General features: G+C 39.6%; 3 protein-coding genes across 3 annotated transcripts; 2 read left to right on the forward strand and 1 right to left on the reverse strand.

Moving 5' to 3' along the window:
- The first annotated feature begins 894 nt into the window (after positions 1-894).
- On the forward strand, positions 895-67,960 carry LOC130841389 (fibrous sheath-interacting protein 2-like). The gene is made up of 19 exons (XM_057717571.1): positions 895-993; positions 1,365-1,490; positions 4,086-4,247; positions 4,984-5,073; positions 5,421-5,560; positions 6,657-6,798; positions 7,500-7,610; positions 8,033-8,153; positions 15,496-15,777; positions 31,460-31,478; positions 35,987-36,023; positions 38,916-45,312; positions 45,373-47,808; positions 48,956-58,338; positions 61,259-61,747; positions 62,777-62,877; positions 63,980-64,026; positions 66,223-66,302; positions 67,763-67,960. Exons 1-19 carry the CDS (start codon positions 895-897, stop codon positions 67,958-67,960), a joined length of 20,460 nt encoding a protein of 6,819 aa, XP_057573554.1.
- Positions 67,961-76,918: 8,958 nt separating this feature from the next.
- Positions 76,919-88,260, reverse strand: RBMX2 (RNA binding motif protein X-linked 2). Its single transcript, XM_057717743.1, has 6 exons — positions 88,196-88,260; positions 87,888-88,003; positions 86,705-86,756; positions 79,841-79,970; positions 77,960-78,137; positions 76,919-77,509 (listed from the first exon to the last, which is right to left on the reverse strand). Exons 1-6 carry the CDS (start codon positions 88,258-88,260, stop codon positions 76,992-76,994), a joined length of 1,059 nt encoding a protein of 352 aa, XP_057573726.1. The 3' UTR covers positions 76,919-76,991.
- A 14,294-nt stretch (positions 88,261-102,554) lies between these two features.
- GPR119 (G protein-coupled receptor 119) lies at positions 102,555-103,623 on the forward strand. The gene has a single exon (XM_057719306.1). The coding sequence runs from the start codon at positions 102,558-102,560 to the stop codon at positions 103,563-103,565; it is 1,008 nt and encodes a 335-aa protein (XP_057575289.1). The 5' UTR covers positions 102,555-102,557; the 3' UTR covers positions 103,566-103,623.
- Positions 103,624-108,370: the final 4,747 nt, after the last annotated feature.

Genomic DNA, 108,370 nt, shown 5'->3' on the forward strand with positions numbered 1-108,370 from the left:
GCTTTACTATGGCTTGCTCTTGAATTCTTTCCTGTGCGAAGCCAAGAATCCACACTTGGTGGCTGGCCCAGGGACTTGGACGTGACCTGGGATGTGACCATCCTCTTGTGCCCCACTCTCTTTCCTACATCAATATGGTAGAAAGAAAGAAATAGAAAACAGAGAAAGGAGGACGAAGGAGGTAGACAGATGAAGAGCCCAAGACAGGAAAGAGCAAGACAAGGGAAGAAAGCATTAAGTCTGGAAAAATCAGTGTGTCCTAAATGGGACTGGGGAGACGGGTATGCCTAGGGGAAGGAGGGTCACAGTATCTATAAACGGGGTGGATGTGTAAAGCCAGGCCTCTTCTCCTAGTGCAAACTACACAATTACTCCTAGGCATGTATTGAACAGAATCATAGCTCCTTGAGGGTCAGGAAGAATTAGAAGAATTACAGGCAGCTATCCACTGACAAAGTTTGACATTCTGATTTAATTTAAATGAGGGCTGTTGATTTCAGATAGAAAGGTAGTCTCAACTGTGGCCCTCCTACACCAATCCTTTTGGACCACTTCCCCATCTCTGAGGTGCTTGCTGCCCCCCGCCCCTGGGCAAGCTTGGGTCCTGCGCATGCGCGGAAGGTCCAGGGTGGCAGTGTGAGTGGTCACAGCGCCCCCTCCCCTCCCCTGAGAGCGACGCCCTTTGGGGAGACGACCTTTGAGGACGTCATCGCTGCAGCCTGGAACTTGGCATTGTGAGGGACGTGGTCTGAAGCACGCGTTACCCGGGCGACCACTGCCTTGGCTGCCTAGACTGCATGTGGGCGTAGAGCTGGAAAGGCGTGCTTGAAGAGAAGATACGAAGACTGCTTGTTGCACTCCGGTCCCCGGCCCCCTGGGGGCTGACAGGTGGCCATGGATCTATACCTCAGCAACTGCTATAAGATTGTCCAAGCTGCCGCCGCTAAGGCGGCCGCCAGCGGCCTAACTGCCGACAGGGAGCAGTGCGACTCCGTGAGTGGCGGCCAGTCGATCCCCCTGGAGCTCTGGGGCTGGGGCTGGGAAGGGAGGAGGGCGGGCAGGAGGACGGAAGAGGGGGCGATCTCTGCGGGGGCGGGGGTCCTAGACGCTCCGCTTCCGGCTCCCAGGCTGTTAGTGACTAGAGCTGCCTCTGGCCGGGATTAACTTTGGTGCTCTGAGATAGAGTTGGTGACCCTGGTAAACGGGGAGGCCTTCCAGGTTGTCAGCAGGGCAGGTTCTTTCAACCCTGAGTGTGCGATTCTTTGGTTCATTTGGAGGTATTAGCCCAATGAAGTTTAAGTAGATTGGTCTAAACTAAAAGAATAGTTCTAGAAAAAAAGAAACTTTCTAATTATATCTGACAGAGCTTGCAAAAAAACCCCATTCCAGAGGTGAGAGCCGCTCATCTATTGGATCTTCCTCTTGGGGTCAAGCTGCCTGTTATCCCAGGAAGTAATAATGTATTCTACACTACAAATTTAAGTGAAAAGGTAAACTAATTTTTAATAGTGCTTAAGTGATTTTCTTGACTGTTTTCAGCTTGCTATTAAACTTGAAATGCTGCTATGATTTTGCTTTGGGTCAACTTCAATTTCACACAGCATGTGAGGTTGAAATGAGTTGAAGTGTTCAGTGTCTGAACCTCACTTTGATGGTAGAAGGCCCCATGATATGCCTCAGACACCCAGTTCAGCCTTATCTCCAACCTAGAGCCTGAGCTCCGAAAGGTGGGGGTCTTTTCTGCCTATCCACACATACCATGCTAATTGCTACTTCTGTACCTCTGCCTATCTGGCTCCTGAAATCTGACATGCACTCCTCTCCTTCCTGATCTTCAATTTGAGCCATCTTTCATGAGCTACTATATGAAGCCTTTCCCCAGTGTCCCTACCCTCAATTGTCTCATCTTTCCTGGTCTGCACTATCTCACTCAGCACTAAAAGTACTGCTACTGGTTCAGAGTGCTGTACTCACATTGTTACACATATTAGGTCCTCTGCCTAACCCCACCCTGTCCTTAGCTTTAGGCCAAGTGAAGGAGGTTCTGAACTCTCTGGTTGAGTGTGTGCTTTGATCATAATAACAAAAGGTTCTACAGGAATAATTATGACATCCTCACCCTTCCACTCTCTAGGGTGTCATCAAGGATGAGTAGGGGGCTCCTTGGTATTTCTGATATTTGTCTAATATCTACAATTTTTTTAAGTTTTATTTCTGGAAAACAATATAATTTCTATTTTCAAAACCATTATGTTCTACCCACTCCCATAAATTAGCGTTCCTAAAACATACTCAAAGCGTATTTCACTACTAGTGATAACACTCCTTTTTACTTTGTAAATGTAGCCCTTTCTGTTGGTTTCTTCCTCAAATATCTTCTATTTGCCATATTTATATTGTGTTACTCTGTTATTCACTTGTTAGCTACTTCTTCCTGAATTTTTTCCATAATTATACTGATTTGCTCTATATTATATTGATTCCCCCAGAATATATACATTTAATCATGATCAGGTACTATATTCAACTCCCCTAAAGACTAACTTAGTGGGATGTTTCTTTGTCTTTTAGCAAGATCTCCTCAAAGAAGTAAGACTTTATATTTACACATTTAGTTGTTTGTTTTTTAATTTACTTTACTTTCATGACCTCCTTGTAAGGTAAAGCTGTGACAGGTAGATGGTAGCAGAGTCTAGGCCAGAATCACAGTCTCCAGATTTCTTAGGTCACACTCCTTTACCTGACCTTGCTGCTTCCTGAACTGCAAACCATTTTAGCAGAGCACTATGGAAACAGGGAATTTAAAGGTCTTTCATATTGTTTTGAATGAAAGTGGAAGGGAAATTTTCATATTCTACTGTCTTCTTTTCAAGATTAAAATGTAACAATGTAGTGTACCTGTGTACACTATTCATTAATCCAAACCTGACAACTGATCCTATACGTCGAAATTTTTTAATTGAAGTGTAGTTGATGTACAATATTATATGTTACAGGTGTACAACATAGTGATTCACAATTTTTTAAAGATTATACTCCATTTATAGTTATTATAAAATACTGACTATAGTCCCTCAACATTTGATACTAAACTTATTCTCAAGTAATTTATCTGTAAATCTGCTTATTAGTATACTATACTTGGGTAGCACCTGTTCACAAACTCCTTAAATTGGTTTTTTTGTAAACTTAATAGTAAACACTTTGCCAATACTTTGCCAATTAACCTTGACATTTTACTTTCAGGAAAAGATAGCACATTAAGTGAAAAGAACAATTTGCATACTTTTAAAAGTCTCCCCTATGATCTCCCACTGGCAGGTAGTGACAACATAATAAATTCTTCAGTTTAGAGAAACCAGTTATTTTGATTGACAATAGAAAGCTTGCACTGGCCTTAATGAATGGATTTTTTCTTTCTTGATAGGTCAGTAGCCAAGGTTTGGTCAACACATGCCAACACCAACAAAAGGCAACATCTAAAGGAAGAAGCAATAATCAACTCACTAATTGCAGTATTGTTTCAATTGCCATCACTGTTGATTGTTTCTCTTCTAGGAAAGATATGCGCTTCCTGTCTAGTTTTATTGTAAATTAAATCATTGCCCAGAATTGTCTTTCTTTGCCTTTTTAAGGAGACATTGGTAGTCAGGGAATCCAGCTTCCTTATATTGGTCCCTTGGGAGAGACAAGAGGCTGGCATCAATCAAGTAGTCACAATCTTACAAAAGAAGCTTTTAAATGAAAAAACAAAGTTAGAACCCACCATGTCCCTTCCTGTCTGCTCCTCTGCTCATATTTAGTATCCTACTACCTTGCAGGAACTCTTAGGGCCACATCTCAGTGTCCAGGAATGGGACTGAGGTTGAGGCTGCCACCTCCAGCCTAAAGGCAGCTCTGTGAAAGAGGAAGAGAAAGGCGTTAGATTTACCCAAATCAGCCCAGTGTCTGTATTTCTTCACTTCAGATTCTTCTTGCATGTTTTATTTTCAGTGAACAGCCTAATCACTTCAACAAACTGAGGTTTAAAAGTGTGATTTCATTCATTTTACATATGTAATGCTTTTGAATCTGTGTGTTTGCAGCTTTACCAACCTTCTTATGACTTTAACCTGACCGATCCTTATTGTCGACTTTTGGAAACCGGCTATAAAAGCCTGCATGATCCACATTTAAAAACATACTATAGGCGAAAAGATATCCTGAGGAGATTAAAGAAAGGTGGCTATGTCACCAGCAGTAATAAGGTGGGTTGAACCCTCCTTTTTGTTAAAAAAAAACCTATGGACTTGATAGACACTTGCTTCCATACTTCACTGGGAGCCTGTGTCAACTTTTAATTGAGCAATAAGAAATACCTAACAGAAAACTCAATGAATTACTCAGTATTTAAGTAAAGAGAAATTAGGCAGCTGTTTCTAAATAAAACTAATTGTTCCCGCTTGATCTTTTTTTCTTTGATAAAAGCAAAAGATAAGCACCAAATGATTTGAATATGTAAAGACATATACATACACATTTATTTCTGTATTTTCTCTCAGCTATATTATTAGTGCCTTTCCTCTGGTTCTAAAAGTAATAGTGGCACTGTATACCTGTCAAGGAATATTTCCTATACCCTTTGAGAAGACCAGAGACAAAATGGAAACCTAGCAGAATACAGCTTGATAGAATAAATTCTTCTGAAAGTTAAACATCATTATTATACTGGTATTTTAATAACAAATTTATTGAGAATAGTAAATTCTTGATTATGATGTGAACCATATTATTGAAATAATATTATTTAGATAGAAATTTCCTGGTGATACAGCCATATAGAGAGATATTGCCTTCCAAATTATTACCAAAATATGCTATCACTACCTGTGATCCCAAAATTGTTACTAAAATGAATGTTCTTATGACTCTCTTCTCTGGAAAGTTTCATGATTTTTACAACTCTCTGTTTATATATTTGGTTTTTGGTTTTTGTTTTTATAGGTTATATGTACCTTGAAGGAACTGAATAAGTACAGGCAGTATCTCACCACTTTAAAATTAGACTTTGAAAGAAACTATATAAGAGAACAAGTAAGTTAAATACTTAAATTTGTTTTATTTGAGGCCTGTAAGAAAGTTTTTATGTAGGTTATAGAAGAAAGATTTGGTCTTCTACAGAATATTTTCTTATGATATTCTGACCTAGAAGTATTAAGGTAACAAATCAAAAAATATCTATGAGATAAAAATGAGACTTCTGTCTTTCATTTACAGAGAAATTTTCACTTGTCTGGAGTGGAGCCACACTAGACTTAAATGCAGGTTAATTAAACATTTGTAAACTACAGGAAGTTTACCAAGCCCTAAACATAAGAAGGCATATCAAAGGACAGGGTTATTTCTGGCCAATATAAAAACTTTCTTTTTTTTCCTCTCAGAAACTGATTGAAAAACAAGTAAATAAATTGCATGAAACCAAGAGAGGCTGTGACAATTATGACAACACACAATTCCAAGATTGGTTGTTACAGGAAAGTACACAAACAACTCCAGACCAAGAGCTGTTAATAAAGCAGAGGTATGACCAAAGTTAATGCATATTTCTGCGGGCATATCGTGGACCCCAGAAAGTTGTAAAAGTACCAGAAATAATTGAAAGCAGAATGAAAAATGTATTCGACACTATTTAACCTCCTATAGTCTTCAGTGTGGAGAGAGAGGAGATTAAAAGGTGACAGGGATTGGGAGCCTTGGTACCATGGCTAGGGAAGAGAGTTTCTACTTGAGAAATTGGAGTCACTAGGAGCCCAAGAGGTAAGACAAACAGATATTTGAAGAACAATTCTAAAGTACAGATCTCTGAAGTTGGGAAACCTAAGTCCATAGTAGCAGAGGAAAGAAGGTGTCATTAGCACATTTCAAACGTAAGTTTAAGGAAATTACTGCAAGATCAAAAAGAGAGAGTTGCTATAACTTCACCTGATGCTAATATAAATAGGTGTTATTCCCCAACCAACTGTGTATGTTCATTCAGCTATTACCCACACACATTCAATGTTACCATTCAGTGGCCAAGCCTATGCCCCAGGAGGCAAATGGATAAATTATAGTTCCTTATCTTTCTCCTTTATCAGGGATGAGGGTCAGTTCCCCATCACCTGGCTCTTATATTTCATGGATTCATGTCATGATATGCCAGAATATATACTGATTCACCAGAGTGGAAGACTGATAGTTTGCAGACCTGTTTATACATGACAGGTTGTTCAAGGACTTGGGAATTACAGAGAGGCCAGTACCCACTTATTTTTTAAAGGAAATTCAAATCTACTTGTCTTTTGAAGTCAGTCCTTAAGTTGATTATAGCTGTCTTTGGAAACTCATGTTCCCAAAACTCCTGAGTTATGACTAATCCCCAGGTAAAATGCTTTTAATCACTCTGTTCTACATTTTGCCATTGTCCCAGCCACAATAACAGAGAGTCTGATAAAATGAGCACATCATGGTGAGCTGATGGATCAGGCTAGCTTAAAAGCCCCTGAAAAACTCTACATTTCCTGTAGTTCAAGAAATAAAAAGCAACCCAGAAGGTGGTTTGGGAATATCAGAAGAGATAATACCATCATAAGAGAAGCACCCAATTTATCTTCACTTGTATTTACACTTTTACTTAGTTATTTAGATATGGTTTGTGGGGAATTAAACAAGCTTGAGAACATGGCAGAAAAGCAGAGCATACTCCAGATAAAGGAAGAAGAAAGACGACATCGGGACCACATTAGAAGAAAACTTAGTCTCCGTAGACAAATTGAAGAGGTGAGAAACACCAAATTTTAAATATTGATGGGGAAATTATGTATGATTGTTCTATTTATAAACATTTTTAGCAGTCCCACCATATTACCTGAAGTTATTTCAGGTCTAAAAAGTAAACCGCTGTTTATAATTTTTTTAAATAATAAACTGCTATTAATCTTGTATCACTGTTATAACAGATAAGCTTTTACTTAATATAGTGAGACTGATACCACACATATATCCATCACAGAACAGTCACACTTCATCTGCTCTTAAAGTTTTATAATTTAACTCTAGTGAAAAATAATCATGCCTGTATTCTCACTCCTCAACATTCAGACACGGCTGTATGTTTAGGTTCTCTGTCAAAATACACTTAAAGGCAACAGATTACATATGATAACCCCCCAAATCCATGAGAGAAAATCCCCTTGCCAGCATCTTTTTAGATCCATCTTTGGAGCCGGGCTTATGCTTGAATTGTTTACAACGACAAAATAGTTTCCTTCCTTTTGCCATTCTATTGCATCCACCAATACATTCTGAATGAAAAAGCAGTAAGATAAGCCCATTCTAAAGCCAATGTAAGATTTTCATTACAGTTGTCCAAATTTCTGTAAGGCCCTATATTTGACCTAATTTGCTTATTGACAAAAACAAAACAAAACAAGATCATGAAAGAGAACCCCTGCTGACTACCGTGACATTGTGCTCCTTAGGAATGGAAAACAAAAGAAATGTTAATTCTGACAAAGATTGGAGAAGAAGTAAAAAGAGAAGCAAGAGTTGAGGAACAACGTAGAAAAGTCAAAGAAGCAGCTCACTGGAAGGTAGAGTGAGCTTTGACCAATAACTTGGGCTATTTTGAGGAAAGGCTTTTGCCAATTTTGATATTTTAAAGTGTGAATTTTCAGAACTGGCCTAAACTCACAAGGATAGCTATTGTTGGAGAGAGCCAGTCTGGTCTGAACCTGAACTTCAAGGGCTGGTCTGAAATGGGACCAGTCTCCAGAAAGTAGGCAATGAGTTAAGTTGGATCTAGTTATTAAAATACATTCTTCATGCTGGAAAACAAAAGGAAACTTACTCTTATTACCTTCCTAGCTTTGTACTCTTTGTGACTTTAGAAATCTCAAGACCGGAATGAGGGCTTCCTTCAAATGTACCATCATATTTGAAATACCTGTTTTGCATTTCCAGTGGCAAGTTGATATTAAATTTAAACATATTAAATATATTTTTGATATTTTAGAAACAAGTACTTCTAGAGAAAAAAATCACTTATCATTTACAAAAAATGCAAAAGAATGACCTTCAGCGAGAAGGATCAGAGGAAAGTATATATGAAAACAAAAGTCAAGATGAGACAGAAGGTAAGAGACAGACAATAAAAGACAAAGTATGTAAGTAGAATATGCATAACTATATATTAAAGATTGGTGGCTTTGTAAAACCCCTCTATGTGCTTATATAGTGAGGTCACAAGGCCCCTGCAAAGGGAAATCCTAGAAGCTCACACTACCTATGCCAGGCACTGTGCAAGGCACTTCCCAGTTACAGGTCAAGTTGTAGAGAATGTACAGATAGCTATACACATACACACAATATTATTACATTACAGACATTATAACAAATTAAACACTTCTGTAAAGTGGCTCAGTAGTCAAGACTGCCTTTACTAGGAGTTTAAAAACGAGGCAGTAAGATGAGACAGAACAACAAAAAGACACAGAAAGAGACAGTTATATATAGATAGAGAAAAAGAGCCAGTAAAATAAAACATTACCAAAAAAAAAAAGTCCCTGAAACAGGGACTTCCCTGGTAGTCCAGTGGTAAAGAATTTGCCTTCCAATGAAGGGGACATGGGTTTGATCCCTGGTCAGGGAATTAAGATCCCACATACTGCGGGGCAACTAAGCCTGCATGCTCCAGAGCCCGGGCGCCTCAACTAGAGAACCTGTGTGCCGCAAACTACAGGGCCCTTGCACTCTGTAGCCCACATGCCACAACTAGAGAGAGAAAACCCACACACCACAACTAGAGAGAAGCCTGCCTGCCACAGCAAAGAGCCAGCACACTGCAACGAAAGATCCAGCATGCTGCAACTAAGACCTGACACAGCCAAAAGTAATAAAAATTAATAAACAAATAAATAAATAAGACCGAAACAAAGAGGGAGTCAATGAAAGAAAAATATAGAAAAAAAATAGAATAAAAATTTTAACTGAGGTCCACTAAGAAAAGATTGTGTAAAACAGAGTAAGCTAGTAAGAGGAATAGAAAAAGAAATTTTAAGTAGAAAAAAGAAGAGACATTTAAAATATTCTAAGCAAGAAACAGAAATAGAAAGAAAGAACAAAAAGGTTAAAAAGGAAGAGGCAGTAAGAAGATGATATAAAAAGAAAGAATGAAATGGAGAGAGGAAGAAAATGAATGAATAAGAGTGAAAAAGAAAGAATATTTGTTGTACAGCAGAAACTGGCACAACAGTGTAAAGCAATTATACTCCAATAAAGATTTGAAAAAAAAGAATATTGAGCAGAAAAAACTAGTAAGAAAATACACACACACACAGGATGAGGGAGTGGAAGTAAGACAAAAGCAAAGAAACAAATAAGAGAAAGAAAAAAACAAGGAGTATGAGGAAGAAAGGAAAACAGACAGAGAGAGTGAAAGAAAGGGGTCAAGAAAAAGACATACAGACAAAAATAGGGGAACAGAGAGGTAGCAGGGACAGAGATAGAGAAGAAAGAAGTTTAAAAAAGATAAGTGAGTAGGAAAAAGTAAAATAAAGAAAAAGAATGTGAGAGTGAGAGAAATTTTTGAAAAAGAGGAGCCAGTAAGAAAATAAAATACAATTTGGAGGAGGGGGGGAGTGACCGAGAGAGAGGAAAAAAATGAGAAGTTAGTAAAAGAAGAGAGAGAGAGCAAGAGACTTTAAAAAGGAGAAGCCAGTAAGAAAAAACAGTACAATGAAGATAGACTGAATGGAAGAAAAGGATACAGCAAGAGAGGGAGAATAGGAGAAAAAGAAAATATTAAAAAGGAGGCAATAAGCTTAAGAACAAGCATAGTATTTAACTCAGTTTTCACATCTATAAAATGCAAATGATACCTTCCTCATAAAGAAAGAAAGAAGGGAGAGAGAGAGAGAAGAAACATAGAAAGTAGGTAAATAAGATGAGTTTACAAAACAGGAGCCAGTAAAAAGGCAGGACAAAAAAGATAGAAGGAAAGAAGAGAGAGTTAGAGGGAGAAAGGAGAGAAAACAGTTTGAAAAGAGAAGCCTGTAAAAAGAGAATAAAATAGGAAGAAAGAAAGGGAGGAAGGCAGGCATACAGGCAGGCAAAGAAAAGAGAGAGCAAAAGAAAAGGTGAGACAAGGAGCTATTGAGAAAGAGAATGAAGGAAAGGAAGAAAGGAAAGAAAAAGTTGTGTTTTTTTTTAAGAATGAATCTGTAGGAAAAAAAGTAAAATAAAAAAGAAGTGAATGTGCTTGTGAGAGAGAGAGACTTGGAAAGGAGTCAGAGAAAAAAAAACCTGTAAAATAAACATGATAGATAGATAATAGATAGGTAGAACCAACTTTTAAAAGAAATAACCTAGGAATAAAGAGAGTACAAAACAAGATAGCAGATGAGAGAAGGAAAGAAAAAAAGTTTAAGAAGAGGAGCCCTTAAAAGTGAGTTAAAAAAGGAGAGGGAGGGACGGGGAAAGAGGGGAGGAGGGAAGACAAAAGGGAAAGAAACAGGATGAAAGGGAGCAAGTAAAACACAAAGAGAATAGAACCAGAAAAAGAAAGAAAAAAAGGGAAATTTTTAAAGGATGGGGCAGTAGAAAAAAGTTAAATAAAAAAGAGGGAATATGATTTTGTAAGAGAGAGGCTTGAAAAGGAGGAGTCAGTAAGAAATTGAAGTACAATTTGGGGAAGGGGGGCTGTTTAAAAAGGAGACTTCAGAGGGGACAAAAGACTGTAAAATAAACATGATGGGTGATAGATAAAAGACAAAAGTTTAAAAGGAAGAGCCCATAAAAGTGAGTTTAAAAAAAAAGGGGCGAGAGGGAGGAAGGAGGGATAAAGGAAGTGAGGAAGAGAGGCTAGAGAGAGAGGTGGGAGGGACAGAAGGAAAGCAAAGAAAACAAACAAAGTGAAAGAGCAAGTAAAAAAATGGACAAAAGGAATAAAAGCAAGAAAACAAGGGAGAAGAAAAAACAGAAGTTTAAAAGGATGGGACAGTATGAAAGAGTAAAATAAGAGAGAGAGAAAGAGAGAATTGAAGAGGAGCAAGTAAGAAAATCAAGCACAATGTGGGTGGGGAAGTTTTGAAAAGTCACTAAAAAAGAGTTAGAATAGAGATGGGAATGACTGATACCTAGATAAGTAGGTATATAGATAAGACTCTAAAGAGGAAAAGCCAGTAAAACATTTTTTTAAAAAAGGTTAGGACAAAAAAGATAGAAAGTTAGAAGACATGGAAGATGAGAGAAAAAAGCTTAAAGAGTAAGTAAGAAAAGTACAGTGGGGGAAAGGATAAAAAGTGTAAGTCAGGGGACTTCCTAGGTGGCACTGTGGTTAAGAATCCGCCTGCCAATGCAGGGGACACGGGTTCGATCCCTGCCCCAGGAAGATGCCACATGCCACTGAACAACTAAGCCCATGGGCCACAACTATTGAGCCTGCATTCTAGAGCCCGTGAGCCACAACTATTGAGCCCGTGTGCCACAACTACTGAAGCCCACGCACCTAGACCCCATGCTCTGCAACAAGGGAGGCCACCGCAATGAGAAGCCTGCCCACCACCGCAATTAAAGAAGGCCCATGAGCAGCAAGGAAGACCCGGTGCAGCCAATAAGTAAATAAATTAATTTTTTTTTAAAAGAAGAAACCTACTATGATGGTATTTTTTTTATAAAAAGTGTCAGTTTAAGTGTAAGTCAATTAAAAATATAGTAAAATGAAAATAGATGATTGATAGATAGAGATAGACTAAAAATGACAGTGCAAGAAAATAGAAAGTTAGAAGAAAAAACAAAAGAAAAGAAAGAACAAAGTATTTTAAATGGAGCCAGTAAGAAAACCAAATAAAATTTTGTGTGTTGTGTTGTTTGAGTTACAACTAAAATGTAAAACCAATAAAAAATACAGTAAAATGAAAACAGATGATTTGATAGCTAGATAAACGGATAGATATAGATAGAACGGTAAAAAGAAGCCAGTAAAAAAGAGAGTAAAAAAGGAAAGAGTCACAAAGAGAGAAGAAAAGAAGAGAGTTTAAAAACTGGAGGCAATAAGATGAGAGTAGAAGAAGGAAGGGAGGGAGTAGGGGGCTGGGAGGGAGGGAACAGGGCAGTTAGAGGGAGAAAGATAAGAAGGAAAAAGGTAATGAAGGACAAAGGAAAGGAGGGAAAGAGGATGGAGGGAAAATGTGAGGAATGTTGGAAGGAAGACGGAGAGAGGGGAAGCGAGAGGAAGAGAGAAGGAGGAAGGAGCGAGAAGGAGGGAGGAAAAAATGCTTGCAGGCCAGCAGGCAAAGAAGACAGAAAAGCCAGAGAGTGAGAGAAAGTCATCAAGAGTCATAGAGAAAGGTGGGGGGGGGGGAGGGAAGGAAGGAAGGCAGGCAGTCAGGAAAGAAAGGTAAAAAGTGTAAAAGGGATGAGTAAATAGGAAAAAGAAGAAAATAAGAAGAAGAAAGAGAACGTGAGAGTGAGAGACAGAGAAAAGTGTTTGAAAAGGAGGAGCCCATCACAAGATCAAGTCTGACTGTGAATATATCACAGGAATAGAGAGATTTTAGAAAGCAAAATTCAGTAAAATAAGGATGATAGATGGATGCAGATATGCAGAGACAGATAGCATGGACTTTTAAAAGAAGCCAGCAATAAAGACTGTATCAAAAAAGATAGAGTCAAAAAGAGAGAAGCAATGAAAAGTTTAAGAGGAGCCAGTAAAAAGAGAGAAAAAGCAAAATGGAGGCAGGCAAGAAGGAAGGAATGAAAGAAGAGAGGAAGGAGGGAAAGGAGGGTGGAAGGAGAGGATGGGTGAATGAGAGAGGAAGACAAGAAACAAGGAAGGAATGAGGGAGAAGAGAAAGGATGGAAGGTAGTCAGGAAAAGGAAAACAAGACATAGTGAAAGATGGGGAGCAGTAGACATACAGAAAGGAAGGAAGGGAAAACAAAGAAAAAAGAGTGAATGAGAGAAAAAGAAGAAAAGGACAAGGCAGTACAAAAAGGGAAAGATAAGAGATTAAAGATGAGAATGCAACAAGTGTTTGAAAAGGAGGAGCCAGTAAGAAAATCGAGTACAACTGTCTATGGAAGTGAAAGAGATTTAAAGATTAAAAGTAATAATATTTTTTTAAAACCCTAAAATATAGATAGAACAATAGATGGTTTATAGACAGACAGACAGATGGACAGAACAAACTATAAAAGGAAGTACCAGTAAAAAAGTTAAAAAAAAAAAAAAGTACAAGAAAAACAGAGCCAAAAATTAAAAGTGGGAGCCAGGGGAAAAAAAGGGAGTAAAAGAAGGTGGGAAGAAGTGAGGAAGGGAAGGAAAGAAAACAGGCAGGGAACTTTAAATAGAATGAATCAGTAGGAAAAAGTAAAATAAAGGAGAAAGAATTTGAGAGTGAGAGAGAGGAGTTTGAAAAGATGGAGCCAGTAAGAAACTCAGGTATAAATGTGGGGGTGAGAGGTTTAAAGAGTAGAAGTCATTGAAGAAAACAGTAAAAGATATAGATAGATTAGATAGATGGATAGATAGATAGATAGAAAATAGATCATAATTTAAAAATAAGCCAGCAAAAAAAGATAATAGAGAAAGACAGGGTTAAAAAAAGAAGAATGGCAAGAAAACAAAAAAGTGTAAAAACAGGTGCCTGTAAAAAGTCAAGCAAAAAAAGGAAAGACAGGATGCATGCGTCCATACATGGAGGCAAAGGAAACAGAAATATAAAGGCAGAAAGAAAGGGAGTGAGAAGGAGACGTGGGGAATAAAGAAGGAAGGAAGGGAGGGGACAAAAGAAAATAAGGAAGTTAAATGCTATGAGTAAGTAGAAAAGAAGAGTAAAATAAAGGAGACAAAAGGAACAGAAGAGTGATACAAATGGGGAGAGGAGATTGAAAAGCAGGATCCAGTAAGAAAATCAGTACCCCATGGGGGTGGGGGGCAGTGTGGGGAGAATTTAAAAAGAAGTCAGTCAAAAAAGAAAATTAAAGATGTATATGTAGAGATTATTAATAGGGAGGCAGACATTTTTAAAGACAGAAGTCAGAAAACTAAACAGGAAAAGCAGAAGGAAGGAAAGAGGGAGTGAGGAAGGAGAGAAGGAGGGGTGAGGGAGAGATATATGGTCAGGGAGTGAGACAGGAAGGAAGGAAGGAGGTGAGCACTCCAGCAGGTAAAGAAAAGAGACACAGCGAAAGAAAGGGAGAGCTAGAGAGACGTTGACGGGAATAGAGGAAGGAAGGGAATTAATTAGGAAAGAAGAGGTTTAAAAGTAAGAGACTCCATTACAGTTGGGAAAGGGATGGAGAATGACAGATTTTCAAAGTCAATAAAAATACAGTAAAATGAAGATAGATGATTGATAGGTAGGAACTGATAGGTAAGTAAATAGGGAAATAGAACTTTAAAAGAATACTCCCGTTTAAAAAAAAAACAGTATGAAGGAAGGAGATAGGGACGGGGGTGAGGAGAAAGAGAAGTTTAAAAAGGAGCCGGTAAAGTGTAGGAAGGAAGGAGGGAGGGAGGGAGGAACGGAGAGAGGGAAGTAAGGAAAGAAGGCAGGCAGGAAGGGGAAGCGGGGAGGGGGTGAAGAAATTAGTTTACAAAGGATGGGTCAGGAGAAAAAAATAATTACATGAATAAGGAGAGAGAATGATAAAGAGAGAAAGGAGTTTGGAAAGGAGGATGCAGTAAGAAAATTCAGTATAATTGTGTGGGATGGGGGAGAGTTTAAAAAAGTAGAAGCCAATACAGAAAGACAGTACAATGAAAATAGATGATTGATAGCTGGATAGATAGCTAGGTAAGTAGGCAGTTATGTGTGTAGTTAAGTGTATGGATATATAAAGAAATAGAGAAGAAAGAAAGAGGGGGAGAGAGGGGAAGGGAGGGAGGGAGGGAAGGAGGCGTGGATAAAGGGAAGGAAGGGGCAGGAAAGAAAGACGTTTATAAGGGAAGAGTCTCTGGGAAAGGACTAACATGAAGAGTGTGATCATGAGAGGTAGCAAGAGAATGGTGAAAAGGAGAAACTAGTGAGAAAACTAAGTATGGTCATGGACAGGAGACAGAGAGATTGAAAAATACAGTAAAAGAAAGATAGGAAGATTGGATAGATAGATAAGGAACAGATTTAAAAACTAGAAGCCAGTAAGAATGGCAGTATAAAAAAAGAGCTGCAGAAGACAGAAGAAAAAAATTTTTAAGTGGAGTCATTTAAAAAGTATAAGAGGTTAAAATAGATAACCAGCAAGGACCTACTATATAGCACAGAGAACTATACCCAACATTGTACATCAACTATACTTCAATAAAATAAATAAAAATTAATAAAGTGAAAAAGTACAAGAGGGAAGACAGGAAAGGAGGGAGAGGAGGGATGAAAGAAAAAGTTTAGAGATGAGTCTGCAGGAAAACGTTAATTAAAGAAAGAGAGAAACTAACACAACGGTTGTAAAGCAATTATACTCCAATTTTGAAAAAAAGGAAAAGAGCGAGTGGGTGGGGAGCGCAGAATGCGGAGAGGCGGGCCTAGCCGGGCCCAGCGGGAGCGCGGGCGAGGAGGCGGACGCGGAGGAGGCCACCTGGGCCTGGGTGCGCAACCCCGCCTGGGAGCGAGCCTCTGCCACGCGCCCCTCCCAGAGCCCGACCCGGGCCGGCGAGCGCTGCGGCGCATTCTTGAAATCATGAATCCCGTTTACAGCCCGGGTTCTTCTAGGGTTCCCTGTGCAAATACCAAAGGAATTGGTTATCCAGGTGGGAAGGAGGGTAAAAATAGAGAAAGACAAAGAGAAAAGGACAGTGAATGAAGTGGAGCTAGAAAGGACAGGAAAAAAAAGCTTTTAAAGAAGGACGAGGGACGTCCCTGGTGGCCCAGTGGTAAAGAATCCGCCTTCCAATGCAGGGGATGAGGGTTCGATCCCTGGTCAGGGAACTAAGATTCCATATGCCCTGGGGCAACTAAGCCTGCGTGCCACATCTATTGAGCTTGCGCACCTCAACTAGAGAGCCCACGTGCCGCAAACTACAGAGCCCACGTGCTCTGGCGCCTGCGCCCCACAACTAGAGAAGAGAAAACCCACACGCCACAACTAGAGAGAAGCCCACGCGTCACAGCGAGAGATCCCACATGCCTCAACAAAGATCCCACCAGCTGCAACTAAGACCTGACACAGCCAAAAATAATAAGTAAATAAATAATTTTAAAAAATAAAGAAGGACGAAAAGAAAGAAGGGTAAAGATAGAAAGGAGGAAGTAGGAGGAAAGAGAAATTTAAAGTGATGAGACTGTAGAAAAGTGTAAAATACAAAAGAAATGAAAGAGAATGTGAGAGTGAGAGAGAAGTGTTTGAAAAGGAGGCACTAGTAAGAAAATTAAGCACAATTGTGGGCAGTAGGGAAAGAAATCTGAAAAGAAGTCAGTTAAAATATTTCAGTGATATAAGATCCATGGATGAACTGACAGCTAGATAAGAAGATAGGTCGATAGGTAGGAAAGTATATAAAATATAAGTAGAACCGTAGAAAGGTGATTGATAGATGATGGATGGATGGACAAATAAATGGATGGATGGATGGATAGATAGAACTTATTTTTAAATAGAGAACCCAGTTTTTAAAATTCAGTACATAAAAGATAGAAAAAGAGTTAGAAAGGGAAGAAATGAAAACCATTTTTCAAAGGGGCCAGTACATAGAGAATAAAAGAAAGAAAGAAGGTGGACAGGACAGGACAGGATAAGATAGGATACGGTAGGAAAGGAAAAGAAGGCAGGCAGGCTGCGTGCAGACACACACACAGGAGAAAGAGAAATACAGAAAGGAAACAAGGAAAAGATGAAGAGAAATGGAATAATGGAAAGAAAGAATGACAGAAGAAAGGAGGACATATGAAAGCAAAGAGCAGATGTTTCAAATGGAATAATTTATAAGAAAATGTAAAAGAGAAAAATATGAGAATGAGAGGTGGAAAGAAGGGAAAAGGAAAGTCAGAGAGAGAAAGAAAGGAAGAATGTTTCACAAGCAGAAAAGTTTAAAAAGTAGGAGCCAATAATAAACTTAAGAGAGATTTTTTTTAAAAAGGAACGAATAAGAAAAGACTACAAAGATGATAGTGTTAGAGAGAGAAGGTAAGAAAGAGGAGAAGAAAGAAGATGTTTAACAAGGAAGAGGCAGTAAGAAATGCCACCACAAAAAATAATAAAAGCAAGAGAGAAAGTGAATAAATCCTAAAAGGAGGAGCAAATAACTAAAGTATAGTGCAAAAAAAGAACGAATGAAATGAAGGTGGAAGTGAAAGAGAGTAGGAAAGGATGAAGGAGGAAGAAGGAAGAAAGGAAGGAAAAAAGGAGAAGGACGGAAGGAAGGAAGGGACAGAAGGAGGTAGGAAAGAAAGTGAAGGATTTTAAAAGGGATGAGGCTAGGGAAAATGGCAAAATAAAAAAAGCAGAGAGAATGTGACAGTGAGAGACACAGAGGAGTTTAAAAGGACGAGCTTCTGTGAAAATTAAGTACAACTTCACAAAGCAGGAGAGAGGGGGGTCTAAAAACAAGTCAGTTAAAACTAGAGTCCAAAAAAGATATGTAGATTGATGACAGCTAGGCAATTAGATAGATAGGTAGGTAGATAGATGATAGATAGATGATAGATAGATAGATAGATAGATAGATAGATAGATAGATAGATAGGTGATAGATAGATGATAGGATTTTTAAAAGGAGAATCCAGTAGTCAGACAGGGAAAATATTATAGTAAGTGAGACAGATGGAAAGAAGTTTTAAAAAGGAGCTAGCACAGGGAACTCTACTCAATACACTTTAATGGCCTATATGGGAAAAGAATCTAAAAAAGAGTGGATATATGTATATGTATAACTGACTCACTTTGCTGTACACCTGAAACTAGCACAACATTGTAAATCAACTGTACTTCAATAAAATATTTTTTAAAAAGGAGCTAGTAAAAGAAGGAAGAGTGGAAGCAAGGAAAGAATGGAGGAAGCAGAAGAAAAAATGAACAGTTTATAAGGGATGGATCAGTAGGCAAAAGAGTCCTATAAAGAAGGAAAAGGAATTTGAGAGTGAGAGGAAGGACCAGCAAGAAAATCAAATACAGTTGTGTGGTGGGTGTGATTTTAAAAAGTAGAAATCATTAAAATAAAGACAGAAAGAAAGTGATTGATAACTGGATATAGAGCCAGCCAGCTAGGTAGGTAGATAGGTATAATTGATTTTTAAAGGAGAAGGCAGTTGTAAAGACAAAAGAAAAAAGTATAAAGAAAGAGAGAGGGTAAGAAAGGAAACATTTTGAAAGAGAAATAGTATAAATAAAGCAAAAGAAGGATGGAAGGAAGGAGGAAGGGAAGAAAGAAGGTAAGGGGGGAGAAGGAGAAAGAAAGAGGGATGAAAGGAGGAGGAGATAGGAATGGATGGACAGAGGGAGAAACGAAAGAGGACAAGAGGGAAAGGGTGGGTAGATGAGAAAGGAAAGGAGGAGGCAGGAGGAAGGAAGGAAGAAATGATGAAAGGAAAAAGGATGAAGGGGTAGGAGACAGTAATGGAGGAGGAAGGGATGAAAGAAGGAATGAAAGAAGGGAGGGCGGGAGGAAGGCATGCAGGCAGGGAAAGAAAAGAGAAAGAGACCATGAAAGAAATGGGGTGAGGAAAAGATAGAGAAAGGGTAGGAATGGAGGGAATGAAGGAAGGAGGAAAGAATGAAGGGAGGAAGTAGAGAGCAGGGAGAGAGAGATCTAAAAAAGAGGAACTCGGGTAAAATCCAATAAAATAAAGATAGATGGATGGATGACAGCTGGGCAGTTTGGTAAGTTGATGGATAGTAGGTAAGTTATCAGGATTTTATATGGAAGATCTGGTAAAAAAAAGTCAATATTAAAAAGATAAAAGGAGAGAGAGTGAAACAAAAAAGTTTAAAAGAGGAAACCAGTTTTTTAAAAAAAAAGTATAAGAGGAAGGGAAGGGAGGGAGAGAGGTTAGAAGAGAGGGAGGGAGGAAGGAAAGGAGTAGGAAGGAAGGAAAGAAGGAGGTAAGGAAGGCAGGAAGTAGGGGGAAGTAGGGAGGAAAGGAGGAAGACAGGCAGGAAATAAGTTTATTTAAAGGATGAGTCAGTAGAGAAGAAAAGTTAAAGAAGGAAAGAGAATGTAAGGGTGAAAAAGCAGGAGCCATTACAAAAATCAAGAAAGTCATGTGATGGGGGACAGCTTTTAAAAGTAGGAGTCAGGAAAACAAAGACAAAAATAAAGACAGAAAGATAGATGATTGGTAGCTGAATAGATAGGTAGGTAGGCAGTTACATAGATAAGTAGGTAGGTAAATAGGTAGGTAGGTTGATGATTTTAAAAGTGGAAGCCAGTAAGGAGGAATGTATGAAAAAGAGAGATTGGGAGAGTTAGAGTGGGAAGAAAAAAAGTTTTAAAGGGGGAGCCAGTAGAAGGAGAGTAAAATGAGAATGGGAGGAAGGAAGAAATGAGGGAGAGAGTAAAGAAGGTAAGAGGGAGGAAGTAAGGGGAAAAAAGGAGAAAGGAATGAAGGGATACAGGAAGGAGGGAGGGAGGGGGTAAAGATCAAGAAAAGAAAGAATGAAGGAGAGAGGAAGGAAGGAAGATGGGAAAAAAGAATGATGGAACAGAAGTAGGAAATAATGAAGAAAGGTTTATAAATGAGTCAGTAGTGGAAAGTGTTACATAAAGCAGAAAAAGACAATGTGAGAGTGAGGGGTAGGAGCCAATAAGAAAGTCAAGTACAATTGTGTGCGATGGAAGGGGATGGATTAAAAAGGTAGAAGTCAAATTTTTAAAAAGAGAATACAATAAAGATGGATAGATAGCTAGGTAGGTAAAGGGATAGATAGGTAGCTAAGGCAGATAGGTAGGTAGATAGATGAGAGAGAGAGAGAGAGAGAGAGAGAGAGAGAGAGAGAGAGAGAGAGAGAGAGATAGATAGATAGATAGATAGAACGAACGAACTGATTTGGAAAAGGAGAAACCAGTGAAAAGTCAGTACGTAAAAGGTAGGGGGTTGGAAAGAGAAGAAATGAAAAGCTATGTTAAGTGGGTCAGTAAATAGTAAAAAGAAAGAGAAAAGAGCAGACAGGAGATGGGGGTGGGGACAGAAGAGGAAGAGGGAGGGGAAAAGAATCAGAAAAAAAGAAGTTTTAAGAGACAGAAGAAAATACTTTTAAAAAATGAGCATGAGAATGTGTTCAACAGAACGTTTAAGAAAGGACTAGCCAGTAAACATAGACAATGTGAGAGGGAGGAAGGAATGAAAAGTTTGTGAAGGAGGAGTCATAAGAAAAGCTCACAATTCAGTCCAGTGAGAAGATGAGGCTGTAACCTTCTGCGTCTGGGATAGTACATCACTTTAGCAGGCAGATTGCTCCCTCCATCTTCAACTGTTAATTTCTCCTTCCAGTAGGAAGAAAGTTTCAGGTAGGCATCTTAAACAGTGGCCACCTCAAATGCTTTTTGAAAAAGAAAATATACAACGATTTATGTTCACAGTATTATAGTGGTGACAGGAGAATGAAGATGTCTATTTCACATGTGAAATTGACTTGAGGCCATCATCTACCACATGGATGCCAAGGGGTACCCATAACTCTAATGAAAACCTAGTTAGCATACACATAGTTTGCAATCCTTTTTATTTCTGAATGATTAGAAACAGGAATGATAGTCACCTTTTTCACAAATCGGGTATATGTATATGGTTGTCTCAACCAGGCTCTGAGGCACAACCAAGAATCCACTGCAGGGTCTCCAGCACAGTCATTATTGCTGGTCTGCATTCCCACACAAAGAAAAAGCCTTGCTCTTCTTGAGCAGGACAGACGGATGGAGTTTCTCCTGCCTGAAGACAAATCTGTCCCCCCAAGTATAGCTTTAACTAGACAAGATAATATTATAAAAATAATTGTCCTGCCTCCCCATCTATTCTAGGATTTCTCAACCTTGCCACTATTGGCATGTTGTGCTGGATAATTGTTGTGGGGATTGTCCTGTGCATTGTAGGATATTTAGCCTCACCCCCAGCCTCTAACCACTAGATGCCAGGAGCAAACCCCCCTCCGCAATTTGTAACAACCAAAAATGTCTCCAGACATGTCCAAATCCCATTGTCCCCTGGGGTACAAAATTGCCTCCCGTTGAGACCCACTACCTGTCCTCTCCAATTCCTCCCCACAACCCCATATACAAATTAGGATATGGCTCTCCTCCTGGGCATGAAAGGATAAATAGGATCTATCTTGAGTAACTTTGTCATCATTACTATTAAAAATAAATCTCTTATTGTGTTTTTTTTCAGCTTCTTATCCAAAGATCAAGAAAATGAGTATCACTACTGATGACCAGAAATTACACCAAAGACAAAAACGTAATTGAAATATTATGTTTAGAAATACTAAAATAGTAATTTGTGTAAAGACTGGATTTGGTATTGATCGCTTCTGTTTATAATGCAGATAAATCCTCTATCCTCTGTTATAAATGATGGATTTTGAGTAATGCTTACCAACAATGCTACAGCCTCTCTTGCGGCCCTAATTACTCAGTTGGTGTCACTGTCTCCACACGCCTCCGAGCAGGACAGCCCACACATTTTGCAGCTGACAACTCTGCAAGCCCAGTGCAGAGCCCTGTCCCCTCCACACACAGTCCCTGTTCCTGATCTCATTTCTGTACTTTTCCATGCTCAACAAGATACCAAGGCATTTTCTTAGCCTGTGCTTCACTGGCTGCTGCCACCACCGCTGCTACACCTTGCTCAGCAGTTCTTCCCCCTGCAGAAGCTTTTACCTGCATCTCATTGGTTTCACCTGGAGAATCATCCTTGCAAATTGCTGACTGAAGGTGCTACTGAGGTTTCTGAAGCCTATGACCCTAGAGACCTAGTGAGGACCAAGACCCGGGCCCATGCTTTCTCTCAAAACCCTGCCCTTCCTTAGGCTTTGGACTTTTGGGGCCTGTAGTAACTTCTGTCACTTTGCTAGCAGCAGAAATATTTCATTCTGCCACATATTTTTCTGCAGCAGCAGAGCATACCATCAGTGTCACCCACTCTTATTCCCCTGTTCCTTTTCGAACCGCCCAGCTGAGTAGTAGCTGTTGCCATTTTAACATTTCAACCTACTTCTTGAGGTCGCCTCTTCTTTAACATATATAGGGCTAGTACTATTTGCTGGATCTAAGTGCCTTCCTTCCTTTAGCTTTCTGGCTCAGTCATTGATTTTTCTAACATACTTCTCTAGATTCTGCCTTTGTGGGCCCCCCAAAATGGCTCAGAGCTTCAGAGAGCCTCCCCATCATTCTGCTTCCGTCCCAAAGATGTTGTCTGGGGCAAGAGGTGTGGCTTATGTTCTTACTCCTTTAAGTGTCAGCAGTATGGGCATCACCAAGGTGCTTATTAGAAATGCAGATTCTCAGGCCCTGCCCCAGACCTACTAAATCAGAATCTGCATTTTCACAAGATCCCCAGTGCATTATATGCACATTAAAGTTTGGGAAACACTGGCTGACATGACCTCATGGAGGTGGAATAAAGGAAGGCTGCTTGGATAACTTTTTTGTCCTCTGCTTCCTCTGGTCTTCAGAGAGATGTCCTTATTTCCACTGAGATAGTGCTTGGCCTGTTGTCATTCACAGTTGAAATGGCCATCACTACAGCGACTCATGGTCTGGGCTCGCTGGGCTTAGTAGAACCCTCTGGCTTTCCCATTCCACCTCAGTTCTGGCTGCCTGCTCCATAACACTCAAGGTGGAGCCCCCTTACCCCCAGCCCAGTGACTCCCCTTGGCAAGCTTCCCAGCTAGACTCTCAGCCCCTTCTGAACCATGTGTATACCACAAGGGAACCAAGAGTAGCTTAAGAAAGCAAAATCTCAAGGGGAAATAGGGAGGAGTTGGTAAAAGGGTACAAATTTTCCTCTATAAGATGAATAATGTCTGAGGAGCTGATGACATGGCGACTATAGTTGAAAACTGTATTGTATAATTGAAATTTGCTAAGAGAGTAGAACTTAAATGTTTTCAACAACAGCAAATGATAAATATGTGAGGTGATGGATGTGCTAATTAACTAAATGGGGGGAATACTTTCACAGTATACATATATATCAAATCACCACAATGTACACTTTAAATATCTTACAATTTTATGTCAATTATATATGTCACTAAAGCTGAAGACTTTTAAAAATGAAAGAAAAAGAAAGCAAAACCTCAGAGAGAGCCTTGCTCTGCCTGACCACACTGTATTGCAAAGTTTCTGGGCCATGCCCCAGGTGAAGAGGAAGAGGCAGGGATGGGGGTAGTCAAACAGACAGCAGAGCAATAGTTATTCTTTTCTGTCCATGTTAACCTCAGTTATCTGAAGCACCAAGGCTCAAAGTAAGGAAAATATGAAGCCCCATCTGATTTCTTTGCTCTCCAGTCTCTCCCACCATGTTTCCATTTTCCCACCATCTCTGAGCTGCTAAAGGAGTGGAACTTTTTCCCCCCTAACTTTCCTTAAATCATTTCCTTCTTCTTCCTGAGCCCAGATAACTCTTCCTGAGCCCACCAACTCTTATCGGTGGGCTAACAGTATGTCCATTACACTAAGGGAGAATTTTCTGAGCTAAGAATTCCAGGCTGTTGCTACACAAAAAGGCAGATAAAATTTAGGGAAATTCTTGAGACAGTCGCATGGCTTGCAAGGCATACTGTCTTGGCTGTGTCATCTATTTTGGAATGACAGGCATTGAATATTGCCTGGGTATTTATCGTGGCATTCCTCCTGTTTAAAATTCTAACCTCCCCTCCCCTAGCTCCACCCCCGAGGCAGGTGGATGCCTATGGAAGACTAGGGTAGAGATCTTGTACTTAGAGAGTCAAATATGAAAAAATAATATAAAATTTTAAAAATAGCCCTGTTGTATAATGGCTGTTTTGCATCTGTCAAGCCACAAAAGTGAGCACAACAAAAGATGATCTCCAGACCTGCATCTAGAAGGCATGGTCGCTATAAAAAATGTAAAATACAGAAGAGCATGTAATATATGTAGTATGACAACTTAATAAACTTAGGCAAAAGGCACGAACAACATTTTACTGAAGACATACAGATGGCAAATAAGCACATGAAAAGCTGTTTAACATTATTAAATACAAACCAAGCCACAATGAGATACCAGTACACACCCAATAAAATGTCTAGAATTTAAGTAACTGACCACACCGAGTATTTGCAAGGATATGAAGCAACTAGAACTCTCTGACATTGCAAATGGGAATGTAAAATGGTACAACCAAGGGGGAAAACTATTTTGGCAGCTTAAGTTACACTTACATCCACCATATGATTCAGTCATTCCACTTCTAGGTATGTGCCCACGAGGAATGAAAATATATGTCCAAATAAAGACTTGTACATCAATGTCCATAGTAACGTTATTCATAATAGCCAAAAAACTGGAAACAACCCAAATGCCCTTGACCGGGCAAATGGACAAACTGTAGTGCATCCATACCATGGGATACTACTCAGTAATAAAAAGGAATAAACTATTAATACAGGCAACAATATTGATGAATCTCAAAATAATTATGCTGAATGAAGGAAGCCAGATCATCCACCCCCCCAAAAAAAAGAGTAGTACATCCTGTTTGATTCCATTTATAGCAAACTCTAGAAAATGCAAATTAACTTATAGTGAAGCAGATCAGTGATTTCCTGGCGGACAGGAGTAGAGAGAGGGATGAACTATAAGGGGGCACAAGGAAACTTTTGGGAGTGATGTAAATGTTTATCTTGATCGTGGTGATGGTTTCATAGGTTTACATATATGTCAAAACTGAACAAATGGTACATTTTAAAATATGTGCAGTTTATTGTACTTCAATCATAATTCAATAAAGTTTAAAAATTAAATGATTTCTCGTTCGTTTGCCTGTAGGACCATCTCACCATTTGTATAGTTCTGTAAAGATTCCTGAAAAAACTTCAACCTCATTACCTTCTCCGCATGATATACAGAGTAACATAACAGAACAAAAGGTAGAAAGCTGTATGTCTCGGGTGCTTTGTATTGATCATTTATTTGTCTGGTTAACTTTTCTTTCTATGGGATAGCCTCTTCACTGGCATGGTACTGATTGCTTAGAAATAATGGGATTCTACACAGGTCTGGACCCTCTCCTTGGTAGAGAAGGTTCTGAATCAGCTTCATGCTAAAGGTACCATGTACTTGAGCAGAAACTAACAAATATTTGATGATGATGATAGCTAACATTTATTGAGAACCTGCTGTGGGCCAGGTCCTGTGCTAAGCTAGAAGGAAGGGAAAAGGGGAAGAGTAGGTGACATAGTACACAAAGATGGAAAAGACATCGTCACTGCTCTTGAGGACTCATCAACCAGGGAGCAGACACACACAAACAAAAGTCCTTACAGTCAAATGAGAGAACAGTTTTGATTCGTTCAAAATGTGGAAGCACAAAAATTTAGAGAACAGTCCTGCCAAGAGACATCTAAAAAAGCTTTATAAAATGAGGGCTTAATTGAATTAGGTCTTGAAATGTGAATGGGAAGTTTCCAGATGAGATATGAGGATATGGTGAGGCCGTATTACAGACGGGCTTAAAGCGTTAAGTGAAAGCATGAAAGTTCAAGCCAGCAAAACCAGGCAGTGGAGGAGAGGAAACTGAAAAGGTAGGTTGAAGCCAGAACTTTGTACACCTTGCTGAGGTATGAATTTATTCTCTCAGTAGTAGCGAGCCATTGCAGGTTTTTGAGTAGGGGTGTGAAATAAGAATGATTTGGGTTTAAAAAGATAAACCCAAATCGTTAAAGATAAAGATGATTTGGGTTGCAGTGTGTGAGATCGAGACATAGATTAGAGGCAAGGTAGTTTTGGGTCTACTGGGATAGTCCAGATGAAAATGATAAAGACCCGAACTAAGGCAGTGACAATGAGGGTGAACAAGAGGCCACAGATTTAAGATATTTCAGAATCAGACTATGTCAGGATTTGGTGACTCAATAGATGTGTAGGTCCGGAGAAAGGGAGATGACGATGATGATGATGATGATGGTGATGGCGATGATGATGGTGATGATGGTGATGATGATGATGGTGATGGTGATGATGGTGTGTTATGGTGATGGTGATGATGGTGATGATGGTGATGGCGATGATGGTGATGATGGTGATGATGATGATGGTGATGGTGATGATGGTGTGTTATGGTGATGGTGATGATGGTGATGATGATGATGGTGATGATGGTGATGATGATGGTGATGATGATGATGATGGTGATGGTGATGGTGATGGTGATGGTGATGGTGATGATGGTGATTTAATTTTTGTGTATAGGTTTTCTATGCTCCCTTAATGCTGAGGCCTACCTCTGTCTCAGAACGCATTACACTGCATCATATTTTCTGTCTTTTCTACTGGATGATAAACTTCTTGATGTCAGGACTTATATATCTTATTTCAGTTCTAAGCAGTGTACTCAATAAGCATTAAATTGCATTAGACTGGCTTTATCTGAAATAAACGGAACAATTCTAAGCTTTCTGGAATGGAGCACTGGATGGATTGTTATGCCTTTAACCAAAACATGGAAAATAGAGAAGCAGCAAGTTTGGAAAGATGGGAGTACCTGGGTACATTATAAGCTTCATTTGAAACTAGTTAACCTTAGGTACCTGTAAAAGATATCCAGTAAGAAGTTAATATATATTAGTATTGAGACCGGGGCTTAGGAGAGACGTAGGGGATGAAGGGAAGGGGGAGATACTATATTAGTTTGATTGCTCTAGAGTCAGGAAAAGTCTCTTTTAAAAGGCTAAGTACTAAGTAATTTTTTTCTTGAATATTAAACCATACAGAAAGATAGAGAAACAATGAAGACATCATATCCTTTAAATGATGGAGGTAAGAAAATGAACAATATTTACAATTGCTCTGATACCTTTCAGTTAAATAATTATTTTTGTCATATAGTTTTTCAAGTTATGCTTTTTCCCTGATTATAAAATCTATGATTAATTTGATAAAGGAAGATATAAAAATTATTCATGATTATAAATATTAGTATCACACATTTTTGAGTGCTTGCTGGGTGCATAGGCCCTTTGGAATTGCCAAAGAAAGCGTGGGGAAGTTAGAGTCTCTGCTGTGGCTGACTATATAAGTTCCTGACGTTCTGCCATTAGGGAGTCCCAGTGCAGAGAATTCTCCCCATGAAGGTTCTACCTTCTAATGCCATCTTTTCTCCCTAGACATAAAACACATCCTGTTTCCCATTCCCCAGAACTGGACTAGAGGTTAGCTAAGTCTCTGTTAGTCTCTGCAAAGGATCCCCACGCATATCCTGCACACTGACCAAGAGCACTAGGACATATCCACTGGGCGGCCCATAAGCACCTCAACTCCAATATGTGCAAAACCAAACTCATCATCTTCTAGTCACCCCCAAACCTGTTCTCTGTTTCTCATAATTTTATTCAGGCACAAAACCTGAGTCATCTTTGACTCTTTCCTATTGCTCATATTCTACATCCAAAAGTTGCCACCTTCTGTCCAATCTACCTCCTTAAATTCTCTCATAACCTTCCCTTTCTTTCCATTCATGCCACCCGTGCCCTTAAGCATTGCAATAATTTGCCTCCAATCTCTTCTTCCTATTAATCTACCCTACATTTTGCTGTGAATGTAATCTTCCTGAAACACATATTTGGACATACAACTCCTCAACCCAAAAGTCCTCTGTGGTTCCTCTTTGCCTACTGTATAAAGTGCAAAACAGTTCATTCTAGGGCAGGGGCATAGTGGGAGATTTAGCTGGCAAAGTAATTTAGGGCCAGAAGTTAGGGAGTTCAGGCTTGTCCCTGATGGCAGTGGTGAGCTACTGGATGCTGGTAAGCAGGGGACTTCAGAAAAGGCATCTTACACTTGCAGATACTGCCTTAAGGTCTATAAATAAATACATTCTTGACTATGGGAATTCTAGACATTATGGCAGCCCAGCAAGGAGAACTATATCATTTTTTCATATTTAAAGGTACCTCTTCTTTCCCCCAGATACTTCAATTCAAACTCCAGGTGTTTCTGCGGGGGTGGGGGGGTGATAAATTAGGAGTTTGGGATTAACAGATACACAGCACTATATATAAAATAGATCAACAACAAGGACCTACTATATAGCACAGGGAACTATATTCAATCTTATAATAACCTATAATGGAAAAGAGTCTGGAAAAGGATATGTGTGTGTGTGTGTGTAACTGAATCACTTTGCTGTACACCTGAAACTAACACAACATTGTAAATTAACTATACTTCAAAAAATGACCAAAAAAAGAAAGAAAAGAAAAGGATTTGCCTTTTCTAAAAAAGGAAGCGGAATTAGAGGTGAAGAGACTGGAGGCAATGAGACAATAAAAATAACATCATATTGGACACTTACTATGTACCAGGTACTATACGAAACTATATTGTCTCATTTAACCCTCCCAACAATAAAACTATTTTTATCTACCAGTTTATACATAAGTAAACTAAGTCTCAGAGTGGTAAATTATCATGCCCAAGATTTCACATAATATGTGGCAAAGCCAGGGTTTTAACCCAGATCTACCTTACTCAGCCAATCCTATCTGCAATACCATTGCCCCTTATTACGATTAAGAGGCTATTACAATAGTCAAGGCTAGAAGTGAGTCCTGAACAAAGTCAGTGGCAGTGGGGATGAAGAGCTAGGCACAGATTTGACTCAGACTAAGAGGGTCGAATGGATGAGATCTGGTTACTGATTGAATATGGGGGAAGAGTGAATTGAAGACAATTCCCAGATTTCTAATCTGAGCAACTTAATGGATAGTGAATAGTGGCACCATCCAGTAGATAGGCAATACAGAAAGACGAACCAAGTTGGAAGAGAAAAAAATAGTTCAGCTTTTAATATATTGAGTTTGTGGTGCCTGAGGGCATCCAAGTGGAATATCTAAGTGGAACAGTCAAGGAGGCAGTTATAGATATTGGTCTGGGATGCATGGGAGAAGCAATGAAAAGAATGCCTTATATCAAAACCTATGGGAAATAATAAAAACTGTTCCCATAGGTTTGATATAAAGTGTTCTTTTTAGGGTAGATTATACTTTCTCCTTTTTATTCCCTCTTTGATCTAAGAGTTATCCACAAGTATGTTTCATAATTATCAGGAAGTTAATATTTTCAGTCACATTTTTTAAGTTAGGTTCAGAGAACGTAGCCTGTATATCTTTAACACATTGAAGTTGATATTTGAAAGTGTTCCATGGACATACAAAAAATGTATATTCTCTATTTAAAGGATGTAAGCCTCTAAATGAATCTTAAATTATATTTATTGATTATATTATTCAATTATTATATTTATTTACTGATTTTTTTGTCTACTAGACTCTTTTCTTACTATCTGTTAGATGTGTCCAGCCATCAAAGAGGTGTATGGAAGTTTTACACTATAATTATATTTTTATCAAATTCCCATTGCCTTTCTAATAGGTTTTACACAGTTAGGCTCTTTAGGATATTTAATCCACCATGTTGCTAGAAACCGTAGAAGAGTTCCTTATTCTTTTAACCATGGCATTAGTTATCTATTGCTGAATAACAAATCACCCTAAAACCTTGGCAGCTTAAAAAAACATTATCTCACAGTTTCTGTGGTTAGGAATACAGAAGCAACTTAGCTGGATGGTTCTGATTCAGTCTCTCATGAGGTAATAGTCAAGATGTCATCCAGGGCTGCTGCAGTCATCTAAAGGCTTGACTGGGACTGGAGGATTTACTTCCAAGGTGGCTCCTTCACATGGCTGTTAGCAGGAGGTCTCAGTTCCTCACCATGTGGGCATCTCCATACATCTCTTGAGTATCCTCATGATACGGCATCTGGCTTCCCCCAGAGTGGGTGATCCAAGAGAGAGGGGCTGAAGTCACACTATATTTTACAACCTAGTCTCAGAAGTTATACACCATCACTTCCACTATATATTCATTAGTAGCAAGTCACTAAGTCCAACCCACACTCAAGGGGAAAAGAATTAACATCCACCACAGGAGGAAGTATTATCAAAAAATTTGTAGACATCTTTCAAAAACACCACGACAGTATTATCTTCACAGTTTTTTTCAGATTGGTTTACTATCAGTTCCAGCTCCTTCCTTTCCAAAACTGTACACACTCAAAAACATACTCATACACAAAGAAACTCAAGAAGGTACATAGAATTTAAGTAAAACTTTTATGCAGATCATTAGAATTTATTAGTTATTCACAATACACTTTACATTTATTGAGAGAAAAATAAATAGCTATTCACCTTGACTTTGAATTGGCTTTTAATTGGTAATACTACTTTCTATTATTCAAAGTATTCTGTTTGTCTAAGGCTGTTTAGTCACGATTGTGCATAATTGGCATACACCATACCAGTATTCCTGTGGACATATTTTACATGAAGACTTACTTTAGTATCATTATCCAGAAATAGTTACTAAAATCCACTTATGGAACTCTGCTAGATGGCATACAAAGCATGTTAGACAGTCTTTGAGTGGGAAGAGATTAATGACAGGCAGACTAATGAACAAACATTGAGCCAACATTTGTTAAAGAACTAATGCAACAAATAAATGTTCTTGAGTGCTTACTATATGCCAGGCACTGTAAACTAGTATTCACAGTACAGCATAGTAAGTCCTATAACAGAAGGATGTATAGGGTGCTTCGGAAGCACTGACAGAGAATGCCTGTCTACCAAGGCAGATATTAAGGAAGGCTCTCTGAAGGAGGTGACACAAGCTGAATGAGTCCTAAAGGATAAGAAATTTAAAAGAGGGACACTAGAGTTACAAGGGAAATAGTGAGGGCAGAGGCAAAGGGAACTGTGTGTTGTTCAGTATCTCTGGAGCATAGAATATAAGTAGAATGGTGACCAGAGGTGAGGCGGGTGAGGTAGGCAATCACCCCAGATCTTAAGGTTTATTTGATGCCTGCCTGGGGTCCATGGAGGGTTTAAACCGAGCGTTGACAGCAGGGAGTAAAAGTCCTGTTAAGATATTTTAATTACCATTTTACAAGTAGCCCATGAAGGACACCAACAAACAGTAATTTTCTTTTTCTCTCTGAAAATTCACCTGCAGCTCCTGGAATCTTCTATCCTAACGACTCAATTAAGTAAGTATCTAAGAAAACGTAATAAATAATGCATTACTTTAAATTAACATTTAAATAATTACACAGGAGTCCTGCTTGAATCCTCCATTCCTGTAGTTTTACTTGTCTGTAGTGAAACTCTCAACCCTTTGCAACCTCTCAGGACTAAGCTAAAATTGTAAAGTAGGCAAAGTTAGTCATTCGTGCTCTTCCACCTCCTTCTCTCTTTGTTCTCACTTTAGGCCTGCGATCCCCTAATAGGTAGTACGTTTACTCCCCTGTCGGGTAGCACTATTTCTTATGGGATCTGGATCTATTCTTTACCCCTGTGCCCACTCAAAAATGCATTACTTGTGCCTTTTGAAGTTACTGGTTTTCTAATGATGATAAATTAGTTTACTATATAGTATTAATGAGTTAATCTGTTACCCCCCTAAGGGTATTTGCACTGTGATCCAAAGTAATTAGTCTCTCATGATGCAAAATAAAGCCCAGTGGAGAAGTTTTCTTTTGCCCTGGGGGCCTTTCAGCCCCCAAACCTTGGTGGCCACCCATTCTGCTGACGTCCTATTTCCCTCAGACTTGAATAATAGTTCATGCACATAAAATAACTCCTGATGAAACACACATACCCAACACCGTTATCTTTTAAACACTCAACAAACCAAATGAGGTCCAGGATAGTTTTTTGTTGTTGTTGTTGTTTTAATTTTTTTTTTTCATTGGCTGCCTTGGGTCTTCATTGCTGTGCATGGGCTTTCTCTAATTGCGGAGAGCAGGGGCTACTCTTTGTTGCTGTGCACAGGCTTCTTACTGCGGTGGCTTCTCTTGTTGCAGAGCACAGGCTCTAGGTGAGGAAGCTTCACTAGTTGTGGCTCGCAGGCTCTAGAGCGCAGGCTCAGTAGCTGTGGCACACGGGCCTAGTTGTGGGATCTTTCTGGTTGAGGGATCGAACCCGTGTCCCCTGTATTGGCAGGCAGATCCTTCCACTGAACCACCAGGGAAGTCCCCAGAATAGTTTTTATAAATCCCAAACTCTGATGAAAATGGTTGGGTAAAGTGAAGTAGTGTATGGTGGTAAATGGTGTTGATGTTCAGACCAAGCTTCTTAGAAAAGGATTTTGAGGTAGGAGTGACAGAAGTCAGTTTATCTGATTTACTCAGGGCTCATGGGATACAAGGATGCTGAAGGAAGGAAACTGACTAGCTCAGTATCAAGGTAGTTTCAAGAAATAAAGGTGAAATGCAGCCAATAAATAAAAAATAAATTTTTTTTTTAAAAAAGAAAAAATATATTGGGATATATGTTCAGTAATGAGTGGATGTGAAAGGCACCTTCTTAAGTCTTATTACTGTTTATTTTTTAACCTGAACAATGGTTATGCAGACGTGTGCACTTTGAGAACATTTTTCATGATGCACATTGATGGTTCATGCACCTTTTAAAATCATTTGTATACTTTAAAATATTTTGAACTTTTCATATAATTCAACATTTTTCCCACACAGTATGTTTAATCACATTCATAAAGCAATTAAGAAATTGAATTAAATTCTTATTATCTTGCAAAATACTATATACCTACAATAAAGTTGTTTATATAGCTCAAAAAAAAAATAAAGGTGAGAGAACGATTATGTGTAGTTTTATAGAGTGTTAATTCCTGCCTCCCTCTTCCTCCTGCCCCCACTCCCACCCTAGACTACAGAACTACAGAATCACTTGAGTCTTTTCAATAGCAAACGCTCTGGATATCCTTTGATGAAAAATCAGTTAAGATGAAGAACTCCACACATGACCCGGAGCTTCTTTCCCATTCCTCTCAAATACACAGGGTTAAAATACCTTTAGCTATACCTAAGACCATTCCAGACCAGAGCACAAGAAAACAGCTACAACACCATCTGGTATGGCTCTGCCCATTACAACCATGTCACATTCCTTTACCTTACAGAAAAAGACACAGGTTCAAGGCCTTTGACTTAGTCTTCTCATTCTGATGCAGCTCCTTGTTTGCCAAGACTCAACTGTGAACGCATCATGTCTGTTCCACCATTTACCTCCTCTCTCTTCTCTTCCTCCAACTCCTTAGTTCTTTGTTTTTTCTAATGATAACATAAAGGACAGTAAGCTTAATAAAATAGAATTAGGAACCAAAGAAATCAGGACAAGAGGAAGAATATGTGATAAGATAGCGATGGGGTAAACAGTTGTAATAATTAACTTTTGCATTTAGATACTGAGTATGTTCTGATGATTCAGATAGAAGATGAGAGGAGAAACAGAGTAAAGAAGCCAGTGAGTCTGTTGTCCTAAAGACTGTGCTCAGAAGTTTGTATTTCATTCACTGAGTGACAGTCTAAGGTTTTGAGGAGAGATGCAATATTATCAAATCAATAACTCTGCTGAACACCCCTGATAGCATCATGTATGACAAATCGAAGACAGTTAAGTAGGTGCTAAGTCCATTAATGATTTGTAGCCTGCACAATGGTCTTCATTCGTGCACACAGAACTAAAATATGTTGAATGGGAATTTATTTACCAAACTTTCTTGAGAACCTACTATGTTCAAAGTATAGTGCTGGGCATTAGAGAGATACCTAGATGAATAAAGCACTGCCCCTGATCTCATTTGTGCTTCACAAAGCATCAGGAGGAAAGACAGGGAGATATGAGCAATGCCAGAGAGTGAATTGAGAGCAGGACAGTGGATAAAATGTTAGGCAAAGGGAGGACCACCCATGGAACTGCCCAGTCTTTGGCTTATCAGGTTGGAACACTGATTTTAGGTTACAGAGGTGCTGCTTTTAAATCCCACTCAACCACTGGAATAAGTAAATGGATCTGGCAATAGAAAGGACTACATGTATGTATTATCAGGAGGTATCAGGCATCATTCCAAAGCTATGGGACTGAGGTACCAGTAGAGGACCACCGATTAGATTAAAACTTAGATATGCAGAAGGATTAGGCAGACAGACTAAAATTTAGTCTCATCACATTAATCTTCAAGAGATGGTTGGCTAGTTATCTTTTGGACTGAAGTAAGGTTGTATGGAGGAGAAGGTTAGGAGCAGAAAGGTTATATTTATAGTTTTATGACATGGCAAATTACACTGTGAAAAACTGTGCCTTATCTTTGGGGCTTCTAAACTAATCATCATTAATATCACTGCCCTCTTTATTTAAGAAGTAGAGAGTTGGCAGTACAAATGACCTAAACCTTAGACATTTTAGTAGCGTCAACCTATCAGGGAAAACTACCTAAGATTAGGGAAAAGTGGATGGAATATCATGGCACTCCTAGAATCGTGGTGGAACTTTCCAACATAACAGTGAGTTCATCTGCATGTTTCTGCTCAATTGACTCCAATGAGAAACTGATAATTCATTGCAAATTGCAGATTTGTATCCAATGTCACAACTGGTTTCTAATGGTCTTATATGAGGCTTTTCTGATCTTTATAGTTAGTTTTTGTTCTCAGGTCTGTGCTACTTTCTTTTATCTAAATGCATGCCTTTGGGACATAAAGTCTGTGGGGACAGGTAGAAACATACACAGGACTCCACTTGCTGCCTGTGGTATGAGGTAGGGAGAACAAAAAAAAAAAAAGAGAGAGAGAATCTGGGTGCATTAGATTGCAGAGGATCTACAAAAAGGAAATTGTGCTGGAGTTGGCCTAAGAAACTGGGTCTTAGAAAAATAAATGAAGCCAATGGATACGAGCTATGTCACTGATGTGAGCATTCATGTTCCAGGTTCTATATTGCAAAAAGGTATTAGTCTGAGGATGGGCTATTGCTGCCTAACCCTAACTAAGACCTTTTCCTGCTAGGATTTAGGGTGTAATTTCATAGTCTGACTGTATGTCTCAAAATTGAATTGTTAGGCCTTGGAGGAAAAAGTAAATTTGATAACATAAGGGCAGGCCAAGTAAAAATGAAAATAGAGCGCCATGTTTCCTTTAAGAAGATCAAGAAGAAGAGAGTCAAGGGCTCCATGGAGGCAGGAAAATATGAAAGTAAATCCGATTTAGTCTTAGGCCTTGATTTTTTAAAACTTTTTGTTATTCTCTAATTTACATGATTTTGTTGTTCTCTTGCTACAATTTAGTAAAATATAATTTTGGTTCCATGTAGTAGGTCATAATAAACAATTCTGATTAGAACACAGAATACAATATTGTGATACCTAAAAAAGGGCTCTATCTAATTTGGTATTGCATATGATTTGAAACCCATTATTTTAATTTATCATCAGTAATCATAGATCTTTTCCTACTGTGGGACAAGGAGAGGAGAGGAGATAAGGAATTTTGAGGAGGTGTGGGTAGAAAGTGAATTATCAGAAGGCTCTGATCAAGCAGGACTGGCTGAAAGGACTGGCCCATCCCCTCTCTCACCAAACCCATGCTCTTCTCAACTCACTACAGAACAAACATGGCTAAGGTGGATCAAGAGTGGTAATATCAGATAGGTGTTAGTTTACACAGCACATATTATTCAACTGTTTATGCAGCAATTATTCTACTCCTCTCGGTAACAGAGCATGTCCTCCTATACCCAGGGGCCAATACCTAAATAAGAGGCTAAATAGAGGGATGAGATTAAAAAAAAATAAAGCTTATTCTTCTTTGTGAATTGCTGGGGAGGAAAAAGACTCCCAAGCACAAAGCGAGTAATCTGATTCAATTAGGAATTTGGAGGAAAGTTACATAAATTATCAACCATAAGTAATAAAATCAATCTCTTTTTACTTTTTCAGACAACAAGACTACCATGAAAATTGCTGCCAAGAAAGAGTATGTACGATGAAATTCACTGATAAAGCTATTAAGGATATTTTCTAATATGTTATTAGAGAAAAGTCTGTGAATCAGACAACCAGCAAAATCATCTGTTGATATTAATCAGTTTCCCTCTTTGCCTTTTTCTCTTCCTTGGCTCTCCCTCTCAGTTAATCTTGAGTTTTGCAGAGGTCCAAAATTCTTGTTAAAAGAGTTATTGTTAAGGGGGTGTACAAAGTTACTGTTATTGGCCTTTTGCCCAGGGGGCTTAAGAGGGTAGATTGGGGGAGCCTTAGGAGATTTAATCATCATGGGGAAAGCATCAAATACCACAAACCCACTCCATAATGGGAAGGCATTAAGGGAAATGCCTTTGCAGACCCTTGCAGATCTGCCTCAGGGATGAGCATCTTGCCCCTCAGGCAGGTGAGCAAGGATGCCTAGATCTGTCTCTTTAATTCTCCTGGGAGTAAGAAGAATCTTAGGATGGCTATTCCATCAAAAGAAGGGACCTGGTCACAAGAGAGCTACAACTTTCACCAAGCAAAGAGAAGAAGATAAATTTGATAAGTCCCAACTCTGGGGCTAGACAGAGGAATCATGAACAAGAGAGTTGTTCAGGGGAGTAGCACATTCACACACTCTCACACATACACCTGGTCAATTCATAGAATGTGCAACAAACACAAAGGCTGAGAACATATTGGCACCAAAAGGATATTTCTTGGTTTAACACTATAGTGAAAATGAGCTGAAAAATCAGATTCTACTTATCACATTTCACTTCATTAAAAACTTGATGAATGTCCCAATTTTATATGTCAAAGTTGGACATGCTTCTTCTCAGCTACCCTAAGAGTAGTAATGTAGGTCTGCTATATATTATCTCTGGTGATAAGAAAATAATATATATTGAAATTCTTAGCTCATATCTATTGGAATGGATTTAGATCAATTTAGACCAAGAAGGTGAGTAACTTACTTATTAATGTTTAAACATTATTCTTAGAAATGTTTGATTTAGGACATTTTACATAAGTAAAACAAGTGTTTTTCAACCATATGCTGTCATTTCAAACTATGTTTTGCAAACTCAGTAGCCATTTTCTGGTCTGCGCACTAGGTGAAAAAAATGTATTACGAGAACTAGATAGTAGTGATGTTTGCACAACGTTTTGAATGTACCTAATGCCAGTGAACTATACACTTTAAAATGGTAAATTTTACACCATGTGTATTTTATCACAATAAAAAATGCATTAAGAGATTTGGGAAATGGACTCGAATAAAATGGATTTTCCTTGAAGCATCCCTCAAACCTTCTCTAATGGGTCAGGAGAGAATATACTACATACAGCAAGGTGTTAACTTTGAATGTTGGCCTGAACCTCAACAATCTGGGGCTACCTTTGGAGATAATTGTGAAGCAACAACCACATTATAGGGAATCCGGTGCCCAAATGCCAGGATATCAAACAATGCACAGCGAAAATGCCAGGCATCCAGGCTTTGCTGCCACTGACTAGTAGCCACAGCCTTGAGAAATAGAGTTCCTGTGGAAGGTACACACTCTTGATCTAGCTGTCTTGAGGATAACAACAACTTTAAAAAGAATTCTATTTTATTATATGCAAAAGGATTTTTATGATTCCAAAATATATCTGCAATAAGCAAACATACATGAACAGTTATAGAGTTTGGCAGGTGCACTTTGCATCTGCCCCTGGTCCAGTCTAAGCTGTAACAGTGAGCATAATTAACCATGAGGAAACGGCCATTCAAGTCTGGTCCCTGGGTTTCTACTTCAGCTCATACTGAAGGGAGACCCTAACTTCCCCCCACTGCTCGGCCTTCTGGCTCTTTGAGTCTGAGTCCTGGCTCAGCCTTTTTTTCCTTCTGAAATTAATGTGTTTCATTATTTCTTGAACTGTCCTCTGCCTCCTAATCCAAGACAGTGTGCACTGATAATCTTTTGTTGGACCTAAACCTGTTCATTTCCCTTAAATTGTTAAAGTGCTAATTGTTGCCCATTGATTAAACTTTAACAAGTAGCTGTAGTCATTTGCATACATAAACACAGTCCATTGACAGAGGAAGGCAGCAACAGGCTGGCCACAGAGCCCACAGGCTGACCCCTCCACTCTGGGGCTTTATTCTTCACCCTCATCTCCAAGCTAAACAGATGCCCAAGTAAAAGGAGGCTATATCCACAAAGGCACATAAATATTTGAACTGCAAATTTGTTTAATGAAATAGTTTGTTAGAGGTAATCTAGTTTGTATGTTTAAGAAATATTGCTTGGGTCATAAACACAGTCTTACTTCTTGCCAGGGCATTTGTTTTCTATGAGCCTAGACACCCACTTGACTATTTTTTAACCAGGAAGGCATTTATCTTCAGCAATAAACTTTCATAGTTCCAAAGGATTTTTCCGTTTTGCTTTGTTTTTTTCTGCTTTATTTTATTTTAATGGGTATGCTATTTTATTAACATTTAAACTTCACCAACAATGAGCTCAAGTATATGCTAGCCATATGTTCAGATTTTTGAAACAAAGATAAAACAGACAGACAGCTTTAAGGGTGCAATGTATTTAGCACTGCACAATATATTTAACAGTTAGACAATGTAGGTGGTGGTATAACTACACACTTAAGAGCACAACTATAGGGTCCAAGGGATTTTGAATCAAAGGAAATCTTATTCAAAAAATAGATCACAGCCATAGAGAATAAACCCACTTGAAATTAATCTGGTGTTCTAAATAGATTTCCTATGTTCTCTCAATACACCATGGCTGGATTCCAGTTATGCATTGATATAAGGAATTAAAGGTTAGTCCCTGTCCCTAAAATAGAGTAAATTCATATGTGATTTCTCTTGTATCTCTGCTCACCTCCTTTCCAGGTAACTTCTGAAGAACTGAACAGCATAATTCAAAATATAATGACCTGGGTTGTTGCTGCCGTGACCAGTGTATTATACCCAGCCATCACAAAATATGAAGAAAGGTCGCAAAATATTACATACCCAATGCCTGATGACTCCACCCTCTCCTCTGATAGTGAGAGTTGCTGTAGCACATGCTGTGAAACATTTCTATATGAAACAAGTAACATGGTTCAGGCAGAGCCCTGTACAGAGGCATCTGACAGGTCAATAGGGCAACCAATGGCACCATCAAAATCATCTTCTGCCCATAAAGAAAGAAGAGACGTAGAAAGAACATATCATAGGGAAGAACACTTAGAAAAGAAACCTAAAACTCTCGAACCTAAATATAATGAGACATCTGAACCCCGCAAGCTTAAAACCTGTAAATCCGATAGTCACCTTGTTGCACTGATTGAAACAGGCACAAGGAAATGTAAAGATGCTGCCACTGAAACAGATGGCTTAGAATGCCCACTGTCTTCTGATGAAAAAGCAAAAGCTATAAATGAGATGCAGGAGTCAAATGATGTTTTTGTTAACTTTAAATATCACCTAAAAGAGGAAACTGACTTGATTTTAGGAAACGTTTTTCATGAAATAGTGTCTGATTTAACCCAGACCATCCCCACCCTTTCCTCTGTTACGGCCAACACTTTGGTTGACCCAACAGACACTGACAAAGGAGACTTGCTCTCCAATGTTGATATTTCCTCAGCAGCTGATGAGATTATGGAAAATGTGCTTGAGAAGCTACAGTCTGAAGTTGAGAAAAAACGTTTTGAGGAATCTTCACAAGAAAATGTATCAGTTCACTTTAAACCAAACTTAGTCAGTGGAGAATATTTCATTTCTCCAAAAGAAAAAACTTCAAAAGCTTCCCTGCCTTATGCTTTGGAAAACATGAATGATACTGCAGAGGATATGGTTCATATGATTTTAGAAAAGCTGACGGCTCTTGCATCTTCTAAGCAAAGTGAACTTGCTCATCTTGAAATCACAACTGAACAGGCTTATCAGCAACACAGGGAAGATCCAACATATATGTTCCTTCAAAGAGCCAGCAAAAGGAAATCCAGTGCTAAACCTGAATCTGCCAATTTGATTGGCAAAGAAGAAATACAAAATGTAGTGTCAAATATTTTTTCCCAGTCCTCTCTGGTTGGTTATATAGAGGAAGCAATCAGCACTATATTAGGTTATATACAAATTGGACTTAATAATGAAAGGCTCATTGCAACTGAAGAAACAGTGATCATCCTTCAGGTACTTGATGATATCTTGGCTCAGCTACATCAGAAACCAGTGAAAACAAATGACCAAAAGAGCAGACACTCCAGAATGAACAGTCCTTGTGGCACTGAAGAAGAGAACAGACTCATCAGCACTGGAGTAGCTAATGCTCCTAGGTGTGGGTGCCTATTTCCACCTATTAATGTTCCTGGCATGGTCCTTTATTCTGAAGACGAAAATGAAGAAATAGACAAAATTGTAGAAAATGTATTGATTTCATCTATCAAAGATGAAAAAGCAAAATTACAAGAACAGTTTCCTGATCACTGGTTAACAAGGGGAAATACTGGTTTTAAATACAAAAGAAATATGAACTTACCTACAAAGCCTGCTTATCAAGACGAAGTAGCACTTCATGATTGTCGATTTAATACTGACCTTTCAATTTTTAATAATAAGGACCTTTTTAAGGACAAGCCAGGTTTGAATAAAGACATTTCACTTTTCAGCCAAGATGAAACGTATCAAATACAAAAAGCCTCAGAAAATATAGTTAGAAATATTTTAGCACAGACGCTCAAAGATATATCTTCTGGGCTCTCTGATCACTTAGATTATAAAAATAATAGAGAGACTTCATTTCTTATCTCAGGAAAACCAAAAGATCTGTCACATCAAGAATGGATGGACCAGATGTTCTCTGTGTCAGAAATCCATACGGTAGCTCAAGAAATTGTAGATGCTATCTTAAAAATACTTCACATATCTTCTAGTCACATTATCGGGCATTCTTCATCAGTACATCAAACTTCTCTAGATAATGCTGATGTATCAAATAAAGAGCCATTAGAAATATGGTTTGATAGTAAAAGGAAGATGAAATTTTTACCTGCACTTGGTGTAGACTCTACAAAACATCCCTGGTTAGAACCTGAAGCAAGTGGCTCAACATCTGAACCTGTAGATTACATTAACGATAAGGTCATTAACACAGTTTTTAAGAAGTTGAACTCATTTATTTGTCCAAAATTACAAAACTGCTTCAAACCAGAAAGCCATGCTGCCCATTCAAAGCCTGAACCTGACAAGAAATCTTCATCTCCATCTCACCTTAGTGCTTACACAGTTAAAGTGGTAAAAATCATTTTGGATGCTATCCAGAAAGAACTACAATACAATAAGAAAAATCTAAATCTTAGGAAGAGTAGCCCTCCCAGGAACTTTAGAGATAGAGGATTTTTCGCTGACACCGAAAATGAATTAGACTCTGTTGTCACAAAGCTAAATAATGACATTATGACAAGTTCATTAGCAACTTGCATTTGTGAAGTTTTAAGTGGAAACACAGATAAAAGCAATATTTTATTCCCTTCAGATAAGCTAAGGTCTAAAATCTCACATGGAACCCCCAGCACTGATCAACAGAAACTTTTGCCTTCTCACTGCCCTTGCATGCAGGAGGAAGTTCACCAATGTACTGGACCGCAAGTGTTAGATAGAATTGGAGATACCTTATATGACATGTTATGCAAGCTCGTAGGAGACCATCCACATTCTCCCCTATCTGATGAGCAAAATACAGAGAACTTGAGAACAACCAGTACATTGCAGTCCAATATTAAGCTCGTTTCTCGTACAATTCTAGAAGGTATTGTTTCAAAACTATGTGGTGTTGAGATAGACTGCATTTTCAAAAATTCAGAACTTAAAGCTATCTCAGAGTATATTGACACTGACAGCCTGTCATTTGCTTTGCTTCTTGAGGAAATGAGCAGATGCTCTGACATAATCTCCAGCATGTTGTCCAATGTGACCTGGCCAGGTAGCCAAAAGGTGACTAACAATAAGGGAAAAACTACTGCCCCCAAAACAGGAACCACAAAAGAAAAGCATCTAAATAAACTGAAAACCATGGCTTCAGATATCCTTGAAATGGTTTCTGCTAAATTGGAAGACTTTGTCAATAGAACTTTAGAAACTCTGGACGCTATAATCAGTGGAAATAAAAAGAACAGCAAGACATACTGGGAGAATGAAAATGCCAACATCTGTGCTAACATACATGAAAAACTACTGCGGTCAACTTTATACATGAATGCAAAGAAAGTGTCAACTACTATTTTGAAAGCTATTCAAACTGAATTAAATGTGAGCTTGCCAGATTTGGAAACACGTATAAGCAAGCCACTACAAGAGAAACAAATGCTTAAGAATTTAGTCAATTTCATTTTAGATGCAATTTCTCCAGATATGTTTAATGAAACTGAAATAGAAGAGAGAGGCATTGAAAATTATAGATACAGGCCAGTCTATGGAAATTTTCTTCCTGGAGGAGCTGATCCAGAGTCATATCTAGAAGATCCTGCAGATACAGAGAAAGAAAGTGCTGGAGAGGAAAGACCAACAGAAAAAGAAACTAAATCACATTCTCTTAAGCAACAGGAACTAGAAAGAACACTAAAAAAATTTGAAGTAGAACTCAAAGAGCCACAAAAGTCCCCAGTTGTGCCCATTATAAGAACTATTTTGAATGAAATTTTTCAGAATGATTTAATTGATCAACTAAATGTGCTTCCTCTTCCCCAGTCTCATTTATGTGACATTCCTCATGCTGGTGATGAGCCACTTGCTCAAACATCTGTTCAATCCCTGGATACAACAATGGGCCCTTTAGTGTCTGAAGCAGATGTAACCATTGTTGCAGATAACGTTGTTAGAACCATATTTCAAAAACTTTATTCTGCTGCCATGACAGGTAGAAATGAAAATGAAAATAGGTATAATACTATCACCTTTCCAGCAAATATCTCTTTTCCTGAACATACCAGTGGAGGAAAGTCCCCAGTTTATTCTACCATACTGGACAGAAATCCATGTACACTTCAGTCCACATTCGATATTGGTAAACTGACCAAAATAAATGTAGTTGAAGATATTATACAGTCAGTAGTAACAAATTTAGAAACATTTGCTAGTTCCAAAGTAAAAGCTCTCTTTTGTCCTCAGATCAATTTTACAGTTCCGATGGTCTTACCTTTACAACAGGATGAGACTGCTTTAAGCCAACCATGGTTATCAACCAAAGATTTGTATTCTGATGACCAATTTTCCTGTTGCCCAGTAGATCATAATAAATCAGGAAAGACCACCTCAATATGTCAACTGAGTGTCTCTAAATTAAATATATATGCAACAGAAGTAGCTAGACAAATATTACAAGGAATCAAACATAAGTTAGAAAAAGAAATAAAAAGTCCATTCTTAATTCAGAATGTTGTGGCTTCTGAAGGTATTCCAAGTCGGGTTGTTAACACAATGTTAGATATTGTGTCTACTAAAGGCAAATATGAAAAAAATATATTTGACAGAGAGACTGATCCAAGTCAGCCAGAAGATATTGTTGAAAAGCTGTTCAATAAAAGTGATTATCGAAAAAAACTTCAGTTTCAAATACTGGATACCATCGAGGGTATCTTAATTGACATCTGTGAGGAAACAATAGATGAGAATAATCTCCCACTTGCTGTATCCACTCTTAAATGTAATGTAAGTGGGAGACATTTAGAAACAAACTCTGAAAGGGATCCCGAGTATGCAAATAAGGCTATTCTTAGGCTTTTAGTTCCTAAGGAGTGTGTTGCTATGATTTCCAATGATATGGTGGATATTGTTCTTCAAAATCTTACTTCTGCTATCATGCTTGGTGTAAATGCAAAGGATTCTATTTCTCTAAGGCCAGCTCTGATATTTTCTGACGCGTTTCCCAAAGCAGAGCGTCAACAATCTCCTGTTATAGACTCAGTGAATGAAAGGAAAAGGGAGAGACTTCCATTTGCAATAAAGGAAAGAGATATACAGCTGAAATCAGCTTATTCTGATGATAATCAGACAACTGTACTTAAGAAACAAGATGCCAAGAAATCTGCTCCTGAGCCATGTGAGGAAAATACTCACTTCATGACTAAAACTATTTTAAATAGATTAAAGTCTTTTGCCACAGAAAGAATAGATTTGCTACTTATTCTTGATACGGAGACTAGAGAAAAACCATATGTTGGCCCAGAATTTACAAATTATAAACAAGATGACAGCAAATTTCTTGAATCAAACCAAGCGCCATTAGATGTGAATATCCTGAAAATACCAAGAGCTAAAACCATTCTCAGTCAAGAAGTCAGAAATTACACATTTGCTAATTACAGAGAAAACCATGGACCTGCAATTCATATATCGCAAGTTAGTCTTAAGGAATATGCTGACATAATCGCCAGTACCATTCTGACGCTTATAAAAAATGACATAGACGTAGAAATCCAAAAGATGTATACATATCAAAACAATACTTCATTCCAAGAAAACATCATTGCAAGTGAAACTGTCAACAACATCTTAAAGAGTTTACATGATAAAATATCTTTAAAGTCAAGTGGCTTTTACTCAAAGCAGGACCCTGGTCTTTTTACACAACTAGCTGTACAAAATGAAATATTGCCAGGTCAAAGAAAAATGGAAGACAACACTGAACTGCCTCTTTTTTCAAAATACTCAGATCAAAACCAAATTATATCAGAAGCAAAAAGCCAGAGAAGGACTTTGGAAGAAATATTTAGAAATGGAGAATCTGGACAGGAAAAAACAACTTCTTTGTTAAGTGTAGTTAAGGAAATTTTAAAGAAGGTATATCAAAGGGTAATGGAAGACACAGACCATTGGCCTCCATTTAATGAATTCCCCCACTTTATGTCTGATTCTAAAATTAAAACATCAGCACAAAAAAAAGCCTTCCAGTCACGTATAAGCAGTGTTGCAAATGACATAGTTGAAAGTGTTTTCAGAAAAGTGTTCTCAATAATTATGACATCTTTATATGAAAACAGTGAGACCAGGGGAGAATTGGAAGCATCTGGCAGTGATGAACTACTGATGAGTCCATCACGCTTTAGAGAACTGAAACAAGCAGAAAAAAGAAGTGTTCCCCCTGAACCCGTAATACTACAAGTTTATCCTTACACAGGTATTGGAAGTGTCACTTCATTGGAAAACACTTCATTGCAATTTTCTCCATTGCGACTGGGCAAACAATTGGTCCAAAAGGTTCTCAAAAAGATCACAGATTTTGCTTTGCTGAATCTAGAAGAGAGTTCATCCCCTAAAGGTCACTCTGATGAAATTCGATATCTGAGGCCATGCAGTTCTAAAGCTAGCCCCAAAGGCAGCCCTAAAGCAAGTTTTAAAACAAATTTTAGAACAAAATCAAAAGTTACCTCTTCGGCTAAATTTGGGACAAAACCACAGCTAGGACCTAGTGGAGCTAAAGCAAAAAGCAAAACCAAGTTAGGTCCTGGAGAGAAGACTCTAAGAGGCAACCAATCCAAGACTTCCATTGGGCTACCACACATGCTATCAATAAGGGATGCCAAAAATCCCTCAATGAGAGTAAAACTCCCCACTACGGAACTAAAAATATATGCCAGGGATATAGTAAGTAATATTCTGGAAACAATTGTGAGTGAATTTCAAGAGGTGAGACAAAATAGAGCAATGGTAAATGTAAACGCTGTACCTTCTGATCAAATTGAGATAGCAAGTAAAATAGTTAATGCAGTTTTGCAAGGATTATATGCTACAAAGAATAATTTGGCCCATCCAATAAAAGGCCCATACTCAGATGATCTCAAACTTTCACAGGAGTATTTTAGTACAATCTCTTTTGCAAATCCGGAAGCCCATTTCTCTTTGGAGAGTGCTTCTTCACAACTAGAAAAAATCTATCCTAAAGAAGATATTTTTAAACAAATGTTTGATAAATGGCGAACAGAATCAAGCGACATGGATAAAGAAAAATATAAGCTATTGATGATAGCTGAGCCTGTTTTGAATGAAATTTCAATGAAAACAAAAGAATTAGAACAATCTGTTTCACTTTTAAATTTGTCATTTCTTGAGCCTTGTGAAAGCAGGCACCATAATTTTAAAAGAGCTGCATCTAGAGTTGAGGATTCCCAAGCACAAATTAATATATTTGGCCAGGAAATTGTTGGAAAACTATTTGAAAAATTAGAGTTGTGCTCCTTGACTCAGATGTTCACAATGGATAGTAAAGAAACACTAGAAAGCAAGAAAGAAACTGCTGCTACAAGTAAATGTGGTTCCTTGAGAACAAACAATCTCGATGTACCAACTTATAACACAAAGTTGAAAGACAAAAAACTGGGGAGCTCTGGCCACCAAATTGCTCAAGAGATCTTGGAAGGGGTTCTGAACATCTTGGAGTCATTTGTAGACCTACAGTTTAAGCATGTCTCTATGTATGCTTTTTCTGAAATTGTGAGAACACCTATTGAAAACTTTTTTGCTGTGCAACAGAAACCATTAATGAAAACAATATTGCCCAAGTTACAAACACTGAATAAATTTCCTGATGAATCTAAATCAAGTAGTATGATTTCCCAGGAAAACATACAGAATACCCTTCAACAGCTTTACTCATTCCATTCAGAATTGCTTACTTATACTGTTAATACAGTCAGTGACATGCTTAGTATAATTAAGAACAAACTAGACAAAGAAAAATGCCAAGAGGAACCATCATCAATTAGCACATTTGAAGAAAACATTGTAGCAAGTCAGATCATCAGCACACTGATGGACCAGTGCACTGATTTCTATGAGTTGATGAGCAAAAGTCATCCAAAGGAAAATCTGCTCCAAGGAGCTACAGATGTCTGCACTGTTAATTGGTCCAGATTTGCAACTGGAATGGGAATGTCCACTTCAAAGTTAAACAGAATTAGCTCCCGGGATGATCTTCTGCAAATCCCTGGCTCGTTGTCTTATTCAGAAGAAGATATAAAAATAAAGGACAAGACTTCTTCAAATATACCTTCGTATGTCAGATACTCTGCAGGAAATTCAGCTAAAACCACAGAGCCAATGGAAGGGCTCAAATCAGAGCTTAAACCATCATCTTCTAGAAGTGAAGCTCAAGTCTTCAGTCATTTTGATCAAGCTGTGAAAGGAAACTGCTCTCTCCCAGAAGGCACTGTCTTACAAAAATCATCTCAGAAATCCAGTGACTCTGCAGAAGCAGCACTGGAGCACCCGGTGTCCTTCAGAGAAATGGAAGAAGGTGAAAATCAAAGAGTGCTTCACTATGAGCCCCCCAAACCAGTTGTTGAGCCAATCCAAATACAGACAACCATTTCTCCACTCAAAATATGTTTAGCTGCAGAAAATATTGTCAATACCTTACTGTTGAGTTATGGCCTTACAAGTCAAACCCCACACACTAAAGAAAGAATGGAAACTATGAAGCCATTTTTTATATCAAAGGAAAGGCTTTTCTCTGTAATGCCTGAACAACAAAAGGATGAGAAAAGCTTGCTTAAAATATGGGGAAAAAGAAACAGCTATGAAACTGAAGAAGAAAACAAAAGCTTTGTGGCAAGTGGAGAAGATTCCACTTTACTGGAAAAATGGAAAAATAAGTACCCAAGGTTAGAGAAAATAGCAACTCTCGAAAAGGCTGAGGTCATTGCTTTTGCAGATGAGGAGCTGGGACCGCATGAAATCCATCTAGTAGCAAGATATGTTACGACATCTGTAGTCACACATTTCAAGAACTTTGAAACCAGAGGTGAGTGGGGGATGACTTATAAAGAGTTTGCATCATTTTAGGGAAAAAAGTCAATGATAATTTTAAGAGTTTTGTTTTTTAACCCTCACATGCAAGAAGCTACATTCACTGCTTCTCTGAAAATAGCCTTAGATTTAGGGTAGCTGTTTATCTACTTGTGTGTTTTTCAACTGATCAGTATGCTAAAAGAAAAAATGTTACCCATTTACATAATTTTTATACAGAAGAGTGTTTTTCAGTTTTCCCTATCTACAGATGAGATTCAATGGGCATAATTTAAAGTGGGATATTTTGGTTACGCATGAGGTATGGCTATGAAATGATGTCTTGCTTGGGACGTACAACTGCTCTAAAGGCAATTCCCAAACAAAAGTTCCAAAAGGGTTTTTTAAAGTTTCTTTAAAAAAAGACTTCTTACATTATAGTCAGCCCTCATGCATAGTTAATTGACTGTAATGATCCAACTTCTTTTTGACGTATGCAGTTCAAGTCTGCAATCATTGATGATAGTTTATAAGAACAGTGGCGTTAAACTTCTTGTTCTGTTTATGTTCCAGTGTTCTGACCTAGATTCTTTTTAGGTATGATACTCTAAACCCATGCTTACAAGTATGATATCTGCACTCCCTTTCTATGAATGTTTACATGCATATATTGGGTTGAACCATATGAAAAAGCCATTTTTATGTGTCAAGAACGTTCAAACATCAGCAGTTTCATTCTGTTCAATTTATTATATACTATTTAATCCCAAATGGGATAATTAGCTGAATAGCCAAGAATTTTTCAAGAATTATATGAGATCTCTAGATATCTCCAGAATCACCCTAGGGCCTTGTAACACTAAAAGCTAGAAATAATTTCTCTGCCCCAGGATTTCCAGCTTCTTAAAGCAACATAGCTATCTAAGGAAGAAACCAGCAATTAGAGATTTGAATTCTAAATGGGCTTCCCAGAAGAAGTAAAGATTCCACAGGTGGGAAATAGATGTTTGAAGAAATCTCTCATTCCTTTCTTGACTAGGTTTTTCTATTTCTTGAGTGAGGTATACCCAAAGTGAAATTCATACATAAAATATTGCCAGTATTTCGAATGGTCAACATTTTTCCTTAATGCATGTTAAAAATACCAATTTTTCTGTTTCAAGGTCCTCTTGATGAAAAAGTATCTATTATTTCCACACTGTTAAGCAAAAAATATGAATCAAAACAGCCTCTAAGAAGCACAAACAGTGATTCTTCACTTAATCAATTTTGTGAACATCTCACTGAATTGGTTATTTCCTATATAATTTCAAGCATTTCTGATTGCACCGAAGATGGTGGAACAATAAACAAGAAATCACTGGAAAACCAAGATGCAACTTTTAACAAGGTTATTTTAGTTCATTCCCAAGTGTTTGAGAGTCGGTCAATTTCTATCAGAGGACTTGCTTTAAGCATTTCTGAAATCATTATTCAAATCCTTTTAAATAGTGACATTTTAAAGGCAGACGTTACACAAGTGGTTTCTGTGAAAGCAAAATATATTTATTGCCCAAAAGCAGCTGTGGCTGACTCCAGTGATCTCTTTCAGGATCTCTTAATAGGAGTGATCCATGTTCTGTCCAAAGAAATAGGAATAAATCATCATCTTGACAGCAAAAGAAGAAACAAATCACCCTCCACACCTAAAAGCCATAGTTTGCCCATTTGCAACAAAACCAAAACCATGAAAAAACAGATTGGTGCCAGAAGTTGGAAATCAGCTCCTTATCACCAAATTAATCAACTAGTACAGAAAAATAAACTAAATTCTCTAGCATGTAAGTTAGATACTCTGGTTGGCAGCCTGAAAACTCATGAATCCAAAGAAGTAGTCAACAAAATTTTCAGTATTGTTTTCAATTTGTTTTTGCCAGATGAGTGCCCAAATGGGGATACAGATTCTGGTAAAATAGCAAGAGAAATGTCTCTATCTTCAAATTACCAGCAAAGTCATAGACTTCCTAGAAATAACCTAGGGCTCTCCCCCAAATCAGCTTTTCTTCTGAATGTTGTGTGTGAGAAACTTATTAGAATACTCTTAGAAGAATGCGCAACCAACAACTTCCTTACAAATGTTCCTCTTTCTGATGAAATATCGACAGAACATCAACTGTTCAGCATACTTCAAAATGTAGAGGATTATTGCCAGGGAATAATGGACCGTGGCTTACCATTTGAAGGATATGACACTTCAGACCTTTTGGAAAATCTGGCAGAAATAGATCAAGAATCTATGCTTAGTATTATTTCCCATAGCTTGGTAAAATCCTTAATGGAAAAATTGTCATGCAGTATACAGCAACCTCCCAGAAGTCCACCACTTACAAACAAGCATTTAACATACAGGACAAGAGAGAGACCTCCTAGTTTCCGAAAAGCAAAAAGGCCAGAATTAAAAGAATCAAGACAGGGTAAAGACACTGTGAGATTCATGAGTTATGATAGCAAGCCTCTGACAGGATCATTGAATAATCTTAGGGTGATTCATTCCAAAATGCAAACCCCATTTGGTAAGCAATTTTCAGGAAAATTCCCCTCTCTACCTCCTCTTCAAAGACCAGGTAAAAAGGAAGTGAATGCAACAGCTTTTCTTAACATGCAATATCCAGGGGGCATGAACACAGGAGTGTACCCTGCCACATTTCTGGAGGAAATAATTGCAGACATTTTTCTTAATCTCACCACCTCAGTGCAAGGCAAAAATGTAAATATCACTGAAGCCCAGCTCAATGAGATGAATATATTATATGTCAACTCCGTGGTGAATGAGTTTAATAATGCTCAAGTCACTGTTTTACGGGATGTTGAAGAAAAGACATGTTTTCCACCAATCTATAAAGAAACTGTTAGTAAGATTGTTGACTCTGTTTATAATGATGTATTGTGGGACTATGCATTGCAAGTTACCTGTGGCAATCATCTGGCACGTGCTGCCACGTCAATAGCAGAACAGATAACTAATGGCATATTGAAAGAGAGTGTAGACTACCAACTCCCACCGTGCTTTGTAGGAAAGCTCATGCCTAATTCATATTACCCTCTCAAGGCTGAAAATATACTACATAAACTTCAAAACAACCTGAGTGAACTTAATTACCAAGATCAACATTCAACAGGCTATACTACCATCCTTTCACACTCATTTTTAGAAGATGTCATCAGAAGACTATTATCTCAGCTCATTCCTCCACCCAGCGAGGATTCATGCTTGGGAAGGAAATACTTAATGACTTCAGATTTTAATGAGATATCCAACTGTATAATAAATAAGGTTTTGTTAGCCATTTCAAAGCATAAGATTTGGCTCACTAAATACAATTGTCAATATCCATATGCAGAAAAAAACCTTCAAAATATGGTGGAGTCTGTTTATAATAATATTTTGCAGATGTGTGGCTCACTTGTGTCAATACAGAAAAGTATAGAAAGCCAAAGCCCAATTATGGTTGACCGAATGGCTAGTCTTATTATTCAAGAGATTATTGAAAATCATCTTCAACCCTTTTTGTGTGAAGAGGGCTTACCTCATTCAACGACTCCATTGGATGAAATATCGAATATGGTTAAAGAGGTTCTCAGTGAAGTCACAGGATCACACAGACCCCAGAAGTCATCATCACTAGGTTTGGACTTTTATCCTAAAGCATTTGTAGAAGAAATTGTTGCCAGGCTATTATCAAAGGTCTTCAATCCAAAACATAACACTAAGTGTGATTTGGATAAAATTACCCCAAAAATAATAAACTCAATAAACAACCATTTTAACAATGCTAAAATCTGCATTCTTCGTGATGACCAAGAGCAGCCATTCCCCACTGTAGATATAGACACTGTGGATGAACTTGTCAATTCAGTTTATGAGAATGTTCTGAAACAGCATGGGCTTGCCCCTGAGGCTGACAGTAAAGAATTCAAAGACAGCGATATTTTTGCAGAAAATATTACCAATTTAATTGTAGCAGCTATTTCTGATTATCTTTTTCACCCACTGTTTTCTGGGGATTTGTTGGCTTCTTCTAATGCTACTTTAACAGCAGAGAACATTATTCAGAACATCTTTAGCGGCATCACTGAACCTACCCAGCCAAGCCAGCATTTATCTCCATATAACACCTTGCTGCCGTACACATTTTTAGAAGACATAATCAGAGTACTATTATCTAGAATATTTCCTTCCTCATCTAACATGGTTCCATGCAGTGAAACTCCAAAAGACAGATCAGGAATCAATCACAGTGAAATCTCTTCAAAGTTAATCAGTGATATTAGGACAAAAATTTCCCAACATGAAATTCGATTTTCAAAAGATGAAGATGAAACCGAATCTGTTTATTCAGAGGATGATGCTCAGCGTCTCGTTGATTCCACATTCAGAAACATTTTGCAAAACTCTGGGTCTCAAGAAGCAGTTGGGCACAATATCACAAGCAGTGACAATGTTCTTATTGATAGAATAGCAGGTTTTATCATTAAAAATATCTGTCAACAACATCTTCATCCATTGGTGTACAGAAAGTTGTCATTTCCTTCATCATATTCACACTTTGATACTATGAGAAGAAGGCAATGTTTTTTTGCCAGTGTTTACTCCTCAGCCTTTTTGGAAGATGTGATCTCTGGGGTTTTAAGCAAAATATTCCACAGGGTATTAGGTATTGTGCAAACAAAATCACTAAGAGATTCAGAAAAAGAACTGTTGGAAACAGCTGAAAAACTTATATATTTCATAACGGAAGAATTCTCAAAAGTTCAAGTTAGCATCCTAGAAAATGCAAAGGAACAATTGTGCTTGCCCCCAGTAGACAGAGACATAGTGATAAAAATTATTGACATGGCATATAGCAAAGTTTTACAAGAATATGAACTGGAACCTAATAAGGACTTTCTCAGTGACACCAAGACATTGGCTGAGAGAGTAACTAAAATTATCCTGGCTGAAGTTTTTGATTTCCAAATTCCTCCATATTTCATAGCAAAGCTGCCTTTTAAATCATATTCAAAACTCAATGCTGATGTTTTGATAAAGAGAGTTCATTGTGCGATCAGTAAATCAAGACTCCAAAGACAGACTTGTACAACATATACCACCATATTATCTCATACACATTTGGAAAAAATAGTCACTCAGGTTTTATCTCAGTTAAGTCCACTGAACTGCAGTGCAGAAGACCCATACTTTTTGCAGTCAGACTTCAGCCACACAGTTGTGAGACTGATCAATGAAATCATGTCAATAATTTCTAAACATGCAATATGCATTATTAAATATGGAAGTGAAAAGCAAAATGTGATTTCAGAACAAGATATCCAGGCTATGGTTGATGCCATTTATAATGACATTTCTTATTCAAATCTATACCAGTCTCCTTCAAAAGATAAAAAAGGCATAAGTAATATACCTGTTACAAAAATAGCAAGTTATATAATAAGGGAAGTATTTAACCATCATCTTGAGTCATTTTTATCTGGAGATAAAACTCTTCCTTCAGGTACAGTGGATCAAACTTATCAACAGAGAGCCATAGATCCTAAACAAAGAGAATTATCTTTCATTGTGAATTCGGCTATCTTTTTGGAGGAAGTAATTTCTGAGCTTTTATGCAAAATCCTTTATGTTTTCTCACATAATGTCTCGGCTGCCAAAAACCCATGTAAAGCAAAAGCCAACATTACTCATATTGTTACAAGATTAGTAAAATCAATTGTGCTGGAGTTCACCACATCACAAATTTTAGTTGCAGATCACTTGGATGAAAATCTGTATTTTTCAGAAGGATATAAAGAAATGGTTAAAAAAACTGTCAACATTATTTATGAAAAAATATTAGATGATTATCAATCTCTGGTTCATATTTATAGAGCTCTACAAAACGATGCTGTCAGTTTGGGGAAAAAAATATATTATTTGCTGTTAGGAGAAATTTATGATTATCAGGTGGAGTCATTAGTTTCAGGAGAATTAGCAGCTTCTTCCTATTCTTCCCTCCAAGAGAAGAACATCATCAGAAATGTACTCAACACCATCAACGATGATAGCCATGACTTGCCATCATGCATCGCTGTATTGCCTCATTCCCTTTTAGAAGATATGATTTGCAAGCTTCTGGCACATATGTTCCCTTCATCTGAGACTGAAACAGAACCAAACAAGGAAGAGGCGCCACCAGATTATGAGTTTGTAAATGCAGCTTCAAAACTAACTGATGATATTATAAGAGAAATTTCTGAACATGAGATTAGACTTGCCGAGGCAGAGGAGCATGTGGAAAGTTTGCAATTAGGGGCAATTGATAACTTCGTTGACTCCATATGTAACAATGTTATTAAAAAAATTAAGTTTGAAGATGAAGCACAGAAAAACACATGCAAAAGAGGAGGCTCATTCCTCGGGAGAATAGCTGGTTTCATTATGAAGGAAATTGTGGACCACCATCTGCAGCCATTTTTATGTAATGAAGAATCATTTCCCAGTGACTTACCCCAAAATGACCATGTCATTGAACTCTTGAATCCCATTAAAGAAAAAATACAGCCCTTCTCACAAGCTTCTATATACTCTGCTGCATTTTTGGAAGATGTTGTAATTGACCTTGTTCGCAAATTTTATACTCTACCAAGTATTGCTGAAAATCCTAAGGACAAAGAGATATCAGAAAGAAATGTCATGGGTCTGGCTATAAAATTTGCAAATGCCCTGATAGGGGAATTTAGGAAAAGTGAAATTAAAGTTCTAGCAAATGCTAAAAAAATGTTTTCATTTCCACCAATAGATAAAGAGACAGTTGATAAAGTATCTGATTCTGTGTATGATGAGGTAATAGAAATATATGGATCTAAAAATGTTCAAAAACATAACAGAAGAAACACTGTTATAGAGAAGATTGCTGCTTTAGCCAAGAAGGCAATCTCTGCTTTCAAGATTCAACCACTTTTTTGGGGAGGCTGGTCTTCCACCTTCTTTTCATTTCTAGATGTGGATAGCATCATCCAAAGAGTTCAATACCTACCATATAAAACCTTTACAAAGATAAACAGAAGCTTGAAGGAGAACGCAGTTTCTTCACTAGAACAATTATTTACACTTATTCCTATAACCTCAGGACCGAAAGATAAAATGGACACTTTGGAAATAGATGGAAGAACACTTAATGGAAAAGAGAACTTCAAAAAGGAGAAGACATCGATGAAAACAGGCAGCACCCAAGAGCCAATATGTACCAATATAAGTAGCATTATGAAGAGCAAAGTAACTACCCTAGCATCAGGGTCAGTTGGAGGTATGTCAAAGAAAAAGAAAGGGGATGAAAAGAAAAAGGAAAGTTCAATTGGAAACAATAATGAGAAGATATTAAAATTTACTTCTCCAACAACCAGTGTGAAAAGTAAAGATACTCAGGGGTCAAATTTGGGTACAGTACTTACAGAGAATGAAATCAAGAAGAAAGACCATTTGACTAGAAAAGATGAGAAAGGGCGAGGTGATGAGGTATACCAACATCTTTCACCAGCTACCGATGATACAAAAACCAAGGTTGTCCTCCAACCAAATTTTAAAATAAATGATAAAAAGAAGAGTGACAAGAAAAAAGTGGATAGACCTTTTGAATTACCATCTCTGAAATTCAAGGTGAGAAATAGAGAGATCCAAGAGAAGAGGAGAGATTCTCCAGCTTACACAGTTACAGATGACAAACATGTCTTGCATTCTAAATATGCCCCAAATGTCCCTGGAAGCATTTACAGAAATGTTTTAGAAATATCTTCTTTCCGAGGACCAGTGGATGATTCCAAATCCCCAAATCCCCCAGGTGATAAAGCAGTACATGTAACTCAAGTGGATGGCAAGGATTTTGCACGACCTGCTTCAATGAATTCAACTAAACAAAATGCTCCTACAAAAGGGGAAGAGAATGAGAAAAGTAAAGATAAAGAGATTAAAAGTAGGTTTATCAAGTGGGACAATCCTCAGAACCCACCAAAAAATAAATCCGGGATTTTCCCTGCAAACTTTTTAGAAGATGTTATCTCTGAAATAGTTAACAAATTGATTTTTTCTTCCTCACCGGATACAGATGATGCACGTCAAAATGTAACCAATGATGTAAATCAAACTAAGACCTATGACATGGCTATGAAACTGATTGATTCCCTGTTAAGGGAGTTTTCAGATGCTCAAATTAAAGTATTAAACCCAGATCAAGGAAGTAAGTTCCTCCCATCTGAGGATAACATTTCATCAGTTCATAAAGTATCTCTCAGGCAAAAAGAACAGTCTGTGGATAGAAGACCTCCCAAGAAAAAGATAATTATGGATAATATACCACCCATGCATAACATGGCACCTGCAACTAAAATACCTTCTTCAGATCAGGCACCTTTTATGGCTAAAATACCATCAATTGATAAAATGTTGGTCAATAAGATTGTTCACTCCTCTATATGCAATATTTTGCAGGAATATAGATCTCAAGACTCCATTTGTGAGGATATAAATAGTAATGTTGAAAAATTAGCAAGAAGGCTAGCTAATGCAGTAATAGAAGAAATTTTTCAGCATCGGCTAAACTTGCTACTTTATGATGAAGTTCCAGATTCCGTATGTTTGCCTCTAGAATCTAAGGAGGTTATGAAAAAGGTCCATAAGGTGGCCCAGACAGCCTGCAAAGAATGTCAAACATCATCACCATATACCATAATGCTGCCTCATGAATTTTTAGAAAGGATAATTTCTTCTCTTCTATCAAAAATTTTCTCAGTAGTAGCCAGTGCTAAAACAGAAATATCCGATGATAATTTGTACACAGAATTGGATTTCCTTCAAATGAAGTTAGCAAGTACAGTTATAACAAAGATCTCCAAAGATGAAGATATGAATATACAATGTGTAGAATCCTTACATCCTAAGCATGATGAAATTATTCAATTAGTGGTTCAGACTATTTATAATAATCTCTTGCCACAATTTGGATCTCAAGAGAGAATACAAAAGTGTATCAGCTGTGGTTGCAAAATCCTTTCAGAAGCCATAGTTAATTTAGTTGTACAGGAAGTGACTGGAAATCAGTTACAGAATTATTTTTTGGGAGAACTAACGCCATTCCAGTGTACAGAAGTTGACAGTGTTGTTGAAAATATCCTTAAAGATGTTATCCAAACCACTGAAGTTCCCCAGCCTCAGCCATCACAGGCTTACAAACTGCCTTTTAACATAATAGAAGAAATTGCTGTAAGTTTTTTGTCAAAGCTTCTATCTATGTTTCCAAAAGCGGATAAGGAACAAAACAGTTCTCTAAATGCTGAAATGCAAAAAATAAGCACAAAAATCTTAACTTCATTCCAAGAATATATCTCTAAAAGTCAGATTATAGTAGTACGACAGGTCAAAGAATCGTCCTCTGTATCCTTAGCAGACAGTGCAACTATCGAAAAAGTAGTTACTTCTGTTTATAATACTGTTTTAAAGCACTCCGGCTCCCACATTTCAGTGTATAAAGATTTAATGGGTAAGAGCAATGTCCTCTCTGATATAATAGGATTTTTAATGGTGAAGGAAATTTCCAATTCAGAATTTCATCCTCAAGTAGAGGAAGAAACATCAAGTTCAGAGTTAGTTCTGGAAGCTGTCAAAATTATGGACAAAGTGGTGAAGATTACTGATGATCTTAAGTCAAAGAAGAAGCCTTCATCCAAAAAAAAGGCTGTATTAGATGCCAGGGTTTTAGAGGAAATACTTGCCTTGTTCTTGATTAAACTAGTAAAGTTGCCAAGTGCCTCAAGCAAAGATGCTAAAAACTTATCAAAGTCTGAGTTAAATAAAATTGCATCTCAATTGACGAAATCCGTGACAGCTGAAATTTCCAGAAAAAATATTAGTATTGTAGCTGCTAATCCTGAAGAAAACTTTTTAAATCCAGAAAGTACAGAAATTATTTCTCAGATGGTCGATTCTGTTTATAATCATGTACTACAACAATCTGGAACACATGAAGAACTTTATCATGACATGAAAAGCACAAACCACATCTTTCCTAAAGAGGTGGCTTCTTTAATTATCAGGAAAGTTTCCAATTGTCCGTTAGAAACAATTAGCCCAGAAGATTCATGTGCTAATCTCTTTGGTGATCTGGATGTTGGTCGAATTGTTGAAAAGGCTCAGGAACATGCTGTCAAAATGGAACCTGAGCTAGAGCAAACAGAGTTAGATCAAGGTTTAAGGCAACAGGAGCTTTCAGTTAGGATAATTCCTCACCGTGGGAAACAACCAATCAATATTGATCCAGACATTGTTGCAGAACACTTAGGGGTCATTTCTATAAAAACACAATCACTTGAGAAGCTGCAGATGGAGTGTTTAGCTAGAACCGGGCATAGCATCGAATCGCTGAGAAGAGGGTCAATAAGTGGGAAAAGTTACTCAACTGACACAGCTGATGCAAGAGAGAGAAAGAAAGAAAAACGTATCTCTTTGGATCAGATGGGACGACTGAATGTTAAGCCGTTAGAGGTAAGTGCAAAAGGCAGTGGTGAAAAGAAATGAGCAGTTAGTGAGACCTGGCTGTCCTTCTATGATTTCCTTCCTCAGGTAGGTCTACGGGAATGCATTTGTAAAACATGGTCAATTTTCTCTTGCCCAGTCCTGTAGAATTGGGGACTCTGATTCCTCCAATACAAACCTCTGCTTTCCTGGGACTAACCTCATCAGCAATGTGGCTCAGTGTAAAAGTGGCAGGTTAGTTTCTGTTAGCCAGTCAAACTGAACTGCCATGTCCTGAAGAATGGGAGTACATAGATATACCCTTAATAGCAAACAGGACTGACTGGAATTGTAGTCCTCATTTGGCAGCTCAGAGGAAATGCAATTTTTACAATCACCACAGTTCTTTTTAATGGATGTACATTATGATGGTACTGTATGGGTCCAAAAGAGTCAGTTAGAATATCAGCTAAACTAGCCTCTATTAGAGATTGAAATCCTGACTTAAAGCTCCGCAGTAGTATTGTGTGTACTTAGTAACATTCATCAACAAACATTAGACTGCAAGCTCTTTAGAGTTCCTCTCTTATTTCACTTTTGTTACATAACACTTTCCCAGTTCTCCATATTCTTACATCCTCAGGAGGACGTACTAAGTTTCTTTCCTATTCTACCCTTGTTCTAGACCCAGTTGTCTTCATGCTGCTATTTTTATGAACTAGTTTCTCTGCAGTTCCATATTTGGGCTACAAATGTATCAATACTTCAATAACAGGGGACCTGAAATGTCAAAATGCTGTCCCTGGTACAGTGCAACTATTGAAAAAGTAGTTAGTTCTGTTTACTGATCTTAGGGATGATGTTGCCAGGAGATGGAGTTACACTGATCCAGCCCCATTTTCTCATTTAATACCAAAATCCCTAGGTATAAATGAGCCTGTGGCTTGCAAACGGAGCAAAGTTCTATAGAACGAGCCTGCCTGGAGCCTAGCCTAGGAGCATGTTTTCCTTAGCATTATTCTCCAACTCACTGAACTAAGTCTCAGAGCTGGTGAATACATGATGGGTATTTTTTTGTCTCAAATATTGAGACTGTCATAGACATTGATGGAATCTCCTTGGTCCTTAGTTTTTGGACTAGATGAAGGTCCTTTCTAGCTCTAAAATGTCCCTTTCTCTCTGGGTTCTCAAAATTATATTAGCATTTACTTTGTAGTCTTCATTTTTATGTGAGTAATTCCTTGGGCACAAAATCTGTTTGTCTAAACTGTAGAACATTACTCCCAAGTCATTACTTCTTAACCATCTGCAGAAATATCTGTCAGTTCCTCTTCTTGGTTACCTGCTTTCTTCTCTTACATCCTTTATCAGTACTTTATCTCTTCATAGCTCTATATCTCTTTAACTATCTCTCTATAGACACTTGGAAGAGAATAGCTAATCCAAAACAACTACCCCTGCTAATGTTAAGCGAAGCAAAAGCTGTCTTAAGGAAAGTAGACACAGATAGGGCAGTACATTTCAGCTGTTTTGATGCCTTACAGCTATCTGGATAGCAGTGCCATCCATCCCCAGAATGAGGATTGAAAAAAGAACAAATCAGTTTAGGGAACCCAGACAACTCCCGGGCTATTCCTTAGTCAGAAATCCACAAGCAGGGCTTCATTTACTATTTGGAGGTACCAAAACTTCCTAATACACCAGACACATGCCTATTAAAGGCTCATACAGTGTCACATTCCAAAGCCATATAGAATGATTTTTGATTTTTTGAACCACTTTCCCTCCACCAGCACAGATAATCAAGAACGACTGTGTTTCCATTTCTTACAGAAGTTCTTTACTTTTGTATTACACAAAAGATACTCCTTTAAGGCAGCATTTATCTGAAAATCTGGTTTGCAGTGTTACAAAGAGATCTAAGATTGATAACTCAAATTAACTTAAAAATTCTGTGGCATCATCAAAAGGCTACAGAAATGGGAAAAGTCGTTTGTTTAATTATAACTGTCTCTTCCTTGATCTGTCTTTAATATTGCAAAATGGAAAGTGACATTTGACTAGGGAGGTGAGGAGAATGAAGATTTACTCTTTGAAGCTTCCTTTGGAAAATACTTTCAAAGGATTAGGGTGTGGAGGGGTGAGGAGTGAACATTCAAAGTCCTTCACAATTTTGGCAATTACTCATCATTTTTAAAAATTCAGGTCAAAAAAAGAATAAAATTATATTAAAATGCAATAAAAAAAATTCAGGTCAGCCAAAACTTAGTCTTTTTTCATGAAAATTTCTGTATTTAGATTGGTCGATTGGTTCCCTATTAAGTTTAGAAAAGCATGTTATCATTTCTAAATCTGTTACAAAACTTTCAAAGCAAATGATGAAAACAATGTACGTAAAGTATTTGTGCCTTTTGTATTTCTTGGGGAGCAAAAGGTAAAATCTGAAGCAAAAGAAAGAACCTTAGGGTCTCTTCTTTGGACTGCAGTGATAATCTTGAATGCAAAAGAAATTATAGAAATGAGCAAATATTGCTTGTGATTTTCATTTATTTCTTCTTTTAAATATATCACTAATATATAAGTAAAAGGCACTTGAAGATAAATAATTTTAATAAATTGAAACTAGACACCATGTGAAAGTTGCCTTATTATAATAGAAGCACAGCAAAAATGACTGAGGTGATTGGTTTTTTTTGTTTTTTTTTTTTTTAATTTTTAATTTTTGGCTTACAAACAATAGTAATTTATTTCTCACAGTTCTGGAGGCTAAGTCCAAGAGCAGGGTGCTAGCCTGGTCAGGTACTGGTGAAGGCCTTCTTCCAAGTTGCAAATTGCAGACTTCTTGCTGTGTCCTCACACAGTGGAAGGAGCTAGGGTGCTCTTTGGGGTGTTTGTTTTTTTTACCAGCTAAGGTGATTGTTTTTAATATTCATTGTCTCTTTAATTCCAGACTGCTAGTAGGAATTCATTTCAGAGTTTAATAAAACCTGACATCACCAAAGTGGAGCTTTTAAAAGATGTCCAAAGCAAAAAAGATCTTATCATTCGGTTGATAACTCATGATATTAGTCAAGAAGTTTTAGAAAAGAAGGCAGAAGAGAGCTTTACTTCTGATGAAGATGAAGTGGTTTTACAAGAGGTTGTAAAAGAATTTCCAGAAGGCCCACTTGAAGATCAAGTGAAAAAAGACGTGACGCCCACTGCCAGCACAGGTGCTTTCTCCAAGCCACTGATGAGCAAGAGCAATCTGAAAAAATTTTTTTCACTAGGAAAATGTTGTCAGCCCAAATCCAGCGTAACTACAATTGCTGAAGCATCACCAGCTAAAGAGACAGAATCTGAACAGACACAAATAAGAACTGTGTCTAAAGTTGATGTAACTACCTCAAAATCCTCGACTGATAGAAACGCTTCTTGGGAGAAAAAGACACAACTGAGCGTAAGTGTGAGAAATGTAACTACCAGTGACCGGTTTCTATAGAAAGGGTAGAGAGTTTCACAAACTTAGTACAAGTAATATACACTGGGTAGGAAGACAAGGGCATAAGATCCAGGCAGTCTCTCCCAACTCTGACGACATTTACAACAAAAGGGAAGTGATTAACAGAGGAAGCCAGGAGCCTCAACTGAAGAAGAACAGATCATGGAGAGTCCTAGGCTAGTTAGAAGGACAAGAAAAATGGAAAATGGAAACCAGTTAGGAGAAATACAAGCTAGTTATTTAAAATGACAGACTGCATTCTTTTTTGTACTCTGACCTGTAAATATTCATTGAAAGTTTTGTGAACACAAACTCCAAGACCAGAAGATGGGCTTGGAGGGGAGTAAAAAGATTCATGCAAATTCAGCCTATGTGGGTTTGAATTCTGGCTTTGCTACTTAGTAGCTATATGACCTTTGGGCAAGTTACTTAACCAACCATTTTCTTAAAAATTACTTATCCAGCTTATTGAAAGTTAGTTCAATAAGTTAGTTGAATATGTTGAATATTCCTCTTGTAATCAGCCCATAAATTCCACTATCACTTTGACACACAGCTCTTGTGCCTGGTTCTATATCCTTCTAGTGATGGTCTGGGCCTCACTGACCTCTTAGGTTGGCCCTACCCCCAAAATTGTACCTTACCATGTGTATGGAGGTTATATATGATTTAGAATTTCTTGGTAAGACAATTCCCTGGATTATCCATTTGCAGTGATTCCCAGTTAACCCAGAAGCTGCAATGAACCAGAGAAAATAAAACACAGGGATACAACTCTGGCCAGCTCAGGAGCTCATTAGGTCAATAGCCTTAACACAAACTCTAATCTATTTATTGGGATCTATTTATTTATTGGGAAGCCGTGTGAAATTTCATGACCAAACAAAGTGTTCCTGGTCAGAAATGGTGGCTATATAAATAACTAAGGAAATGTTATGGTATATTTTATTTAATTTATTGTGTATGATCTGATTTGTACTTTTCCAGGGAATAGAAATGAAATCTAGCACCGAACCGACACATTACTTCATACATAGAATTATGAGTTCATCCTCATATGATGAAGAGGATCTGCCTTCATTTTCTAGGTACAGTCAGTTAAAGCAATACTAGTTGGCTAAGGAAATAGAAATCTGAAATGAAGATTATGTTAATGGGAAGAATGGGCCCCTCAAGTAAACCTGTGAGGAAGCCAGTGTTTCACCCTTCAAACTCCCCTCACTGCTTCCCCTAACTCCCCTCTGTGGTTACTTCCTGGGCCTTCCCTTCCCATCTTCTTTCCCATTCATATTTAATCTGGTGTCTACTTCCTTCTCCTGGGACCTACTTTCTAGTATAGTGATCTGTAGTATAGTTAGATTAAGTCTTTAACCAATGTGTTAGGTTCTTAAACCTGGGAGACAGGCCTTGAGTCAATAGTCCTCGCACTAATGGCCCACCGAAAGGAGTTCCTCCTTAGTTCCCATATGTACCTAAATGCTCAACCAGGTGGCACTGTCAGAAGAATCCCAAGAATGGAGGGGGCGGTGTAAGCTGGAGCATTCAGGGAAAAATTCTAAAAAGCAGTGCTTTGAGTTGAGCCTTAAAAAGATGGATAAGATTTAGATAAGACGATCCAGGTTGGAGAAAACTATAAAAGAAAGGCTGGACTATGCAGTACCTATAGGGACAGGGAGGAACAAAGTACACTGCAGTCTTGAAGTCTGATTAATACTTCTTCTAGGATAGCCAAAACGTGTCTAAAATTGTTCTTGTGTTTATAAGAATATTCACAAACTGGGAACAGTAGCACTTTGTATCATGGGAGAAATAGGGCATACAGAGAAAAATCTACCTTGTTCTAACCATATTCTTTTCCACCTAGCACTATGAAATTAAGGTCTCTTTTTGACCTGATGCCATTTTAGGACATCCACTCCTGGCCCACCACTGGCTGTATCTCCCTGTATGATTGTTTTAACATACATAATTAGTAATGCAGGCAAATCTCAATTATTTGCATCATTGCATAAACAAGGGGGAACATATAAAACCAAATAAAGTCAATGTAGCAATCATTTTTATTTGAGAACTCAGCGATATACCATTCCAGGTTTGCATATATATGAATAATGACTTTAACATTGTTCTTTAGTATTCCTTCATATAAAATACAAAGAAAATGAAATGTCTTTTATCTTTTTCTTCTAGTGGTGATGACGAGCGTCCCTCAGATCCAAGTGCCAAAATAACAGAAGGTTGGATTGATATTTTTCTTTATTCAAATTAGATAGTATTTTAAAAGAGACTTTGTTCATTGCATTGATGAATTTTCCTATTGTCAAACCTAAAGTTAATACTGAGTTTTCCAGTAGGTTGATCTACACTGGGGGAGTACTAGATCAGTTAACAAGTTAATACGAGCCAACTAGTTTGATTTTTCTGAAACACTAATAAGATTTCATTAATAATTTTGGTGACAAGTATGTGGTGTGACTATAATTATGAGTTTACAATTACCATGCCCCTGTGGGAAATATCTAGGAAATAAGGGTTTATTACATCTATATGTAGACTAGAGCCCATGCTACTAGGATTTAATCATCTCTTTAAGAGTGTATGTTTACCTTGTATAACTAGCTTAGCCCTAGGAAAATATATTTAAAAGCTAAAAATTAAACCTAAATTTATTTGCTTACATTAAATCCTGGCTAGGGTGGACCCCACTTTCTTTTTTGTCTCTGTTAAAACTGAGAAAATTTAGAGGTTAAATTAAAAAAAAACTGACTCATTAAAATATTTATGAGTTGAGTTTGGTCCTCTATTCTTCTAAACCTCAAAGGATCCATGTGGTTCTAATGATGACAGCACTGGCCTAAAGAGGTAGGAGTATCATGATTACTGCAAAGATGGCCTTAAAACTCGAACCACAGAGCTGGAGTTGGCCTTGTCTATTTCAAGCCTGCACCCACTCAAGAAGTTACTCAAGAAAGCTATCCTCTCCATTTGGGAGTGGAAATAACATTTATTAAAGAATGAACCATAGAATGGAGGTAAGTTTACCAGAATTCTATAAACAGGTCATGGTAAGAGGATGATATATCACTGGTGTGTTTCCTGTGTTATGGAATCATAGGCTGACTAGAGCCAGAAAGAAGCTAATAAAACCTCATTTTGGAGCTGAGGAGACTGAGGTTCAGGGTAGGGAAGTGACAAGTCCAAGGTGAGTCAGAATATACATCCCAAGTCTCCTAGACCTAAATTCAATGTCATTGTTTTCTTCAACTTCACTGCACTGAGTCACGCTTAGTTCCTATATCCTTTGGTAATATTGCACCTGTCCAGTTAATGAATTCATTTACATTCAACAGAGATTCACTGAGCACTTTCTTTGTACTGGACACTATTCTAAATTCTGGAGATACAGCTGTGAATAAGAGAGACAAAGTCCTTACCTTCATTCATCCCCCTACACTGAGTGGCTCCTGCCTTGCAGCACCCCCACCCACCACTAATATGGGGATGAAATAATATTACTACGTATATAGATTGCAATTTGCAGGTTCTTATGCAGTTCTCTGACCTGAACCTCACAGCAAAGGAGTGATAGTTACTGGGAGTTACATTTATTATTAGGTACCAGCTATGTACCAGGCATTCTGCTAAGTGCTTTTCTCACATCTACCCTGTGAAGCATCATCTCCATTATGTTGACAAGGTAACAGTCACTAAAGCAAAATAGCTTATCATACCATGCTCCTTCAGCAAGTCTTGAAGTCCTATCTTATAGAGCAGAAAATGGAGGCAAATGACCTGGCCAAGGCTGCACAGCCAGCAAGTGGATGAGCCAGGGCTCAAACTTCATGGGTCTTGAGGCTCCATCCCACATTCTTTCTCCTGCTAGCCAGGGACTACATCTCAGAATTGCATCTCAGAATTGAGCAGTGACCAAGGACAGCCTGCAGAGTTCGGTGGCAAGTAGAAAAGATTCCATCTAAGCTTCCAACGAGCATATCCAATCGAAGACTAAAATCACATTCTTCTGTGCCTTTAGTTTGACAGACACCTCCTCCCAACCCCTGCATCTGCACATTACAGGAACTCATGGGAAGCAGTTATAAATTCAAATAACATATTTTTGCTCTGATAAGGGCTTTTGGAGGAAGAAATGCAGAAATGGCTCACCTTGTGTGTAAATGCTCAAAGTAGTGAAAAGCCCCACAGAGGATAATTTATTAGAAATTACAATGATGCCTGTTTATGAAAACCCACAAAAAAGGGGGGACTTCTGGACTAACACTTGCCTGTTATAGCTTATGGTGTAATTTTTACAATAGGCTTTTATTGGGAATCTAAATCAGTTCATGGTGTGAAGTGTCGTTCTATTATACTTGGCACGCATCGTGGCCCATCCACTTTGGCCATAAACACCCCAGGCACGTCTCTCTCTTCAGAGTGGCGCCAACCAAGTGAACTCCACTGTGCTGCCCACAAGCTGATGAAAGCAGCATCAGGGTGTCTTGAAGGAGACCTGGTCTCACCAACCTGCCTTCATTTTGACATAATATCTAACTCTTACTTCCAGTACCCTGAGAATGCCACACCTACTACTTGATTTCTCTTTTCAGCAGCTTTGCTTTGAAAGGAGTACGACTTGTTACCCAAAGGGTTCATCGTGCCCCTAGGGATGAACTTTGTGTGTGCTGTTATTCTAGCCAGTGCCAATCTTGAACAATATGCAGAATCTATTAGTGACTGGAAACTGGGGGCAGTGTCTCAAAGTGTCATTCAGAGACTGCTTGCACCAGGATCACCCAGGATGCTTATTTGCAGAATCCTGGCCCTTTCCTAGACCTGCACAGCCAGTATCTCAGGGAAATGATGTCCAGGCATCTGCATTTTTAACAAGACCTGCAAACTGCAAAAACAAAGCTTTATTTTTCCCGTCAAGATTTTCAGAATATGGCCTTGCAGTACATGCCTCAATCCTGTAACTAGGTCTTTGTCTTGCTTTTTCAGAGGAGATTTCTCCATTCAAGCCTTTATCTTTGCCTCTGCAGATTTTGGCTTTTTCCTTGTTAATTTCTTGGTTGTTCTTATTTTGTTTAAACTACCAGCACATTCCAGTACTGCATTATTAATCTGAAAAGCTAAACTATCTTCCTTCTTATTTGGAAGTAAATTTGCTATCTGCTACCTTAGTTTTAATCATAGATCCTTGAGGTTCCTAAGGTTATACTGCTAGAGAAGACATAAACTAGGGAACTGCAAGAGGTACAGGAGAACTTTGTCTTTTACTGGAAATAAGAAGGTACGTGCTTTACTGCCCTGTGTCTTTTCATGACATCCTGTCATGATGTATCAGCAACACAGATAAATGTTCATTTCTGTCCTTATGATACAACAACCATTTTGTTAACATAAACTATGATATACTTTAAGAGCCCTTTGCACAAAACAAGTGGTGCAGAGAAATGGGTCCAAATGGAGATTTTTATCAGCCACACAAGTCCTTTATAGCTCACACAACAAACAGGTCACTTGTGGTCAGTCAACTGAAAATTTACCCAAAGTGAGTGAGAAATGATAGCCTTTTGTAATGCACTGCTGCTTTTGCCTGGACGTTTTGAAATGGACACTAGTACTGCTGAGAGTTGAAAGTTACCTTTCCATGTGGAACTAGCTCATCGTGCTTTTTTTTCATCTGCTAGCACAAGGGAGGTAAGGCACTGCTGAGCTGGCTCAATAAGCATTAGGGTACAGGCAGTGCAGAGCTGCCCTGCACATCAGAAAGCCTGGGCCCTAGTGCAAATCTGGCCACTTTCTACCCACGTGATCTTAGACGACGCATCTGACCTCATTGAGTTTCTCCTGCTTCCTTCCCAGGACTGTCAGAAGGAGCAAAATGCTCTTTGTGAAAGCACTTTAAAAACCAAAAGCTATTGTATAAATACTTCTTTCTGAATCCTAAATTATCACCCCCTAGCCTGACAGCCTCAATTGGAAAAGCGCGATAACTTACCACATTTCTCTTTTGGTTTGTTCACAGACTCTGATAAGCCCAGTACTTCCAAACAGGGGTCTGAAATAATGAAGAAGGTATCATCAGCTCTCTCCGAAGTGTTTTCAAGATCTAATGCCAATGTTCCCAAATCTTCCTCACCCTCACCCCCTCAACAAGACAGAAGCTGAGGCTGCTACACCTGGTATCCATAAGCATGTTGACCTTCCTCAAAAAATAAATGGTTTTTGAAGCATGACATTGTGTCCTACATGCTGATTCTTATAAATACTGAAAATAAGAGCAAAGAAACCACAAAAAGGCAGCTGGAGAAAAGGAGGGTTTGATAAATGCTTTTGATAAGCATTTTGGGATGAAAAGAGAAGCTGTGCCTCACATATAGATGCATCTAGCAGGCAGTGTGGGGTTTAAGCTCTGCTCAAGGGCCCTGCAGCGTCGCTGGGAAGATGAGACTAACTTAGAAGCAAAAGTGTGACACCAATAAAACAATGTGTTATCACATATTTCGGGTGCCCTAGGGATTCAAAGAAAGGAGTCATCACTGGGAGCTGGAGTGGTCAGGATATGTTTCCTGGAGGAACTGGAATTGAGGCAATCCTCAAAGGATCAGTAGGATTAGATAGACCTTGAAAGCACTAGGAAGGCTTTCCCCTCAGGTCGCACAGCTGCATACAATGCTGCCATGCCTGAAGGATTTAGTTAGCACTGTCCCAAAGGATGTTCTACAGTGATAGGAATGATCTATATCTGCTCTGTCTGGTACAGGAGGCACTAGCCGAATGTGGCTATTGTCACTAGTATGATTGAGGAACTGTTTTTCATTTTGATTTATTTCAATTTAAATAGCCACATGTGGCTAGTGGTTCCCTTATTGGACAGCTCAAGTCTCATTGGTACATGGTCTCAGGGACACTAGCCAATTCCGATTAGGTTGAGGGATTCCTGAAAGTTCATTTCCAAAGTCTATCCTCCAACACCTAAAGCAATGTAGAGATCTGACTCCTCAGGGGGGCTTTCAAGCCTCTAGGCATCCTCTTGGTCCCTTTAAGAGACAGGAACCACGGATGTGGCCAGAGGAGAGCTCGTGGCTTCCAGTCATATTTGTGCCCCTGCACTTGCCAAAACTCAAGTAATGGAGAAAAGATAGACCCCATTGAGAACACCAAACCCAAGGAATCACAAATAGCAAATCGGAACCTGCACCTGCCAGCTGGCCTCAAACAGTGCTTGGCTAGAAACTGCTTGCATGGGACAGAACACATGAAGAAGAGCACTCATAGTCATTCTCATACCCCAGCTTCATCCAGAAATTTAGGTCAGTGGAAGGTCTTAGCCTTATACAAAATGCCCAAGGGAAATATTTCTAGGGAAGTAAATTTCCTCTATGCTGTACCTATAGTCCATAAATGTTATGTTAACTGAACTTTAGTAAATAGAATGGCAGGCAGTTCTGCCAAAATATCACATATACCCAAATGTGACTGCCTTCATCTACTCACTCATTTCTGCCCTTACATACTGAAGTTCATCATAAGCAGCAGCATAAGTTTTAAAGTTAGCTATTAAAGGTCCACAATAATGACAAACACTGATCTTACATATGCCTTTGTTTTTATTAAAAAGTAATACCAATCCAGTTTGGAATTCAAAAGTTACAAGAGTACAGTGAAAAGTAAGGCTCTTTCCCTCTCCTCTGCCAGCTGCTACCTGGTTCTCCTCTCCAGAAGCTAACTCTGTTACCAATGGATCAAGTATCCTTCTCAAGATAGTCTTATGGATAACAAGCGTATTATTGTATGACTTTAGAAAGAAGTCTAACTGAATATCCTCCCTCAAAAAGGCAGAAAACAGAGAGAGAGGAAGAGAGGGAGGGAGGTGAGACTCAAAGGAGAGAGAGAATGTGTGCATGCTATCTGACAGCTATTATGTCCTAGTGTCACTGCCTTGGTCTGTTTCTATGGCTGCATTTGTAGCTTCAAATAAAGTCAGTCCTCATTTTTAAAAATGCTCTTTTGTCTAATGAACTAAATGTCAAAAGGTGAGCACCAGAATGGGAGGAAAGGCACATACCATAGCTGTTCAAAGCCTACTGGCCAAAATACATTAAGAATGTGTGAGCTGGCACCTACAGGTGGTTCCTTAGAGATGGAGCTATTTAAATATAAAGAAAAAGATGAAAGCACTAAAAGTAAAAATGCACAGCCTCACTTGCAATGAAAGAAAATGCAAATTAGAATAACCTGAAGGTATCATAATATACCTTTCAGAGAAGAAAAAAGAAATAAAATGATAAAATCCAGTGTTGCCCAGATGTAGGGAATTACATTTGAACTCTACAGTGCTGACAGTCGCACAAATTTGATCTTTCTGAAAAGCAATCTAACAATAAGTAAGACAAGCTATGATTCTATCCATACTTTTGGACCTGGTAAGTCCACTTTGGGGAATTTTGTCCAAGGGAATAATACAAAGTGGAAAAAAATGTAAAAGACTATTAAAATGTTCAGAGTAGAACTATTAATTATGAAGAAAAATTAAAACAATCCTAGTGGGACACTGGTGTGGTGTATTATCAGGAAAGAATGCTATACAGGCACTGAAAATGACAAGGATAGTGACAACATAAACATATAGAAATGCATATATGAAATAAGTAAAATCAGCACAGAAATAAGATGTGCACTCTGGCCCAACCCCTGACCCTGTTCGGGCCTCCCCAAACAGAGGCACCATGAGGGGAGGCACCAACTTCCCTCCCCTCCCCTCCCCTCCCACGGTAAACGGGAAGGGCCAGAAGGCACCTGTGGGCCCAAGGAGACGCCAGGACTTCCCACAACCACCTGGGAGGGCCGGGGGAGAAAAAGATGTACACTCAAATAACAATTACACAGTATACCTTATGATTTAGCAATCATATGGTATACTAATAAAAACCCAAAGAACTTATAGATTTAAATTAATAATCATGAAAGTTTTTTGCTGTTATTAGCTGCTTGCTAATAAATGCCTTTCTCTTGAAGAAACATCATCACAACCATCACCAACATCAATTCTTAAGCCATATCTAACCCTAACCTAAGGTGAATGATATCAAATGCCTCAGTTTCTTAGGAGGCATTAAAAAAAAAGGATTAGTTCAGACTTTTTTGAACAGCTTCTTTAAAGACAATAGGTCATCTTCAATCATTCCCAAGGTACTCTTCTAAATTCTAAGCTGGCAAAAGGTAACCAAATTTTTGACTGGTGTTCACTATGGAAAGTATATTGGCCTTATATTAAATATACAATCACAATAACTATATAGCTGGATGACAAGCATACATTTTACAGTAACTTAATTAACATGTGTCATATGGTTTTGCCTTTATTGGACCTGGCACATAATTTCAGTATTTTTAATGATTCATCTAGGGATCAATGTATCTTTGATGACATACTATTGGTCATATTTAATTTATATAATACCAAATGCTTATCACAAATATAGTTATGATTTCCTACTGAAAAACATGACCTGTTCTTATCATTGACTTTATGATGCAGTTTCCAGTAACACTTGCAGATATCAGGGGCTACCTATTTAGTAAAGGAAGGATGCTAGGTCAAACCCCTCCAGTGCAAATAAATCACACCCAACCATGTCTTCTAAGCTTACATTTTCAGATAAAAGACATCAGGAAATGTTTGACTTTATTCTTTGGTCCTAATAGCACAGCGCAGAACACTTTACACTTCACTAGAATACCATTTAGACACTGACCAGGTTATTCCTTTCAAAGAGCTTCAAAACATGTTTACAGAACATGTCCTGTATCAGATAAGGATTACTTCCAATTTAGGATTCAATGAGTCCATAAACTGCCAAGGTAGATACTTATTAGGAACATGGTCCAACAGGTTAGAGGAAGCAAAAAGAGCCAAAGAGACCAGGGTGTTAATTAGGCCACATGAAATATTGATATACCAAGAACTAAAATGTGTTCTTAATGAGCACTTCATTCACTGTGGCTATTTAGCTTTGAGGTCCCTGGGAATTTGCCCACCAATGAATTCCAACTGTCTTCTGTGAAGTGAACCCATGAAAGGAACAAGTAAACATTCACTGTTGCCAAAGATCAACTAAAACCAATGGCTAGCTGGTTGTTTCAGGCGAGGCATAGTGCAGGGTGTATTTGCGCCTCTCAGATCTCTGACTGCAGGGAGCATAAGTGACTGACGGCCACAGCTGCTGAGCTCTGAAATCCAATGCTGCTGCATTTTGCACTATGACTGCATTTTAACCAAGGCCAAATTTCTCCATGGGCTGCTCAGCCAATGACAGAGTGTGGCAGAGATACCAACACTAGTCACTCCTGTGAGACACAGGACTTCACCAACAGGCGACTGGGCCAGGGATGCTGTCAGGGAAGAAGCCCATCCTCACAAAGGATAGCAAGTCGACCTGACACTACTTCACAGGTGCAGAAAGTAGACAATGAGACTTCATGGGACAGAACGAGACAGTTTATTACAACACAGCAAATAGCATGAGTATCAGCAGAGTTCTGCCAGTTCCGCTGTCCCCAAGTCCCACAGGGCAATGCAACGGACTCAGGGGGATGCCACCTATGCAGTGGGTTGCACCACAGCTGAGGAACCCAGGGTCAAGGGCCCAGGACTTTTTGAGCAATGAGCAAACAAATCAGTACTCCTCCGCTGGGAAGTGAGCAGTTAAACGGTAGTCACACTGTGGTCACTCTGCCCTACAGAAATGGCTATCAAGAGACAGATAAGCTTTGCTTTAAAGACCTTCACCAAGAACAGGCAGGGATGCTCAGGGCCCATGGTGGACTGCCTCTCCTGAAAGAAACGTTCGCTCTGCTAAACGTTCTTAGAACTGTACCACATAGTCTAAGAATTTTCCTACCCACCGTTCCTTCCCTCTCTCCTCCACCAGGGTTAGACCTGCATCTAGTTCGACAGCTCTGCTCTAACTCCCTCCCCATTCTCCTGCACAGGCGTTTACCCTAATAAATCTCTTACGTGTTTAATCCCATCTTGGCATCTGCTTCTCAGAGAACCCACACTATCACAAATGGTGCCGGTGGTGGAAAACAAGCTGTGTAAGATGGGGTCTGGGACTGCTTCAGTCACTGCCTGGCGGGCAAAATGGACACTGTCCTGAGGGGGGTATGGGGCATGGATAGTCTGAGGCATGCAGTGCCCAACTGCTACAGGTTTCTCTGGAGATGACCTGGGAAAACTCAGACAATGGCCTTACAGATGTGGTGATTCAGACTTTTGAAAACAGGGGAGGAATAAGGCCTACAGAGACAGTGTAAATAGCTGGATACCGTTAAGTTGTACTGATGCCCTGTAGCAGGGTAATGAGAAACGGCTGACAGTTAATAAGTAGCTAAAGACTAAGTGTGAGAGCCAGAGGGCCTCCGTGGAGCTTCCAAAAAGGCCCTTAGTTCCTGCAGTGGAGGACTGGACACAACAGAGCAACAAAGAGGCCATAAGAGTTGCAGAACTCCAGGGAGATTAAATACTCAATATTTAACATGCTGCAGTGGGAGCCACCTGACTTCATATGGTTGGAAAATCCTGGGACCCTGAAACATGGGGTAGGAACATGTGGCCAGACACCCCTGAAGGTGTTGGCTCTGCAGACACCCCCACCCAGCCCTCAGTTTGCAGAGGGGGCCACTCTTCCCAAAGAAGAGCTAGCACACCCCGTGCTGGAAGATGCTACAGAGGCTGCTCCCCACACCAGGCAATCGGTGCTCCGCACCCCCCCCCCAACCCCCCACACCAGGGGCTGTGTCCAGCCTCTCTCTTGGTTACCAAACTGATAACTAGGATTAAATTCCAGGATTACCTGGCTGGGGAAGTGCTGGGCCTAATAAAGGAGAGAGTATACACCAAAAAGCTGCAAGAACTATCTGGCAGGTACTGACAGGAGCCAAGGAAACACTGGGTTTGGCTTTCATGGGTGCTGTATCAAGAGGGCCAGAAAAGCAAGAATTTAAACTTGGGAGCACTTCCTCAGTATACAGGATTTAACCCCCTGGCAAGGACCACAAGGCCTGAGCAGTCTCTACTAAGGTGGCTCTTAGAGGACTGGAGAAATTGCTGGCCACCTCTAAGCAAAGTAGAAACCCCTGAGCTGTGCTGGCAAAGGACCTAGGGAGGAACGCAAAGGCCAAAAGGAGTAGGTATGCTGGAGTGGAGCGATTATATGAGGTCGATAGTGTTCCAGAGGGGCCCAGAAGACATCCTACTCACCGAGGCTGTCAGGAACACACTGGTGAAAGCGGCACCAGCATCACTAGGTTCAGAGGTGGGACTCCTGCAGGCCAGGGATGACAGTAAGAGACCATCACAGAGCTGGGGCCCCAGAGTAACAGACACCCAGGTAGAGGTGCTTATCCAGCAGAAACCAGGAGGCCACAAACACCAAAACAAACCACAAGGGCTGAAGGGCAGCCAAGGGGGCTTTACCCACTGGGACTCGTGAAGATGGAGAAAATGGACCATAGTGTCCCTAGAAGCAACAGAGAGCCAACAAGGGTATCACTCAAGATCTACAAGCTGAAAAAGACAAGAGTGGAGAAACAGGGGGTTGAGGGAGATTCCCCCCAATAAAAAGTCCAAATTCCTTGCTCGGTTTCCAGAAGTCAGCCTGTTTTCAGATCTAGAAGAGGTAACTAGGGCCCTAAAAGAAAGGACAATGGCAAGTATGTGATGATTCCCCCAATACTTCCCCCAAAGGGATGTACAGCCACTTACTTGGGTGTAGGTACAATGGGGAAAGAAAAGCCAGGCGTTTGAGGAATACTGAACACAAAATATATATGGCGTATGTAGATACATACATATATGTGTATCCTGCTTGTTTCTCTGATAAAACCCTAATTGATATATAAATCAAAAATATATTCCAGGGAGATGGAGTAGATTAGCACTGCTATTAAACACCTGAAAGAGGCAGAAGATGGTAGGCCCTATGGTATCTTTGCACCTGTGGCCATCTGGGGGTTCCTGTATGACCAGCTGAAGGAGGAGGAAACAGCTTGAACTTGGTTTACAGATGAGTCAGCAGCTCAGTATGTAAGTACAAAATAAAGATGGGTAGTATCTGCATCATAGCAGATATATTCAGGGGTGGAGAAGAAAAATTTTTCCAATGGATGGAACAATAAGCAGGGCACTTGACTTGGTGTGGAAGAAGTGACCTGAAGTGAGAATGTTTATTGAATACACAGACTCCTGCACAGTGGCCAATGGCCTGGCCATCCAATTGGGAGCCTGGAAGGAAAAGGGCTGGAAGATCAGAGACAAGGAGGTCTGATGCAAAGGCTGTGGACTGACATGTGGGAGCAGGCAAAGGGTGACGATTTCTGCATCACATGTTAACACCCATCAGAAAACATCTATCATGGAAGAGGCACTGAACCACCAGGCAGACACAAGGACTCAGCCAGGTGCAGGGGCCTTCATCAGTTACCACACAACTGGCATGAGGGACACATAAGCAGAGTGGCCACAGTGGCTGATGGAGGCCCAACAGCAAGGATTCCTGCTTACCAAGGCTCACTCATCTAGTGGGACTCCTCTGACAGGTGACTTTGGCTCAAGGGCTCACCACTGGTCTTGCTGAAATATTCTTAGAACTCCACAGCAGTCTAAGACTTTTCCTACGCAACTTCCTTCTTTCCTTCCTGTTCTTCTCCAGAAGTTAGACCTACATCATCGTCTCACAGCTTTACCAGATTCCTCCGGCTCCCTCTCCATTTTCCTTCATGGGCATCCCAACCCCAAAAGTTCTTGGGAACCCCAAAAGATCTAATCTAGGACCCATACTAACACACCAGGTAATCTAACTTCCTGCATTCACTATTAAAGCTCTAGCCCTCTGTTTTACAGGGTCAGAAATTCCATTTTAATAATTCAGCAAGGGTATTAAGGGCCTGTGAACTAGTTCCTATCAAACTCACAAGGCATTGATAAAAAAGAAAAAGAATCTCAAAATGAGAAAGAACTACCAAGCAGACCAGACAGATATGCAATGGAGCTGACAAAGTGCTCCCATCTCAACAGGAGCAGCTACTCAAAAAGCAGACTAAACCCAGAAGCAGTCTGGTATGCCTGGAACATGAACAGGGAGCTGGCCAGCCAAAGGTGGAAACAACCCACATGTCCATCCACTCAGGAATGGGTAAACAAGATATGGAATATCCATACAATGGGACATTATCCATAAAAAGGAATGAAGTACTGATAAAATATGGATGAACCTCAAAAACATTATACTAAGTGAAAGGCACCAAACACAAAAGGCCACATGTAGTAAGATTCCACTTACAGGAAAATGTCCAGAATAGGTAAATTCTACAGGAATGGAAAGCAGATTAGTGGCTGCCAGGGACAAGGAGGAGGAGGGAATGTGGAGTAGCTGCTTAATGGGTACACGGTTTCATTTTGGGATGATGAAAATGTTTTGGAACTAGATAGGGTTGGCGATTTTACAACATTGTTAATGTACCAAATGCCACTGAATGTTCCCTTTAAAATGGTTAATTTTATGTGAATTTCTTCTCAATAAAATAAATAAATAAATAAGTTGTAAGGAAAAAATGTGGAGACATCAACCAAAACAAAAACAAACAAAAAAGATGTCTAAAATTAAAAAATTAAAAAAGAAAAAAGGAGGAGGGATAGGGGAGGTGGGAAGGGAGCAGGCTGATGTTAAGAATCCTTATCACATTCACAGCAAGATGTCTGAGACTAGTTTAGCCACACTTCTCTACTCTATGGTTATACCTGCCAACTGGAAAGGTTACTGCAAGGGTTGTAAATCTCTAGCACAAAGACTGGAATTCTAGAATTGCCTGTATTTCCCCTTCCTGTCCATTTCATCATAAACTGGGGTCACAAATTCAAGGGCCATATTTATGAACCCAAATTTAGGATACACACTCTGGTAAGTACCAAAAGTACCAAGTATATTCCCAGGGACAGTAGATTTTGCTCAAAACTCCAGGACATCTAGCTGTTAAAAACTACAGCTCTTTCAATGATTCTAATACTCAAGGGAGTAAAAGAATTCAGCCTCAGAGATTTTACATACAGAAATAGTAAAAGCATAACTGAATTTCACTACATTTGAAAAATACAGTTCCCTTCCAATTCTACCGCGCAGCTGAACAGGCTGCAGCTTCAGCGATGCCTGCGGTCACTGGCATTAGAGGACTCCCGCTCCCGGGAGTGCCTGGCCTTTTTATGCCTGTGGGATTTATCCCGGCTCCTACTTCTACTTCTACTTCTGTGATTACGCCCCTCAGAGCGCCCATCGTGCCGGCTGGAATGTGCATCTGAGCTTCGACCTCTGTCTCTATCCCTGTTCTTGTCTTCTCTCTCTTCCCTCCTGCTTGATGACTTGTGTTCGTGCTTGGGCTTCTCCTTCCTCGGCTCCCTCTCTCGGTCCTCTGTTCCACCACGGTGGGTCGTCCTGACCTCAAGGGAGCTGGGGTGCGGCTTCCGCACCTCCCTGGACTCTGATTTCTGACCCCTCTCTGCCTTCTCTGAGTTCTTATCACTGTGCTTTTTAGAGCCAGGTTCATACTTTTCCTTTATCGTCTTGCTTCTGGGCAACGAAGAGGAGGCTGGCTGTTCTGCCTGTACCTCCTGGTCAGTCTTCTCTTTGTCTTTCTTTCTTTTCTTTTTTTCCTTTTTGTCTGGAGGAAAAGAGGGGTGCAGTAAATAAGAAAAGGAAGATGGAGGATATGCAAAAGGAAAGCATCTTTGGCAGCAGCGTGAAGCAGTCATAGTCTCTACTTCCAAAAAAGTGCCTCCAAAAAGTCAAGGTGGATGTCTGTCACCCTTGACGTGCCAAGTTGTTGTATAAGCCAACTCCTGCTCTTAATTATCTCTTTAAAGACCCTACCTCCAAATACAGTCACATTCTGAGGTACTAGGGGGTTAGGTCTCCAACATACGCATTTTGGTGGACAGAATTCAGCCCATACCATTAGCTTTCCACTGATACCTCTCCTTTCCCAATTAAAGTAAGGTTCCCCACACCTTCCCCCTTCACACTTAAGAACTGATGACCAACTCTAGGTGAATGCTAAGAAGAGCAAACACTAAGCCTACCCAGAATCTTCTCTTGGGCCTTAAAGCTTTACCTTTTTTGTGTTTTTTGGTGGGTTTGTCATCTTCAGGGCCCTCAGATGAACTTGGTGACAGGGTGTGAGCCCCACAGCCCCTCTCCTGCAGCTCTCTGGTGACATCATCCATTTCTTCTGAGTCCTTAGGAGCCCGATAGTTAGACACATGATCCACTCGGATAGTTCTTCCTTTGATCTAAGACAGACAGGCACTGCTTGAGCAAAGACAGGCCTCCTATCTAACTATCTGAACCCAGCTGCAGAAATCCATGATTTAAACCATTCCCATTACCTTCCTGCTAATTCTATTTCTAGGGAAATCTCGAAAGCAGACCCGCCCAACTGGTGTGTCACAGCACATATCCCTACACATTAATTCGCCCAGCCCTCAGGGCAGCCAGGTGGGGCCTGGGGCAGCTGGAGCCCCCGGGGCAGTTGTACTAGGCAGCCTCATCAGTTTACTCCAGAGTGCCATACAAATATCTTCAGGGTCTACGGGTGCAGGGAAGTGAAAGGAGCCTGGGAAGTACTGCCTCAAAGCACAAGCAGCAGGGAAAACTGCTGAGAGTTTAGATGCACAAACAATGAATTACTCCCAATCTGTAACATTAATTTACAGTGAAACATACCATGAAAAAGCCTGGCAGCTAGAGGGAATTCTTGAAATTGAGCCTGACACTCCAGCTGCTTTCTTGACACAGCAGTTAGGATGAGGCCAAAGCAGACCAATAGTTGGGGGAAGGAATCTAGAAAGGACTACTTTCTTTTTTCTTAAGCCCTCACACCTTGCTCTAACCCCACCATACTGGAACAACTGGGTCACAGTGATACTATCGCTGCGAATCACAACTCTCCAGGTGAACAGCAAAAAATTAACCCCTCACTTAAAACAAAAACATTCAGGCAGATACAGATTTAATCTATAGGCAAAGCCATCTGAAATTTGAAATGTCTGGCTTTTACTATTCCATTCAAGAGCAAGTTTTTATTCTTACCTTTAAGCCTAAGCACTTTGTATCATCTATCCTATTCCCCATTTCAAAACATTTTTGAAAACCTTCCTGTTATGGTAACTCCCTTGACTGCTGGCTCTCTTAAAAAATCAAGCCTAGAACCTTGTCCACCCTGTCCTGTAATCTCCAGCTGTTCCACACTGGTGCAATCAGTTACAAACTCTCCAAGTCACGAGTCATCCCTCCGACCTGTGACAATGCTTGTTCAATGGCAGTGCTTTACCTAAACGAGCAGAGGGACCATGTAGAGCAAAGATAAGCCTGACTTGCCCCATCCCCTTCTCTCAGCCCAATGTCTCACTGACAAGGGTGGAAGAAAGGGGAACACAGGAGAGAAAACTTCATAATGAGTTACTTTCATAGAATTTCTCATCAGTTTTTAACTAGGGAATTTCCAGGGCCCAGTATTGCTAAGTCAGTGGAGACATATGACAGACATACATGGCTATGTCCTCAACCATGGCACCACAATGAAGACCCCACATTCCCTGACACAGGACAGCAAGGAAGAGCAGTGTTTGCTCGTCTCTTTGTTCTCCAAAATACCAGAAATGAGAATGGAGTGTGAGGAGGGAAAAGTGAGAAATAGAGAGGCCTGGCTGGGTGCAGGGTGAGGTGGGGGGCGGGGGGGGGGGGTCAGGTACCTATCTATGCTCCTGATGAGATGGTTTGCTAAGAGATGGGGAAAAGGAACAAGTGCTGGCACGGTCATGAGCCAATGGAATTATTTCCTGGGATCACTTCCTGGTCAGTATGTCCCCACACCTCTGCAACCCTCGCAACACACCCAGCTGATCAGTACTGCCCTTGAGCCTGCAGCTATCAGGTGGGAAATGGAATTGAACCCCAACACACAGGAAAAGTCCTGCTTAGTAAGCATACTCACCTTGATCCCATTAAAATTGTCAACAGCCAGAATTGTGCTCCTCTGGTCTTCATAGCAGAGGAAACAGAATCCTTTGGATTTCCCAGTCTTCTTGTCCCGTACCAGATTAATGTTAACAATCTCCCCGTATCTATTTATTTTATAAAAAAGTAAGACACTATTGATTTAAAATGCAAAAACTTTCAGGTTGGATGACAAAAAATTCAAATAACACAGTCTGTACAGGAAACAACTCTAGAATAAGATGACAAAGAAAGGTTGAAAATAAAAAGTTAGACAAGGATATATCAAGAACACCCAATTAAAAAATGGTTGGTACTATTAGGATCAAAGATGAATTCAAAGCCAACAACAACAACAAAAACATTTAAATATGACTAAGAGGGCTCTTTTACACTGAAAAAGGTCCTAACACACAACAAAGGTATAAGTCATGAAACTTTATGCATAAATTAACAAATCAAAAAAATTATTTATTTATTTATTTATTATTTTGGGGGGGGGTACACCAAGTTCAATCATCTGTTTTTATACACATATCCCCGTATTCCCTCCCTCCCCTGACTCCTCCCCCAAATACAAAGAGAAACTAAGAGTGAAAGTTATGAGAGATTTTAACATATCACTTTGAGTTCATAACACATAAAGTTGAGAAAAATAGGCCAGAGGAATTAACATAAAATTATATAATATAAATACAAACATATAATTAATAATATGACAGCTATATTGTTAAAAATATTAACATCAGACTAGTCAAATATATAGATATATCTGTACAAAAAATGAGAGTTTCTCAAGAATCCACGAAACACATATTAAAACTGACTATAGACTAGGTCTCAAAGTAAACCTCAATCATCTCCAAAAATAGCACAGACCATGTTCTCCAATCACAATGTTATACAGATGAAAATAATATTTTAAAACAAAAAATACCCTAACTAGAACTTGAAACCTATTCTCCAAGCTAACAACTGGATGTAAGAGAAAGTAAAACCAAATAAAGAAAAAAAAAATCAATGGTAGACTATTTAGAAAATAACAAAAATGGGAATATATACCAAAACTTATGGGATGTGGCTAAAACCACACTTAGGAAAATCTGTAACCTTAAGGAATTTTATTGTTAAAAAGGAAAGAATGAATATAAGAGAAAGCAAATCTAAGGAAAGTAGATGGGAGTTAATAAAGATAAAGGCAGAAATTAATTAAATAGAAAACATTCTACCTTACTCCTTATACAAAGATTAATTCCAGAAAAGTTAAAGCTTCATAAATTTAAAAATATAGTCATAAAAATAAAATAGTAATTGATGGATATGTTATGACATGATCACATACAGGTACCTCAGCCCAAAATCTAGCATCTTACTTAAAAGAAAATACTAGAAACAATTCAACTAAGGTCAGGAACTATTTAGCACTATTTAATATTGTAGGTATTGGCCACTGCAATTAGGAGAAAACAGATTTAAAAAATGGAAAAAGAAGTACAACTGTCTCATATGAAGATTATATATGATGGCATATATAGAAAACCCAAGAGAAGCAATGATAAACAATGATAAAAACAAATAATATAACAAATCTGTAAGGTAACAGGATATAAAGTTAACAAAAATAAATCACCCTCTACTCACAAACAATAAGCAGTGGATACAATGAAAGAGGAACCCTGTTTATAATAGCAACAACAAAAAAGATAAAATACTTAGAAACAAACTTAACAACAAGCAACGTACAAAGTCTATATAAAGAAAACTTAAAATTACCAAAAGACACAAAAACAGTTTTGAATAAATACAAAGACATCCCTTTTGCTTGCATAGGATGACTCAACATCATAAAGATATCAAAATCTTCTCCCAAGTTAATACTTGTATATGATAGGGGTGACACCCCAATTTGCTGGGGGAAAATATGGACTTTTTAATAAATGTTGTTGGGACAACTGGATAGCCATTTGAAAAAACATGAAATTGGATCCGTATCTCACACTTCACATCATAATAACTCTAAATGCACCAGAGATTTCAATGTATAAAATTGAAACCATACAAGCACTACAAGATAACACAGATGAGTGGGTGGGGAGAAATACTTTCTAACTATGACTCAAAATCCAGAAGCAATAAAAGACTGATAAATTTGACCAGATAAAATACTAGAAGAGAGACTATAAAGGAACAGCATGAGGGAGTTTTGGAAGTGATGGAACTGTTCATCCTATTTGTGGGGGTGATTACACAAATCTATTCATGTATTAAAACTCACAGGATTGTACATCCCCTAAAAAGTCAATGTTACCATAAGATAATTTAAATATGAATAAACGAATGCATAAAAATTAAAAAATAATAATTTTGCATAGCAAAAAATCACAATAAGCAAAGTCAAAAGTCAAATGACAAACTAGGAGAAAATGTTTGCAATTTATATCATCAGGTTAAGGACTAGAAAGCCATTTTTTTCCTTTTGCTATAAAGGACATTATCAGGACTACTGCTGAGGCTGAGTAAAGTGTACAGATTAGACAGTAATACTGTAACAGTGTTGATTTCCTGTATTTGATCACTATACTGAGGTTAAACAAGCAAATTTCCTTGTATTTTGGGAAATATACATTGAAGAATTTAGGGGTAAATGGGCATCATGTTTGCAACTGACTCTCAAATGGTTCAGGAAAAAAATAATATGTATAAATGGAGAGAAATAATAACAAAGCAAATGTGGTAAGACGCCAACATCTGGCGACTCTGAGTGAAGAGGATACAAGTATTCTTTACACTATTTTATAACTTTCCTGTTTTAAGCCAGAAATTATTTCAAAATAAAAAGTAAAAGAAAAAAGGAATACAGGAGCTGGCTTGAAGGAACTCCTACAGACCAAAGTGGGACAATTTGAGCATCAAGAAACAATAATAATGGCAATGTAATATAACACATCAAATTAAAAAAATAAGTCCACAGCAATACAATACATGATAAAGTGTTATAACAATAAGTTAATATCCTTAATACATGAAGGGCTCTTGTAAAGTCAGTAAGAAAACAAGGAACCCACTAATAGGGAAAAAATAGGTAAATGATATGAATAGACAATTTACAAAGAAAAAGAAATAATAAGAGTGTGTAAATCTATGAAAATATGTTCAACCTCCCTGATGATGAAATAAAGGCAAAGTAAAATAATAATGAGAAGCCATGTGGCCAATATTTTTTAAAATATTTGGCATACCAAATTGTACACTCTAAACATATGCAGTTTATTGTAAAAAATTAAAAATTAAAGAAAAAAAAAGAAGCTAAGTGCTAAAAACCATGATCAATTTGCAGCAAACCGCACTTGAGGTTTACTGTCGGAAACTGAACCAGCAATCTAAGTCCACGATTTCTTTTCCAATTTTTTCCCATTTCATTTAGACCACTAGACCAAACATCTGACACCCATATGGAACCTTCCTCTCCTTTTGGTCAACCTCTGAGTGTCACTAAGTAAGAAACTAGTCCTTAATTTACATTAAAAAAGTAAATTCTATGCAGCTTCATACCAAAAAAGCAAATAACCCAATCCACAAATGGGCAGAAGACCTAAATAGACATTTCTCCAAAGAAGACATACAGATGGCCAACAAACACATGAAAAGATGCTCCACATCACTAATCATCAGAGAAATGCAAGTCAAAGCCACAATGAGGGATCACCTCACACCAGTCAGAATGGCCATCATCACAAAGTCTGGAAACAACAAATGTTGGAGAGGGTGTGGAGAAAAGGGAACTCTCCTGCACTGTTGGTGGGACTGTAAGTTGGTACAGCCACTATGGAAAACAATTTGGAGGTGCCTTAAAAAACTACAAATAGAACTACCATATGATCCAGTAATCCCACTCCTGGGCATATACCCAAAGAAAACCATAATCCCAAAAGAAACTTGTACCATAATGTTTATTGCAGCACTATTTACAATAGCCAGGACATGGAAGCAACCTAAATGCCCATCAACAAATGAATGGATACAGAAGATGTGGCATATATATACAATGGAATATTACTCAGCTATAAAAAGGGATGAGATGGAGCTATATGTAATGAGGTGGATAGAACTACAATCTGTCATACAGAGTGAAGTAAGTCAGAAAGAGAAGGACAAATATTGTATGCTAACTCACATATACGGAATCTAAAAATGGTACTGATGAACTCAGTGACAAGAACAAGGAAGCAGATACAGAGAATGGACTGGAGAACTCGAGGTATGGGAGGGGGCTGGGGGTGAAGGGGAAACTGAGACGAAGCGAGAGAGTAGCACAGACATATATATACTACCAACTGTAAAATAGTCAGTGGGAAGTTGTTGTATAACAAAGGGAGTCCAACTCGAGGATGGAAGATGCCTTAGAGGACTGGGGCAGGGAGGGTGGGGGGGACTCGAGGGGGGGGCGTCAAGGAAGGGAGGGAATATGGGGATATGTGTATAAAAACAGTTGATTGAACCTGGTGTACCGCCCAAAAAAAAAATAATTAAAAAAAAAAAAAAGTAAATTCTAATAATGCAGTTTCACTAGAATTTACAGTGAGATGCTTAGTATGTATTCTTTCTCTTGTCTTTTAAGAAATATAATAAACAGTGAATTCACTAAAGATTTCATGTGTAAAACTGAGAGCAATTAAAGTCTAGTTTAATGTACTTCTACTATATTAGTGATCACTTAAGCAAACAGTTATTTAATGTTCATGACTGTACTACATGTATAAATTTAGATGAACAATCTAAGAATTGGTTAACCTTGATTAATACTCTATATGAAAGTAATGCCATTCTATTTAAATAAAAAATTGGGTTTTGTTAGACAATTTTTCCTTCTTATCTACAATATATTCTGGTTTTAATTTATTCACTTTAAAACTCAAAACAATGGCCCAAGATTGTGAATTTTTTTTTCACGAAACTATAACTAAAACCCACATTAAAAACCCACCTGCATTCATGCTAAAAAAAAAAAAGAGAGACGAGGCATGAAATAGTTTCTAGAGAATCAGTAGCAGGCCACACTCTGCAAAGCCATCACATGGTAATAGTGGTCAGTTTGGGATTAAATAGACAATATACAATATACAATCATTCTTACCTATGTCCATGTTGGAAACAATAAATAATTTTGTCCAAAATATTAATTTTTTACTTCATGCTCCTACACAGTGAAAGATCATATATACAAATGTCATAATTTCATGTTTTAGAGCATTAAAAGCTCTACTGACATTAAAAAAAACCATTACTGATTAGGATTCAGAAAAATGAACATTCTAAGTGACAGTGGAAATTGATACAACCTTTTCAGAGAGTAATTTGGCAATGTTCATAAAACATCTTAAAAACGCTACCATATTAATCCAGTAATTTCAATAAGGAAACCATCAGGGATGCATACAAAGATGTTACACTACAATGTATGTTGCAGTATAATTTATAACAGCAAAATATTGGAAATAATGCCCAACATTGATAAGAAGACAATAAAGAAATACACCAAGACGTTAAGAGTTTTTCCTTAAAGTACATTCTATTTTCTTCTTTATACTTTTTCTTCTTGCCAAATGTTCTATAATGACTATATATTACTCTGATAATCAGAAAACAAAATATTTTTTGAAAGCCACTCTTATCAGTGGCAAAGGCAATCTTCACAGAGAGCAATGTGTATAGCCGGAACAGAGAATCAGAATAAACACACACACTAGCTGATCATCACTCAATGCAAATAAGACAAAAACAGCTCCCAGATGGAAGGCTGGACCAGGTAGAGGTATAACAAAGGGGTGGAAATTATAGGCTGTACCTGCTGTGAACTTCCCAATACCCAGGAGTTGGAGGAAGCAGCCTCTGTCCCTGTCAGGGCCGTCTACCATGGCCTTCTTGCCCAATTTCTTTCCCATGGCCTTCTGCCCTATATGCTGCCCAACTATTCAGCCAGAACCTGCTGCCCCCTAAGTTGCCCAACCACTCAGCCAAGGCCCTCTTCCAACTGGATGGCCCAATCATGCCCTGCCATGGCAATGACTCTGCCAGGGTGTGCTAGCTGTGTTTGTTTGCCCAACCCTTTTTACCATGGTCCTCTGCCCCTGAGGACTACACAGCCCAGGGGTCATGGCCCTCTGCTTCTGTGAGCTGCCAAGGTCTCCTGACCGTATGGACTAACTACTCTGTGTAGCTCTGCGGTTGTGCCCAACCGCTCTCCTACCAGCAGCACTACTAATGTGAGCTCCCAAGACCCAGCTCACATTCAGTGCTGCTGCTATCATCCCATAGCAGACTGAAGAATATAAGGTTCTCCTATACATTCTTATTCCTCATCAGCCTGTGATTCTCAGCCTCCGGGTAAAGAGACTGGCTCTGCTCACTAACCTTAAAACTCATCTAGAAACAAAGAAAGCAAATTATTGCCTAAACCTTTTGCTTTTTTCTCAATTCCTCTGTGCTTTGCCCTAATCCTACAATGCCACACAGGTGTGGGCCAAGAAGGGCCCCATGATCATGAATTACCACTAGTTTGTAGGAGCCCGAGGAGATGGGCCAACACAGTACCTTCCTGGGAGTTCTAGTCCGTTCCAATGAAGGCCTCAGTGAAAAAGCAATAAAAATAGACCAGAATCCCCAAGACAGCCTTCCACATTGGGAAAGTTCCAGAACCATGTCCTGGGACTGATCTAAACTAGAGAAGAAGCTCCAGCCCTCCCCATGCAGGGAGGCCAGTCAGCCTAGAATTAAAATAAGCAGCTTTTGTGATGCTATAAAATGGGTTATGGAAGCAAACTACTCTGATGACTCAGAAGGCAGGAAATGAAAGGGGACTTACTGTGAGAACACACAGATGATGTCCCCTTCAGTCAGCTCATAAGGAAGCCCTCCTAGAAGAGAAAAACACATTTCAGTTCAGCAAACATTTACCAAGTGTCTACTATGTGCCATGCATGCGCTAGGCCAGGCACTGGGATACAAAGAAGAGTAAACATCGGGGCCTGCCCTCAAAGAACTCATGGTCTGATGCAATGACAGAAGCACAGAGAAGATGTAGCAGCAGTACAGGAAAAAACAGTGATTGACTTTGTGTGGAAAGGTCAGGGCCACCCCTAACCAAACTAATCCTCCTCACATTCAAAATCTTCTGGACAAAGCAGATAGTTTCCAGCACAAAACTTGGCTTCCATAAACATATCTTGAACTCATGTGCTCTTTATCTACAAATTCATAGCTAAGGTCCAAAATCAGTTTAAATATGCAAATATTAACCCCACCTCACACAGACTAAGGATTATAAAGTCAATTGTTAAGCATTTCATAGGAAATAAATTCCCCTGCAAATGTTTCCTTCCTCATCAGTAGAATGGGGATATTAGTACTTACTTCACAGAATTGTTTATAAGAATTAAATAAAATAATAATATAAAATGCTTAGCACAATGTCTGGTGCAATAACCTCTTTGAATAAACTGTCAAATTACTGGATGTGACACAAGTGAATGCAGAGATGGTGATATGGCCATGGATAGAAAGCAAGAGCTAATCAGATGAGGAAAATAAATTTTGAGGGAAGGGGGATGGGGGGAGGAGAAGGGAGTTGGCAGTAATATGGGATAATGGCTAAGACCATGAGTTCTAATTCCATAGTTCTACCTATTCCATTTGCTAGTTAAGTGACCTGAAGGAAGTCCATTAACTTCTCTGCACCTCAGTTTCCTTAGCTGTATAAATGGAGGGATGGTGGGGGTGATAATAACGGTCTCTGAGAAACTAAGTGGCACGATTCTCAGCACAGTGAATGGCAGGCAGTACCTACCATAAGCACTGACTTGGCAGAGAGAGCAAACTAGAAATGAGGGAGAAAAAAAGATATGGAAAACAGATTTACAGGCAGAGAGCGGAAGGAAATAAAAGTGGGTGATGAATGTCGGGAGGAATGAACGGCGGGAACGCTGATATGTGAGGAAGCAGGCCAGGAGAGAATGAAGAGCCCTACGGGAGAAAGATGCGGGCCTCACCCAGGAAGATCCAGGCGCTGTCCTTGTACTCGGAGTGCCAAGACACCTTCTCCGCCACCCCCAGCTGGACCTCACGCTCATTTAGCTCGTTGATTAGCTTCACTTTAGTTAAAGGGCTGCACAGGGGGCGGAAAAAGCGGACAAGTAAGCGGCCCGGCCTGAGAGGTACAGGAGAGCAAAACTGGGGAACTAATTTTCTAGTCTCCCCGCCTCTCCCGCCTCTCGACCCAGCAGATGCTCCACCACCTCAGCCCCGGTGGGCCACCCCCCACTCCCCTTCCCGCCCCCCAGGGAAGCTGAGGCCTTACTTCATCTTCGCGGGTTCGCGCTCAGAACCTACGAAGCAACTTCCGGAAGAGGCGGCATGACGCATGCGCGACCCCGGCGCCGCGCGCTCATTGGTCTCCGCGGAGCTTGCGCGGCGCCTGAGGAGCGCTGCCGCGCCGGGGGCGTGGCGCCTGCGCACTAGGTGAGGAAGCGGCTTTCCTGGTTCTTTAGGACTGGCTCTTTTGAGAGTTTTTCTCTGGTCCCTCCGTTCCTTCCTCTGTGACATTAGGCAAGAGTGCGAGCCTGGTCTGTTACAGGACTCCTAGCTCCTGAAGGATGCGTGGGATTGATTGGGTTAGCTATAAATGTTTGCTGAACTAACACTAAAAATGGTGCCTGATAAGGTGACTTGAGCCCAGCCTTCGCTCCCAGCCAATTACTCACACGCACACCCCCATCAAAGCATCCCTGTTCAGGAGTGACAGCAGAAAAGTGAAGAAGGTATGTGATAGGGTAAATCTTTTTTGCTTCTCGAATCCGAATGTATAGGCAACTGACAAGTGTGCCTCCATAGACTGAATTGACTACCCAGATTTGTGTGAAAGCTGCTACTCCTTTTCCATAGTGTCAGCTATAAATTGGCACTTGCCATCTACATCTACTACAATGATTAAATCACACGTGCTGCTGCAGCTGCTGCCCCTCCACATCCCCTGAAGGGACTTCAGGGTGGAGACCAGGAATGAGGCACTCTGTGCTTTGGAAAACAGGCCAGACGGAACAGGTCTTCAGATAGTTAGATGTTTTCAGGAGCTGAATTTATGAGCCCAACCCTCGCATCTCCTCATATCTAGAAAAGCACTAAATCTCTACATGGTGATGTCTGCTCCTTGTGACTAGCAGAAACCCCCTACCAAAAAATGTATTTGATTGCATGCACTCCTCCTTTACCAAGAATACATATATAGTAATCTTCCCCCCTGCCTCTTTGGAATAGTTTCTCAGAGCTATCTGGGATGCTGTCTCCTGGGCTGCAGTCCTAACTGCCCCAAATAAACTCAACTCACAACTCTCACATTGTGCAGTTTTTTTAAGTCGACAATAGTCTCTCTCCTCCTTAAGCGGGAGGTAGAAATTCACGTTGTTAAATTAATAGCTAACAAGCAGAAAATGCTAGATTGTGTGCTAATCAATTTACATGCATTGACCCTCTATCTGCATAACAACCCTGTGATGTCTGTAGATACAATTATTCTCTCCATTTTATAGAAGAAACTGAGGTTCAAAGGAGTTAAATAGCTTGAAAGATACTCTGTCTCTACCCATCAGGTCTGGTTGATTTATCAATCCTTACTGAGCATCCATATTTCTCCTGTACAGCAAGTCTATAGACAAGATTGTAAGGTTGGGTTCTCTGCCTGCAAAGAGCTAATAATATCTTTGAGGAGATAGGATATATCTGCTTGATAGATCTCAATCCAGAAATAGTTAGGAACCTGTAGAAGAGGTGGTGGCATATAATGTGTGACTAAACCATATTGAAGATTTGAATCCATCTTGCGTATGTCCACATGAGTATCTGGTCTCAGACCATGCATGGTCTAAAAGTGAAATTCCAGAGCTGTGCAGTTCTCTGTGCAGGCCTAGCTCAGAGCCCCAGAAACTAGGCACTTCATAAAAATACTTTGATGATGATGGTGATTATGACAACTGTACCCTCATGGTTCACCATGTCCCCGGTGTCTTGCCAAGAAGCAGAACAGTGGCTGCCTGTAAATTACAGTTTCTCTTCATTCATTCTGTGTCTCTTCCCCTCCCCAACTCCAACCCAGCTATTCATTAACTTTGTAGAATTACCTTGGCAATGAAAACTAAACAGTGACAGATTGCATACGGGTTTTATCTGCTCCTAGAAACCTTAGGTTGCTTAGTTGTAGGGTTGAAGTAGTCACTGCAAAATGGTAAACTAGCATGCAGCATCATCTGGCTGGATTCTTCAGGCAACTGTGAAATGAGAAAATTGGAGCAATACTTGGGCCTCGGACATCAGAGTTCAAAAGGAAGCTGAAGCAAAAGAGATTAAGACCAACCAAAAATTGGCCACCTTGGATGGCAAACCCTGGTCCTCCTCTCAGACATTAAATTCAGAGGCTCCTCTGGATATTCCCATCCCCTTTCCACTCAGACTTATGGAAATCTCTAGGCACCATGTTACCTACAAATTCCTACTAACTGGAAGCACATCCATGGAGATGTCTCAGGAAAACTGGGATGGTTTTCAGCTCTCCCAGTTTCTACTCCTTTCTCTACCAATAACATTCATTTAGCACCCATTGTATGTAGAGCTCATTTCTAGGTTCAGTGGGTAATGCTAAGGAAATCGAAGGCAGTCCCCACGTTCAAGGAAAGGCTGAACAATATGTCTAGCCAAATTCATCTCTCCACTTCCCACCACCACACCACGTCCCAAAACAGTCTTCCCTCCTGACTTCTCTATTTCAGGCAATGTTATCACCATTTTCCTGGTTGCCCAGGTTCAAAAACAGGGATGTCATATTGCAGTCTTCCCTATTCCTCACCCAAAGATATCTATCAAATCACCAATTCCTAATAATTGTGCCACAGCAGTGTCCATAAAACACATCCCATTTACTCTCAGTGGTGTTCTGAGTCATTGTCACATACCTCCTAACTCTTTCAGTACTCTTATAACTGTCCCAGCCCCTATTCTCCAGTCTTTCCTCCCACTGCTCCCCACCATGAAGCCTAAACTTCAGCCAGGCTCCACTTCTATTCATTCCTTCGAAGGCCCCTTTCATTATCCAACCTAGATACCTCTTCTGAGAGAGCCCCATACCCTGGGCCACTCTCCTCTCTCTGACTGAAACCTGCCCAAGCTCCAAACTCCTGTCAAGGCATCTGTCATGCAGGAAACCTTTCCTCACCTTGCCAGCCTGCAGTGATGGCTCCCACTTCAGAACTGCAGCACTTCACAACTCTTTTATGTTCTCCCCTTAGAAAGACTGTGAGATCCTAGAAGGTAAAGACTCTGCATCTTTAAACGCTCAACACCTCAAAGTTCAAACACTTTCCTGCACACATAGCAAGCACACAATACAATTATTGGTTAATGAAACTGAAAATACAACTATTTATGTTACCTTTATGGAAATAGATGAGGGTAAAGAGAAAGAGGCTTTTATTTTCCCTTTGTTCCTTTCTATACTGTTAGAATTTTCTTACCTTTATCCAGGTGTCTTACCTTTATCACATTTTTTATTGCCATATTCTCTTGGCAGAAAGGGCATGACTAATTTTCTTGAGTTTGTCTTTTATTCATTCATTCAACAAATATTTTTTGAGCAACTGTTATATGCTAGACACTGTTATAGGTGCTGGGGTTATAACAGTAAACAAAGCAAGTGGGATTCCTGTCCTTATGAAGTTTACATTCTTGTTGGGGAGAAGGAAAATAGACATATAAATATACATCTGGTGTTGATAAATACTATGAAGGAAAAATAAAGCATCATTAGGGGACAGAAAGTGAGAGAACATTGCTATTTTATAAAGTGTGTCAGTCAAAGGAGACCCCCTGATAAAGTGCATGGAAGCAGAGATCTGCAAGGAGATGAGGAGCAACCCATGGGGGTATCTGGGAGAAGAGTGTTCTAGGCAGTAGGAATAGTATGTGCAAAGGTCCTGAGACAGGAGTGTGTTTGAGAAACAACAAGGAGGCCAGAGTGGCTGGAGAGGAGCAGGCAAGGGAAAGAATGACAGGTTTTTGTTTATTTAACAAAATCTGATTTAGTACCCACCAAGTACTGGACACTGTTCTAGGTACTTTACACATATTAATTCATTTACTTCTCGCAACAACCCTATGAAGTAGATACTATTACCCCCATTTTTCCAATAAGGAAACTGAGGCACAGAGAGGTTTAGTCACTTGCCCTAGGTCATACAACTGGTAAATGGGAGAACCAGGATAGTGTGGCTCCAAAATCTGTACCCTTAGCCACTATGCACAGGATAAGTGGGGGTCAGAGGAGCAGATCAAGCATGGCCACGTTAGGTGGCAACTTTGGATTTTACTCAATTTGAGGTGAGAAGCCACCAAAAGATTTTAGTCTGACTTACATTTTAGAAGGGTCACCTTGGTCACAGACTGGAAGTGGCCAGGGGCAGGGGGTGAGGGTGGGGAATGTCTAGGGTAGAAGCAGGAAGACTAGTTAGGAAGCTCTGCAACAATTCAGGTAAGAGATGACGGTGGTTTGCCTCAGGGTGATAGCAAAGGAGATGATATTCCATGCTGGTATCTTTTTTAAGCTAAAAAATATATTTAAAAAACAAATAAGAATACATTTAACACCAACATAAAGTCATATCTTGTGTTTGTGAGTGTTCAGGTGCTGGGCTAGATGCTGGGGATACTACAGTGAACAAGACCACAAGACTCCAACTAACAATGTTGCCAGACAGTTACATACGTGAATAAATATAATACAAAAGGATGAGTGTCATAATGAAGACATGAATGAAATGCTATTGTAACTAAAGAATCGATTAATTCTGATTGCTTGGTGTCAGAGAGAGATGGGGATGGAAAGCAGATTGTCATGTAAAGCTACAGAAAGGCAGGTAACAGTTGAGCTGGACCTTGAAGGCAATCACCATGTAGTTGGAAGATAGGGGATGGGTGCCATGCAGAAAGAGCGTTTCAAGCAGAGGAACCAGCAGAAGAAGAAACACCAAAGGCAAAAGCATCAAAGTGTAAAAAGCGTATGGTGCATTTACAATGCCAAGTCATGGAAACAACCTAAATGTCCATCAACAGATGAATGGATAAAGAAGATGTGGTGTATATATACACAATGGAGTACTACTCAGCCATAAAAAGAATGAAATAATGCCAAGTGCAGCAACATGGATGGACCTAGAGCTTGTCATACTAAGGGAAGTAAGCCAAAAAGAGAAAGACAAATATCATATAGGAAAACAACAAGGACCTACTGTGTAGCACAGAGAACTATATTCAATATCTTGCAATAACCTATAATGGAAAAGACCCTGAAAAAGAATATATATATTCTTTTTATGTATGAATTCATATGTAAATTTACATATGATTCATATATACATATGAATCACTTTGCTGTACACCTGAAGCTAACACAACATTGTAAATTAACTATACTTCAATTTTTAAAAAGTGTATGGTGTGACCACGGGATGGAATGGGGCAGGGCATCCCATGAAGATGGAAGAGTTCAGGCCATTTTGTGAAGGGCCTTGCAGATGAATCCAAGAACATCAGATTCCAGCCTGTAGGCAATGAGAGGTGATCATATGGCTCAATCATTCAGTCATTCAGCCAATCAACAAGGCAGCTGCTTTTGTTGAGAACCTGCTATACGCAGGTACTGCATTAGGTACTGAGAATACAAAGGTGAACATGCTCAGTCTCAAGGGAAAACATATATGTGGGGGGAAAAAGACAATCCAGGTATGTTCCCTTAACCCTGGGAATGAAATGGTCGATTTTATCTTAGATCACCTTGGAACCGCTATGGAGAATAGACTGAAGGCACACAGGTCTTAATGTTGGGAGACCAGCTGTCTGTGATGGGCAAGACCAAAGTCAACAGACTTCAGCGGCACAACATGTTGACTGAAGGAAATGTGGGTGGTGAGGAAACATCTGAGGATGATGCTTAGTTTTCTGGTTTGAGACTAGCTGGGTAGTGACACTCTGCCCAGGCAAGAAAGGCAGGGAGGAAGAGTGGTTTGGGATGAAGCTGATGAATTCATTGGCAAATGGTTGAGTCAAAGTGCCTGAGCAGCCAACAAAGGAGATGAGGAGGAGGATGACAGATGAAGATGAAGCAGAAAGAGAAAGTAGGATTCAAGAAGACTGAAAGGTGATCAACATTGTCAAACACTGCAGAAAAGTTCTCTTGGTAGAAGCACCTTTAATTTTTCAGTGTTTTCTTCCACTTAATTCAATTGATCCAAAACAATGTCACCATCAGGAAAGTTGACTCAAGAGGACCCATAAATCTAAGCAACATGCCATCCTGTACTTACCTGCTCCCACACTGGAGACTTAGGGGCAATGCCGTCTGATGGAAGCAAAACAGAAGCCTAAAAAAAGGATGTGGGCCACACTTTACATGAGTTAAAGAAAGCTGTTTAAATGTATTTGTTTAAAAGATCTGGTCCTTATTTGTAGGTTGCCTGGGGGAATAAAGGGAATACGAAATGATGCATTGTGTTAACAGAGGATCTTATCATCTCTCTCTGGGATATTTTCCTGAATCCAGGCATGAGCTTCAGGGAGTCTATGAGGACCCTGAATTTATTTGTATGATGTGTATGTACATGAACATGTGCATTCTTTAGGAGGAGGTCCACAGCTTCCATCAGATTTTTAAAAGGTCCCATGATTCAAAAACAACAGCTAGGAGAGGGTGTGGAGGAAAAGGAACCCTCCGACACTGTTGGTGGGAATATAAATTGGTATAGTCACTATGGAGAACAGTATGGAGGTTCCTTAATAAACTAAAAATAGAGCTACCATATGATCCAGCAACCCCACTCCTAGGCATATATCCAGAGAAAACTGTAATTCAAAAAGATACATGCACCCCAATATTCACTGCAGCACTGTTTACAATAGCCAAGACATGGAAGCAGCCTAAGTGTCCATCAACAGACAAATGGATAAGGAAGATGTGGTGCATATATACAATGAAATACTACTCAACCATAAAAAAGAATGAAATAATGCCATTTGCAGTAACATGGACGGACCTAGAGATTATCATGCTAAGTGAAGTAAGTCAGACAAAGACAAATATCATATATCACTTATATGTGGAATCTAAAAAATGATACAAATGAACTTATTTACAAAACAGAAATAGACTCACAGACATAGAAAACAAATTTATGGTTACCAAAGGGGATAGCGGGGTGGGGAGATAAATTAGGAGTTTGGAATTAACATATATACACTACTATATATAAAATACGTAAACAACAAGGACCTACTGTATAGCACAGAGAACTATACTCAATATTTTGTAATAACCTATAAGAGAAAAGAATCTGAAAAAGATTATATATGTATATATATGTATGCATGTATATATGTATGTATGTATAATGAATCACTGTGCTGCACAGTTGAAACTAGCACAACATTACAAATCAACTATACTTCAATTTAAAAAAAAACACAACAATAACAGCTAAGGATAACTGCCTTAGATAAGCACCTAAGGAATAGCTGTGAATACTGTCATCCTCAGATAATTGAGAGCAGTCTGCAAAGCTTAACGAGAAGCTGTTGCAGGAGAACTGGCATGAGTTATGGGAGTCAGATACTGGTGCACTGGAAACACAACCACACCCCCATGAGCTCCCCCCATGCTCAGCACAGCTGTTGGCCCCTGGCAATCTGATGCTTTAGGTAGAATCCCAAGTAACTGGACAGAGAATCCCAAACTCTTGAGGAGGAAGAGGCCAAGTTGCTTCCAGGGGTGAGTATGCCTTCTAGAAGGTACACAACAGATGTCCTTTTACCACCCAGCTGTCATTTTTCTCTCTTCCTCCACTGCACAGAACAGCAACCTTCTACACCTCAAGCAGCACAAATTTCAGAAATAGCCAAGGTTTCTGATGAGCTGACTTTGAAAGTTCCAGAGAAGAAAGGGAGAGAGTAAAGAAGAAATTGCTGGGGGAGTAAATGGCTCTGATCCAAGCAGAGCCCCCTGTAGTCACAAATCACATTTACTCTAAATCCATGATGTTAAATCCCCGTTGAGAAAAGTGCCACTGGAATTTGGAAAGGATTGTAGTGAATCCATAGAACACTTTGGGTAGTATGAACATTTTCACAGTATTAATTCCAAGAACACAGAATATCTTCCCAATTATTTGTATCTTCTTTGGTTTCTTTCATTGTCTTACTGTTTTCAGTGTACAGGCTTTCACCTACTTGGGTAAATTTATTGCTAAGTATTTTATTGTCTTGATACTATTAAAATAGGATTGCTGTCTTGATTTCTCTTTCAGATAGTTTGTCATTAGTGTATAGAAACACAATTGAATTTTGTATGCTGATTTTGTATCCCGCAAATTTACTGAACTCAGTTCTTTGTTCTAATAGTTTTTTTGTAGAAAAAAAATATATATATACATAATATCATGTAATTTATCAACAGGCTACTTCTTTACTGATTTGGATTTTTTTTTATTTATCTTGCCTAAGTGCTATGGCTAGGCCTTCCAGAATTATGTTGAACAGAAATGGTGAGATTCAGCATCATTGACTTGTTCTTAACCTTATAGTGTGTGTGCTGAACTAAACTGAATAGGACAATCAGACCAGGTAGGATGAGGAGTAGAGCTGGGCCAATCTAACTGGAGCTGAATGGAAAAGCATTTTTGAGGGATGACAGGAACCTGCCTAATCAGGTCAATCTCCAAGCCACTGATTAGTGCGCCACCCCATATTCTCCAAAATATTTCTTGCATGATCAGCTTTTACCGTCCTCTGTCATTTTCACTGTTTTGAGCCAGACTTTTTTCTGAAGTGTTCTGTTGCCGAGCCATATCATAGAATGACATATCAAGACCAAGGTGAAGAAGCCAGTTAGCAGGAATGATCCAGAAACACTGATCCAGGGAGTAGGAGACAGTCTGCAGATTAGGGAAAGGAGTGGGTGGGCCACGGGGCAGAGAAGCCAGATCACTGAGACACATCGTTGTAAAGACTAGATCAGATGGGTGATGAGAGAGACAAGCACAGGGCAGGCCTGTCTTGGCTCAAGTCACAATGACATTGCATGTAGGCTGGCAGCATTCTTCTTATATGTGGTGGAGGCTAGCCTTTGGATGGTACCACACAGTTTTCACCCTTTCTCTGGTCAGCAATTTACCTTTCCGTAACAACATTACAATTCTGGAGAGACCAGCTGACAGAGTTGGAAGAATATAGACTCTGAGGCTTGGCAGACCTGGGTGCAAACTCCAGTTCCACCACTTGCTAGTTGTAAAACCTTGAGCAGTTTAATTAACTTCAATGAACTTCTATGTGCATTGGTGATAATATCATCTCACAGGGATATTGTGAGAATTAAAAGAGACCATGCATGTAAAGTGTGTGTGATAAAAAGTAGGTATTACAAATATTAACAATAAGCTTCTCAGATTCCACACACCGCCCGCCAGGCATTGTTACAATCCCCCGCCCCTTCTGCAACCCCCAAATCTTACCCCCATATCTTCCTCAGGAAAAAGTTGGAAATTGCTGTCTGAGAATATGTGTGTGTGCATATCTGTATAGTCTGAAAAAGGCCTTTGCAAGCTAGTGTCTGTGTTGGAATAGGGAGGGGGAGTTTTGAGGAGGTTTTTTTCTTTTGAAATTACATGAATACATCCTCACAGTGGGAATATATAGTGAGTAAGGAGTATTCAAAGTAAATTTTGATGGTCTCTCTTCACCCCCCATCAATCCCACTCCTCACAGTTATTCACTCACTGTTAACAATCTCCTTTCTATACATTTATACATACATATAGCTGGGGTTTGGGCTTTTATTTTCGTAAGTGGGTTCAGACTCTACATACTGATGTGTGACTTGATTTATCAACCAACAACATGTCTTGGAGGTCTCTCTATGTCAGGACATATAAACCTATCCCATTCCTTTCACACCACTGTATAATATTTCACAGTAATGGATGTACCAGTCTACTCATTCAGGAAGAGATATTAAAGTCCTTGGGCAAGATGCAGCTAAACCATCACCAGCAGATGGCTGGTCTAGGTACCATGAGAAATCAGGTGTGACTTATCTTAGGTATCTTCCTAGAGCTCCTCTCCCACAAGCCTGGCTCCAAAGGCAGGCTTTGTTGAAGCCTGGCAGCTCCTCCACTCCCATTCCAGCTGAAACCTGTGGTCCTTGGTCCCATGCCTTCAGGATGGATGAAGCACCCTGTTGCATCCTTGATGACAGCTCACCATGACCAGCCTTTAATGCATTCGTTATAGAATAGTTTGACCAGAGAATAAGCCCTCTCATCCTTCCCTTTCTCAACCCTGGCTTGTTTGCCTTGGCAATGCTGCACACTGGAGACTCAGAGTCCTCAGTCTGCTTCAGGACTGTAAAGACCATCAATCAACCTCCCAGGAAGGAACCATGTTCTCTGTGGCCACGACCTAGGACACACAGCTGAGACCAGGTGGTGGTGTGGGAAAGGGGGTAAAAATACCAAGGGGGGACACAGAGATGCGGAAGCTAAGAAAGAAGGGAGAGAGCTAAGGGAGGGGAAAGATTCTTGGAGGCCCATCAAAAACAGATTGTGTAGGTAGCGAAAGACAAGTCAGTGGGAGTAATGATGTTTTGCACCACTGCAAATCTCCTTCTAAGGCCCTCCTGACAGGTGGGCATCAATCTTCTACTTGCATACTTCCAATGACAGGGAGCTCACTATTTTCCAAGGATGCCTAGATTAGTTTGAATCAGCTTGTGGGTTCCTGAGACAGAAAACAGGAAAGTGTTAATAGCTATAATAAAAGAAAATGAATACATGTCTAGTGTATGAGCAAAGAAGAGTAGACTGAGAAGAATATCTGTTGGGGGTGGAGGGAGAAGAGACCTGGGCAGCAGAGAATACTGGTGCGATAGGCAGAATAATGGTCCTCCCACCACCAAAGATGTACACATCCTAATCCCTAAAACCTGTGAGTATTTTACCTTACATGACAAAAGGCACTTTGCAGATGTGATTAAGGATCTTAAGATGGGGAGGATATCATTGATTATCCAGGTAGACTCCACGTAATCACAGGGTCCTTTAAAAGAGGGAGGCAGAAGGGTAAGAGTCAGAGAAGGAGATGTGATTATGGAAGCAGAGGTCTGAGTGATGTGCCATGAGCCAAGGAATGTGGGCAGCTTCTAAAAGCTGAAAAAGACAAGGAAATTATTCCCTCCTAGAGCCTCCCGAAGGAATGCAGCCCTGACAACACTGTGATTTGAGCCTATGGGACCAGTTGGGACTTCTGACCTTGAGAACTATAAGATAATAGATTAGTGTGCTTTAAGCCACACAAATGTTTGTGGTGGTTTGTTACAGCAGCAAAAGGAAACTAATACAACCAAGCACCTGAAAGTAGGAGAGAGGAAAGGACAACTTTAATATGACTTCAGATCACCTGGAGATCTTGTTCAAATGCAGACTCTGCATCCGTAAGTCTTGGACAGGGCCTCAGATTTGCATTTCTACCAAGCTGTCAGGTTATACCAGGGTTCCTGATCTGATACACCCTTTGATTAACAAGAAGCTAGAAGACAATCAAGAAAAATACCTAGTAACATTTTATTGTTCATAAAGCCTTTTCACATCCACCATATCTCATTTTTATCATCCCCACAATACTGAGATGTAGGTATTATTGTCCCCATGTCACACATGAGGAAGCCAAAGCTAAATCAAAGAGGTGAAGTCATTCGTCCACACAAAAGCACAGAAATAGCATTGGACTGGCCCCCAGGTGTCCTGACTCCAGAGCCTGTGCTTTTGCCATTGGACAGTGGTTCCCAACCCTGGCTGAATATTAGAATCATCTGTGGACCCTTTAAAATTTCAGATGCAGAGGCCACATCCTAGACTAATGACATCAGAATTCCTTGGTGTGTGACCCAAACGTCAGCAGTTTTGGAATCACCAAGTGATTCCACTGCACAACTAAGGTTAAAAACCGTTTCACCAGAGCATTTCACTAGAGCAGCATCAGCACCACCTGAGAACCTGCTAGAAATGCAGATTCTTGGGCACACCCCAGAACTAACGAATTTGACACTCTGGGGATGAGGCTCAAGAATCTGGGTGTTAACCAGCTCTCCAGGGGATTCTGATGCACTCTTGAGTTTTAGCATGGGCTTGAAAAGGGCCATCTTGACTCCATGCATAGAGTCAAGGGCTGGGAAAACAAAAGCATTTGTTTTATACCTTAGATCCAGGTATAAAATTAAGCCAGGTGCTAAGCAACTGAAACCAACCTCCTAATGGATGTACCAAAGAATAAGAACTGTTCTCAGGTTGGCAACCTGAATACCAAAGTCCCCACATCACAGCCTTTCTGATCCTTTGTAAGAGAGACATCTGCCAAAGGCCCTCTCAGACTGTCAAAACATCCTGGAATATAATATTTGCTTCCAGCTCTGCACCTTGCTCTCCACTCCCTCACTTAAAGCACTAACCTTTCCCATTTGTGCTCTGACCTGAACTGAGTAAATAAGCTTCTAACCACTTTTCTCCCCACCCATCTCTTCTTGGTATCCAAGATGAGAGTAGCAGGCAAAAGGTTAGTTCTAATGCACCCAAGCAAATGGATGTACAATTTAAAATAGCACTGTGCTACACAGCCGCCCTCCCTGGGCCCACCTCACCTGTCTCAGCAATACTGCCACCCTTTGGTCTAACTCTATCCCTGGAAAATGGAAAATTCCACAACCAAACATTAGAGCAGATACTTTCCAGAATGCAGCTCACCTCCCCTTCTCCTGTCCCAGAGATACCTCAAATCTACAGGATCAAGAAAAACAAGGCTAATATGATCCAGAAATCCCTCTCCTGGGCATATATCCAGAGAAAACTCTAATTCAAAAAGATACATGCACCTCAATGTTCACTGCAGCACTATTTACAATAGCCAAGACATGGAAACAACCTAAATGTCCATTAATAGATGAAAGGATAAAGAAGATGTGGTACATATATACAATGGAATATTACTCAGCCATAAGAAGAATGAAATGTTATTTACAACATGGATGGACCTAGGGATTATCATACCAACTGAAGTAAGAAAGAGAAAGACAAATACCATATGATACCACTTATAAGTGGAATCTAAAATATGACACAAATGAACTTATCTACAAAACAGAAACAGACTCACAGACATAAAGAACAGACTTGTGGTTGCCAAGGAGGATGGAAGGTGGAGGAGGGAGGGAGTGGGAGTTTGGGATTAGCAGGTGCAAACTATTATATATAGGATGGATAAACAACAAGGTTCTACTGTATAGCACAGGGAAATATATTCAATATCCTGTGATAAACCGTAATGGAAAAGAATAGGAAAAAGAATGTGTGTGTGTGTGTGTGTGTGTGTGTATAACGGAATCAGTTTGCTGTACTGTAGAAATTAACACAACATTGTAAATCAACTATACTTCAATACAATAAATTTTTTAAAAAAGAAAGGCAAGGCTACAGGATCAAGAAAGTATAAGGCACAGAGTTCCCTGGCAGTCCAGTGGTTAGGACTCCACGCTTCCACTGCAGGGGGGCATGGGTTCAATCCCTGGTCGGGGAACTAAGATCCCGCATGCCTCGCGGCGTGGCCAAAAAAAAAAAAAAAAGAAAGAAAGAAAAGAAATCACAAGGCTGGCAGCCAGAACTCAATGCCAGAGACATGGTCCAACATAGTGCAGAAAAAGTTCTCAACGAGTATACCCAACAAGCAGCAGCTCTCTACAGGGAGTAGGCTCTATTCTAAACTGAATAGCAGCTAGTAACAATTCCGTTTTGCTTTTCCTGCCCTTCTGAGTTCTCAACTAATCAAGTTCTGAGGGATGAGAAACAGGGGACCAGCACACCCTATTTGAAAGAATTAGAATCTGATGTATTAGCAAACAACAGATAAGAAACAGCCCAAGTGTGTGGTAACTCCCCTGAAACTATGCTGGATCCTAAAATAGCTTGCCTGCCCGCCACTTCCCGCTTCAACTGATAATGATCATCTTGCTTGATTGAAAGCAGTCATAATAGTAACTGAGAATTCGTTATTAAGCAAATGCTTAATTAAGCTGAGATTAGTTGTTAAGCTAGTCCTTGAGGCTTAGGAAGAAAAGAAGTGGATATTTAAAATCAACCTATGGAGGAAGAAAATGTGTGATTAGAGTCAATTATATCTTCTGCCAGACGGGAGACCTGATGAGTGTCCCAGTATCTCCAAACAAAGTCCTTGAAACATCAGTGAAGGGAGAGAGCCTGGCGAGACAACGGACAGCAGGTACTTGGGAGTTGTCTAGTAACTTAGTGGTTGGAGGAGGGACTAGCTCAGGGCCCAGGGAGACATCTGCACTGGGATTGCTGCCTTCAGAGAGCTGGAGAGACGAGAGACTGAGGACTGAAAACGAGAGGGGGAGTGAATCTCAATGACCAGCAGGATCCCAAAGATGGCAAGCTGCTGGCCTGGACTGCCAGCGGTGGCTGGGACTGCGCTGCAGCTCTGAACCCACTGCTCTGTCTCTCCCAGCCCGCGAGAATTTGAGCTAGAGAGCCAGCATGCCCTGGTAAGTGGAAATCCTGCCACTTCAAGACATGGAGTCATCTTTCTCATTTGGAGTGATCCTTGCTATCCTGGCCTCCCTCATTATCGCTGCTAATGCCCTAGTGGCCATGGCTGTGCTGTTATTGATCCATAAGAATGATGGTGTCGGTCTCTGCTTCACCTTGAATCTGGCTGTGGCTGACACCTTGCTTGGCCTGGCCATCTCTGGCCTAGTCACAGACCAGCTCTCCAGCCCGGCTCAGCCCACGCAGAAGACCCTGTGCAGCCTTCGGATGGCATTTGTTACTTCTTCTGCAGCTGCCTCTGTCCTCACGGTCATGATGATTGCCTTTGACAGGTACCTTGCCATCAAGCAGCCCCTCCGCTATTTCCAGATCATGAATGGGCTCGTGGCCGGGGCCTGCATTGTTGGGCTGTGGTTGGTGTCTTACCTCATTGGCTTCCTCCCACTCGGGGTCCGCCTATTCCAGCAGACCACCTACAAGGGGCCCTGCAGCTTCTTCGCTGTGTTTCACCCGCGCTTCGTGCTGACCCTCTCCTGTGTTGGCTTCTTCCCAGCCCTGCTCCTCTTTGTCTTCTTCTACTGTGACATGCTCAAGATTGCCTTCACACACAGCCAGCAGATCCGCAGGACGGAGCACGTGGGAGCCCCAGCCCGGGCTCACCGGCCCCCATGGACTCCCAGTGACTTCAAGGCTGTCCGCACTGTGGCCGTTCTCATTGGCAGCTTCACTCTGTCCTGGACCCCGTTCCTTATCACTAGCATTGTGCAGGTGGCCTGCCAGGAGTGCCACCTCTACCCAGTGCTGGAACGGTACCTGTGGCTGCTTGGTGTGGGCAACTCCCTGCTCAACCCACTCATCTATGCCTGTTGGCAGAAGGAGGTACGGCAGCAGTTCTCCCAGATGGCCCTGGGAATGAAGAAGAGGCTCGCCGCATTCCTCCTCCTTCTCTCGGCCAGGAATGGTGGCCCACAGGTGCCCAAGGAAAGTGCCCATCACATCACCACCATCTCGCACTCAGAGCTTGACGGCTAAGACGGTAAGGGCAGACAAGTTTCAAAGTGCCTCTCTCTCCCTTCTCAGAGACCCAGCTAGGAGATCAGATGGAGCTAGGGGAAAGAGAGCACTTGCTTCCGGCAACTGACCACCCCCTGCACCCCCTCACCCCAGACTGAGAGGTAACTGAGGCAGGATGTTGACTTCCCTTTATAATCAGCTTCCCCATTTTCAAATCTCCATTCCTCCCTGCCCTTCTTGTGCAATGAGTCTGTTTCTCCTGTACAGGTATACTTACTTAAAGCAAGAAGCGTACTACTGGAAAGATGCTTAAACTTGAATCTTATTTTTGAATACACTAGAGCAGCACTGTCTAATAGAAATCCAATGCAAGCCACCTATCTAATTTTAAATGTTCTAGTAGTCATGTTAAAAAGGTAAAAAAAAGAAACAGGCAAAATTAATGTTAATGTTTCATTTAACTCAATATATCCAAAACATTATTTCAACATGTAATCAATATAAAAGATTATTACACTATTTTATATGCTAAATCTTTGAAGTCTGGTATGTATTTTACCTTTACAGAACATCTCAATTCAAACTAGCCATGTTCCAAATGCTCAAGAACTACACGTGGCCAGTGGCTATCATATTAGACAGCACAGCACTAGAGAAATGAGGTTCTGTTCTTTTTAACTGTTTACTATAGTGATTGCTTTGATAAAATGAGGATTCCTGCCCTCCCTGATGTAAATCAAACATTTTATGTAGTGAGGTTGTATAAATGTAGGAACCTGAATTAGATACTGAAGCTTGTCTTTTTCCACACTTCACGGTGTTCAAAACAGTGTTTCTTTGGCAAATAGCCTGTCTTGTGATTATTTCTGCTGTTCCCCTCCCAACCTACCACCTTCCTAACTCTGTGGTGCCCCTTCCCCTCAGTTGGCCTCATGTTACTTGTAGCTTTTTGCTGATGACGATGCTGAACCACAAATTCTGAGACATTGAAAGAGAAGAAAGGAATAAAGGGGGTAGGTACCAAAAACGGCACTGCTAAGCTTTCCGCACTGGACCCACTTTGCTCCTTAGAGCTTGACCTTCTTCCATTTACTCCCAAATCTGCATTATCCTCAGAAATTCGGTTGCATAAGAGGATGCCTCCAAAATGACCCAGGAGACCAGCCTCATCCTGCTTTCTTGTGGGTATAGAAAATGACTACTGGCAACTGGGAATTATGCTCAGGCTCCTCCTGGGCAACCTAGGCAGCAGAAACTACAAAAACAGAATGGGGAAGAAACCTAGGAACCACACTCAGCCTTCCTGAGCTTTCTTGTAACCCTTTCCGCAACCTCCCGGTCTCCACAGTATATTCCTAGAAAGTGTGTCTCTTAAGGCCCTAAACTAGATTATCTCCCTAGAATGCTGCTGACTGGAGAACGGAAAGGAGCAAGAAGAAACCAAAACAGTATGGATTGATTTGTCTGGAATTTGGTGCCAAAATAACCTTGGAAGGGTAACCCCTCGATATCTCTAAAATGACGGCTTGGGGATGCACTTGAGCCCAACATGTAATGGCTAAGTCTAAGAGGCCTGTGACAATTTTTATTCAAATCTCGAACTATAATGTTCAGAACCTGGATGGAATCAGCCACCTTCCTCTCAAAAGGATGGCAACCACACCATGATGATTTGCACTTGGGTTTTCATTCCCCTTCAATCTTAGATTAACCCCCAACTTACTCTCCTCAGTTGTTCTGAAGTTAATGATCATCCCTTTTGATTTCCACGCTCTTGAAATTCCCTTCTCCCTCTCTTCACCCCTTACCTTCAGACCAAATGGCCTATTTTCTCTGATCTCTTCTAATACACATCAACCCTCCTTTGGTAGATCATTTTGCAAGTTGTTCTGCTTACCACTCTGGCCCAGAGGAGAGCTGTGCTTGCCTTCACCATAGTAAGCTTTATGTTCCTACAACTGAAGAACATTCTGGCTCTCGAGTGGATGATGGAATCCAATATGCCTTGAAATGCTGAGCACCTAGCAAGTACCAGTTATGCCAGCAATAAGGTGCACTCTTGGATTGGGTTGAGTTACTGGGAACTAGGTAAAACACAAACAGTAACTGGGTTACTGGTTTTCGTCATTCAAAATTTAATTTCCTGGCCTTGCTGCAAAGGACTGATCTTGCCAAGGCTGCTTGCCAACACAAGCAACATGGAATGGAAGCTAGCTACAGGAGAAAGGCAGGAACTGAGGGGAGGCCAGCTGATTGTTGTGTTATGAGGTTCAGTCTAAAAAGCCCTGCTATTCCTGGGATTCAGTGTGTGCATGTAGGAAAATCACAGGCTTTGAAGTCCAACAGACCAGTGTTCCAATTATGATTCAGTCATTTAAATTCTCAAAGTCACAGTTTCCTCATTCTTAAAATTGGGGTAATAATGCCTACCTTATTTGGCTATAGTGAGGATTAACTCAGACAATGTATGTGAAAATGCCTAGTAAACCATAGCACATTGTTAGTGCTCAGAAAATATTCTCTTCCTTTTCCTTAAAAATCCTGAAGGATAAAACATCCAGCTGACCAATTTAAGGGAATCTGTCACATCTGCAGATATTAGGACTGCTAGGAAAAGGACAAGTAGGCTCCAAACCATGAATTCCTCAACCCCTGAATAAAGTTTTTGAAAAATGAGTGACAAGAGGTGACTCAGGCTGGAAAAGACAAACATAAATCTAATACCTTAGCAGGATCAAAACAGAGCAGATATAAATAAGGCACTGTTATCATATACCTGGGTTTAAGAGTAACTGCAATTAAGAGCACTGTGTTTAATAAGCCACCAAAAGCAGAGATACAGAATGCCATGCAAGAGTCTAATGGCTTTCTTTGATGCAGGCTCCTGTACAGATAAGGGAATGCACTGGAGTGGAAACATTTAGATTTCATTCACGCATCCAACGTTGTCTCCTGACAGACTTGCAGAGAAGCCAGATCCCGTTCAGCAATTTGATCAAAACAGACAAAAGATATTAAGACCTTGTAGGACAGACTGTAGATCAATTGGTCCCATCTATAATCTCCATGAACAGCTCACTGTGAATCTGTTAAAAATATTGTGACATGACTAAGTTTTATACTAATTCCTCGGGTAGCAAATGTTATGTACAGCACACTTCTGTTTCAGAGGACTACCCTCAAGAAGAGAACACACAACCCTCCGGACAGAGGCATTTTGAGTGGTCTCACAAATGTTAGAGGCAGGTTGCCCTGATCTACCAACACACTCCTGCTTGTCCACGTGACCAAAAAACCCATCTCTGAGAGCTGGCCAGCCAGACTTAGCCTTGGGATATCTTCTCCCTATATGATGAAGTGTTCGTTGGTTCACATGGGAAATGAACTTGTGACTTTGATTTCATCCTCACTTGCTCAGTCACTGGCCAAACTGAGCAGAGACCAGTGAAAACAGCAGGGTTGAGAGATACTTCAAGGACACACAGAATGAGAGGAAACATGGTGCTGACAGCACGGCAACAAGAACAGCAATGGGCCCAAGGCCAGACCCAACCTCTTGACTGCCATCAGCCACTCACCTATTTTGTGACTCCTTCAGTACCTTCCATCTCATCCTTCAAACTGCTAACTGGTCTGGAATCTCCTCCTTTTAATTAATAAATCTTCATTTGTTATTTCTTGCAATCATATAAACTCAACGATGGTACCTACAGTGTCAACTGTCGTTCATTCGTTCATCTGTCCATCCGTCTACCTACCCCCACAAGCATTTATTGAGAGTTAGGTGCTAAAACTACCCCAGCTTTCCTGGATTTCTTTTAGAGATATATTGATGTATACATGATGTTCATTATTCTTTTCTGATTATAAAAGCAATTTTTATTCATTTTAGAAATTTTTGGACTTCCCTGATGGTGCAGTGGTTAAGAATCCACCTGCCAATGCAGGGGACACAGGTTCGATCCCTGGACAGGGAAGATCCCACATGCCACGGAGCAGCTAAGCCCGTGCACCACAACTATTGAGCCTGCACTCTAGAGCCCGTGAGCGACAACTATTGAGCCTGCGTGCCACAGCTGAAGCCTGCATACCCGAGAGCCCATGCTCCACAACAAGAGAAGCCACCACAATGAGAACCCCGCTCACTGCAACGAAGAGTAGCCCCTGCTCTCCGCAACTAGAGACAGGCCGCACACAGCAACCAAGACCCAACACAGCCAATAAATAAATTAATTACTTTAAAAAAAAAGAAATTTTTGAAGATACAGAAAATCATAAAGGTACCCATAATTATGCTATCCAGAGATGATCACTGTTATTCTCCTTCATCTGTTTACTTAATATTATATCGTGCTACTTTCCTATGTCATTAGGCTTTCTTCAAAAACATAAGTTCTAAGGGTTGTATGTTTTTCAACATGAATATATAATATTTTAACCATTTTCTTTAGCTGTATATTTATATTATTTCCAATTTCTCACTGTTATAATACCACTGTAAATACCCTTTTGTATCAATCTTTGACATGTCTGTTTAATCTTCTAGGATAAAATTCTCCAAAGTAGTATTACTAGATCAAGGAGCATTAAACACGAGAATTTTTGATGATGGGTGATGCCTTAGAGTGCCACGACAGAGAGGTTGGGAGGGAGTCGCAGGAGGGAGGGGATATGGGGATATATGTATAAATACAGCTGATTCACTTTGGTGTACCTCAAAAACTAGTACAAGAGTGTAAAGCAATTATATTCCAATAAAGAGCTTAAAAAAAGCCACAAGAATTTTGATCCATTCTTTTGCTGGCATTTCTTGAAGGGTAATG

Source organism: Hippopotamus amphibius, chromosome X (genome assembly GCF_030028045.1).
Source record: "Hippopotamus amphibius kiboko isolate mHipAmp2 chromosome X, mHipAmp2.hap2, whole genome shotgun sequence".
NCBI classification, from domain to species: Eukaryota; Metazoa; Chordata; class Mammalia; order Artiodactyla; family Hippopotamidae; genus Hippopotamus; species Hippopotamus amphibius.

Excerpts from the sequence above, each read along its gene's own strand:
- LOC130841389 (XM_057717571.1), top strand. The coding sequence starts at position 895 with ATGGATCTATACCTCAGCAACTGCTATAAGATTGTCCAAGCTGCCGCC. Across the intron at positions 8,154-15,495 it reads AAGTCAAGATGAGACAGAAG|GAAAAGAGCGAGTGGGTGGG; the intron begins GTAAGAGACAGA and ends TTTGAAAAAAAG. Across the intron at positions 66,303-67,762 it reads GGTGTCTTGAAGGAGACCTG|CCTCAATTGGAAAAGCGCGA; the intron begins GTCTCACCAACC and ends CTAGCCTGACAG.
- RBMX2 (XM_057717743.1), bottom strand. The coding sequence starts at position 88,260 with ATGCGTCATGCCGCCTCTTCCGGAAGTTGCTTCGTAGGTTCTGAGCGC. Across the intron at positions 88,004-88,195 it reads CGCGAACCCGCGAAGATGAA|CCCTTTAACTAAAGTGAAGC; the intron begins GTAAGGCCTCAG and ends CCCCCTGTGCAG. Across the intron at positions 78,138-79,840 it reads ACAATTTTAATGGGATCAAG|ATCAAAGGAAGAACTATCCG; the intron begins GTGAGTATGCTT and ends TGTCTGTCTTAG.
- GPR119 (XM_057719306.1), top strand. The coding sequence starts at position 102,558 with ATGGAGTCATCTTTCTCATTTGGAGTGATCCTTGCTATCCTGGCCTCC.